The sequence below is a fragment of the Salvia miltiorrhiza genome, unplaced genomic scaffold (assembly GCF_028751815.1).
Source record: "Salvia miltiorrhiza cultivar Shanhuang (shh) unplaced genomic scaffold, IMPLAD_Smil_shh original_scaffold_386, whole genome shotgun sequence".
Lineage (NCBI taxonomy): Eukaryota > Viridiplantae > Streptophyta > Magnoliopsida > Lamiales > Lamiaceae > Salvia > Salvia miltiorrhiza.
In genome coordinates, this window is record NW_026651539.1 from 197 (window position 1) to 143437 (window position 143241).

Below are 143241 nucleotides of genomic sequence, written 5' to 3' on the forward strand. Positions count from 1 at the left end.
TCTCCAATTTGAATCGAATGAAAAACAATTCAAACGAGCAAGATATGCCCTCTCAAAGATGGGTATTTAACAAGCAAAAATCTGTAAATTTCATATTTCCAGATTACAACCAAGTCAGTGGGCTTTCTTTAAAAATTCATATCTCCCTTTACAAAACTCCACTGGGAACCCCAAAGGTCAATCTGGAAACTAGGGAGAGATCATAACACTCTCCAGTTGGATTTACTCTAAGAACCTTCATGGTTTAGAAGATATGACTATCTAAAGTTCAGTGCACAAAAAGAGTTCAAGTTTGGCAGATTCAGAACATAAATCGGAAAAACCACTTTAAGCTTCACCAAAAATTCTAAAACTGAACAAGTAAGTTCCCAACATGTCAGTGAATATTCAGTAGAAAGATAGGCTTGAGAATCAAATATTTAAGTCGGCCTTTTCCACCTCAAAGTCGTAGGTTTGTAAAATCTACTGGATGGTACATGGAATAAGAACTAGATTTCAAGAATTTATACCGGTTGTTTCCCTTACTCAAAAATGGTGAGGCCGATGTCAAAAGAAAGATACGGGAGTCTAGAGTGACATATTCAAGTTTCAAAGGTTTTCACCGAGTGAAACTTTACTTATGATCTCCCAAAGATTGTTTACCAAAAATGTATTCCAGATGGGCAGTGATGTTTACAAATTCATAAATAAATCATGCGAGCTCTAAATATTCTGAAATTTTACCAAAATATAGAAAATGTATGAAAGATGATACACAATTAATTTGGGAATTTTTGGGAACCGTTTGGATGGCTGGAATCGCCTTGCAAAACACTGCCGGAGCAGTGTGCTTATGGCAGATTCGCTGCCTTACCTCATGCACGGTTTTTCACCCAATAAACTCTAGCTTCGAGTGTTGGGGTACTACTGGACTGGAGCAGCTTGAAATCTTGGCAAAGTAGTTAAGCCAAGTCTTCCTTCTCTTGTGATTGCTGTTGCGAAATGGAAGGAATGGGTGAAGTGTTGGAGTTGATGGGGAGCAAAGGTAGTGGAGATGGTGGGGAGCATAGGGTAGTGGAGTTGATGGAGTGGGGAACAAAATTAATGGAAAGAAAAGAGAAGAAAAAGAAAGGAAAAAAAAATGTAGAGGAGAATTATTGATGTATTTTCTCTGTCTCGGTGATTCTGTAACTGTAAGATGGATCGTGTGCTCGTATATGCTTGATACTGTTTATTTAAATAAATCTCGTATTTCGACATGTGATTTCTCACTAAAACCGATAAATTATAAAATGAATCTAAATTAAATCCGTAGATTTAATTCGTTCGTTGTTCTGATATCTAAATTAAATCCGCAGATTTAATTAACTTCCTGAGTCGGAAATAATTCACGATCTGAGTAAAAATAAAATCAAATTTCATCTCGCTTAAATAAATAACGTGACTTTGCTAAGTCAGTTATAACTCTGAAATAATATCATTAACTGCTTTAACAATATAATTCAGGATCATAAGCTGAATTCATATTAGGATAAAAACCGTTTTCATTCACTGATGAACAAAAATAAACACTCATTACTGGATTTAAAAATATATAAAGAGCGGGTCACTACATACTACCCCTCTTAACAAAAATTTCGTCCCGAAATTTGCATATTTCTTCTAAAACAGTTCGGGGTATTTCTCCTTCATTTTGTCTTCAAGCTCCCACGTGGCTTCCTCTTGTCCGTGGTGTCTCCATAAGACTTTCACTGATGTGATTGCCTTATTCCTGAGTTGTTGTACTTTTCGATCTAGAATGACCTCTGGTCTCTCTTCATAGCTCAAGTCTGGGCAAATGATGATCTCTTCTTGGTGGATTATGTGCTTTGGATCGAAAACGTATTTTCTGAGTTGTGATACGTGGAAAACATTGTGAACGTTTCCAAAGCTTGGCGGTAACGCCAACCTATAGGCTACTGGGCCTATTCTCTCCAAAATCTCATAAGGTCCTACAAATCGGGGCCTAAGTTTTCCCTTGACACCAAACCTAGTTATCCCCTTGGTAGGAGATACCTTTAGGAAGACCTTGTCTCCTATTTCAAAATGTAACTCAGTTCGACGTGCATCAGCGTAAGATTTCTGTCTATCTTGTGCCTCCTTATTCGCCCTCTGATCTGGCGGACTATCTCAACCATCTCATTGACTATGTCTGGTCCTAAAACTTTTCTCTCACCCACTTCATCCCAATAAAGCGGTGATCTACATTTTCTTCCATATAATGCCTCATATGGTGCCATATCGATAGTCGCCTGGTAACTGTTATTATAGGCAAATTCAATCAATGGCAGCACTGTTTCCCAACTTCCACCCCTGTCTAACACCACTGTTCTCAACATATCTTCGAGGGTCTGAATTGTCCTTTCAGACTGCCCATCTGTCTGCGGGTGGAAGGCGGTGCTGAAATTTAGCCTCGTGCCTAACTCCTTTTGTAAGCTCATCCAAAATCTAGAAGTAAATTTTGAGTCTCGGTCTGAAGTGATTGACACGGGTACACCGTATAAGCGTACAATCTCTCGAACATACAACTGAGCTAGCTTGTCTGACCCGTGTGTGATCGGTATTGGTATAAAATGAGCACATTTTGTGAGTCGATCCACTATTACCCAAATAGCAGTGTTTTCTCTCTTTGTTTTGGGCAAACTGGTCACAAAATCCATTGCAATGTGCTCCCACTTCCATTCTGGAATTTCCAACGGTTGTAGTTTTCCAAATGGCCTTTGGTGTAAGGCCTTCACCTGTTGGCATGTCAGGCATTTCTCCACAAATGACGCTATGTCTCTCTTCATGCCTTCCCACCAAAAGTGTTTCTTTAGGTCCTGATACATCTTAGTGCTCCCTGGGTGGGCAGTATAAGGGGTATCGTGAGCCTCACTCATGATTTTATCCTTAAGCTCATCATCGTGGGGAATGCATATTCTTCCCTCAAAGATGATAGCATTATCTGCTGCTTCTTGATAATTCTTGACTTCTCCTTTCCTTACTGTTTCCCGTAGTTTCTCCATTTTCTCGTCTTTTCTTTGTGCTTCTACAATCATCTTGCTCAAGCTAGGTATTGTTGCAACAACGCTTGCTATCGTCCCTGGTGGTTTAACCACTTCTATGCTCATTTTTCCAAACTCTTTGATGAGCTCATTCTTTTGGGTGACGAGACATCCCAACCTAGATTGAGTTTTACGGCTCAATGCATCAGCTACTACATTGGCCTTACCCGGGTGGCAGTTAATACCGCAGTCATAATCCTTCACTAGTTCGAGCCACCTTCTTTGTCTCATGTTAAGGTCCTTTTGCTCGAAAAAGTACTTCAGGCTTTTGTGGTCTGTGAAAATCTCACACCTAACTCCATATAGGTGGTGTCTCCAAATCTTCAACGCATGCACCACTGCAGCTAACTCCAGATCATGAGTCGGGTAATTCAGTTCATGTGGCCTAAGCTGTCGTGACGCGTATGCTATCACTTTTCCTTCTTGCATTAGTACACAACCGAGTCCATTTTTGGACGCGTCCGTGTAGATCACATATTCCTTGTCAGCTGTTGGGACGGCTAACACTGGTGCCGTAGTAAACTTTTTCTTGAGTTCTTGGAAGCTCTTCTCGCACTCCTCTGTCCAAGAAAATTTTATTCCCTTCCTGAGTAGTTGCGTCATTGGCCTTGCAATTTTGGAAAATCCTTCCATAAACCTCCGATAGTAACCTGCCAATCCTAAGAAACTTCTTATCTCATTAGGGTAGTAGGCGATTTCCATTCGCGCACTGCTTGCACTTTTTCAGGGTCCACTTTAATCCCTTCTGATGACACAATATGTCCTAAAAACGTGACTTCGCTGAGCCAAAACTCGCACTTGCTGAATTTGGCATAAAGGCGCTCCGTCCTCAACGTTTCTAGAACAATTCTCAGATGTTCCTCATGGTCTTTCTCGTTCTTCGAGTAGATCAGGATGTCATCTATAAACACCAAGACAAATTTATCTAAGTACGGATGAAACACTCGATTCATGAGGTCCATGAATACGGATGGCGCATTAGTTAGCCCGAATGGCACAACTACAAATTCATAGTGGCCATACCTAGTTCGAAATGCCGTCTTAGGTACGTCTTCTGGTCGAATCTTCAGCTGGTGATAACCAGACCGCAAATCAATCTTCGAGAACACGCTTACTCCCTTGAGCTGGTCGAAAAGGTCATCTATCCTTGGTAAAGGATATTTGTTCTTCAGTGTCACTTTGTTCAGTTCCCTATAGTCTATGCACATTCGCAATGTGCCATCCTTTTTCTTCACGAAAAGTACGGGTGCACCCCAAGGTGATACACTTGGCCTAATGAATCCAAGTTCCAAAAGTTCTTGCAGTTGTATCTTGAGTTCTTCCAACTCTTTAGGAGCCATTCGGTATGGTGCCTTCGAAATGGGAGCTGCCTCGGGCTCCAAATCAATGGTAAACTCAATTGGTCTGTCCGGTGGTGGCCCTGGTAGAATCTCTGGAAATACATCTGAAAAATCCCGTACAATTGCTACATCTTCTATGCTCCTTTCAGTTCCCGGTTCTCCGTGCAAGTATACGAGGTAAGCTGGGTATCCCTTCTTCATCATTCTCGTTGCTTGTAGAGCGGAGGTGATCATCTTTCTTCTTCCCATGCTAATTCCGTGGAAATGTGACGGCTCCCTTCCTGGGGTCGAAATGATATCCGTCTTTCATTACATAGGATGGTGGCGTAATTTTCAGCCAGCCAGTCCATTCCTAGAATTATGTCCACGTCTCTCATCGGTATAACATATGAGTTGTGCACCACCATCTTGAGTGATCCTATGTTCAATTCTAAGTTCAAGCACACATGTTTGACTATCGTCATCCCTCCTATAGGTGATGATATACTCAACTCCTGGTCAGCTCTTTCCATTTTAAGTTTTAAGGTGTCGACACATGTACTTGAAATGAAAGTATGCGATGCGCCCGTATCAAACAGAAGTACGACATGGGTATTAAGTAGCATGCCCATACCTGCCAGGTTTCCCTGGTTGTTCTCGGGCTGCTTCTGCCTCATAGCATAGGCTTTAGCACGACGAGGCTTTTCATGTTGTTTCTGTTGTCGCTGCTGTTGTTGGCGGGCCTGTTGCTGATACGGTTGTTGAGGTTGTGGTTGGTACGGTAGCTGTTGGTGCTGCTGTGGCTGCTGATACTGTGGTTGCTGCCTTGGGCATGGTTGGGGCAGAGCTTGAATTGCTCGCAGAGGTGGAGCCTGGATAGGTGGGTTTGGTCTTGAACCCGTTCCATGTTGCTTATTCAGGCACCGGTTTGCATAGTGCCCCTTCTGGTTACAGATATAGCAACTATCACTGCCGGCCTTACAGATTCCCACATGATTTTCGTTACATTTGGGGCAATGTGGGGCTCTCTGTTGGTTATTTCCCATCTGTTTCGGTGCACTCTGGCCTCCATAGCCCTGTGACTGGAAGACCCGTCCCTGCCATGGCCTCTTCTCGCCTTGGTTCGGTTTACTGTTGTCCCATCTCCTTTTCCCTTTAAAATTCTGATTATGATTTTGATCCTATGGAGGTGCTGGCGCAGGTACAATTGCAAGTCTTTCTCCAGGCATGGCTGCCTCAATGTCTAACGCTCGGCTGAGCGACTCAGTGTAAGACAATCCTCCGTGGCTTGCCAAAGCCATCCTAATTTCGTGCCTCAGACCGGCACAAAACTTTTCAGCCATCTTTTTATATGTGTCAACTTGTTCCGGCGCATATCTAGACATATCGCAGAACATTCTGTCGTATTGAGTTACCGACATCTTCCCTTGTTTCAGATTGTAAAATTCAGCCTCCTTTTTCTTGCGGTAGCTCTTGGGTATATACTTGTCATATATACCGGCTTTGAATTGTTCCCAAGTCAGGTTTTCTAACTGCTCTGCTGTCATCGTTTTCATCCTTGCTTCCCACCAGAAATCAGCTGACCCAGTCAACTGAAAGGACATACAAGTCAGACGTTCTTGGTCGGTGCAACGCAGGAAGTTGAAAATGCGTTCAATAGCGCGAACCCAAGTTTCAGCTTCTGCCGGGTCTCCTGTCCCGTTGAAGGTAGGTGGGTTCTGTCGCAAGAATAATTCTTCAATCTATCGTTTTGGCTGAACAGGTGGTTGAACTATTTCGGTTTCTGGTTCTGGCCCTGTTTCTGGGTCTCTTCTTTCATTTCGGGGAATCCTGCCCCCTCCTCTTGTTCGTCCTCGTTTTGGTGGCATTCTATTAGGTCAAAACACAAGTTGTTAATGCAACAACACAAGGCATACTATTGTTCTTATCGTTCTATCCAACTTCTCTCGGACGCCTTTACTTTGTTGGCATTCCGATGAGTCGACATATAGTCACCAATGTAATACACAGATGCATATCATCGATTCTGTAAATTGTTTTCTTGATTCTCAAATCTCGCTCATACTCTTCCTCATGAAAGTATATAAATAACATAGCGGAAGTGACTTGCCGCAAAAGACTGATAGGGTCGCTACATAGACATGGGAAATTAGTATCAATGAGGACTATTTCATCAACAATTGAATATAGATCTGGTGATCTATCCAAGCATTATACACGATGAACTAGCTATCTAGCAAGGTCATCATGAAAGAGCTCAGTTCCGAAATGCCCTATGAACCATCATTTTCGTACTAATACTTATCAAAATAACTAAGCCAACATAGGGGCATACAAAAGCATCGAAATGATCATCGTTTTTGAAATACACAAATAACGTCCTACTAAATGCACAAGAGAATGTCTGTATGCATTACGTGCTTGACCCTTGGATTGAAGCATACGTGTTTGACTGATTTAATCTGATGAGTATCTGCTTGTCCTTGGGTCACAGAAAATCTACCAATAGCTAGTATATCGCAATGATTCAAATCACAAATGGCAATTAGGCAAAGTGTTTCAATAATTTGCCAAATAATTGAAAATGAATAACCATAGGGTAGAAATGAATTGACTGAAAGGTCGAAACGAAATGACCTAATAGTCTGAACCCGTTTGGCTTTTTAGATGAAGGTTTAAAATATATAGGTTTAAAGACCCATATATGACGACTACTGAGATTTTGGCCATGTGGACTGGCCAGGTCCGACATAACTACTTCTCTCTCACTCGGAAATACTTTTCCGAACTTGGAAACTCTTATTCCTTGGCTGCAAAAGGTATATTTGGTCTAAAATCACTACTTTCTTCTTAATATCTTGAACATGTCCTTGAGAATATTCTAGAGCTTCTCAAACTTGGAGTCTGCCTCCTAGTTTAATGCAATCCTTAACATCTTCTATAGGTGAAATAAGGTAGGCTCGACCTTACTCAACAATGTTCCTCTATATGATCTTACTGTAGTACTTCTAGTACTTAGTGTTCCTTCACATAGCTCTTGAAATGCAACCATATAATTTGAAGCACTCTTCCGTGTTATTGCAAAAGACCTTCTGAATCATCACGCATTCAATAAGGAAATAGCTTTTGCTCATCTGAGTACCTTTATAGGATATGTGTCCCCATGTGTAATTCTAAGTCATGGAATGACCTTAGTCAATGCTTGCATTCTGGCTACTAAAGTGAATGTTTAGTCTAAAATGTTCTAACTGGGGAATGTCTCTGATCGACTAAGGTATGCATACTTAACCTGCTTAGTCTCTCATCATAATCTCAATCTCTTAACTTTAACATCGAACCATTGTCGATATTTCTAGCTCTTGTTAAACTCCAAACCATCTTCAGGAACTCCTCCCGTCTTACGCACTTGTATAGATTTTTCTAGTCAATCATAATGGTTGGTAACTTCTAGTTACCCATGGCACCTATCCTCCTTTCGATTTGTAGCAGGTGATCGTAATCAATAGGGATTCTAAATCATGCTCACGTGTAATATAATAGGTAATTGTAATCATAAAGGTTCTGAATATCTGAAACTGTAAGCTGGCAGTTCTAATCGCGATGCTATAACATCATACACAAAGTGTTATAACTGCATATGAATCCGACTCTGAAGTTCAAACATAAATCATGAAGGTTCTCTTCATGCCATAACTGGTGATAATCGAGAGTTAGTAATGAGTCTTAGCTCATTATGCGATAGCTAGCTGATTAGATAAGTCACACTCGTCGCTACGAGCAATGACTCACGTGATCTATCATCAAATAAGGCAATAGTCGATTCGGTGTTCTGTCACGCGTGAACAACCTGAATAAAGAACTATGCCTGCTTCAGTGATTCGTGCGTGGCACTCTGCTTGCACTGCTTTCATTGGATTCTCTTCCTCTTTCTTAGCTCTTCACCATGGCTATAGTGAAATATAACTGAGTTTCTAGCTTCTATTGTTCTGCTCGTAACAGTGATCATGCATTCTTAACGCATCTAAGTTCATTGAGATATCTAATCAATCAATAAAGTATAAAACTTGAATGTAAGCATCAGTACATTCATATAAAACGTGAACTTCTCAATATTTTAAAATCATTACCACATTCTATCTTGCTGAGCATGACGATGTGATGAAGTGATGAGCTTTGGTTGACTGACTCATATATACTAGTGATCATACTAGAAAAATGGGCTAACTCTAGGGTTCAGAGCAAATGAACTGCTCTGATACCACTCTGTCACGACCGGTCCTAATTAAGGATAATTAAGCCGGGAAATCGTGGCTAATGGAGGGAGATTAGAAGCGGGGTAGAAAGGGGAATAATCAAACAAGAAAGGATCGTATTTCATCATTGTTAACAACATAGATATCTATAATATAACAGAGTTTTTTTTGTCGTATAGACTCAAATAACTAACAAGTTCGGATAACTCCGACTTATCCAAAATAACATAAAACTTCTGAGTACGCAGCGGAATAAGGTTCTGATTACATGTATGAAGACATGTAACCCTAGAGTTCATTAATACATAATAAGACAAAAGAGTCCCGCTCGTCACTTCATCACCATCGGCAGCTGCTCAACCTGCACATTTAAAAATACATGCAGGGCTGAGTACAAAAGTACTCAGTGGGCACATATGCCTACTATGAAATATAACATGCTTCGTAAAATTGTAAATTGTCATGCCATCATAAACAGTACAGCAAGGGAGTTTTTCGCTAAAGGCCCAAGCTTACTAAATTCATTTGTGATTCTTAAAGTTCGTCTGCAGACTAAGTTCTCTTGTAATCTATCATATCTGGAACTTTGTGCCGGAGAGGTGGCCACCTCTCACGGTCACTTGACCGGCCAACCCGCTAGATGACTCACGGTCACTGGTGTACACTAGCCCTGGCAGGATAGCTATCAACTGCTCAGGACCCGAATTCGATTACATAACTGGCAAAGCCACATCAGATAGATATCATACCAAACATTGAAACATTTATGGCAAGACAACAGTTGAAATAATTTTCAGTTCAATGATTTTGCAATGAAATAACTGTTCAAACATAACATTAAACTCATTTGATATATATATGAAAGTAACCCACCTGATAGCAAAGCTTTGCTACATATTAGTGACTCCTTGACGAGCTCTTATTCTTGCGCTCGACCTTTAATCCGAGAAAATAACGTAAGACTTTAAATCGAGGGAAAATTCTCAATTAAATGAGAATGCGTAATTAAACTATGCATGAATCTCGTATGCATGAACTATTATTCTGAGATAATAATCAGGGAATTTCTATTGTTAATCCAGGCTATCGGATTTAAACAAAAGCTAAGTCTCGTCTCATGAAGCCGGATAATTAACAAAAATTAATCCGTTCTCTTCGGGGTGTTCTAATCCGTCAATTAAATAAACCCCGCTCCTCGTAGTCAATAGAAAATAAATACTTCAACTTATTCGCTTTATAATCTCATAATTAATCGGGCTTAATAAATAAGAACAAGTAATGTTATAAAATTAAAAAAAAATAAAATAAAATAAAAAGGCTCAACATAAGGCACATAAGAATCACAATCAAACATCATCAAAACATGCTCTGCTTTTACACTGACTCAACTTCAAAATTTAATCTGTTCTGACTCCGACATCTCCTGGACTCGAGACTCATACCGAAAGAAAGATCTTCGAGTCTAGTTTCATATAAAAAAAATAGAGTCGAAAACTCCAAGTGGTTTGAGAGATATGACGTTTTTACCACGATCTACCATGTTCGGCAGTTTTGAACAATCGAAAACTTGTATTTTTGAAAAATAGTAAACGTTGTCAAACTGGGCTCAACTTTGGTGGATATCTAAATAACACAATAAGGTTAATACCATAAAAATTTGGAAAGCTAGATCACCCAGGAAGCTACTGAAATAAATGACTCTTTTCTCTGTTCTCTGAAATTCTCAGTAGTAATGTGCAGTTTAGGTTTTACATTTTAAAGAAGTATCATACGAAGTTGGAATGGCTTGAAATTTTACCAGGGTACTCAAGACTCATGTAGGGACTTGCTATAAAATTTTCAAAGCTGTTAGACATCGACAAACCATCGATCACAGTAGGTCAGTAGGCCTACGAAATTCATATTTATAAGTCCTTAAAAATAATTTATATAAATCAAGAAATAATAGTTTAATCCCAAAAACATTCATTAAAAGTCCATCCTAATTTAAATAAAGAACGGATCTCATTTAAAATAAATAGTCCCAAACTTGTTACGCACATATACTAAATCTTTCACGAAACATCCTTTAAAATAAACTTTGATACATAGAAAATAATTCAACAACTTGAGCTCTTAAGGGGTTGTTTTACAACAGACACCAAATCTACCTCGGATCTCCAAATGAGGCTCCAAAAGACATTCTGGAAACTAGACATTTCAAGGATCATTCTCCAATTTGAATCGAATGAAAAACAATTCAAACGAGCAAGATATGCCCTCTCAAAGATGGGTATTTAACAAGCAAAAATCTGTAAATTTCATATTTCCAGATTACAACCAAGTCAGTGGGCTTTCTTTAAAAATTCATATCTCCCTTTACAAAACTCCACTGGGAACCCCAAAGGTCAATCTGGAAACTAGGGAGAGATCATAACACTCTCCAGTTGGATTTACTCTAAGAACCTTCATGGTTTAGAAGATATGACTATCTAAAGTTCAGTGCACAAAAAGAGTTCAAGTTTGGCAGATTCAGAACATAAATCGGAAAAACCACTTTAAGCTTCACCAAAAATTCTAAAACTGAACAAGTAAGTTCCCAACATGTCAGTGAATATTCAGTAGAAAGATAGGCTTGAGAATCAAATATTTAAGTCGGCCTTTTCCACCTCAAAGTCGTAGGTTTGTAAAATCTACTGGATGGTACATGGAATAAGAACTAGATTTCAAGAATTTATACCGGTTGTTTCCCTTACTCAAAAATGGTGAGGCCGATGTCAAAAGAAAGATACGGGAGTCTAGAGTGACATATTCAAGTTTCAAAGGTTTTCACCGAGTGAAACTTTACTTATGATCTCCCAAAGATTGTTTACCAAAAATGTATTCCAGATGGGCAGTGATGTTTACAAATTCATAAATAAATCATGCGAGCTCTAAATATTCTGAAATTTTACCAAAATATAGAAAATGTATGAAAGATGATACACAATTAATTTGGGAATTTTTGGGAACCGTTTGGATGGCTGGAATCGCCTTGCAAAACACTGCCGGAGCAGTGTGCTTATGGCAGATTCGCTGCCTTACCTCATGCACGGTTTTTCACCCAATAAACTCTAGCTTCGAGTGTTGGGGTACTACTGGACTGGAGCAGCTTGAAATCTTGGCAAAGTAGTTAAGCCAAGTCTTCCTTCTCTTTGTGATTGCTGTTGCGAAATGGAAGGAATGGGTGAAGTGTTGGAGTTGATGGGGAGCAAAGGTAGTGGAGATGGTGGGGAGCATAGGGTAGTGGAGTTGATGGAGTGGGGAACAAAATTAATGGAAAGAAAAAGAGAAGAAAAAGAAAGGAAAAAAAAATGTAGAGGAGAATTATTGATGTATTTTCTCTGTCTCGGTGATTCTGTAACTGTAAGATGGATCGTGTGCTCGTATATGCTTGATACTGTTTATTTAAATAAATCTCGTATTTCGACATGTGATTTCTCACTAAAACCGATAAATTATAAAATGAATCTAAATTAAATCCGTAGATTTAATTCGTTCGTTGTTCTGATATCTAAATTAAATCCGCAGATTTAATTAACTTCCTGAGTCGGAAATAATTCACGATCTGAGTAAAAATAAAATCAAATTTCATCTCGCTTAAATAAATAACGTGACTTTGCTAAGTCAGTTATAACTCTGAAATAATATCATTAACTGCTTTAACAATATAAATTCAGGATCATAAGCTGAATTCATATTAGGATAAAAACCGTTTTCATTCACTGATGAACAAAAATAAACACTCATTACTGGATTTAAAATATATAAAAGAGCGGGTCACTACATTATTACCCAAAAAGGAAACGTGTCAAGATTCGTGGGACGGTCCAAAAAGGAAAACGTGTCAAGATTCGTGGGACGGAGGGAGTATCTAACTAATTTCATAAATAATAAACACAAATCAAATTACAAAATACCAATAAAATTCAATATTCATATTACAATAATCTAGAATATTGTTTTGTAACTAACAAGCAAGTTTCACAATGATGTTGTGCAAATTAATTCGTCAGCTTCACCACCCTTCAATATTTTGATTATAACTTATTCAATTCAACTTTAAATAATGAACTGCTGCTTGCATTGGAAAGACAGTTCAGACACCTTTCCATCAATGTATTGTGGAGCTTCAGATTTCAAGTATCCGAAAAGTTGTGGACGTTAATTCCAATCAGCACAAAAACTGAAGAGTCTTTTTTTCTTAATGTTGGTGATTTTTAGATCCTTTTTATTTATTTCTTGCACTAAGTTTTCTTACTATTAGAGCCTATAAATCACCTATTTTATGGAGTAAAATGTAAACTTGAGTATTTGATAATTTGATTATATGGAGTTTGAGAATTAAGTTCAAGAATAGAAGTATTTTCGAAAATAGATTATTATATATTTATGATTAATTGATATTTGGAATTAAAGTGCATGATAACTTTAAGTGATAATCAAAATGTCCACATTACTTAACAAAAGATTAATGATAACAAAACAAAATTAAAAATATATTAATTCACAAATAACATAATCCCGCAGCCACCCACCCACCGCCTGACCGCCCCCTCTCTGCACCCCCGGCCCCATCCCCTTCTTGCAAGTTATATATTAAGGGTGTGTTTGCTTTTTATCCCTCTAAATGGAGGGATAATATAATGAGGTATAAATTTATCATTCAAAGTAGGGACTACATTTGTTATATCTTATTTGGTTTGAAGGATAATATATTTATTCATTCCTTATAAGGTGGTATAAAATTATACCACCATCTCTTAGGTATAAAATTATCCATTTCTCAAGAGATAAGGGGCTGCCCGAAAAATTATACAACCTGCCCGAATTTTTTTATACATCAAAGTAAACAAAGCATAAGGTGATATCCCTTCCTTATACCTCAAAGCAAATACACCCTGACTCTATAGTTTTATGTATTGACTTTGTAGTATATATATATATATATATATATATATATATATATATATATATTGAGATGGATGTAGGTATTTAGCAATTGTTTTTTGTCGGGATTTGATTGATCAACTCCTTTTAATTTCTTAATTTATTTAATTCTCATACATGTATATATTTCATATTTTCTATTAGACACGATTTTGACTAAATATTCTCATACAGGGAGAGGTTCAAATAAGAACCACTAAATAAAATTAGAACAGAGAACCATTTTAAACCATTCGATCATCAAGATCTACGGTGGATGGATCATCTTGGTGGATGAATGCAGATCCTGGGTTCGAATCCTGAAGGGAGCAAAAAATTTATTATTTTTGGATGCATTAAATTTAATAGCGAATGCATTAATTTATATAGTAGATGCATTGATTTTAATGGTTCTTATGTTCTCACGATAAGTGTGGTTCTCACTATAACCGCACCCTTCTCATACATGTATATGTATATATTTCTCATACATGTATATATTTCTTTATTTAATACTCATATATGTATATATTTCTTTATTTAATCACTAATTATAGAAAATTGAGGATCATGCCACACAAATGCCATGAAAATTACGGAGTGTTGTGGAAGGCAAACGCATAAGTTGATCAATGTCAAATAAAAAGAAAGAATTTCTTTAATCAATAAATGTCAAGCATTTAAGTAGATCAGAGCTAGCTTCAGGAAAACGATTATTCATCTCTTATATGATTAAATCAACAACCTAGCATTGCAACCATAACAATTTATAGTTATGAAATGAAAAATTAATACAAATAAAATGCAAGTGGCGCAGAGGATTATGAATTCGAGTTTGTCCAATGTAATTTTACATTTTTTTACGCAGATGGGATCCTCTGTCCCACAATATTGTGTGTACCACGTGTACCACTCTTCATTTTTTTATTTTATAAATTGTTTTTTATAAAAATAAAAATTATTATATTATTATAAACTCTAATTAGTATTTATCATTGAAAAATTAAAATTTAAAAAATTATATACCCTAACTTTGAATTAATGAACCCAAATAATCTATTATTAATTCAAATAAATATAAAAAAATTATTATAAACCCTAAATGGATGAGTGAACCCTTGTTAATTATCTTTATAATATATAAAAGCATAATAAATTAAAATGAAATAAAAAATAATTTATAAATATAAAGAAATGAAGAGTGGTACACGTGGTACACACTATATTTTGGGACAGAGGATCTCATTTGTTTTTTACGTGCTATAGAGTCATAGACTACTCAATATATATCTCTTTATCATTAATAAAGCATGGCATTAATATGAACAATTTATTGTAGCGTTAATGTCATGCATTGTTGTACTCTAGCTAGAGATATCAAATTAAATGATAAAAGCATGTGGACCGAGGACCACTATTTATGTGATAGTAAATACATTATACGTACCCTGTCATATTTGGTGTGTTATCTTTAAATCAATCCACGAAAGAATGCCAGGACCACCAAAAATAAAGATAGTTGTAAGAGAGATATAGAGTATAGAAAGAAGACAAAAGCACATTTTGCACCTTGTATTTATAATTTAATAGATACCTCTAATTGAGATAGATACATAAATACACATATAAATATACATATACTGTGTCATATATATATATATATATATATATATATATATATATATATATATATATATATATATATATACCTGAAAATGCAGCTTTACCGATATTTAATTACCATTTTTTTTGTCTTTATTTGAGTGGTCGTTCAAAATATTAACGACCGAAAATTCGATCATTATAAATATTAATTTTGGTCGGATTTTTTTACTATATTTTATTTTTAACGACCAAAGTTTTATTTATAACGATAGAATTTTTTGTCGCTACAAAAAAATTTATATATATATATAACAATCTAGCTTTTTGCCCCACGAGTATTTCGGCATTTAAATGTATTTTGGACTCAATCGCATATGTTTTAACGAATTTCCCAGTGGACCATCCATTTCAGTATAGTGCTCTAAATCAAGCGCGATTAACTTTGAAGTTTCTACCGCGAGAAGTCACTAGTATAGAACATGTGTATTATTGATATAAATAGCATTTATTAATTCATTTAAACTCTATTTCAATATACAATATCATTCGTGCATAACCTTAGAATATGTCGAGAGGATATCTAAGACTTGTGTTGCTGGCGAAAGAGTGATGATAAATATAATTAACGATCGATTTTAAAATAATAAAAAAATTAATATTATCGTTAATTTTCTTAAACAGAAAATATTATAGTTAAAAAATAATGATTGATTTTAAGAAATTCTCAACGATTTTAAAATATTACAGTTAAAATAAGAATATTATATTTTAATTTTTACTTATAATATATCAATTGTCTTATACCTTTAGATATATATATTTTTATTCTCAACAATATATACAAAATTATATCCCATATATATATATATATGGGATATATATATATATGTATATATATCCAAAAATTTAATATTGGAAATATTACATAGTTTTAAATATTTATATTTGAGAATAAAAAATGTGCACCAAAATATGAGTAATTCTCCTGGAGAAGTGATAAATTCAAAAAAATAAAAATTTCATCCTTAATAGGTTATGAACCTAGGACCATAAATTTATTTAACAAAGTGACGAGGTTGTTGTAGGTCTTCATGATTTAATTATTAAGAGCTCAAATTAGTTCATAGTTTATACTCCATCCGTCCATGAAAGAACTTCCAACTTTTCATTTTGGGGACATTCAACAAAACATTTCCTAGCTACTTTTGGATTATACCCTACCACTTATAAATACCACATTTACCCTTAATTTTCACCTTCTAACCACTCTCAATATTAATCACAACACATTTTCTCCACTCCTAATACACTCAACAACCTTTTTTCATAAAACTTTGAGTCAGAAGATTTTTTAGGACAGTAACTTATGTTGATTTGAAAATTAGGACAAAAACTTTCGAACTTGTAAAAATAGGACACTAATTAATAAGTGTCGTAAAAATAGGACATTTACTCGGCCGATAATTGGCCGAGAAATGTCCTGCGGGTGCAACACTTATTAATTAGTGTCCTATTTTACTTTAAAAAATATTAGTGTCCTATTTTTACAAGTCTGAAAGTTTTTGTCCTAATTTCCAAATCAACATAAGTTACTGTCCTAAAAAACCCTCGAACTCTAAAACTTGTGTCACTCTCTCCTAGAAATTTCTTTCATTGACGGAGGAGTATTTTAAAATGAGTTTTGGATAAAATAAAATTTTATTTTAATATATAAAGTAGTGTAAAATCAAAGGTTGTAACCTACTCTACCAACAAAGTTAATGTTATTTTTTTCTACATTTACCATTTTTTATTCTCAGTATATATATAGTGCACGTATATTTTTATTCTTAATTAATGTATGCAAAGTTTTATAGCTTTATATATATTTTTATTCTCAACATATATATACAAAATATTGCATAAATTTATTGGCAATAAAATATATAATTGAAAATTAATTGAGATACTAGTATGACCATTCGTGCGATGCACGACAAACATCAAAATCAACCACATGTTTTAATAAAAATATATAAATATTAAATAAATTATAATTGAATACAAAATATATTTTAAAAATAAATTAAAGATAAACCTCATCAATTACAAATTTTAACTTTGTATAATGTGTAATGATAATCATAGTTATTAAATAATTTCATATTTTTTTATAATAAAAATTAATATTACACATTATTATTATAGAGTATTACACGGCATATTAAATGAATAAATATTCTCATGGCCTAACATCAATAAAAACAAATTATAAAATTTTAGCGAAGAGAGAGAAAATAAAATATCTTAAATTTTTCATAATTTATTCGTTTTAAATTCATTTTTGATTATTTTTTTTACCATATTAAAAAACTTGTCACAAAATTAAATTTAAGATGCATATTGAATATTTTTTTTATAAATAAAATTTTGTGATGTTTAGAAAATAATTAAAATTATATATAAAAAAGAGAAAATATTGAAAAATTTGGTGGAAGAAGAGAGAGAAAAAATAGAGGGGAAAAATGGAGGACAAAACTCTTCTTTTATATATTATATAGATATTGAAGATAAATTGAGCTAGAATTGGGGTTTGAGCATGCTTTGATTGGAACATAGTAATATTATTGAATATCCCGTATTCATTAATTACATCATGTGTCTTAATTTTCAACCACGCGTATCTCTTAATTAAGGGGGTGTTTATTTTGGTGGATAAGCTTTGATTGATAAAAATAGTAAGTTAATCTTTTGTTTACTTTGATGGATTGCAACTTTAAGATATTCCAAGGTCCTTGATTAATGTTTTCATCGCCCCCTTATAGAATTGATGATTCATACATGACTCTCAACATTTTATTTCCCCCTCCGTAGACGGCTATGGTTCCACCGTACCCCTCAACACCTACCGCTAATCTATGTTTAGTGTTAAATTTTTAACGGAATCTCAATAACTATTTAACGGCAGTTTCACATTATTTATCACATTTTACTCATATTATCTATCAATATATGAAAACACAGTTTTTTGCAGTTTTTTTCCGTAAAATCTGCGGTTATTTTACTATTCCTACTTTTCTGCCACATACCCCATGTTCTCAATTTTATCATCCACTAAAGTTTATTATATTTTCTCCCTCTTCCATTAAAACTAAGTCACGTTCTCTCTACATTCTGGAGCAACCTAAATGCCAAAAAATAGAGATCTCCAGACTCTGATGGAGACGCAACCATCGCCTTTGCCGCGCTGCCTCTCGAACAAACGTCGCCCAAAACTCGGACTGGCCTGTGGCCTCACACCGCCTCCAAACGCTAGAGCTAACCCTGCAAGTTTCCTTCTCCCTCTATTCCTATTTTTTTTTTCTTATTAAGCGGACTTGATTTTTTTTTCTATTTTTTTTCCCTATTTTATTGATTACCAGGCTGGAGCAATTCTCTGATCTTTTTTCCGAAAAAGGTCTTGAGTCATCTGACATAATCATCGGTCATATAATTGAAATGGAGGTAATTTGCATCTCGATGTTTACCTTTTTCTTTTACACACCTTGTGATATTTTTATGCATTATTTCTCGAATTCAATCGACGAAGCATAAGCTAAAAACCTTGTGATATTTTTATTTTGATGAATAAAAATACTACTACTTAAATTTTCTCTCGCTTAGGATTTAGTACATAATATGCTTTATTCTTCCTCAAATGATTGTGTGACGGTGAAACTATTTGTATTGCTACTTTTGATTACATGTGTGGTTTTGATTTATATCAAGTGTGTAGTAGCCCCACCGTATTTATACTATTGTTAATTATATAATTAAATTCATATATTAGATTTTGCTATAGATATTCATTAAATAGAGGATTTTAGCAAGTCAATCCCTACATAAGATTGATTAATTGATTAAGTAAGAAATATCGATATAATTACTAATAATTTTAGGAAACCAGTAACCTTTTAGCTGGACTAGCAAATTTGTTAAAGAAAGAAGCCCAAGTCAATGCTATTTTTGTTGGGCCAATAATTTTATTTGAGATCAAAGCCCAATTCCTCATAGTTATGTCATTAGCGACCCAAGCTTTATTTATCAGTTAAACTCCATTAGAACAAATTAGCTCCTTGAATGAACACGTAGAGCATGATACTACACGTATCTTCCAACTTTACACTCACCTCTCAATTTTACACTCAGCCAAATCCCTCAAACCGACTCAAACGAGTATAAATACGATGAGTTACCATAAATCTTATTTTTCCCCATTCTGCAAACTCCAAACAGTAAAGTAAATATCCATCCAAAAGCATAAATCATCCCCAGCAGTCATCACAGCAAACAAGCAGGTAGTATTCTTCCTACAACTCAATGATTCACTCGTAGATAATAATCAAGAACCGCAGAGATAACATCAATTTTCTTTAACGTCTACAGAATACGTTTAGTTACAACAGTTAATTCAAAAAAATAAAAGGGGCAGTCTTGGGCTGTAGATGAACTGCCACGATGAAATGAAACCGTCTCAAACTATCTCGAGTCACCCATTCCTGAAACAGAAAATAATTTGAGATTTATTAGTTTTTGATATTGAAACTGAAATAGAAATTGGATGGGAAGTTTGCTGGAATAAGTTTTTGAATTGGGAAATAGAGAAGGAGAAGGGGGGGATTAGCAGTAGCAGCAGCAGCCGTGAGCCACCACAGCAGAGGCACGGCTGGCGGTGGTGACCGCCGGCGTTGCCGCGCTACGGCGGCCGCGGTGGCTACTGAAAGTAGAGGAAGAGGGAGGTTGAGCGAGAGGTAGGGATGGAGATTGAGTGAGAGATAGTGAGATAGTGTGAGATAGAGACAGACAGCAGGAAGAAGGGAGAAAGGCAGAACGAGCTAGAGGGAGAGAGGAGCGGGGCAGGCGGCGGCGAGCACCGGCGCTGCAAGCACCGTCGTGGCTTGCGGCGGCCGCCGCGCCCTGGACAGAGAGAGAGAGCGAGAGACCGAGAGAGGGCAGAGAGAGAGGGAGTTCGAGGGAGAGAACAGAGACAGAAGTAGAGAGAGAGAGACAGGGACTTACCTGAGTCAGAAGAGGCGGCGGCGTGACAGAGACGACGGCGGGGCGGCAGGCTTCGCCGGAGAGACAAATTCCAGAGGGGATGAAGAGAGGTAGAAACCCTAGGATTTTGATTTTTTGAATTGGGGATTTAGATATAGGGAAAAGAGGGAGGAAGGAGGAGGAAGGACAGGCGCCGGCCTCGCCACGCCGGAGGCGGCGAGGGCCGGCGACGCTCGCCAGAAAACAGGAGAGAGACGACAGTGAGGAGAGAAAGAGAGAACATAGTGAAGAAGGGGGGAGCATGCGTGTGAAAAGAGAGAGAGAAAAGGGTCATCTGTATTCTTATTAACTGGAAATTTTAGATTATTAGATTATCAAATCAAAATATAGCAAATAATTACTGGGCCACCTAATTTAATCAATTGGGTTTAAATCAGTTCTTGGGCCTATTTATTTTCTTCTGATGGGCTTAGTTTAAATCAAATTATTAGTACCTTGATTATAAATTAGATATAGATTAATTTATATAGTTGGACCTCTAATTGATAAGGACTGTAATTCCCATCAGCGCTGTGCTTAGCAATCTAAGCCTATTTTACCTTATTATTATTATTATTATTATTATTATTACAGAAACTAACAGCGCAGGTACGATCGGATATCTTGGATAAAAGAGTAAGAAATTCACCTAAGTAGATGGAGTGAAGAATGATTGCACACAGAAACCTTCCCACGCAGCCAAGGTGCCTTCCTGCGCAGCCAAGTAGCTTTCCCGAGCAGCCAGACCAGAGCAGTGCAGCAAAGACCAGAGCAGCGCAGCAGCGCTGCGCAGCCAGAGCAACGTAGCCAGAGCAGCGTAGAACAGCAGCGCAGCTGCCTCCTTCCTTCACCAACGCAGCGCCGCCTTGCTAGAGCCAGAGTTATCCGCTTCACCAACAAAGGACAACGCAGATGGGTCAAATCAAGACTAAAGTATGTTAAGGCTTTAAAGGGCCTAAATTCAATTGTCAAAGTTCATGGGCCTAAGGCCTTTAGGGTTCATTCTCACAACTATAAATAGGAGCTTTAGCATTAGCATGGGGGGATCAATTCATTCTAGCACACTTCACTTGTAACATGTAAAATACTCTTGAGATAGTGAAACCAACGAAGAACCTCCCGTGGACGTAGGTCTTGATGGCCGAACCACGTAAATCCGTGTGTCATTTATCGCTTTCTAATTTCTAGTTTAGGTGTTGGTGATTCCGTGCTTCACCAACTGGCGCCGTCTGTGGGAAATCGAGCTAAGGCGTGAGATTCATGGTTTTCCGGTTACTGTTCATCGAGTAAAGGGGAGAAGTACTGTTCATGGAAGCAAAATTACTGTTCATCGAAATTTTTTGGGAAATGGGGGATTTAAGTCAGGTTACTGTTCATCGTTTCAACTTCAAAGAAGAAAGGGGGGAAGAAGGATAAATCGAAGAAAAACAGAATAAAAAAGAAAAAAGGGGGGGCTGTTCCAACGCCGGTGGGAGTCGACTCGTGGCCGCCTGCACCGCCGCGCAGGAGCTGCGCGTACCGCCGTATCGCCGGCCGGGGAATTTATGGCTCTGGCTTCAAATTTCTTTCGTCTCCGGCTTCGGCGAACACGGCGGAACCACCAGAACCCTGCACCGAAGCTCTCATCGCCGGGAAGAAACCAGACCAAGTCCAGCGCAGGGTTCGATCGAGACCGCAGAACAAAAACCGCATCCCACCACCTCGCAGGGATCACTACCACGCGAGAACCGCGCGCCGCCGCGCACCACCGCTGGGTCCCGCCTCCACTCTTGCTTCAGCCGCCGATTAATAGCACAGACCACCGATTTCACCGATGCTGCCAGCCGATCTCTTAATCCAAGGAGCAATGATAGCTCGCAGATCATGGGCAAATGGGAAAACCCCCAATTTCTCTTAAATTCACCTATATTTTCCAATAATTTCGAATAAATTGTGACAAATCCTGATGGTTGTTTGTATTTCCCCATGCTTATCGTTATATTATTCAATTTCAGATGTCTGATTGTTGTGTGGTTTTTAATCAACCTTCAGTGGAAGGCAGTTCTGAATATGTGGCATTGATATAGTGTTTATCGAGGGTGGCAGAGGGAGTATTTGTAGTTTTCAACTGTCATTTATCTTCTAGCTGGATTTTCCCCTTGCTTATTGTTATGCTCTTCAATTTCCAGATATCTGATCTTTGGGTGGTTCTTGATTGGTTTTCAAGGGAAGGCGTTCTGGAGATACAAAATAAGTTTTGATTCTATCAAATTAGGAGCTTAAGTTATATCTACCGCGGATTAATCGGAGTCCGATGAGGCAGCAAGGGCCTGCCATTGTCAGCATTGTCTTGGCTCCAACTGAACAGAACAGTTGCCTTTCTCTCTATCATAAGTTAAGTCTTATACTTGCCATCATAAAAACTGCTCAACCTTTCTATGTTTTGATGGGGGTCTGGATTTGACAGCAGAAATTTAATCTCTTTTTTGAATCAGTTAGGGATATATGAAAATCAAAGATGTATATGCGATTATTCTCTTATTGCAGTTGCTCTTTCTTTGGAAAATGCTTATATGTGGGTATATGAAATGCGATTATTGATGTTTTTCTCATGAATTAAACTATTCCTTGTCTCATAAGAAAATTTCTTTTTGTGAATGCCTATTGGTGTGGAGTAAGGGCTCTGTTGAAATGCGAAAAGAATTTCAATGTGTATTCTGATGTTGGTCTAAAGATTGAGGATATTTTGATATTTGGATATTCTTTGGTATTTTAATATCATTAGCTTAGATTTATTGCTGTTTTGAATTATGGAATTGAACATTACAATTGTTGGGATAGGACCGTGGAGATATATGTCTTTATGTGCATAAACGAGTTATTATGGGGCATTTAAATTAACTCCTTATAATTTGGTTTTGATGTTCGTTGGCCTTATTTGAATTTTGGTGATTGAATTTGAGTTTATTGGTTGGTTATGATGATTTACATCTTGCGATAGTACTATGATTTTGCTTTGGTTTTGGGATTGATTTTGTGGGATTAGGACCATCAGGACTAATCAATTACTCTAATGTTTTAGAGCACATGAAGTACATGCGTTACAACACAGGAAGTACATGAATTATAATAAATTATTCCAACACCTGAGTCTTAGGAAGCTCGCCTGCTATTACGGAGTAATTTCTTATTTTCAGGGCATGAAGTTCTTGGGGTATCAAGCTCGCTGCAGCGCTGATGCAACGTAAGGAGGGAGAGAGTACTTTATCTGCGCTAAGACAGTGCGCTGATGCAGAGCAAGGAGGGACAAGGGGCTGCGCAGGGCATTTTTCGTGGAGGGAGCGCAACGTTTTTCAGGGAATCTATTGGAAATGCTGTCTTCTTTAACACTCATGAGTATGTGCGCTATTACATGCATAAACCACTCAGCCTTCAATTGGGTAAGGGTCGGGGTTTCGAGCAGCGCAGGTTGGAAGATACACCGAAGGGCAGCGCAACTGCCTTGAGTAAATGGCAGCATGGATTAAACCAATTGCCGTGTTTAGAGTCACCCTATCAATCTATCATAATGATGAATAATTTTTTACTGATTTTGGGGTTGATTTTTTCGTTCAAATATATTGATATTATTCGTTGAATATGCCATTTGAATTTCAATAACTGAATCTGGGATTGTGCCAATATCTCTTACCTTATCTAGGTACTTAGTAAGTTGATGAAATCGTGAATTTTTAACTTGGGATTCAATTGAATTTGCAGCGCATTTTCTTGTGAAAATGGATCATGGTTGGGGTAAATGAATTGTAACTGTTGTTATTGCTGATATCTTGTTGTGGTGGAATTCAACTCTTAAATCAGGACAGGACCAAACGAATGATGATTTAAAATTTATTTCTTATTCATATGAGAATATGTTATAAAGTTGAAAACTAATTGTGATTGTTCGTTGATGAATGCGAGGATCATGCGAAGAAAGATACAACAGCAAAGGAAAAGGAGGAATCAGTGGAATAGCAAGATGAAGTAAAATTATTAAGCTGCGCAGGAATGAAAGCAAGAAGAGTTACTAAAGTTGCGCTGCATAATTTTCTAAGCGGTGCTGTGGGATATCTAAGCTGGTCTTCAACACAGGAACTCTACATCCCAGCACAGAATGTCTAAGCCGTAATGTAACAAAGGTAACCCACTAACTAGTGGTGATCCAGGTACTTCGCAGAACTGAAATTTCTCACTACATGATCTTAAGGTGTCTTATCGAAGCATGTAAGTATGAATGAAACGTGATGTTAAGTTACTCCACCAAAGCATGTAAGTATGAAACATGATCTTAAGTTATTTCATCGAAGCATGAAAACACGATTAGGATTTGGAAAATGTTATACTTTACCACTTGAGAAAAATCACGATTTATATTATCTCTTGAAGGGATTTGTGAATTTGATATTATGTCTTTGAAGCTGCACAACTTCTGCATATGTGCCTAGGGTTGAAATATGAATTGACAAAGTATACGAAGCTGCACACCTTCTGCATATGTGCTAAGGGCTTGGAACATAATTTGGATAACATACTTTGAGATCATAGTAGGAACACTAACCACAAGCATACACATAACATATTTTGTTGAATCATGCACATGTTACCAAGAGGGAGAGAGTAGGGTATATGTTGCCTTCTGTATTTTTCTTGAAAATTTACAGCACAGCAACAATGGTTGACAACGCTGGAAAACCTGCTTCGGCAGAAAATGAGCTTTAGTGGTAATTCAGCCACGCTACGGAGGGGAAAGCCGTAAGTGGAATTTGGGTCTTCTCAGCGCAGTCAGGATATTTATCTCAGCTACCTCTGCGCAGTTATCTCAGCGCAGCTACCTCAGCGCAGCTATCTCAGCGCAGCTACCTCAGCGCAGCTATCTCAGCGCAGCTATCTCAGCACAGTCAGGGCAGCTACCTCAGCGCAGTTATCTCAGCGCAGTCAGGACATTTATCTCAGCTACCTCTGCACAGTTATTTCAGCTACCTCAGGGAAGCTACCTCAGCGCAGTAAGGACATTTATCTCAGCCACTTCAGCGCAGCCATCTCAAGGCAGCTATCTCAGCTATCTCAGCGCAGCTATCTCAGTTATCTCAGTAGTTTTCAGCGCAGAATGTCCGAGCCGTTGTCAGTTCAGATTGTCTATGCTCCGCGCAGGAATATCGTAAGCCGCGAAAGTTAGACAGGGGTGTACCATCTTAAGGGCCGCGTTGCGGAAGTGTACCATCTTAAGGGCCGCGTTGCGGAAGTGTAATCTTAAGGGCCGCGTTGCGGAAGTGTAATCTTAAGGGCCGCGTTGCGGAAGTGTACCATCTTAAGGGCCGCGTTGCGGAAGTGTACCATCTTAAGGGCCGCGTTGCGGAAGTGTAATCTTAAGGGCCGCGTTGCGGAAGTATACCATCTTAAGGGCCGCGTTGCGGAAGTGTACCATCTTAAGGGCCGCGTTGCGGAAGTGTAATCTTAAGGGCCGCGTTGCGGAAGTGTATCATCTTTGTCAGTGCAGGTAGTGCAGCGCAGTCAGCGCGGGGTTGTCAGCGCAGTCGGTGCAGCGCAGTCAGCGCGAGGTTGTCAACACAGATCACTTGAGTCTTCCCAGCACAGGTTATCTAAGCCCTTATTATCTTTAATGATGTTCGACGAATCAAAAGGAATAATTGCATTCTCTTTTATCTCAGCTTATTTCCAGCATTAAAATACTTTGTCTTTATCATTTTTGCAAAGATTGACACTTCTTGTCTAAAAAGTCCCAGGGAATCGTGTATGCTTAATTGACACGGGAGAGCAACACAGCGCTGACTTCACACCACACACCACTAGTTGAACAAAGAGAACGTTGTTCAACTAGACTGGGGGGAGTAGCTGATGAGGACTGTAATTCCCATAAGCGCTGTGCTTAGCAATCTAAGCATACCTATATTATATATTATTATTATTATATATTAATATTATATTATTATATTAATGAAGGATTATTAGGATATTATTAGGAGTAGGATATATTATTATTATGATATTAGGATATTATTAGTATGATTATTATTAGGATATTATTATTAGGATTATTATTATGATTATTAGTATTATTTATATATATATATATTATTATTATTAGTATATTATATTATTATTATTATTATTATTATTATTAGTATTTATAGATTATATTATTATTATTATTATTATTATATATTATTATTATTATTATTATTTATAATTATTATTATTATTATTATTATATTACAGAAACTAACAGCGCAGGTACGATCGGATATCTTGGATAAAAGAGTAAGAAATCCACCTAAGTAGATGGAGTGAAGAATGATTGCACACAGAAACCTTCCCACGCAGCCAAGGTGCCTTCCTGCGCAGCCAAGTAGTTTTCCCGCGCAGCCAGACCAGAGCAGTGCAGCAAAGACCAGAGCAGCGCAGCAGCGCTGCGCAGCCAGAGCAACGTAGCCAGAGCAGCGTAGAACAGCAGCGCAGCTGCCTCCTTCCTTCACCAACGCAGCGCCGCCTTGCTAGAGCCAGAGTTATCCGCTTCACCAACAAAGGACAACGCAGATGGGTCAAATCAAGACTAAAGTATGTTAAGGCTTTAAAGGGCCTAAATTCAATTGTCAAAGTTCATGGGCCTAAGGCCTTTAGGGTTCATTCTCACAACTATAAATAGGAGCTTTAGCATTAGCATGGGGGATCAATTCATTCTAGCACACTTCACTTGTAACATGTAAAATACTCTTGAGATAGTGAAACCAACGAAGAACCTCCCGTGGACGTAGGTCTTGATGGCCGAACCACGTAAATCCGTGTGTCATTTATCGCTTTCTAATTTCTAGTTTAGGTGTTGGTGATTCCGTGCTTCACCACTAATCTATTTAATTAAGCTGTAACTATTTGAAATCTAGTAATTATCTATAATTGATTATTAACTGTTCACTAATAATTAGAACTAGTTCACTAAATTATTTAAATATACAGAATTATTATACTTGATTAATAATAAATTAGATACCAGATTATGAGAGAATCAAGTTCTAAAAAAAAAGGAAAAAGAGGACTTATATTATTTCTAAGAAAGTATTTATTTATTAGTTCGATTAGAGTAATGATTACTGCATTTGAATCTGTGTTGGCATTTGTTGATAAGCTTGCCAAAGAGCAGTTAGTCTTCAGTCCATAAATTCCAAATAGAAATGTCACCTTAAGACCCACATACGTACTCTTTAAGTTAAATTCATATTATTTTCTCATTATTTACTTAGTTAGTTAATCTATATTGAAGGTCATATACAAAAGAAGGTGAATCCATAGTTCCGAATCACCTGAATCATCATACCACGATCAGGTGGGCTTTCTTATATAAAAATCAAAGTTTAGATTATGTTGCAGTTGAATAAAATCTTGCGAACTATTATCATTGCCTATCAATTTTAAGATTTATGTATGATACCTATCTGGCACCAGCAGTTAATCGAATTCGGGTCCTGTTCTATCCAGATGTTAGACAGGATTAGTGTACACAAGGGACCGTGAGTCGGTTAGCATATCGGCCGGTCTAGGACCGCGAGCCGGTTTAGCGTATCGGCCGGTCTAGGACCGTGAGCCGGTTTAGCGTACCGGCCGGTCAGTGACCGTAGAAGGTGGCCACCTTCTCGGCACACAGTTATCATTGCAGATATGGTAGAGTACAAAAGAACATAGTCTGCGCAGACGAACTTTAGTACAAGTAAATGACTAGTGGGTACAGACTTTTTACTAAAACCTCTGTACGCCATGAGAAAAGGCATGATAATTTACAGCTTTAGTATGCATGTACGTATCTTTGGCTTGTGTCCACTGAGTATTTTATACTCAGCCCTGTATGTATTTATAAACGTGCAGGTTGAGCAGAGACGATGATGAGATGGTGTCGAGCGGTCTTTTGTTTTGTTTGAATGTATATATAACGAGACGCATGTCTTCAACATGCCTCTCCAGTCAGTCTTCCGCTACGAACACCTATTTTGTGTAAAGATCACAATAGGTCTTCTCTATTGTGATTCTCGTATGTAAACAACATCTTTGGCTTGTGAAATCCTTTCAAGTTTATAAAGAGTGACTTCTTTATACATTAGAATTTTCTTCTGGTTCAGTGTAAACTTTCGATCCGCTTCTACAAAATAATCCCTTTCTTATTCCCGCTTCTTAATTCCCTCCCTTGGTCATGATTCCCCGGATTAACTATCCTTAGTTAAGCCCGGTCGTGACAGAGTGGTATCAGAGCAGTTTTTGCACTGACCCTCAAATTCTTTCAAGTCAAGTCTAGTTTGATTCGCTAGACTAGTTTTAACTAATTAGTAAACTCTCGACACCTTCTCGCATCTTGCTCAAAGAAAATAGAAAGGTAAGAAACTAGTTGATTGAGATAGTACATGATGTTGGAGATGTATTGATTTCACAGAACATAGAAGTGAAAATAGACAGAGTTGAGTTAGGTGATTATATTCGGGGCTAGCTACTAAGAAGAATAGACACCAGAGGAACGAAGATCTAGTAGCGTGTAACTTCGATATGTTTGTAATGACGAGTTACTAATGGAAGTGAAAGGCGAATGTCACTCCTGAGTGAGAGACATAGGCATGGTCTTTCTTTTCAGGGTCTTATGCGACGAATCCCTGAAATGACTATCGCCATTTTAGAATGATAATACGATTAACTAAAGTTCGTAAGGGATATCATAACTACTTTGAAAGAATAAGTCTAAGAATATTGGATTAATTGTGACCATGAGATTTTAGTTGTGATTGTGTTTAAGATAAGAATATGACCTCAGTTATCTGATATAGTTCTGTTTTATTCTTTTTAGATGGCGAAAACAATCTTCACAACTAGACGTCCACTGTCGTCACGCGCAACCCCAGAAGAAATAATCAATTCATATCTTACCTATCGACATTGTCTTGGAGATGATTTGGGAGAGTTTTTAGCCCATTACAGACGTCACTGGGCGGCAGCACACGCTTATGGAATTTCGGACTATGACGGCGTGAAGCGGTTAATAGGGTTGCTGCCCAGTGAGTGGAAGGATTGGGCCACTGAAATGTCAGCTGGATACATATGGCGAGATACGCCATTGCATGACATTAAGGCCAATCTACCAAGGTTTGTGGACGTCATCTCTCACTACTTCATAGTGTTTGGCCATCCACCCTCGACATCTCATGCAACGTCAGGCTATCAGGTACAGGCAGGGATGGTACCAACACCAGCACTCGGCCCTAGAGGCCGAAATGACTTTGAAGCTGGAACTTCCCGACCCCCACCAAGAGCCAGCCCTAGAGTGGATACAAGTTTTGTCAAAGGTTTGAAACGCCTAGATACCATCATAAAAGACGCGCGTAAGATTTTAGACAAGGGAAAAGCGCCTATGCAGGAAGGTGAAGAAAAATCTCAAAAGGGTGTCGGACCTAGTCGGTTCCGACCACAACCTACCCTTGTCATCGGTCAACAGCGCCCTCTAAAGAAACGGACCATCTCAGTAGAGCCATCAGCTAGCCGTGACACTCCTTCAATGGTACGGAGGTATGTGGGGAAAATAAACATCATCGACCCAGCCAGTTCAGAAGAAGACCCAGAAGAAGATGATCCCGAAGTTGAAAAAACATATAGTTCAGTTAACAGCGCAGTGCCTGAGAAGTACAAGACCTAAGCCCTTACTTAGAATAGTTAGTGTGTGTATGCTAAAAACAGATGTTTGGTTGTAAATAGTGTGAGTTTGTAATTTTGCTAACTAGCCGGAGACGTGATAGTATAAACGCTCCGAAGCCCTTTTGACCACAGAGGCATTCATTTTATTAGAATGTCTTGTGATGTAGTACGTAGTGTGTTAGTTTGTTTGACTGTTAGAAAGTCACACTATGTACTAGTAATGTACAGAAAGACCTTTCGAGGCAATTTTGGTAATGAGAAGCATAATTATATGTATATGTTAACTAGATGGGTATTATTTCTATATTAAGCCAGTTATGATAATGCCAATCTTACTATACAATAACAAAACAATATTTACTAGATTTGTTTTGTAATTATCAGAATGCCACGAGGTAGACCTAGAAGGGTGATGGAAGAACCAGCAGGACAGGATATACCACCACCACCACCACCATTGCCACAACATAGGATTGAAGAATTGTTTTTACGCCAAAATCCACCAACGTTTAACGGATTAGGAGATCCGGCTGAAGCTGAAACTTGGATAAGAGCAATGGAACGTATTTTCAATTTTCTTCGTTGTACTGAGCAAGAACGTCTGTCTTGCATATCTTTTCAGCTGGTTGGATCAGCTGATTTCTGGTGGGAAACTAAACGGAGAGCTCTTACTCCAGTTCAAATGGAAAATTTTACTTGGGAACAATTCAAGGTGGGATTGTATGATAAGTATATTCCGAAAAGCTATCGAAAAAAGAAGGATGCTGAATTTTACAATCTCCGGCAGGGTAAGATGACAGTCACCGAGTATGATAGAATATTTTGTGACTTATCTCGTTACGCACCGACCCAAGTAGATACTGATCAGAAAATGTCAGAGAAATTTTGCAGTGGATTACGACCTGAGATTAGGATGACCTTAGCCGGTCATGAAGGATTGACTTATGCAGATGCGCTCAGTAGAGCATTGGATATAGAAGCCGCTATGCCAGCGGAAAGGGTGATACCCATACCAATGTTTACACCTGCACCAGCACCCCCACCGATGCAGTCTCAGAATTTCAAAGGGAAAAGAAAGTGGAATGACACGGGGAATAACCAACCCAATAAAAAGATATGGCAGGGACAGGGACAACCTCAACAACAAGGGTTGGGAAAACTATTTAATTTTGGACCCAGAGGGAATACTCAAGGACAACAAAAGATTCCCACTTGTCCAAAATGTAATCGAGTACACCCAGGTGTGTGTAAAGATCACAATAGGTCTTCTCTATTGTGATTCTCGTATGTAAACAACATCTTTGGCTTGTGAAATCCTTTCAAGTTTATAAAGAGTGACTTCTTTATACATTAGAATTTTCTTCTGGTTCAGTGTAAACTTTCGATCCGCTTCTACAAATTAATCCCTTTCTTATTCCCGCTTCTTAATTCCCTCCCTTGGTCATGATTCCCCGGATTAACTATCCTTAGTTAAGCCCGGTCGTGACAAAGTGTCAACTGTCTTTCTATTGATGATATAATCTTTCTATTGACGATATAAATATTTCGTTTAATACTATTTTGGCTGGAAAGTGTTAGTTGTAGAACTCAAACAATTGTTGAAGTATGTGCTTCGTGTTTTGGAGATGTGAATATTGTGGATGTGAAATGGGCTATTTATACAGTCAGTGTTGCACAAGTTAGAACCAAGTAATGTTGACAGTTTTACCATAAACGATCTGACCTAGCAGTTAATCTTGTGATAGAAATGATTTCAAGTTTAAGGTGGTTGCTCATATTAATAGTGGCGTCTCAATACTTCTTATGTTTTCTATTTTGATACTGAATTTTGCTTTCATGTCTTTTTGTTTTTATTTATAGTTGGATAATAAGCATGAAACTGCTAAATACTAATGTGTATTCTTATGCTCCCATTGTTATGAAAAGTTAAATATAAAAGGTATGTATGTTTCAAATATTTCTAAGTTCTTGACTATATATAAAATCTATAGAGGCACTGGAAGTTTGTGTAGGAGCTCATTGTTAAAATATTTTCCCTTAATGTTATTCTCTTTATATTGGCTTCATTTTCCCTCTAATATTATTCTTTTTTCTTATATATATATATATTGATCACTAATTTCTTAGCAACAAATACCGCAACTAAGACGGTGCAATTGTAGCAAATAATCAGTAACCGAGTATCGTATCCACAGGGACTGACACAACAAAATAACTTTAGCTATCCCCTAAACAGACTATAACAGTAGACAGGCAAACGATAATAAATAATGTTTAATTAAAACTAAACTCAAAAAGCAACAAATAAAATCACGTAGAAAAATCAAATAATAAAGACAGCTGATCCTAGGGTAGTAACTTCATTAACTAAATCCACATAATAAATCTATTAATCCTATTAACCAATTTTAATCCAGTTATGATGAGAGATCACTTAATTAATCAATCACTCTCGCTAGAGCAACAACGATCGTAGATTAGTAAATTCTCTATCTCCGCTAGGTCTCAAGAAAATCTACTAACTCCCAATAGCTCATAAGAATAGCTCCCTATAATCCACCTATCTCCGCTAGGTCTCAAGGTTAAGATCATATCATACATTCCTGAATCCGCTAAGCAGTTATCTCCGCTAGGTCTCAAACCGAATAGCTACACATGAAAACTATTGATCAGATAATTCACAAGAAATTAAGCACCAGGAATTATGAATCATAAACTAGAAGGTAAATAGGTACTAACAAATAAATCACATGAACCTAATTAACTATTTACAAACCCTAGAATCAGAAAAAGAAACTAGCCAGACATAGCAAAAGAAAGCATAAATATAATAAAAACTGAATTAAATAAAACTCGAAATCAATGTTGAATGACAGCTGAAATCTTGCAGGAAAAATAAAGCTAATCTATGAAAACATTAAAATCCTAAGTCTAAAACTGAAAAATATGAGAAGATGAGAAAAAGAGGTGAAGAGAGGTAAAAAGATGTGTCTATTAGGTCAGGGAAAGGACCTATATATAGGCACAAGAGATAAATACAGTGTAGAACTCGAAAATACTGAGAAAATCCGAAAATTCCGAAAATTCCCGAAAATTCGGAAATTCCCGTCGGGCACTATTCACTGCTGCGCGCGACTTTCTTGTTTCGGCCATATCTTCCTTGTCCGAACTCCGATTTATGATCCGTTTGCGCTCACGAACTCGTATCGAGACGATCTACAACTTCTATTTCAGAATATTTATCGAAATTCGAACTCCATATTTCTGTAAAATTCATCAAAATACGAGCAAGTAACATAATTCACAAGATAAAACAATTTAAGCACAAAACAATCATCCAACACTCAATTTCCTATAAAATTAACATCATATGAACATTAAAAGCCATGGAAACATGAGTGTTATCAACTCCCCCAAACTTAAGCCATTGTTCGTCCTCGAATAATGGGAAGAATAAAATCAATAACACGAATGGGTAAGAAATCTAGCTCATCGATGCCTCCGAAAGATAAAGAATGATAGAATTCTCAAATCCTCAATAATTAAGCACAAAATTCACCAATAAACACAACATATAGCAAAATCAACCTTGACATTCCAAACAATTGAATCTCGCACGGTATGTGTATCACTCAACTCTCAATTTGCTGGAATAGGACGTGTATGCTCTCATCGAATTCAATGCAATGTAGATCTCTTACCATAGGCTTGCCAATCGTCTACAATCTCCATCGCTAAAAGTGTGCCAGGACTAAGATCAAAAAGGTCTTTTTCATCGGGTTATAATGTAGGGACATTGGTTAAGGTAGGGAAATATAGGCTAAGTGACTCAAATAAATCAAGAACACCAACCTTATGACTTCACTAATCAAGCATGTAATAAATTCCATCTTCCACCCAACTATATCACCATAATCAACTCCAACCAAGGGATTTAATCATCACAAAACAGAACTAAACACTCTTTTATGCTCTCCATTTATTTCCAACACACAAAGTCGATTTTCAAACAAATATCTCAATATACACTCGACTTTATACTTTTTTTTTTCTCTTTCTTTTTATTTTCTCTCTCTTTTTTTTTCTTTTTTTTCCACAACTTTTCTAGAGCTTATAAGAGTAAATAGTAGCTCAATATCATCCCTTCTTTTTCACAACCCACTATGAATATTCACCACACGAAAATCCCCATATACTTCATCACCCCCTATCATCCAGCTAAAGAATAAAAGCTAAGTAGGCTCAAAGTGGATAACAAAGGATAATTTTTCGTTAAGGACAGTGTTTGGGATAATAATGTGGCTAACAAAAGATGGCCTAAAATCATCTCCTAATCCTGGGCACAACAGCAACCTCAACACAGAAACCATGGCAAGTTCTAGAAGATCACCACATGCAATGACAAAACTCACAACAAAGAATAAACTGTGTAAGATAAACAGTTATGGCTCAAAATCTCACAGGTTTATTCAACGTCCAAAAGTCAAGGTCAAAATCACTCTAAAATTATGCAAATTAGTTCCAATTATGCTCAAATCATCAAAGAAAATCAAATTCAAATTTTTTTATCCACAGAAATCATCATTGGCATCTCATCAGAAATCTAATGGAGCTAACAATCACACACCACCAACCAAGTAAGATAAAACAATAAAGCCAACAAAAAGATAAAAGTGATACACATATCTACTCTCACCCCCCTCCCCCAAACTTATTACAGAACATAAGTTCGAAAATAAGTTTGGAGGGATGATGATATGTGTGTCACTACTCACAGAAATACATGCTCCATGGTGGTGGTATGAACAAGACGCGAGTTCCCGCATCTACCAAGCTCAACACTGCACTAAAACCCCAAAACGAAGAAAACAAAGAAACAAAAAGAAACTAAAAGAAAGAAAACAAAACAACGAAAACGGTTGGGTTACCTCCCAACAAGTGCTTAATTTAACGTCTAGAGCTCGACGATACCTCATGACTCATCCTATCCCCACACGCTGGAAAACAAAGAGGGGTATCAAAAGAAGGCAAACCTCTAAATCCCAAAACACCTCTGAAAAGGTAAGCCAAGCAATCACACAAGCAACGATAAAGCAATCGGGGTCATTATGCTTCAAAGATATCTCCAAGAACTTGACTATCTTTTCATCTGAATTTGGCTTGGCCAAGCAGTGAGGGATTGGAGTAGCAAGCTTGCACTCGGGCATGGGAGGAGCAGGAATAGAAACATGCTCTATAGCAGCAGAAATATGAGGGATGTTAAAATCCTCCTTAGGAGTAGGGGGCTCATCAGCTGCTATTTTCTCAATCTCCTCATCTTTCTCCTCGGCATCCTGCAGCTTTGAATAAGACTGATGTTGTGCACGCCTGTCCGATTCTTCGAGCAGTCTTTCCAGATCTTCCACTATACGCCTACACTCTGAGGGACACATCAGTCAAACATCAGGAGCCATCGTATGCAGTGCCTGAAAAAAGAAAAAAAAAAACGAGAATTAGAAAAGAAAAAAAATAAAAATAAAAATAAAAGCCTGAAGTACTACTAAGTCCTATCGGAGATATTAAAGAAACTTCTAATCAGTCCCCGGCAACGGCGCCAAAAAGTTGATCACTAATTTCTTAGCAACAAATACCGCAACTAAGACGGTGCAATTGTAGCAAATAATCAGTAACCGAGTATCGTATCCACAGGGACTGACACAACAAAATAACTTTAGCTATCCCCTAAACAGACTATAACAGTAGACAGGCAAACGATAATAAATAATGTTTAATTAAAACTAAACTCAAAAAGCAACAAATAAAATCACGTAGAAAAATCAAATAATAAAGACAGCTGATCCTAGGGTAGTAACTTCATTAACTAAATCCACATAATAAATCTATTAATCCTATTAACCAATTTTAATCCAGTTATGATGAGAGATCACTTAATTAATCAATCACTCTCGCTAGAGCAATAATAAAAACTGAATTAAATAAAACTCGAAATCAATGTTGAATGACAGCTGAAATCTTGCAGGAAAAATAAAGCTAATCTATGAAAACATTAAAATCCTAAGTCTAAAACTGAAAAATATGAGAAGATGAGAAAAAGAGGTGAAGAGAGGTAAAAAGATGTGTCTATTAGGTCAGGGAAAGGACCTATATATAGGCACAAGAGATAAATACAGTGTAGAACTCGAAAATACTGAGAAAATCCGAAAATTCCGAAAATTCCCGAAAATTCGGAAATTCCCGTCGGGCACTATTCACTGCTGCGCGCGACTTTCTTGTTTCGGCCATATCTTCCTTGTCCGAATTCCGATTTATGATCCGTTTGCGCTCACGAACTCGTATCGAGATGATCTACAACTTCTATTTCAGAATATTTTTCCAAATTCGAACTCCATATTTCTGTAAAATTCATCAAAATACGAGCAAGTAACATAATTCACAAGATAAAACAATTTAAGCACAAAACAATCATCCAACACTCAATTTCCTATAAAATTAACATCATATGAACATTAAAAGCCATGGAAGCATGAGTGTTATCATATATATATATATATATATATATATATATTGACTCATAGTTGAATCAGTTTGTGACCTTATGACTTTGTTTATGCTCTTTCTTTTCTTCTTTCCTTTTCTACTAATGTTGTCTGACAAAACTTTTATGTAGGTATGATCTATACAAAAAGATGGATATAAATTATTACAGTTATAGGGATGATGAGGAGGAAAAGAAATGAAGCAGGTAAAGAAGAGACGAAGTCATGATTTACTACAAATTGAGTAACTTGAGATGATGAGCTACATAAGGATATTAATTTTTGTTCAGCTTGATCTTCTATTGTAATAGCCTCACTTTATATAGAGGATTTGGGCTCAGCTTAACTTTTAACTAATATATTGCCTTTATGTATATTTTTAAATAATTCAATTGAATATGTAACATTATAAAGGAATTTGTATTCTATTATATTTGCAAGCACTAAATAGATAAAAGTCATCTAACTTTTAATCCATTTCTTTATATGTAGTTAATATTATTTTGTATATTTTTTAAAGAATAAACATTTTTATATGATCTAACTATATAAATAAGATATAAGTATTATTGAGATATTGCATTTTTTTTTTTTTTACAATTACATATTTATATAAGATAGATGATAGACTTCACATGATCATATTGTTTCACAGGTAAAAAAAATATATATATTATGATTATGATTCATAAACAAATTTTCCTTTTAATAGTGTTGTATTAAATTAGACGGATATAGTTTTTTCATAGTGATTGAATGAGCTATTGATAAATAACTACATGTCTAACAATATATATTATTATTATTCATAAACAAATTTCCCTTTTAAATAATGATGTAGAATAATAGTATTAAATTAGACGGACAATAATTTTCTCATAGTGGAATGAGCTATTGATAAATAATTACATATATAAAAATAACTAGAAGTTGAAGATTATAATTAATGTTAGTTTTTCAATTATTATATGCATTAGTTTAAAAATATTATTACTCTCAAATTTACATATACTAATAATAGATTTGGAACGAATAAGTTATAATTATTTAAATTGTCGTTTAATTTTGATGTTCGTCGTGCATCGCACGGGCGAGCGTACTAGTATAAAAGATGAACCACTTAATTATAACCTCTCTGAAATGAGATACTTATTTTCTAATAACTCAATCAAAATTTAGTCCAAAACAATTATCCCAAAACTATGATTAATAGAAATATATTAAAATATTCGTTAAACAAATCAATAACGTAAAGACTCAAAAGATAAAACCTAACTAGTCCATGCCAAAAAAGAAAAAAGAAAAAAAAAAAGCCAACATATATAGTGAAACTTGATCTAATTGGAAGGACAACGTTTTAATTTCCAAAATATCATGAATGTGGACATGAAATCTGGGGTCTCCTAACACCACAGAATCAAGAGAGGACAAAAAGAAGATATATATATATATATATATATATATATATATATATATATATATATATAATTTAATCCACATTTTGCACATTTTTGCATGTATTTTACCTATAAATACCCCATTTAGGTTATACTAGAAACCACACTAACCATTCCCATATCACACATTTAAGGATCAGTTTGCTGCGATCAAAGATGAGCATTTGTCAAGGTAATTATAATACATCGATATGTATAGATATATGCAATAAAATAAGTGTATGTTGCTTCTCATATTAATTCAACAAATTTGAGGGTATGTATAGGAAAAAGTTCGTGGCCGGAGCTGGTGGGGGTTTCAGGCGTAGAGGCAGTGAAGGTGATCGAGGAAGAGAACTCGTTGGTGAAAGCCATCATCATGTATCCAGGCCAACCATGGTTTGGCAATTTCAATTGCGGCCGCGTGCGGGTTGTCGTCAACTTTAAGGGCATCGTCGTTAATGTTCCCGTCGTTGGTTAAGGATTTCATCAATTGGGATACATGCATATGTGTGTGTGTGTGTTGTGTCTTTTTACTATTTCCTTTCAATGTGTATGAATAAATGTCACAACAGTGATTTCGTTGAATAAATGTTTCAATTTCCTTTTATGTTTTGCAATTTTTGAAGATACAGATATATTATGTTTTCAAGAATCATTTTCTGAAGGATAGTTTTATAATTCGACTAGTAATAACACAACCAAAAAAGATAAATAAACATATTATGTTTACACAGATCGACATGGATAACAATCTTGAGTCGACCAAGATTAGTGTAAAGGATAACTAAATAATGCACAAAATAAAGAAATATATATATCAAAGTAAAATCTATTTCAAACTATCACTTTTTTTTTTCAAATGCACGTACCCTAAACTATCGACTTTGACCGATTATTGCCAAAATCTATTAATTGCCAATGAGGCCTAGCTTAAATAGTCAAACTGAGACACCAAAAAACTCTTTTTTGTGATAGGCCTTAGGTTCAATTCCGTCTGCGTGTGGTATAATTTTCCTATTTTTGTATGAGTAGTGGTCTTGCTTGCGTCGGATGGCTTATTTGATTATATAATAGAAACCTCTCTTAATTCTAAAAAAAAAGTGCCAAAATCTATGAACGTCTATGCAAATTTATCCTTGAATAATTTTTTTTGGCACTTGAAAGTCGAGTAGGATCGTCAAGAATTTTCGCCACCATCGCAAAAATTCAAATTCGAGAATTTTTGTGCAACTTCTTTAAATCATTAATTCGCAATGATTCTACTTGTTTGTCAAGTACCCCAAAAATTTATTTACGGACAGATTTACGTAGTCTCCCATAATTTGATTATTAATTGGTCAAAGTCGATTAATTCGGGATAGATTTGAAAAAAGTAGAGATATAGTTTGAGATAAGTTTAACAATTTAGTCAGTTCGTATAACTTCTTGATAATTAATTTGAATATATTACTCGGTCTCCCTAATTGACATGCACGTGGTCAGGGACGGAGCCGGGGGGCTAGAGCCCCCTCCCAAATTTTGAGATTTTTTTTTAAATTTAAAATATATATAGATATATGTATATACCTATTATAAAATAATTTTGTTTTATAAAAGAGTATTTGGTTATTATATTATCTCATATATACTTAATTTAAGGATAATTCTGTTATTTAAAACTATATAATCTATGAAATATTGTTGTTATTATTACTATTATACTTGTCTTTTAATAAAAAATGCCTAATATGTATGAAATGCTAAAAAAAAATTATAATGTATTGAAACTAATTTGTAATATATATAAAATATATAATCTATGAACATGTTGTTTATTATTATTATTATTATTATTATGCTTGTCTTTTAATAAAAAATGTCTTCAATATACGGAATGTCCAAAAAAAGTTTTGTCATATATTGAAACTATATAATCTATGAAAATATTGTTCGTAATTATTAGTATTATGCTCGGATTTTAATAAAAAAATACCTTAAATATAAAGAAGAGGCTTGATGATGATGATAACAGTTTTTTGACAGCCTCTTTCACCGAGGAAGAAATAAGGGCTGCTGTTTGGGTTTTTGAAGGATCGAAAAGCCCCGGTCCGGATGGATTTAATTTCAAGTTTATTCAAAAAATTTGGGAAGTGCTGAAAGAATATTTTATATCTTTTGTGAAGGAATTTCATCGGAATGGGGGACTAGTAAAGGGGTCGAATCCATCCTTCATTGTAGTGATTCCGAAAAGGCTTAATCCAACAAAGATCGAGAATTTTACACCTATATCTCTCATTGGCTGCATGTACAAAATATTGGCTAAGTTGTTAGCTAATAGAATCAGCAAAGTTTTGAGCAAAGTAGTATCTATCAATCAATCTGCTGTTATTAAAGGGAGACAAATATTGGATTGTGCACTAATAGCCGATGAGACTGTGTATGAGGCGAGGAAAAAGAATAAAAAATGTGTGCTGCTGAAACTTGATCTTGAGAAAGCCTATGGGGATATTTGTTGCATATGATGAAGCTGATGGGATTCAACTATGAATGGTGTTGTTGGATTAAAGAGTGCATATCAACAGCGTCAGCTTCGGTTAGTTAACGGAAGCCCGTCTGGAGAATTCAAGCTACAAAAGGGCTTGTGCCAAGGTAATCCGCTCTCCCCGTTCCTGTTCCTAATTGTAGCAGAAGGATTAAGCTTATTAGTGGATAAGGCAAAAGAAGATAGATCATTCTCAGGGATTAAAGTGGGAAGAGATCACATCTCCAATTTGCAGACGATACCCTAATGTTTGGAGAAGCCACAAAAGCAAACATGCAAAGGGTCAAAGGTATTATTCGGAGCTTCGAACTGATTTCTGGATTGAAAGTGAACTTTCGAAAAAGCATCTTGGCAGGAATTAATATTTCAGAGAAAGAATTGGAGGAATTATCTGTGGAGCTCAACTGTAAAGTAGGCTCTTGGCCCTTCAAATATCTTGGAGTCCTGATTGGAGCCAATCCAAGAAAAGAAGCAATGTGACAGCCCGTGTTTGACACCATACGAATAAGGTTGAATAGATGGGAAAACAAACATCTTTCTTTTGGTGGAAGAATTGTTATGATAAAGTCGATGTTGTCTAACATACCTATTTATTATCTCTCGTTTTTCCGTGCTCTGTCTAAGGTGATCAGAAAAATTATCACACTTCAAAGAGATTTTCTTTTGGGTAAGGAGATGGGGGCCAGAATAAGAAGATAGCGTGAGTTGCATGGGAAAATATTTATAAAAGAAAAGAGCTTGGGGGTTAGGAATTAAACATGTCGAATGGTTTAATAAGAGTTTGCTGGGAAAATGGGGTTGGAGATTGAGAGTGGAAAGTGATTCTCTGTGGTGTAAGGTCTTATTTTCAAAATATAGGGTGAGAGGAGGGATTGGGAGAAATGTAGAGGATATGAGACCTTGGGAGTTGGGAAGAGGATCAGTTTGGTGGAGAGATTTGTGCAAACATATTCTCTCTGCTATTTGGTTTGAGAAAAATTTCAAAAAGAGAATTGGGGATGGAGGTAATACAAGCTTTTGGCATGACGTTTGGGTAGGTGATACCAACCTCCTTAGTGATTTTAATAGGCTGTTCAGAGTAGCAGTAGATAAGGAAATTTGCCTCAAAGATAAAGAAAAATGGATTGATAATCTGTAGGAGTGGAAGTGGAAATGAAGGAGGGATTTATTTGAGTGGGAGAAAGAATTATTTGCTCATTTAATTTCTCTTATTGACAAGTTCTAGCCAACTAAAAACAAAGATGATGGTTGGATGTGGGCTGCAGAAAGTAATGGAATTTACTCCTCGAAGTCGGCTTATTTGAAGATTGAAAATAGAGCAAGTCAAGGAAGACGGGCAGATGAAAATCTGAAAAATATCTGGTGCAAGTTCGCTCCAAGCAAGGCAAGCTCATTTTGTTGGAAACTTCTTCAAAGTAGAATTCCAACACGGCAAAATCTATTGAAAAGAGGTGTGATATGCTAGCTTGATGATGACATGTGCCCTTTCTGCTCGACACAAGGTGAATCTGTTGAACACTTATTTTTCTCCTGCTCATTTGCATATAGAGTTTGGGTCAAGTGTTATAGTTGGTTTGGTATTTATTATGTCGGGCATGATACAGTACTGTCTTGTCACTTTTTGCAACATTTAGGAATTGCAAGAAAGAAAAGTTCGGTGGAATGGTGGAAAGCTCTTTGGATTTGTGTTATATGGAACTTATGGATTCATCGAAATGCGATAGTTTTCAATAGCTTGTCGAGCTGCTACAAGGACCTTATCGAGAGGATTAAAGTGAAGTTTTGGTTTTGGGTATCAAATCTATCTCCTAGTGTTGCTTGTTATAGTTTGAGTGATTGGATTGTAATCCATCTTATTGCCTTAAGTTGTTGTAGTTTGACTTTTTTACCCGTCTGTAACTCTCAATTTCGTTTTTGGGTTGCACTCCTCGTGCGTGAATAAAATTTTCATTTACCAAAAAAAAAAATTATATCTTATTCAACTTCCGGAATCAAAAAATTGATTAGATTTGGTCAAAGATATAATTAGTAAAAATGTATATGTACTTGTATTAAAACTATATCTAGTACTTAATTTCAATAATCTTTGGATTTGAAAACAAATAATTTAAAATCACATAGGAAAGGTAAACTATATATATATATAGGGGAGCGCTCCAATGAGATACTTTATTTTTAGTGAGACCTAAACATGATCTCGTGCATTTATTTCATCAATCATATGACTGATATTGTATCTAGAGGGAGAATTTTTTGTCTTAGGGTTCGAATCCTGGAGGAAGTGAAATATTTTAAATTTCGTTATTCATCATTATATACTGCATTTTTCGTTGGTATATATTGTCTTGTTCATCAGTTTATATGTCTTATTCATTACCAATTTTTTAAATTTCGTTATTCATCAGTATATACTGTCTTGTGGCCCTTGTTCATTAGTATATATGTCTTATTTATTGTACTCAGGGTCTCACGAAAAATAGGGGGTCTCACTGGAGCGTGCCCCTATATATATATATATATATATATATATATATATATATATATATATATATAGGGTGTGGTTCTGGAGAGAACTACATTATTTGTGAGAACGGGAGAACCATCAAATTTAATGCATTCACTGTAAAAATTAATGCATTCGCTGTTAAAATTAATGCACTCAAAAAAATAAAAAAAATTGCTCCCTTCAGGATTCGAACCCAGGATCTGCATTCATCCAACAAGATGATACATCCACCGTAGATCTTGGTGATCGAATGGCTAAAAATGGTTCTCCGTTCTTTTTTTATTTATGGTTCTTTCCTGAACCTCTCCCTATATATATATATATATATATATATATATATATATATAAAATTTTTGCTACCTTTGGGATTCGAACCCAGGACCACGAATTCATCCAACAAGGTTACGAATCAACCGTAAATGTTGATGATCTAAGGGCTAAAAATTGTTTATATTTTATATTTTAAGAAGTGTTTTTATTTTAGCCCTCCCCTATATATATATAAGTGTGACATACTCAAATGTACAGAGCTTTCATTCATTAATTAACTTAGCCCACAAAAACCACACAAAAAGTAAGCCATATTTAAAAATATTATTAGATGTGACAAGTCTCAGATATATATATATGATAGAATTCTAATTAATGTGAGATATTTGACTTCAAAATTACTCCGCTTCACCCCTAAGTCGTCCCCAAGAGGACAATTTGTTCATGCTTTAACTATCATATTCACTCATTTAGCTGTTAAACCAAACCCAAAGTCTAGGTTGAATATTTTTGGCATGTTTTTTGTTTAATCAAGTGTCAAAGTTCCAAAATCCCTATTGATTAAATTTTGGTCAAAGGTATATTTGGTAAAAACTTATATATACTCTCTCCCTTCGTTTCACGAATCTTGATGCATTTGTTTTCGGCACATGAATTAAGGAGTTGTAGATTAGTATTTTAAGTGTGTATGTAATAAAGTAGAAAAACGATAAAGTAGAAGTGTGTAGGTAATAAAGTAAAAAATGATAAAGTAGAAAAGTGTGTAGATAATAAAGTGACAAAGTAGGTAATTAAGAACCCGTATTTTTTGCTAATTGTTACTATATTTATAAATGCATCAAGATTCGTGGGACGATCCAAAAAGAAATATGCATCAAAATTCGTGGGACGGGGGGAGTATATATCAGTAATATTATAAAGTTGGACTGAATACAAACCCAACATAAATTTTGATTCGTGAAATATTACGATATTGGTGAAGTAGGTGAGCTAGTAGATGAAGATCAAGAATTTGAGTTTGTCCATGCAATTAACTTTTTTTTCACGTGTTATGGACTAATCGATATTTTATTTATTTTTATTTTTTTGTGAGAGGAAATATTCGATATTTTTATCGTTAAGGCATGGCAGCCATTGTTAGTCTGAACAAATTATTGTAACGTTTTACAATCAAGTCCTCATGTAAATAATCTGCAATTGCCATACAAAATGTCGTCATGCATGCATTATTGTCTATATGATCACTAAAAACATGTGGGCAGAGGACCACTGTTTTTGTGAACGTAAATATTTTGCAATTGTCTAGCTACTTTGATACGCGTTATCTTTAAATCATGATTATTTGTAAGAGAGTATAGAAAGAAGACAAATGCACATTTTGCACATTGTATTTGTAATGTAATAAATACCTTATCGGGATAGATATCTACGTACATATTTATATATATATTATGTCCTAGTAATATATATTATGCTCCAGACTCCAACCATGCATTCTCTTCAACAACAACGTCAATTTTTCCATATATCGATCGAAAAGATGATTTGGATGCGAACGTGGATTGTAAATTACCTACAATTTTACAATTTCGACTTTAAAAGATTTTGAAATGATATACTGTTAATTCAAAGAGTTCGAATTAATAAATAACGAAATATTATGAATGAATAATACTTGACGTGTCTCCATAATCATTACTATAATGCGAAACTTTGGAGGATTAACCCTGATGGATAAAAATAATCATTTCTATACTTTGATGGATTGAAACTTTGAGATATCTCATGACCCTTGATTAATTTTATTATTTATGCTAGTTTTGCTTTATTCTTATCCCATTAAAAAGGTGGGATTGGAGAAATCCTACTCAATAAAAGTAGTCAATTAATCATTCATCTTATCAATCATGCAAAGTAAACGCCCCCTATAGGCAGGGACGGAGCCGGGGGGGCTAGAGCCCCCCCCCAAATTTTGATTTTTTAATTTTTAATTTTTTATATATATATATATAAAGAAACGAAAATTAGAATAAATCCCCCAAACCCTTTCGCCGCTCCCGCTCGAAGCTCTGCCTGTGCTGAAATAGGTGCCGCGGTGCCAGCCTTGCGCCACCACTGTCGGCCGTCGTACCACCGGGTTCATCACCGTCAGCCGTCGCGCCACATCCCCTGAATTTGTATCAGAGACACCGAGAGAGGTAGATACTAGATAGAAATATAAAAATTGAAATGTATCTGATTTGTGAATTGTGATAGTGGACGGTGGGTTATTTGATTTTTTTGGTGCGCTGAATCTGACGGAGTGACGCCGTGACGGTGAGGTGAGGTAGAAGAGGGGGAAGGGCAAGGGATTAATTAAAAAAAATTCATTTGCGATTAATGAATTTTCAAATGTATTAGAACTATATTATCTATGAAAATGTTGTTTATTATTATTATTATAAAAATGTCTAAAATGTACTGAATGACCCCATCGAAGTTCAGCCCCCCCCCCCCCCAATAAAATTCCTGGCTCCGTCCCTGCCTATAGGAACTGTTCTTACAAATTAAAGTGACTTATTTCTGGCTTTGAAGTGTAACAAATAAACCATGATAGGATTTGAAATTACAATCTAAACAAAATCATAGTAATATATATTTTTAAGTATCCTTTAAATAAAATATTATTACTTACTACATTATTGCTATTATTTATAAATGAATTAAAATTAAAAATAAAAGAAATAGAAAACAATAACATCTTCCGCCCTCTATATTCTATTGTACTAGATTATTAATAAAACTGAGTATAAAATTAAATATTATATGTGGGTGTACTATATATAAATGAAACTTGATCATTTTATTTTTTTTAATGAAGGAGCTAGGCCTTGTCTGTTTGTACTACAAAGTTGGACCAGATGCATGCACAAGCTGGCTGGGGTGTCCTAGCACCACAGAATCAAGAGAAGACAAAAATAATTAATCCACATTTTGCATATTGTTTCATGTATTTTAGCTATAAATACCCCCTTCTGAATTCTGATCACACTAGAAAGCACACAAACCATTCGTATATCACAAATTTAAGGATCAGATATTAATTAGATTGCTGCGATCAAGGATGAGTATTTGTCAAGGTAAATATAATACGAATAGAAATGAAGTGCATGCAGCTTCTCATATTCAACTAATAAATTTGATGGTATAGGAAAAGAATCGTGGCCGGAGCTGGTGGGGGTTTCAGGCGAAGAGGCGGTGAAGGTGATCGAGGAAGAGAACTCGTTTGTTACAGCCATCATTGTGTCTATATATCAACCCGTCGTCGGCCCTTTCATTTGCAGCCGTGTGCGGGTTCCCGTCAACTTGAAGGGCATCGTGGTTTTTACTCCCAAGGTCGGTTAAGATTTCATCAAATGGGATACACACATATATACATGTGTACGTGTGTCTGTGTCTGCGTCTGCGTGTCATGTGTCCTGGTTATGTGACTTGTATCTTTCGTTTGCTTCTTCACTCCTTTTCTATTTCAATAATGTGATCAAACTTATGTGTCTGTATGATGAATAAATGACATCAGTCATTTTGTGTAATACGGTAATACCCACTTCTTTTTTAAAAAAGTATTTAAGGCTACTAACTTAAGTCGATTTGTAAAAATAGGCTAATATTTTTCGAACTTGTAAAAAATAGGCCAATTATTTTAAATTTTGGCATCCGAAGGCTAAATTTGAATTCAATCAGGCTATTTTGGGCCACATTAATTTTAACCCCAAAATGTGGCCTATAAACGTTAAATTGGGCTCAAATGTGGCCCAAAAACACCAAAAACTAAAATAAAATTGGCCTATTTTTACAAGTTCGAAAAATATTGGCTTATTTTTGCAAATCGGCCTAAGAGAGTGGACATAAATAATTTTAAACTCGAACTTAGGAGCTTAAGATGGTTCACGCCAGAAAATGCAAATAAAGTTTATTTTAGTCCAACAAAATGATTTCTAAAAGGTTTTGTAAATTTTAATTAATCATTTAAATTCTTATGCATTACATCTTCAATTAAGTTTAAGCATTTAGTTTACAAAGGAATACAACAAAATTTATTTATAGTAAAACTCTGAAGAATTATTACTAATCCGATAGTTCAAAGCAGAAGGATTTTAATTATCATCATTGAAAGTTTCGCCTATCCAAACACATATATCTCGCAAACCCAGAAAGTTATAACATGCATAGAGACTGAGGCAGCAACATGCAGAAGTTATAACTCACAGAGAGACTCAAACAGAAACTCGTGTAGAAATATGAAGAACACAAGAACACCAAAGTTGGTAACTCAGTTCAGTGATAAAACACCTACATCTGGAGGGCCACGCCCATGGTAAGTTATCCACTAGTGATGATAAAATATATAAAGGACTTACACGCGAAGACTCGTTCTCCCTAGCCTCTATATCTTCCCAAACATCCACCAAGATGAATAATTGAGAGCAAATTAGCAATTCACTCCCTAAACTTGAATGCTACACATTCAACGCTTAAACCCAACAAATAAACTTACTCCAACAGGCTGGAGCAAGGAATCAAAGTACTAAACCAACCCACAACGCTTACAAAATGAAACAAGCAACAAACTAGAACACACTTACATGTATTGTATGCTCTGAATAAAGGCTACGAAATTACTCTCAAGAATGCAGAAAAGTAACACAAAAATCAGCAACGGCAACAGGTCCTCTGCGTCTTCCATATATAGCCAAACCCTAGAAGATGTTGGGTTGATGAGGTCCGGCCCATATTAGGGTCCACTTGTGGCGGCACAAATTAGGGTTCACAGAAACCTTAGGAAGGAAGACTCCCTTGCAAACGCAGCAGCAGTAGATATATATCCGTAAGAAGGCTCAAGTATATCTCTAAAAATATCTCCAAAATCCCGCAAGGAAAAGACTTTCAGAAACATGAAACTACAGAAGCAACTCAAGTAGGAACAACAAGAAGAACTCGAGAAGCAACTCCCGAAGCAACAGTTCAATCCAGATCTTTAAAAACTCTACACACTTATTGTCTACACAATGACAATTAAATAGAGTATGAAAATACTCTAACAATCATGTTTATACCTTACTTTTTGCAACACTTACAATTAATTAAAATCAAATTTGACTACTCTACTTGCTAGCCTTTCTCATCACTGAATATCACAATTGAGTTCTCTCTTTTACCAAATGAGTTATACTCCAGTCAAGTCCTCCATTCTTCATTCAATACAAATCTTTCAACAATTTACCACTTTTCTCTCAGCAAAGAGTTCAAGTTCATGTTGGAATATAAAAAATAAACTTGATTTTTTAAGTGAAGATATTTGTATTAGAAATATCTAGAATGAAGATATTTGTATTAGAAATATCTAGAATCAAGATATTTTAAGAAAAAAAAGGAAAGTTAGAATGAAGTGAATTGAAGAAAGATTGTGTTAGCAAACTCCAATCCTCCCACTCAAATTCTTAAGCACACACACGTCCACAACCAATTTCTCCAAATTTCCTCCTACCAATTAAATAAATTCTCCATTATATATACTTATATTCCAACAGTTCAACAGTTACATAACAAATTCAAGCAATCAATCCAGCAGGAAAACTTTTTAAAAGGTTTTTCTTTTAACTCATTTGGATTATACCAATTTCTTAAGTTTTAATTGAATCAAAACTCGTGTCATTTTGAAGTGAGTACTCATTTAGGCGACAAAGGAAGTAATATTTTTATACACTAAAGCAATTATTGTTGATTTACTTTCGTGAAAATAAAATACTCCCTTCGTCCCACTTATCTTGGAACATTTGCTTTGGGTACGGAAATTAAGAATAGAGTGTTAAAAATATAAAGTGGGTAGCCCACTTATTTTATGTGTGTAGAGAATGAAGGGACTAGGGACCATATACTATTTTGAAAAGTGTCATTATAAATGAGACAAACTAAAAGGAAAAGTGTGCCAAGATAAAGTCACTTAAATTAGACATCTTGACAAGTTGAGAAACAGTTAACTGACCGCAAGATCACATAGTATCTCTTTATTTTTATTTTTGAAATATTACTAAATTATTATAAAGTGATAAATGTATATATTAAAATATAAAATTTTCATTGACTACTCAAATTATATTATACAATAATTATTGAGGTAATATATGGAACTAGCCTATTTTCTATTGCAAATTTAAAAAATAGGATATGGGATAAAAAATTTAAAATTAACCACTTACTGTGTAAAAATACAAAATTACCCTTAACAGTCAAACTAAAAAATTGACCACAACATCATCTCCCTCACAACATCATTTCTCTCTCTCTCCCTCCTCCCTCCTGCTTCGCATTATGTGAAAGGTAAAACTAAACAGATTTTGTTTCGCCATATGGTTTCACTCCAAATTTGGCGAATTTTGTTTCGCCATTTTGCAAGTAAATCAGATATAGCGTTTGTTTCTCAAGTGGCGAGCTTAATTTAGTAGCCAAAAATAAATAGTACTGTATCTTTTTTTCTTTTTCTTTTTTTAATTCTAAAAAGTTGTCGTTTGGGAATATGCGATTGATTCCTCTTAAATTTAACTAGATTTTTGTGTTTCTGGACTTTTGTATCCGTGCGGGCACTGAATACGGGATTCGTGTCTAGCATCATCGCCGGAATCTCGAACTCGATGGAAATAATGAATCAAAGGTCATGTATAGATGAGTAGGTAAATTAAATTGCTTTTTGTGAGTTATTAGATTAAGGCTAGTTTAATTCACAATCATATCTATAAATTCATAACTTAATGGTATTGAATTCACAATCAGATATATGAATTCACAACTTAATATTCTTAAATTCACGATCAAATTTATGAATTCACAATTAAAACTATAATTCATAATCAGCTTGATGAATTCACAACTGAATCATGTTGATTGTAAATTCAAGTTTAAAAACTCAAATTCACAACTAGTGGTTTTGGTTGTGAATTCGAATTTAAAACTAAAATTCATAATCAGTTTGATGAATTTACAACTGAATTGCTAGTGTTAGTTGTGAATTCGAGTTTTAAAGCCCGAATTCACAACTAACTCTATTGCTAGTTGTGAATTCAAATTTTAAAGTTTGAATTCACCGCTAGAATTAGTGGTAGTCGTGAATTTGAGTTTTAAAGCTTGAATTCACAACCAACACTTAGTTATTCAGTTGTCAATTCGACTTGGTTGTAAATTTGACTGGTTGTGAATTCACAGATAATTTTTAAAATTTTAATGTAAGGGGTAAAATGGTAAGTGTGGCAAATTTTTCAATTTTTTTATCTTAATGGATAATTTTTAAATTTACTATTTTAAAGTGGCTATTTTCAAAAGAAACAATAGGACCGGATGGCCCTATTGGTGATTGAAACTTAAATTTTGTCCACAAAATTTAAAATATCAATATTTGGCCATCTTTTATGTGCTCTACCTAATTTACCCTTTAACCCAATAGATCCAACAACTTCATTTGACCCGGATCCAGATTTAGGGATTAACCCATGCCTTGTCTACCCCCGACCCCACCCACCCACCCCCCACCACCCACCCCCAAGCCAAATTTTTTTTTTTTTTGTTTTTTACTTCCCCTGCCTTGTCTACCCCCCAGACCCCCGACCCCACCCACCCCCCCACCTACCCACCCACCCCCCCACCCCCCACCCCCAAGCCAAATTTTTTTTTTTTTTATTTTGGATTTTTGTTGGCACTTATGGCACTATTAGTGCCATAAGTGCCATAAAATAAAATAATAAAGTAAAATTTTTTGGCTTGGGGGTGGGTGGGGTCGGGGGTCTGGGGGTAGACAGGGCAGGGGGGGTAAAAAAAAATTTCGTTGGCACTTATGGCACTATTAGTGCCATAAGTGCCATAAAATAAAATAATAAAGTAAAATTTTTTGGCTTGGGGGTGTGTGGGGTGGGTGGGGTCGGGGGTCTGGGGGGTAGACAGGGCAGGGGGAGTAAAAAAAAATTTCGTTGGCACTTATGGCACTAATAGTGCCATAAGTGCCTAACCCGACCCGCGTGACTGATCCTACCCGGCACGCGACCCGCGCTCCTGACCCTACCCAGTCTGCCCAATTAAGGGCAAAAACGTCCCAAAGCTATAAAAATGGCCAAAAATTGTGTTTTTTCAATGTGTGGCCATAAATTGTGTTTTATGCTTCATTTTGGCTACTTCAAAATTTTACTCTTTTCAAAATCCACTCTTAATTATTCAATTACAATAATTAATTTTTATATAATTCTGCTAGTTATATTAAAATATTGTACTACATTATATCAAATATTTTTATTTATCTTTTTTTTCAACAGAGTTTGTCGGGAATTCAATAGGACAAATAATACTTCTTCCGCGTTTTAAAAATAGTTATAGGAGGAAGTGATACAAATTTTAATAAAAATAGTTAAATATAGTATTATAAGGGTTTGTTTACTTGATGAAAAAGATGAGAAAAAGTATATTTTCACTCATCATTTTCCACCATTTTCATATGTTTATTATAATGGGAAAAAAAATTCAGGCAGGGTGGCATATTTTCTCGAGCAATTCTTTTTTACTCATTTTCTCTTCAATATTGGATAATATTATCATATGGTAGGGGTGTGAAAATATTATCCAATATTTTCTCATCTTTTTATCTCTAAGAAACATATGATAAAATAAGAAGAAAAAAAATAATATTTTCTCACCATTTTTTATCCATCATTTTCCAATAAAAATTTTACAGCCAATATAAACGTACCATAAGTGGATGAAGGATTCCACCTTAAAAGTAGTATCAATAATAATAATTAACTGTATAGTGAGTGGTGAAAAGGTTCAATGGTATGATAGAATAAGTAAATAAGTTAATATCTAAAGAATAATTTATTGTAAGTAGTATTTATAAATAGAACTATTTAGTTAAATCATAGACGACAATATGGATGTGAAACCAAAGCCACATGACATACTGACAGCTTTATGTTTATGCATTTTTAATTTCTCAAATTTTCCTTTTTATTAAAGATTTACATTTTCCAAGACTTTCGAAAAGTCAAGACACTTTTTTCATACTCTACATTTGCTCCATTTTTCAGTAGTTCAAAGAAATCATATAAGAGCTGGAAACAATGGCGGCTTATGCATCTATCCTTTCTCTTAAGCTTATGTATATCATAGTCATACATAACCTTGAGCTTCTTCCTCGTCCTCCTATTTCTCTCAACATTAAACAAGTTGAGTCTCTAGCACACTCAAAAGCTTACTTTCCCTGTAAGAATTTCTCGAAATTTATATGCGGAGACTCGCATTGCAGATGCTGAGATGCAGCTTCTGATTTAGTACTGATGCAAGCTTGAAGTCTCTAAAAAGCCTAAATTTAGTTAACTCACGATTCCTTGCTTTATCATCATATTTATGGCTTATATTGGAACCTGCAAACATTAATCATTTCAAATTCTTGATGCTTCGTAAATCTAGCTATGAGATGGAGAACCTGAGAGAGATCCCTTTAGAATATATTTGCACAAGTGTCCACACTTAGTGCGCGTTCAAGTAGAGTAATAAAAAGGGAATAGAATCAAATAAAGGAGTAACAAACAACAACTCGAGAGATTGGCGATCGAGTGTTAACTTTCATGTTACAGACTGGCACAACTAAGGTACGAAAATAAAATTGTTGATTGATCCTATTATTTTAAGTACATCCTTTTCAATTCTTAATTCGTTTCAAATTTTGTGGTGTATTGTGATTGATAAGTAACAGCAAACTTCATAAGGGAGTGATCTGCAAATCGAGGCTTGAAAAGGATTTAAATGTGAAGCTATTCAGCTGAAGGAAAAAAAAGCTCAGTGGCAGTTATAACTAACTGAATTAGGTGGCAACTTTCCAATCTTGATGCTTCATTTCTGGATCTTCATCAACGGCCTAGATTACTTCTTCTATGTTGTATATAATCTGTATTTTTCAGTTTACATATACATTATCATGTATCTCTGTGAGTGAGAAGAAATTGACAGCAAAAAGGAGAGAAAAAGAGTGAGTGCAGTGACTTGTGAAGTAGGTTTAAAGTCTGCCATTTTTCTTGTTCTTGAGCAGCTGTTGTAAAGTGGTGTTCCTTGGAGTTTAATAGTGAAGTTGAGATCTCTTCCGTGGACGTAGATCAATTGATCGAACCACGTAGAGTGTGTCTTCTTAGTTTTGATCTTTAGTTATAATCTTGTTTAAATTTCTGTTCTTAGCTAGATAGGATTAGAGAGAATTGTTTTCATTGATCTTTGAGCTGAGATTCACAACAAATTGATCAGGGCACACACAATATGGACAAGTATGGAGGAATTTAGATGTGAAAATGGAGAAGCACGCTTATCAAGGAATTTGAATAAGGAAGTTTAAGAAGAGAGAATCAACTCAGCCGAAGTGGGTCCCACCAGAGCCAAGTGTCGAATGAAAGTCGGCAATGCATGCACAGGATTGGCGTGTGCATTGCATGAAAACGCTCAAGTTGTAAAAGAGCAAAGTATTGCTTATTGGTGTATACATTGGTACATATACTCTCCCCGGCATTAACAATTGGTATCAGAGCTTTGGCTCAATAGAACTTTGCATATATGGATACCAACACAACACTGGTGTCAGAGTAGGGATTCTAAGGACCACTCCTGACTTTTAGGTATTTCAAAATTGATCTAAGAAAATATTTCAAAACAATAGTTTAAAATTTTTCATCATAAAACTATTTTTGCACTCTCTAAGTCGTGGCTAGATGTATTATTATTTTTATTATTATTATCCCATCGTAAAATGTCATGCTTTTGTTGGACGCCAAAAATGACAAAATTGCATAATTTTGGTGGACGAGGGCGTACTATATTATGTGAAATTTATTACAACCATTCAATTCTATTATTTATTAATGTGAAGTTCATGGATTAAAAATTAAAATTTAAAATATATATATATATATATATATATATATATATATATATATATATAGGGTTGAGTTCAACAGAGAATTATCTTTTTCGAGAGAACGAACAAATCTATATATTTTACGAACAGATCAACATAAGTAATGAACAGACGTATTTAATAAAAATATAGAAAAACTCGCCACCAGCAGGATTCGAACCCGGGGCAAATTGTTGTTCATGCGGTACATTGATCTATTCATTAAAACTATAGATCTGTTCGTTTTTATTTTGCGAATTCTCTATTCTCCACAATATTTAGCTTCTCTGTTGAACCCTTCTATATATATATATATATATATATATATATATATATATATATATATATAGGGTGTGGTTCTAGAGAGAACTACATTATTTGTGAGAACGGGAGAACCATCAAATCTAATGCATTCACTGTAAAAATTAATGCATTCGCTGTTAAAATTAATGCACTCAAAAAAATAAAAAAAATTGCTCCCTTCAGGATTCGAACCCAGGATCTGCATTCATCCAACAAGATGATGTATCCACCGTAGATCTTGATGATCGAATGGCTGAAAATGGTTCTCCGTTCTTTTTTTATTTATGGTTCTTTCCTGAACCTCTCCCTATATATATATATATATATATATATATATATATATATATATATATATTCTAACTTTGAATTAATTAACCCAAATAATTCAAAATTAATTCAAAAAAAATTATAAACCCTAATGGGATGAATTAATGAATCCTTAACTAATTATCTTAGAATTATATTAAAACGTAATAAATTAAAATTAAAGAAAAATAATTAAAAATACAAGAAATTAAAAGTGGGACACGGTGATACACAGTAAATTGGAGTTCAAAATTTTTGTAGGCTACTAACTTAATTAAGGCGCTTTACAAAATTAGGCCACATTTTTCCGGGCTTGCAAATTTGGGCCATTTATTATTAATTTCAGCATAAGTGAGCCACATTTGGGCCCAATCGGGCTATTTTGCATGTGAGACGTGCGTGACTTCACAGCTGGAGCCCGAACGTTGATGTAGAATTTCATTTGACATATTTATACACATGTAAAAATAAATCATAAAATAATATACATAATTAAAAAAACACAAATAAAAAATGAATTAAAAAATACACAAATAATTGTCTTTACTCGACTTACGCCGAAATTAATAATGAATGGCCCAAATTTGCAAGTCCGAAAAAATATAGCCTAATTTTGCGAAGCGCCCTATAATTTAGTAACCTACAAAAATTTCGAACTCTAATAAATTGTGAGACTGATGATCTCATCTGCACTCTACTTCTATAAAAAGTGTCTTGTAGTGGTCTAAAAAGATCCACGACACCTATAACGTTGGAGCATGAAATCTTTGGAGTTTTAATCCAAAAATATGACATTAGCGGCTTGTCTTCGTGTAATATAAATAAGAATTACTCCCTCCGTCCCACAAAGCATGACACAGTTTCTTTTTTGGGCTGTCCCACGAAGCATGACACGTTTCTAAAAATGGCAAAAAATTTACCCTTTATTCACATTTTCACTTTTTCACCTACCACACTTAACACACAAAATACTAATTTCTTAATTCCCGTGCCGAAAAGAAGTGTGTCATGCTTCATGGGACGGAGGGAGTATATGCCGGAGCTGATCCTAATTAGTCCAACGGTTGTATCTTTGCTGATTATGAAGTGATCAGGGTTTGGTTTGTTATGGCGGTGACGGTGTAATCGATCTGGGTCAACTGGAATATTATTGCGTTTTAGTTTGGTTTGTTTGTATGAAACAAAGCACAGACCAAACCTTATATTTTTTTCGTCCATAAAAATATATATATATATATATTTTTTTTGTCATTTTGAAATGTTCAACAAAATTAGTCCATTTTCATTTATGAAAACTGTCTATCACATGGTGGACTATATTATTCAATCACAATATAATTAATTATCATTATAAACACTATTTTTTTAAATGGGATCATTTCTCCACTCATAATACAAGAACCATCTTTATTAAAACCCGTGTCATCCTTTACTAGGACTATTTTTGTGGACGGATCGGAGGTAGTATATTGAATACTTTAAAGTTACGCGAGCTTATTTAGGTTTAATTGAGTTGAAATGAAATTTCTAAATTTTTAGATTAATTATATTTGAAATAATTACACTTTTCTTTAAAAATATAATTAATTCACAACCTAGTATAGTCATTGTTTTCTTATAACAAATAAAGTACGAGTCAGGATGATGAGGAATAAAAGCTGTATAACTTAGGGAATAATCAAATCAAATGTATAAAATAAGGAATACATATCTTCTTCGGCATATTATTTTATTACACGAGGTAATTAAGCATAGCGTTATTAAATAAGGAATATATAATAGGAATGATGGAAACCGAATGATATGTTGACCACGTAAGAGCAAGGGGCCTCTAACCAACGGTAGGAACGCTATTGACTATGCCATTGGCGTCTACAAACACCAAAACTCTATCACAAAAGATAGCCGGAATCCATACTGTTTCCGGTGTGATTATAACTGCATTCACCGACGGGTTCTCCTTTTCGATAGTAGCCACCGCCACATCTCCGGCTACCCCCACAAGCTCCGGCCACGAGCTCTTACCAACATCTGCGTATCAATTAATTTATGTTCCACAACAACGAAATTTTTCAATAGTGACATGAGTTCTGAAGAATTGACATGTATCCTAAAAAGTGTTGCTTAATAGAATTGTAACATAGCTATGCGTGTCACAAAAATAAAAGCATGTAGTCAAAATATTGTGTATTGATTTTTGTAAGTAATAAAACTTACTTACACTTTTATATTAGTAAATGCATGTCTAGATGTGAATTTCTGCCAAACTATGTAGCAAACCTTGAGACACGTCACTTAATGTCACAAAAATTATGTCATTAATAGACTATTTTGTTACAGTGCTCTACTCTACCAACTAACTCATCATCATATTTTTAACGATAGCTCAAAACACGAATTTCATGACATTACAACATGCTTGAGACTGTTGTTACGTACCTGGGCAATAATCTTCAGACGACATCTCTCTCTCTCTCTCTCTTGTAATTAATGTATATATAAAATATGTGATGGAGTTGCATGATTGTGCAGCAGCAGCAGGTATTTATAGGCGAAAAGATGATGATGTTTCTTATCGTGTACGATTTATGAAGATGTATCAAAAGTCTTGTGTTTATTAAAGAAAATAGAAAAGTAAAAGGGACGAAAATCATTTAATCATAAATCAAAATGTATTGCTACTTTAATTGCCATTGAAAAACTTAATTCACGCAACGCAAGAAATGTAAATGATATTTAGGCAATGAAGAGAAATCTCCATTTTGCGCATGTGTTTCGTTGACAACCAAACTATCCAGCTAGATATATGACCGTCAAGATATGGATGATGTCTTTGTCTGTAGAGGTTTACCATTTCAAAAAAATACAAAAACAAAATGACCAAGACTTTGGCAATTAAATCAGTGTATTTAATTGTAAAATCCTAACTTCGTGTCAAATATAGATTTTTGGCAATTAAAATTTGTGTATTTTCATGTAATTTTCCTTTTTTTTAATGAATGTATAATGTATTAATTCACAATTTAGTAAGTAACCTAATACATTATTTAAAATAAAAATAAAAATAAAGGTTGCAATTCAACAGAGGCTTTCATGTAGAATAAATCTTGCCTATATACTTCATGTATTTTTTTTTCTTTTATTAAATCTCGACTACTTCATCACTTTAAAGAAAGGAAAATAAATATATAACGTTCAATCATAATAATTGATAAAAATGACTAGCAAAGTAGGTGTTCGATCGAAAAAGTAGTCATTGGGTGGCTACCGATCCAACGGCTACTTATATTTTTTGGGTTGGGAAATAAATTTTCATTTTGCAAAAAAAAAAATCAAATTATATATTTTTTTATTGTATTACTTTGACAGTTAAGTAATGGGCCCAATACATTATTTAAATATTATAATTAACATTAAAATTAAAACTAAGCTCACAATTCAACACATGTATTGACCGAGCATACATAATTGTGTTGTGATTAATTACATGTTTTTCTTACACTCCTCTTACACAAGTATAATTATATAAAAATATATTGTAAGATTTTTTACAAAATTCAAGTGTTCATCAACATCCAATGGTATATTAGTCCATTTACTAATTAAAGTGAATGCCTTTAAATATTTTTTACGAAATTCAAGTGTTCATCAACATCCAATGGTATTGGAGATGGCAAAGGTTTGGAAGGCCCCAACACCAAATAAAGCCAAGGTGACGGCATGGAGATGTCTTAGAAACAGATTGGCAACATGTGATAATCTGAGTAGAAGAAATGTCCAGATCAGCGTGGAGGAGAGATGGTGCAATGCCTGTGTTTCTAGTGAGGAAACGACGGAACACCTGTTCCTCTATTGTCCGAAAGCAGCGGCGGTGTGGGACCAGATCTTTCAATGGCTTGACATCAAAACGGCAAATCCGAGAGGTATTTTTCAACACTTCATTTCTTTCATTGCGGCTGGAAAAAAGAAGAGAGAAAGAAGACTGCTTAAAGCTTTGTGGGTGGGAACAGTGTGGTTGCTCTGGGAAAGCAGGAATGGTAGTCGTTTCCGGGACAAGGCTTGGGATATTGATAGACTAGTTTTACAGATTAAGGGGAGACTTTGGAGTTGGAACGAGGCCTACAAAATCGTGGAGTTAGGAATTACTTTTACTTCTTGGTGTTCCAAAGACTTCAAACTTGTTATGTTGTTTTGATTGGCATTCCTGATGCCTTGATCCCTTTTCTTTTAATAAAATTTTTACTTTACTGATCAAAAAAAAAAAAAACATCCAATGGTATATTAGTCCATTTACTATTTAAAGTGAATGCCTTTAAATTTTATTTACTAAATACGACTATGTCAAGCTTAAGAGCTTGTGAAGCTTGTGAGAGAGAGATTGTTGGTTGTTACAACCGGGCTTAACTAATAATAGCTAATTCGGAGAATCATGACCAAGGAAGGGGAATAAAGAAAGGGAATAAAGAAAGAAAGGTGGATCGAATGTTTACTCTGAACCGAAAGAAAACTCGAACACATAAAAAAGTCACTCACTACAAGAAAAAACTCAAATTGCGACGGAATTAACGACATAAACAAATTCCGTCATAAAATTACTACGGGCTAACGACAAACTAGCAACAGCTTACATTTTCGGTAATTAACGACAGAATTTACGTCGGATCTGCTACGGAAATATTTTAATGACGGAATTAGCAACAGAATATTCCGTCATAAGGTTTTACTACGGAATTATTCTGTAGTTAAAACTAAGGAATGTGAATTATTTAAATAATCAAAAAATTAATGATGGAATTATTCCGTAGTTAAAAATAAAAATTATAAACTATTTAAATAATAAAAAATTAACGACGCACTTAGTCTGTAGTTAAAAATAAAAATTATAAATTATTTAAATAATAAAAAATTAACGACGGAATTATTCCGTAGTTAAAAATAAAATTACTTTTAACTACGAACAGATTTTCCATCGTTGAATATTACACAAAATTAACCTCCCACCCCTCTTCCCCGGCCGCTCATTCTCGCGGTTGCATCCTTTCATCGCCGCCTACCGCGCCACCAGCTGATCGGAGCTGCCTTTGAGCGCAGCCGCCTGTTACTGGAGCCATCGTCGATCAGAGCCACCGGCGTCGGAGTAATCGGCATTGTGGTGGTTATCGTGCTCCTCTCCGATTAATCTATCCGATTGATTGTTGCTAGCTGCTTATCTTGTAATTCACGTACAATGATTTATGATTTGTTGTTTTGTTTGGTTGAGATGCTAAGGAATAAATTTCGATGACTTATAAATTCATAGCATTGTATTTTTGGATGTTCAATTTTGGCTTTTGTTATTGGTATTCAACAAAAATGATTACCAGGATCGATATTGAGATTTTAGAAACTTGATCTTGTAATGATTACCCGAAGAAGAACTTAAAATGACGGTTGATATTTAATTTCTGTAGATAGAAAAATGATAATGCAGGGGTGTGCATTAATCAATGTGTATGTGTTTTGTTTTGATGATAAATGATAATGCAGGGGTGTGATGGATCCGTACCGATCGACTCGACGAAGAGCAGCACGGCGGAGAAGGACTCGCCGGCGAATCTAAGCTTGAGGGGCTATGAGATTCCTAAAGAGAGAAGAGATGGGAGGAGATCAAAGATAGAAGACACCATTAATCTGCCCCCACCAACCTTTAACATCCGTTGTCACTGTTTCTTTAATTGTAAATCACTTTATCTTTTCATGTTCCTGTTTGTACATGGTTAATTAATACTATAAATTGTTATTATGTTGGAGATTCAACATTTTTTGTTAGATTTCTATGATTTATTGTGATATGAGATTTTTTGTAGTGACTCTTTATAAACTTTTAAAGAATCATAACGAACCATAAGGTGTGAATTGCATATGAAGATCACAATGGAGAATACCTATTGTGATTTCTATCCTAAACAAGTGGAATTTGTAGCGGAAGGATTAGGGATGGCAACGGGCCGGATCTGGACCGGGTCTGGCCAATACCAGATCCAGATCCTATTTCATATACCAGATCCAGATCCATATCTGTGGGTCTGAAAATTTTGGATCCAGATCCAGATCCAGATCCGTCAGATCCGCGGGTCCACGGGTCCAGATCCATGGATCTACTATTTTTAAATTAAATTAAAAAAATTTCACAAAATCAACATCTAATTTCCATCATGAAAAATATAACACAAAATACTTTATCTAATTACTTTTAGTTTTTATTCTTTTGAATATAATTTATTTATTATTTTTAATTTAGTTAATATTATTAGTAAACTAAATATAAAATATAAAAATATATATATAAAATAAAACGGATCCACGGGTCGGATCTGGGTCGGATCCAGATCTAAAATTTCAAGATCCAGATCCAGATCCATTTTCAAAACTGAGATCCAGATCCAGATCCAGATCCGTCGAGTCCAAAAAATTGAGATCCAGATCCATAAAAACGGATCTGGATCCACGGATCTGGACCGGGTCCAAGATCCACTGCCATCCCTAGGAAGGATTAACTTGAAAGGCATGTTTAAGACATGCATCTTGTCACAGCCAAAACCATTTATTTTCCTTATATTTTTTTTATTTGAAATTACTAAATTCTTTAGTTATAAAGTATTTGAAAAATATTTTATTTATTAAATTTATATTAGTCTAGTCGTGCCCCTAGTTATAAAAACATAACTTTGAGATTAAAATCAAGCTTTAAAAATAGGAGTTACATGCACAAATTTGCATAGTTTTATAATAAATTTTATATATATTTATTTATTATAGTAGGAAATTTATATGCGAATATATATATATATATATATATATATATATATATGGTAATTAAACATAAGCTAAGCTAGTAAATAATTAAAGTATTACCTTTATGCATATAATTTACATATATATGCATGCAATATACGTAATATATAAGTATACATATGCATGACCAAAACTTAGGCAACAAGTTATAGTAATAAAATATACATATATATTATATAAACTTGTAAAGTTTTAAGAAGTGCAGCAATAAACATGTTTGTGACTCACTATGCCTAAACCTATAAGTTAGATGACACATCAAATTTTCAAATTAGTATAAATAGTCTTCTACCCTTACATTGTTGTAACTCACCTACACACACAAATATTATTTCACGCACACACTCACGTATACATAGTACCTATATATATATATATATATATATATATATATATATATATATATATATATATATATAATATTATTATATATATATATATATATATAATATTATTTTATTATATATATATATATTAATTATATTTAAGTTTTTTTTATATAAATTATTGCTTTATTTAATGGAGCTAGGTGCGGCGCGATTAGGACGTAACTTTTCATTGAACTATTCAAGTTAGTTATCACGTTCAAATTTCAGGTGTGAGATTTATTTCAGTACATGTTGTGGTTAATCTTTGTCCATTTTAATATTATGTGTTTGCCATGTGTTGTAAATTCAGTTATATTGCTAGGGGCTCGCCCAATGGGTCCAGGACTTCATCGTCCTTGGTATGCCACAATGCGATTTCATGTTACAGTTAAGGTTGCAACCTATTCGCCAGGGGCCCGCTCAATGGGTCCAGGACATTAAAGTCCTTGGTATGCCACCGTGCGAATTTCAGTTATCAGTACAGTGTAGTGCGTATGTGTTGACCATTTTATTAATGTGGACAATGATTGCATGTTTCCCACACTGAGTGTACCTGTATGCTCATCTCATATTTAACATTTTCAGGTTTTAAAGATTGGAGGCGCGTGGAAGGTCGAATGTCGAGTCAAATATTTTGAATTTAACATTACTTAAAAATGTTATTTTGAGTAAAGTATTTTAAATAAAATATTTATTTCTTTATTTTCACATTAAATATTTATTTATGGTCATGATTTTCCGTGTGCGTTTTCATTGAAAATTAAAATGGATTTGGGTGTCACAAGGTGGTATCAGAGCAGGTCTACCTTCCTGTAGACTCTGCAAAATAAAATATTTTATGGATTTTAAAAGTCATGTGACAAAGTCATTCGACCACTACGCGCTCCGACTTCGAGGTAAAAATGTGTATTTTAAAAGTTTTTCAAGTGGATGAGTATAAATTATTTACGTTGAAAGTATATTGAAATTTGCTGCAATAATTGAAGTTATTATGAGAATGTTCAAGTTCAATATTCAAGTTATTACGTTGAAGATTATTGCAGCTATGAATAGTTAAATTTCGAGGACGAAATTTTTTTAAGTGGGTAGGTTTGTCACAACCCAAAACCATTTATTTTCCTTATATTTTTTTTATTTGAAATTATTAAATTCTTTAGTTATAAAGTATTTGAAAAATATTTTATTTATTGAATTTATATTAGTCTAGTCGTGCCCCTAGTTATAAAAACATAACTTTGAGATTAAAATCAAGCTTTAAAAATAGGAGTTACATGCACAAATTTGCATAGTTTTATAATAAATTTTATATATATTTATTTATTATAGTAGGAAATTTATATACGAATATATATATATATATATATATATATATATATATATATATATATATATATATATGGTAATTAAACATAAGCTAAGCTAGTAAATAATTAAAGTATTACCTTTATGCATGTAATTTACATATATATGCATGCAATATACGTAATATATAAGTATAGATATGCATGACCAAAACTTAGGCAACAAGTTATAGTAATAAAATATACATATATTATATAAACGTGTAAAGTTTTAAGAAGTGCAGTAATAAACATGTTTGTGACTCACTATGCCTAAACCTATAAGTTAAATGACACATCAAATTTTCAAATTAGTATAAATAGTCTTCTACCCTTACATTGTTGTAACTCACCTACACACACAAATATTATTTCACGCACACACTCACGTATACATAGTATCTATATATATATATATATATATATATATATATATATATATATATTAATTATATTTAAGTTTTTTTTATATAAATTATTGCTTTATTTAATGGAGCTAGGTGCGGCGCGACTAGGACGTAACTTTTCATTGAACTATTCAAGTTAGTTATCACGTTCAAATTTCAGGTGTGGGATTTATTTCAGTACATGATGTGGTTAATCTTTGTCCATTTTAATATTATGTGTTTGCCATATGTGTTGTAAATTCAGTTATATCGCTAGGGGCCCGCTCAATGGGTCCAGGACTTCACCGTCTTTGGTATGCCACAATGCGATTTCATGTTATAGTTAAGGTTGCAACCTATTCGCCAGGGACCCGCTCAATGGGTCCAGGACATTAAAGTCCTTGGTATGCCACCGTGCGAATTTCAGTTATCAGTACAGTGCAGTGCGTATGTGTTGACCATTTTATTAATGTGGACAATGATTGCATGTTTCCCGCACTGAGTGTACCCTGTATGCTCATCCCATATTTAACATTTTCAGGTTTTAAAGGTTGGAGGCGCGTGGAAGGTCGAATGTCGAGTCAAATATTTTGAATTTAGCATTACTTAAAAATATTATTTTGAGTAAAGTATTTTAAATAAAATATTTATTTCTTTATTTTCACATTAAATATTTATTTATGGTCATGATTTTCCGCGTGCGTTTTCATTGAAAATTAAAATGGATTTGGGTGTCACACATCTTGGTATTTACATTCAAACAAAATGAAATGACAGCTCGACACCATCTCGTCACCGTTGTTCGCTAATTTCTTTAACATGCCGCAAGTGTACTGGTGCAATTGTGTACAGTAGCAAGTAAGGTTGTATTCCACAGAGACTAATTGATATCAATTCATATCCTAGATCCTAAACCTCTATCTGGATAACCGAAATTGAAAGTTTTTGTTTAAAAGAACAATTTAAATAAACAGCAGGAAATAAATAAATCAAGCTGAGAAAAATGGAGAAACAGATATGAGAAGAATTTCTCAAGGTAAAGGTTTCAACAGATTCTCATAACTAACAAGTTCAATTCAATCATTAAGATAATTTCCTAAGACAATCTCAAAGCTAGTCTATACCCACTCTCGTGGCATATAAACCGTTGATTACATGCAAGACTACCGTCTCCGGATCACACTTCTAACATGCAACTCCTAAAAGCTCCTAGGATTAACGTCCTCACAAATATCAATTCCCTTTAGAATTAAAAATAAATGTGTTATATGTTCTTAGTTCATGTAAAAATTATTATCTCCCGATCTCAAATTAAAACCTATGATTATGTTAAATTGGTGGCCAATCAATAAAGCAAACAATATAAACAAGAACATACAAAGGAATAATAATCTTGATTAATTGAATCAAACAGTTAGAAATTCAAATCATGTTTACTCCCTAAATCCTGAGAAAAAGGGATTCTAGCCACACATGGACATATGAACTAGAATCAATATATCAAGAAAACAGAAAGACATTCAACAATAAAAACCGTAGTGAAATCAAGATTCTTCAGTTCTTACTCAGGCTCCGTTCTTCGTCTCTCACAGCTCTCAGGAAAAGTAGAATATAATAAAAGTTCCTTTTAATATGTTTTTAGGGAGTATTTATATGTTCTAGGTCTCAAAATATAGGTCAAAACTGTATAGGAACGAAAAAAAGCTGAAATAATAAAAAAAAATCGCACAAAAACTGAGTTGTCATGCGACCCAAGTGTTCGCTAATATTTTCACCACGCCGCAAGTATACGGGTAGTTGTAATATATGGAAGCAAGGTCGTATCCCACAAGGATTGGTGAATTTAAACTTCTTTACACTATTAATAAGTTGTTTTTAATCTATTTAGACAACCAAAGTTCAAGAGGTGTTGATAACTAAAACAAAACTAAATAAAGCAAGAAAAGTAAATAACAATAACATAAACTTAGTGAATAAATTGGGGAATGACTTGAATGAAAGTTATCCTAGGGACTAGATTTCGATAGATCGTAATGAACTTCAATCTAAATCAATTTAAATCTTGATATGGCCTACTTATCTAGGGCGATCTCCCCACTAGTTTTAGCCCCCTCCCGGACGACTAAAACAGTAGATTACGGGTCATAATTGCCGTCCCCGGTCAATTTCTAACCTATAACTCCCAAGAGCACAAAAGATCAACAAGCCCTCACCCAACTCTCAACCTCCCGGTTTATTGAGATGATATGTATCAAACTCCTAATCTATTGTAATTATCTTCTCCCGATTCAAATCACAAATTAGAAATGCACAAAAGGTGGCCAACCAATCATACAAGAGATAAATCTAGGACTTGAAAAGACAACAATAAGCACAATCAAGATATATATTGAACAAAGAAATCAATCCATTACAAATCCATCTAATCTAATCCCTAAGATAAGAGATTTTAGCCAAGCATATTCATAATAAAAGCAAATCTCAAGTCATAAGAAAACATAAATAAAGATATAGAGAGATAGAGATTCATAGACAAATCCTATAATCTTGATCTTCAATTATGTAGTCTTGATGAGCTCCTTTCCAAGTCTTCCCCTTCTTTATTTGATTTTGGTGTTGTTTTTGTGTGTGGAAGAGAGAAAAAATGGTAGAGAATGGAGGCTAGGGTTTGGGATTGGAGAGATGGGGAAGATGAAGTGGGTGTGTGTGGTGAATGATGTTAGAAAAGAAGGGAAAAATGGAGTTTTGGGGCTAAAATCGCGTCTGGGGCCCACTTGGGGGAAGCCCCGCCCTTTTCCCGCGGTCACGGCCCGCGTCCGCGACCTTCAAACGTGGGGGATGCTCAGGGGACCCGCGGTCCCGCCCCGCGGCCGCGGGTGGTGACCGCGGGTGACTCCTGGAGTCGGGAACAGCTGACCCGCGGTCCCACCCCGCGGCCGCGGGTGGTGACCGCGGGGTACTGGGCGTTTTGCACAGTCCGCTCGTTTTGCTCCGTTCTCCCTCGTCCGGACTCGGATTTGGTCTCCGTTTGCGCTCACGGATTCCTCTCGAGACGTACTTCAATCTCATATCTTCAAAATCCTCCAATTAATCCTTGATTTTTCCTGAAATTACTCCAAAACTACACCAAGACATCAAATCTTCATAAAACTCAACATTATGGTACAAACACGCATTGGCAAACAAAACATGAAGGAAAATGACAACAAATCATGTGGAATTGAGGTACGAAAACCATGTTTGTCACCAAGGCGCGGCCGCGTGCCCAGCAGCCCGCATGACGAAACAGAACTCCTGACAGCTTTGCGCATCGATTTTGTTTTGGCTTGTTCTCCCTCGTCTGAACTCCGATTTACGATCCGTTTGCACTCACGAACTCCTCTCGAAACGAAATACAACTTGTATTTTAGTCAATTCTTCCAAATTCTGCTTCATTATTTCTGAAAATTCGTTCAAACAGCAAGAAATTGACAAGTTCTTGACCATAAACCAATATAAGCTCAAATAAACCATCAAACACACAAAATCCTTATAACTAAACATCAAATATGACACACAAAGAGGTAAAAATGCATGTTTATCAACAGTTTTCGCTCAACTTGCACGTTTATAAATATATACAGGCTGAGTATAAAATTTTCAGTGGGCACAAGCCAAAGCTACATACATGCATACTAAAGCTGTAAATCATCATGCCTTTTCTCATAGAGCATAGAGGTTTTAGTAAAAGTTTGTACCCACTAGTCATTTTACTTGTACTAAAATTTTTCTGATCAGACTATATTTCTTTGTACTCTATCAAATCTGCAATGATAACTGTGTGTCGAAAAAATGGCTACCGTCTAGGTCACAGACTGGCCGATACGCTAAACCAGCTCACGATCCCTTGTGTACATTAATCATGTCTAACATCTGGATGGAACAAGATATGAATTCGATTAACATAACTCTGGGTGCCAGATAAATATCATACATAAATTTTAAAATTGATAGGTAATGATAATAGTTCACAAATTTTGTTTAACTACAACGTAATTGAAACTTTGATTTTTTATATAAGAAAGCCCACCTGATCACGGTCTGACGATATAGGTAACTCTGAACTATTGCTTCACTCTTTTTCTTGTATCCGACCTTCAGTACAAATAATTAACTAAACAAATAATGAGAAAATAATGTGGACTTGATTTAAAGAATATTTATGTGGGTCTTAAGGTGATAGTTCTATTGAAATTTACAGTATTTAGACTGGCAAACTTACCAACAAAAACCAACATATCACCTAAACAAAGACTTAAATTGCGATAATCATAACTCCAGCGTTAATCATAACTCTACTCACACTAATTTAATAAATAACTATTAACTTAAAAAATAATATAAGTTCCTTTTTTTCTCTAAAGAACCTATAAGATGGTGTCGAGCGATCCTTTTTGTTATGTTAAATGTATATACTGAAACACATGTCTTGAACATGCTTCTCAAGTCAGTCATTCCGCTATGAGCATTTGTCTGTTTAGAAATCACAATAGGTCTCCCTATTGTGATCTTCATATGTAAATTACACCTTCTAGTTCGTTGTGCCTTTTCAAGTTATCAAGAATGACTCTTTTATATGTTTGAGTTTTCTTGTAGTTCAGAGCAAACTTTCGATCCACTATAATGGATTAATCATTTTCTTTCTTTCTGCTTCTTAATTTCCTCCCTTGCTCATGATTCTCGGATTAGCCATCCTTAGTTAAGCATGATCCTGACATTGGTGCATGCCTAGAGTTTTATTTACCGAATACTATTATGTCGAGCTTAAGACCTTATGTTTAAACTAATAATATACTCCTTCTGTCCTTAATTATAAAAAGTAGTATTCATTTATAAATGACATGGATTTTAATAATGTAGTTGAATATATTGTGAGTTTTTTTTTAAAATTTCAAGACGTATTGTTAGGTCCCGGGGGTCTCGAATAGGTGTATGGGGGGGGATACACCTATGGGCTATTTTTCTTTTTCTCAAAGTGAGGGATCTCAAGATAGAGATCTAAACGAAACTTTACACGCAAACAGTGACGCCTGTTGACTGAAAACAGTTTTGACCAAACATGGTTGACGACTGATACTGAAAGCTCTTCAGTAAGGAGTTGTCAGTTAAGTTGCTGAAACTTAACTGATGCACTTATGGGCTTCAGTCGAGTTTGCTAAAACAGAGATGATAACACTCTTCCTGACTATCAAAAGATAGATCAGTCAGATTGATATCATACGCAGTGGAAATTAAACTTAGTTTCGCAATAGCCTCGGTTGAGCACGGTGTTGGTCTTAGGTTTCTCTTTGCAGTTATTCAGTATTCAGTTTATCAATTGAAACAACACAAGTAGGAAAGTAAAACTGAAAGTTGTAAACAACACAGAGACTTTTACGTGGTTTGGAAAAACCCTTTCCTACATCCACGGTCGGTTGATCAGACCAACAATTCACTCCGCAAGTGCTTAACAGGTGCACTGCAAACCAAACCGTGTGCTTGCCGGGTGCACACAACCGTACCACTGAAGAAAACCATTCTTCAGTACCCACACTTCACTCGTGTCGGATTTCTCTTGCTTAGCACAACCTGCGCTAAGACTCTCAGAGTCAGGGTACCTTTCTGAACTCCGAATCACTCAAACACTCAAATCTTTCTGTCTGAAAGGAGGTTTGAACGAGTGCCAACTATACTGCAAAGAACAAGTTCTTTGTAGCAAGTTTGACCTTGGCTTTTGGGTAACAGAGGTTTGCCTAAGGTCTAAGAGAATGTGTGTAATCAGCAGTGACTGATTTTGGCTTTGGAATTATCTTCTTTGATTCAAGTTTTGGGGAGGTTAAGCTTTAGGCTGAGTAGCGATTTTGGCAGAGCTTCAGCTTATGTCGTTGAATCGGTGAAGATTGAAGTGATCCTCGAGCGCTATTTGTAGGAGAACTCTTGAATAGATCTGTTGGCGTAGAACGTCCTCAAGATTTCTTCCATTGGAGAGCAATTCGAATTTGGGTTGAGGCTTCAATCTTCGAGGTTCCTTGTCTGGTGGAAACGATCTCTTGAGGGACAGGAGATGTGACGTCTCTGATAAAGTAGCCACCAAATAGGAATTACCTCTGCAGAGATAAGATCCTGAGATCTCTGCATTTAATGCGGCTGTACTTTTGTGAGTACGTGGCTTCCTTTGAACGTTGGAAGATCAGTCCGAGGAAGAATGAACAACTGATACTTGACTTTAGTATCAGTCCGTTGAGTCCACGTGGCACGCATTAAGTAATTAGTTCTGAACTGATTCTTCAACTGATACTTCAATTGGTATCTTCAGTCTTCAGTCTTCAGTCCTTCGTCCTTCAGTCTTCAGTCTTCAGAACCGCAAGCTACACTAGAAACGAACTCTAACACTTGAGTTCAAAACAGTTCTAGTCTATTACAATTATAACCTATGGATTTTGGTATCATCAAAACAAGGATTATGATATTCCACAAGGTTCCCAACAGGTATCTAATATATAATCAAATAAGTAATCCGCACACAGGCAAGACCTCTACACCACACAAAAGTGAGAAAACAACCGAACGCAGACGGAACCGTTACCCACACAAGATGGGAACACTACTCACACAAAAGTGGAAAAACTACCGGCATGCAGGAGGGATTGAACCAATACCTCTTACAAAGAAGAATATTGTTTTGGTGCCTCTACTTTGCCACTAGAGCAATGTCTCATTGGCGTTGAATATATTGCGAGTGAGTAAGGGTCTCACTTTATTGTGAGTGGAAATTTTACCAAAAATAGATGGAATACATTTTATGAGAACGGACAAAAATGGAAAATTGAATACTACAATTTATAAGGATGGAGGGAGTATTTTCTTTTAAAATATATTGTATTCGTGTTAACATGATATATTTTCTTATAACATTTAATTAATTAAACTTTAGATGAAATCCGTTAGCACCAAGAATTCCTAAAATTATGAACATACGTACAAATATAAAAGCTGCAACTAAATGAAGTAAAACGAAACATAAGAAGAAAAGACGCATAATCAAATGTATAAAATATGCAAACATATCTTCTTCGGCATGTTATTTTATTACACGATACAAGGTAAGAATAGCCTTATTTTATAAGGAATATATTAGGAAAGATGGAAGTACGCATTGTACATAGAAACCTCGAATGATATGTTGACTACGTAAGAGCAAGGGGCCTCTAACCAACGGTAGGAACCTGATCGACTATGCCATTGGCGTCTACAAACACCAAAACTCTATCACAAAAGATAGCCGGAAGATATACTGTTTCTGGTGTGATTAGAACTGCATTCACCGATGGGTTCTCCTTTTCGATAGTAGCCACCGCCACATCTCCGGCTACCCCCACAAGCTCCGGCCACGAGCTCTTTCCAACATCTGCATCAAAATATCAATTATTTTATGTTCTACAATAGCGAAATTTTCCAATAGTGACATGAGTTCTGAAGAATTGTACGTCACTCTAAAAAGTGTCGCTAAATAGAATTGTAACATCTTGTGATGAGTAACTATCATGCGTATCACAAATTATAGCGACATTTGACGGTGTGTATCAATATTTGTAAGTAAGTAAGTAACAAAATTTTGCTTGTGTTTTTATTTGTGAATATATGTGTATATGTAAATTAAATTTTGTTGAACAGAATGTAACTAAAATTATGATGCTACTAGCTGTTTTGTGCAGTGTTGTACCCTACCAACAAAGAGGTGTTTGGCTAAGCTTACTTTAAAGAACTTATAAGCTCTTGAAGTTTATAAGATGTAATTTTTAAGAATTTATAAATTGTCAAAAATTTTGGATAATTGAGCTTATAAGCGAGGAAGACAATTTTTAGTTAGAAAGAGAAATTTTTTGTAAGAGAGAGAATAAAAAAGAGATCATGAAATAAGAATGATATATGATGAAAATAAAAAATCATAGTTGAGCTATTTTTGTAAAGTGAGTGTTGTTTATAAGATAATGAGAAAATAATTTGGGGTAGAGGAACTTATTTTTTAGAGAGGTTATAAGCTCTTAGAGCTAATTTTTAGAGCTTATAAGTTGTTTAGGAACTTATTTTGTCAAATACATTGAAGAAACTTTATAAGCTCCTAAATAACTTATAAAGTTGTTTTAAAGAGCTTATAATCCCTCTTAAAATAAAAAAGAGCTTATAATCTCAGCCAAACATACTGTAAGTCATCACCACATTGTTTACAATAGCTCAAAACACGAATTTCATGAAATCACAACATGAGACTTTTGTTACGTACCTGGGCAAAATTCAGACATCTCTATCTCTCTTGTTTGTAATGTATAGTATATGTGATGGAGTTGCATGGTTTGTGCAGATCGAAGGTATTTATAGAAGAAAAGATGATGATGTTTCTTGTCGTGTGATTTTTGAAGATGTATCAAAGTCTTGTGTTTATTAAAGAAGGTAGAAAAGTAAAAGGGATGAAACGCAGCTGACAAGGACTTATCCGGATCGGAATGAGATTCAATGTACCATATTTTATGTCCCACTTTCAATTTTGTTTAATTTTTTATATATATTTTCTTCAATTTCAATTTTATATGCTTTAGTTTAATTTTGTGATTATTAACTAGGGTTTATTCCATCAATCTAGAGTATATAATTATTTTTTATCATTTAATTTCACTTTTATTAGCTAATAATAGGTTGATAAATTCAAAGTGATGGTATATAATTTTTAAAAAATTTAATTTTTTAAAATAAAATATTAAATATAATTCATATATAATAAATTTTATTTTTATAAAAAATATTTTTAAAATAATATATAAGCATGGGACACAGTGGCACACATAAGATTGTGGGACATTGGATCTCATCCATCCGGATCATGGGACCAAAAACTATCTATGGAAATTAATTTTAAATTAATAAATTAAAATAAGAGTTTGTTGAATGTTTTGAAAATGTCAATGATATTTAGGCAATAAAGCGGAATTCTCCGTTTTACGTATGTACGTTTTTCGTTGACAACCAAAATCTCATATTTCTAGCTAGATATGATATGGATAATGTGTTTGTACGTAGAAATTAATTTAACATTTCAAGAAAATGCAAAAACAAAATGATGAAGACTTGGCCGCACTATAGATTATTGCTACAAAATTAAATTAGGGTCGTTAAATCAATCAAAGCTCGTTTAATATTTAGTGAAGGTTGTTAGAATGGACCAAGTTTGAGTTTGACACTTTCGATTCGTTAGCTCGTGAACAAACTCATCAAGTGATTTAGCTTTGAGGGGGTACTGATTGGTTTGGTCGATAAGATAAATAAGATTGGAGAATGATTAAATAATCCATCAACTTTCAAGTGATAAATAATCACTCAATTAAATTATTAGAATGTGAGCCGAGTTATTTATTACGAGCCTAATCATGAAAATCAAACATAAATTGGATATTTATTTTATTAATTATGTCTTATCACTCCAAACACCTAGTATAAATACATATAGGTTATGTTTATGTATTATAGTTTTTTTTAAGTCTATCATAACCTTTAATTACAAAATATTAATTTAAACCTGGTATTTTAAAATATTTTCAAATATATCTCAAGTAAACAATTTGGGCGCTAGATTGAAATGGCATGCCGGAAGCTAATGTGTAAATTTTCTTTTAAAAAAAAAAATACAAGTGCTAGTATTACTCTGGTGTGTTATATATATCACCAATCTAGGATCCAAAGTTTAATCAGTGATAGATTTGAAAATATTTTAAAAGATCAAGTATAATTGATATTTTATAAAAATTGGGATAGATTTTGAAAAAAAAAAAAAAACATTAAAGGTGAGGATAGAACCAATAATTTTATATAGTTTTTTTGCTAGTCATACTAGTCATGTATGTGAATGTACAATGATAAATTTGCGTAATTATTTGACAGGAAACTCTCGATGGGGTTAATAAGAAGTGGTATGAAATAGTTGAGCTGCTTTAAATAGACCTCTTAAAAGGCTGCTAGAATTTGATTTGATTGGAAAATATTGACTACTTACATAATGGCTTTTGAAATATAATTGATGGCAATTTGGTTGGGATTATGGAGTTCTCTACGGCACAGTTTTTCCGTATAGATCTTTAAAATAATCTTAATTTCTCTTTGTCTTGTGAAAAGTTTTATTCAGAAGGTTTTAATGAGCAAATGGGATCCTCTGTACCAAAATATAGTGTGTACCACCGTGTACCACTTTTATTATATTATAATTTTTAATTATTTTTTATTCAATTTTAATTTATTATGTTTTTATATAATATAAAGATAATTAACAAGGGTTCATTCATCCATTTAGGGTTTATATATCTATTAAAAAATTGGTTGCGATTTCGGCCATGTATTATTGGTAAAGAAAATAAAATTAACAATGGGATTTTTCCAACAAGCAATTGTTATTTTTATTTCTTTTTTTCTGAATTCCATATCATTAACAAAAAAAAAATTAAGAGAGACAGTAAAGTTTGAATTCTAAATCTCTTTCATTACATGTAAGAGGTTCACTAATTGTATTAATGTTCCCATGAGACTTGTTTAACAACGATATTGATTTTGAATGATCGCAAATTAATTACTACTTGAAGTTACGTACACGTGTCTTTAGTGCAATATAAAATTATGATAAGTCGAGTATTAGAGCATATATAAGAAATAAAATTATGATAAGTAGCAATTTTGTCTCTATGATACATATACCTATAACCTCTGTTATTTTATACTGAAGATTCGATCAATCAGGTGTCTCATATTTTAATTTGGGTGCAATTAAGATCCTTCGTATGATGGTCAATTGACATTATTTGTAATTTTTTTTTAATTACTGCATTGTACCTCCTCTCTCTCTCTCTCTCTATAGTAATTTGTACCCCACCATTTAAAGTTTTCCCCACATTTTCAAAATCCTCCATAATCAAAATCGGGCCTCAAAAATCTCAGGAGCACAAGGCGATGCTGACTTCAAAACAATAGATGTGAATTATAGACAATCATATCTCGAATTACATTCTTCACCGCAAAAAGTTTCCCTTGCCTTTTACCGACCTACCTTGACGGCAACGCTCTCCGCCACTACAACATTTCAGCCCGCAATTTTCGGAAGGGGTTTCGTAAGGAGGATCTCTTAATCCCCCCCAAAATTTTGCATCAAATCGAGCAGCCCTAATTTCTTCTAAGGTCTTCGATTTCTCGTGATTTTGGGTTGTCTGCTGAGAATCCTTCACATTTAATTAAAAAGAAAAATGAAAAGCTTGATCTCACAAATTTGCTAGAAACTTGCGTGAAGATATAGTACGAAATAATAGGAAAATGAATTAGAAAAAAATGAATGGAGTGTGCGGAGGGAGAGTGGAGGGAAGTGAGGAAGAAGGGGAGAGGGCCGTCACGTTTCGAGAGTTTCCCGGTGAAACAAAATTTCAAACCAAACATTAGGAACCCTAAACCCCCACAAAGGAGAGTTGCGCCCGAAATAAGACCAGCAAGAAAATGGAAACAATGTGACGAAGCCGGAATCGTGAAATCTTACGGTCAACAAAAAAGAGAGACCACTTTCTTTTTCAACAATATTCCGGAGGATTGTAGTGTGGACTTTCTCAAACGGAAGTTCGGATCAGTGAAAAGGCTGACGGATATCTTTTGCCCAAGGAAACGCGATGCCCACGGAAAACCTTTCGGTTTCGTTAGGTTTGAAAACGTGGATAAGGAGGAAGAGCTTCTAGCAGATCTTAACAATCTCTGGATTGGCAGTTTCAAAGTGAGGGTTTATAAACCAAGATTTGAGAGAGCAAGGGAAGAGTGTGATAGAAGGGACCAAGAGAAACAAGTTATAAAACATAGGGCGGTCGAGGCCAGTAATTTGGTTCCTGAAAGCAGAAGGAAAGCTGGGGTTTCGTTCGCAGAGGCGCTGTCAAGAAAGAAAAGTGAGGTACCTTTGAGTGACGAAATCTTTCAGTTTCAATCCACGAATTCGGAAAAGGAGTGGCTCTTGAAAGCGTATACTGGTTACATCAAGAACGAATTCTTATGGGAGGACATTAAGGAGGAGATAAACAGTGAATGCTCGGGGATGCTTAAGGTGACTTCCATGGGAGGGAGCTTGGTTCTTATTCAAAGTACATGTGACAAACAGGTTCAAGAGACTTTGGATGAGCTTGGAGAGTGGACTACTTTTTGGTTCCAATGGAGCAGACCTTGGAGTTACGTTGACGTGAATCACCAACGGATCGTCTGGACGAGGTGGATCGGGGTGCCTCTCCAAGCATGGACTCCAAGATTCTTCGATCTTGCGTGTGCAAAAATGGGGCTTGTGCTTAAGATTGACGAAGGAACAAGGAGAAGAGAAAGGCTGGATGAAGCTTGACAAACATGGTTTTCGTACCTCAATATCGCATGAATTGTTGTCATTTTCCCCCATGAATTGATTGCTAATATGTGTTTGTATCCCAATTTTGAGTTTTGTTGAGTTTTAATTCCTTGGTGTAGTTTTGGAGTGATTTCAGGGAAAATCAAGAATTAATTGGAGGATTTTGAAGACATGAGATCGAAGTACGTCTCGAGAGGAATCCGTGAGCGCAAACGGCGACCAAATCCGAGTCCGGACGAGGGAGAACGGAGCAAAACGAGCGGACTGTGCAAAACGCCCAGTACCCCGCGGTCACCACCCGCGGCCGCGGGGTAAGACCGCGGGTCAGCTGTTCCCGACTCAGGAGACACCCGCGGTCACCACCCGCGGCCGCGGGGCGGGACCGCGGGTCCCCTGAGCATCCCCCACGTTTGAAGGCCGCGGACGCGGGCCGTGACCGCGGGAAAAGGGCGGGGCTCCCCCAAATGGACCCCAAACGCGATTTTAGCCTCAAAACTCCATTTTTCTCTTCTTTTCCCCAATCATTCACAACACACACCCACTTCATCTTCCCCAACTCTCCAATCCCAAACCCTAGCCTCCATTCTCTACCATTTTTTCTCTCTTCCACACACAAAAACAACACCAAAATCAAATAAAGAAGGGGAAGACTTGGAAAGGAGCTCATCAAGACTACATGATTGAAGATCAAGATTATAGGATTTGTCTATGAATCTCTATCTCTCTATATCTTTATTTATGTTTTCTTATGACTTGATATTTGCTTTTATTATGAATATGCTTGGCTAAAATCTCTTATCTTAGGGATTAGATTAGATGGATTTGTAATGGATTGATTTCTTTGTTCAATATATATCTTGATTGTGCTTATTGTTATCTTTTCAAGTCCTAGATTTATCTCTTGTATGATTGGTTGGCCACCTTTTGTGCATTTCTAATTTGTGATTTGAATCGGGAGAGGATAATTACAATAGATTAGGAGTTTGATACATATCATCTCAATAAACCGGGAGGTTGAGAGGTGGGTGAGGGCTTGTTGATCTTTTGTGCTCTTGGGAGTTATAGGTTAGAAATTGACCGGGGACGGCAATTATGACCCGTAATCTACTGTTTTAGTCGTCCGGGAGGGGGCTAAAACTAGTGGGGAGATCGCCCTAGATAAGTAGGCCATATCAAGATTTATATTGATTTAGATTGAAGTTCATTACGATCCATCGAAATCTAGTCCCTAGGATAACTTTCCTTCGAGTCATTCCCCAATTTATTAACTAAGTTTATGTTATTGTTATTTACTTTGCTTGCTTTAATTTAGCTTTGTTTTAGTTTTCAATACCTCTTGAACTTTGGTTGTCTAAATAGATTGAAAACAACTTATTAATAATATTTAGAAGTTTAAATTCACCAATCCTTGAGGAATACGACCTTGCTTCCCTTATATTGCAACTACACCGTATACTTGCGGCGTGGTGAAAATATTAGCGAACAAGTTTTTGGCGCCGTTGCCGGGGATTGGTTGAGTTTTTACTTTTGATATTGTGAAAAGTTGTTTTTATCTAATTTAGATATTGTTTTTATGTTTGTTTATTTATATGTTTATTTATTTTTGTTAGAGAAAATTGCTCCACAACCGTAAAAGCGGCACCAAAAATGGATGATGGAAGGAATGAGTTGGTTGAGCAACTCCAACTACAATTGGCGTTGATGCAACTTAAGTTGCGAGTTTTGGAAGCCAAAAGAAATTGTAGGCAACCAATGATCCAAAAAGCCTTCCAACCAACACCTTCCTATGGTGAGTATTATGACATGGGGTGCAATGCCATGGAGTGGCAATCACCATTGGAGTATGAGGACCATTTCAATAGTTGGAATTATGAAAATTCTTATTTCACTCAAGAAGGCTTCCAAGGGAGAAATTGGTACTATCAAGAGGAGAAACCAAATTCTAAAGACGATCTCCTACATTGCTTCTTAGCCACACAAGCTTGGATAGAAAAAAGTATAGCAAACTCGGATGTTATGCTAGAGGAGCAAAGAAGGTCTTTGGCTACCACTATGGAAAATCAAAAGCGAATTGATGATTTGTGCATGGCCATTAGCCTACAAAATGGAACCTTGTATGAGGAACCAATGCCAATGCTAAGTGAAGAGCCTCAAGAAGTTGAAGAAGAGTATGAAGAAGATGAGGATCAATTCTCCAAACCCCTTGAAGTCGAGAGCCCAACTTTTCCAACACAACCTCTACAATTCCAAAAGGATGAAGATTTCACAAGTTTTAAAGAATGCAAAGTCAAAAATTTTGTCGATCCTTACCTCAACACGGGCGATTCTATGAAGGCTTGCTTCTTTCACTTTTATTTATCTTCATCTTTTGATTTTCACTTTGATTTGTCTAATAAGGAATTGTTTGAGTGTGGTGGTACTCTAGATGGTGAACGAGATTATCATGACGCCCGGGATGTCTCAAGAATTGCAAAGCCACCATATGTTTGGGTCGCGGTGGATGGAGCATGCAAATTTGATGAGAAATGGCCACCGCCTAAGCCTCCACCTCGTTTGTGAGTACGAGACAAGTAACCATTTTCTCCTTCATCCAAACTTATTTCTCCTTTGTGTGAAATAAGTTTGGGGGGAGGGTGAAGATGGGTTACTTATCTCATTTATCCGTTGTTTATTTATTTAGTTAGTTTAGTTATGTTACAATAATTAGTTTTGTCTATGTTTTTTAGCTTTTCCTTGTCTTTTGTTTTTGAGCTTGATTGTTGAAACACATGAGTTGGATGAAATGTGTGTTGGGCTTATGATATGAATGTTGCTTTTGAAAAGAAATTGTGTGTATCACTTGTGGATTATGCATGAAAAGTTTGAACTTGTGACAAGTGAGTTAAATGTTTTGCCTCCAAGAACTTGATAATGAGCTTGTAAGATTTGAGCCATTGATTGTCATATTATCACAATCTCATTTTGTTCTTGAGTGTAAATCGATTGAGCATGTATGTTGGTCTCTAGAACTTGCCATGAGTCCTCTCTTGAAAATAAAAGTAGATGTGTTGTTAATATTGAAGTGATTTAAGGCCATCTTTGTTAGCCACTTGACCCCAATTGTGCCAAATTCTCATATGATCCTAGTTTACCCCTTTTGTGCCTTGTAGCCTTTCTTTGAATGAACCAATGATAAAGGGGTAGAACTTAGAGTGTTAGTGGTTGCTTTGATGAAGAAAAAAGTTTGGGAAATGATTGAAATTGCTTATCAAGCTTTGATTGTGTGAAAATCACTAATCCCCTATGAGCTCAAAAAGAAAAAGAAATGAAAATGAATGTGAATAAAAGAGCATAAAGGGGAGTGATTTGCCTTTTGAATCATAGCCATGATAGATATCACTAAGGATGAAAAGATGAAATGTAGGGATTTTGGTTTTTGATTGATAAGAGAAATGGTGAAGTTGATTTGTTCATTGTGATTGATGGATTGTGGGATGAGTCACTTTGCCTAAAAAAACTACTCACCTTACCAAAGAGCCCTCATTACAACCCAATGAAAGCCCTTTTTGATCTCTATTTATAACACATTGAAGCATAGAGAGTTAGGACAAATGGCAAGCCTATGGTAGATTGCATGCATTGTTTCGAATTGAGTGTAAACACGTCCATTCTAAACACTTGAGAGTCGAGTGCATCATTGAAACATTCACCTTGTGAGGATTCAAGCTTGGAGGCTATAATGTTGAACTTACTATCACTTGTGACTTCTTGAAATGCATATCTACTTGTGATACACTAGTGAAATATTTTGAAAAAATTGAAGCCCTTGAAATGACACCAATTCATTCTCACATGTTTGTTATCTTTTATTTCTCTTCTCTTTGTTGTTTGGGGACAAACAACGCTTTAAGTTTGGGGGGGTTGACAAACATGGTTTTCGTACCTCAATATCGCATGAATTGTTGTCATTTTCCCCCATGAATTGATTGCTAATATGTGTTTGTATCCCAATTTTGAGTTTTGTTGAGTTTTAATTCCTTGGTGTAGTTTTGGAGTGATTTCAGGGAAAATCAAGAATTAATTGGAGGATTTTGAAGACATGAGATCGAAGTACGTCTCGAGAGGAATCCGTGAGCGCAAACGGCGACCAAATCCGAGTCCGGACGAGGGAGAACGGAGCAAAACAAGCGGACTGTGCAAAACGCCCAGTACCCCGCGGTCACCACCCGCGGCCGCGGGGTAAGACCGCGGGTCAGCTGTTCCCAACTCAGGAGACACCCGCGGTCACCACCCGCGGCCGCGGGGCGGGACCGCGGGTCCCCTGAGCATCCCCCACGTTTGAAGGCCGCGGACGCGGGCCGTGACCGCGGGAAAAGGGCGGGGCTCCCCCAAATGGACCCCAAACGCGATTTTAGCCTCAAAACTCCATTTTTCTCTTCTTTTCCCCAATCATTCACAACACACACCCACTTCATCTTCCCCAACTCTCCAATCCCAAACCCTAGCCTCCATTCTCTACCATTTTTTCTCTCTTCCACACACAAAAACAACACCAAAATCAAATAAAGAAGGGGAAGACTTGGAAAGGAGCTCATCAAGACTACATGATTGAAGATCAAGATTATAGGATTTGTCTATGAATCTCTATCTCTCTATATCTTTATTTATGTTTTCTTATGACTTGATATTTTCTTTTATTATGAATATGCTTGGCTAAAATCTCTTATCTTAGGGATTAGATTAGATGGATTTGTAATGGATTGATTTCTTTGTTCAATATATATCTTGATTGTGCTTATTGTTATCTTTTCAAGTCCTAGATTTATCTCTTGTATGATTGGTTGGCCACCTTTTGTGCATTTCTAATTTGTGATTTGAATCGGGAGAGGATAATTACAATAGATTAGGAGTTTGATACATATCATCTCAATAAACCGGGAGGTTGAGAGGTGGGTGAGGGCTTGTTGATCTTTTGTGCTCTTGGGAGTTATAGGTTAGAAATTGACCGGGGACGGCAATTATGACCCGTAATCTACTGTTTTAGTCGTCCGGGAGGGGGCTAAAACTAGTGGGGAGATCGCCCTAGATAAGTAGGCCATATCAAGATTTATATTGATTTAGATTGAAGTTCATTACGATCCATCGAAATCTAGTCCCTAGGATAACTTTCCTTCGAGTCATTCCCCAATTTATTAACTAAGTTTATGTTATTGTTATTTACTTTGCTTGCTTTAATTTAGCTTTGTTTTAGTTTTCAATACCTCTTGAACTTTGGTTGTCTAAATAGATTGAAAACAACTTATTAATAATATTTAGAAGTTTAAATTCACCAATCCTTGAGGAATACGACCTTGCTTCCCTTATATTGCAACTACACCGTATACTTGCGGCGTGGTGAAAATATTAGCGAACAAAGCTTTCATTCAAATATCCACGGGGTTCAGATCGATTGACAGATCTTTTTACTATAAAATTGATGGTGCTTCATTTCACATCAAAGTTGAAGAGATACAGAATCACAACACACCACCTCCGATATTTGATGAGGGAGAAGATGATGAGGACTCAGATTCAGATTGGTCTTGGGAGGATATCTCCATGTCGCCGGCGGCAGCCACCATTGGAGAACCATCGACGGTTGAAAATCACGAGGAATCTGAATCAGTTACCTAGAAGAGAGACGGTTCGATACCCGACGAAAAAAACCGTTAGCAACCCCATTCCCAAGACAACTAATGATGGAGTGGCGGCTGCGGCGCTCCCTATAAATTTCATTCAAAATGAGCATGCAGGAAACGTGGGCTGGACGCGGGGTTTTCCTGAGTTAGCACCATTGGGCCAGCTTTATGAAGACAGGGCAGTATGTCTCGAAGGCCCATCAGACACCAGTAAAAGGCCCAGTCAAAACCAGGAAGAATCGGGCCAAGATACTGAAGATTTTTTTAAAAATGGGGAGGCCCAAACTTCGACGGATAAACTAACTCAGGGGATGGAACCTTCAGAATCCCTAAATTCATTAAAAATTCAGACGACTCAAGAAGAGATCCACTCCACCCCAGACGATAGAAGAGACAAAGTGGAGGAATTTCGGCCGAGAGGAGGAGAGATGGACAGGGAGCCGACTGTGATAAGGGAGAGTGGCTCTGAATATGGAGATGTGAGTTTCCATAATGTGATTGAGGAAGGGGAAGGAGAACAACAACATGGCCGTAGATTTCTCAGAGAAAAAAGAGGCATCTGCAAGAAGACCAAGAAGCATTCAGGAGTTTCCAGCAAAGAAAGAGAGGTTAACCACACCCAGAAAAATAAAAGACTCGGGAAGGCACAAGAAAAAAAATGAAGAAAAGAAAAAGTGGGTAAACTTCATCGCGCAGATTGATTCGGAGGGAGAACAGCAAGGAGGCGAGAAAAGACTCATGAAAGAGAAAAGAAAAAAAGAGAATCTGGAAAAGGGCTTGAAGATCTGGAACTTCGGCAAAGAGTTGGGGCTGTCGAGCAAATTACAAGACAAACATATGGCGGAAATTATTGGTTCACAAACAGGGGAAACAATGAGGATTGCGATGTCGGGGGAGGAGAAAAAAGGTAAACCATGATTCTTGTCTCTTATAATATTCGTGGCTTAGGGAGTGCTGCAAAGCAGAAAGATGTGTGCGAGCTCATTAGAAACCTTAAAATTGATTTTTGTTGCTTACAAGAAACAAAGATGGATTATTTTCCGGCAGTCGTGTGTAAGTCTTGGTGGGGGAAGAGTCATGTGGATCTGGCGGTGAGGAATTCCGATGGAAGATCGGGAGGTATTCTGTGCGCTTGGAACACGCAAAATTTTGTGGCATCTAGCAGTTGGGATATCCCAGGAGCAGTGGTAGTTAACGGAAGGTGGAAACAAGGGAATATCTCTTGCTGCCTCATCAATGTTTACGCACCAAATGACAACAATGAGAAAGCTAGCTTATGGGATAAATTGAGGCTTATTACATAACAATTTAAAGACAGCTATATCTGCATCATGGGGGAATTTAACGCAGTGAGAGAACTGGGAGAACGGGTTGGAAGAGGAGAAAATTATGGGAGTGCAGAATCAAGATTGTTTGACTCATTCATTAGAGGGAGTGAATTGACAGAGATTAGAACCCAAGGTCGGAAGTTCACTTGGTATCAACCAAACGGAGCTTGTAAGAGTAAGTTAGACAGATTCCTTGTCAACGAGAGCTGGCTCAAGACTTGGCCTGCTACTTTCGGCTGGGGATTACAAAGAAGCTTATCGGACCACTGCCCGATTCTCCTAAACACAAAGGTAGTCGACTGGGGTCCAAAGCCTTTCAAGTTCATCAATGCTTGGACTACCCACCCACAGTATAAAAATCTGGTACAGAAAGTGTGGGAAGAGGCAACAGTGCAGGGATAGGGCTGTTTCATTTTCAATGAGAAACTTAAAGCACTAAAAATAGCGTTGAGGGAGTGGAATAAGATGTCGTTTGGAGTCATCGATCACGAGATCAGTGCTTTGAAACAAGAACTACAAGAGTGGGACTCCATTGATGATGTTTTTGGCCTTGAGGAAATGAAATCCGAGCTCAGATCATTCTCCAGACGAAGAACAAAGCCAGCTTATTGAAACAAAAAGCCAAGACATGCTGGCTCAAGGAGGTTGATTTAAACACCAGCTTCTATCATAGAGTTATTGTTGGAAGGCAAAAGAAAAATGAGTTGGCAGGATTGGTGATCGATAATGAATGGATGGAGGATCCGGAAGCCATCAAAGGAAGAGTGAAGTGCTTTTTTGAAAACTTCTACAGGAAAAGAAACAGAGTTTTACCGATCATCCCCCAGAATTTTGCAGCAAGAAAGCTCTCAGATGAGGATAAGAGAGGGATGGTTAGACCTTTCTCAGAAGCGAAAATAAAAGAAGCTATTTGGAGCTGCGAAGGGAACAAAAGTCCTGGGCCAGACAGGTTCAATTTGAACTTCTGGAAGAATTCTTGGGAGGTTATCAAGAAAGACTTTCTCTTGGTAATGAAGGAATTTCACACTTATGGCAGAATACCCAGAGGATGCAATTCATCCTTCATCGTCCTTATACCGAAAAAAGAAGAGGCAAATGCAATTGAGGATTACCGACCCATCTCCCTTATTAGTAGTCTTTACAAGATCATTGCTAAGATCCTCGCCGGCAGAATGAGGAAAGTTATGGACTCAATTATCTCGGACAATCAGAGTGCTTTTATTGGCGACCGATATATTCTTGATAGTGTGGTGATTCTGAACGAGGTTGTGGCTGAAGCAAAGAGATGTTGTAAGGGAAGAATCATCTTCAAAATCGACTTTGCAAAAGCTTATGACTCGGTGGAGTGGGATTTCTTGGATATCATGCTTGAGCGACTCAATTTCGACTGTACTTGGAGAAAATGGATCAAGGGTTGCCTTTCTTCAGCCTCGGCAAACGTCTTGATTAACGGCTCACCTTCGGGGGAGTTTCAACTGGAAAGAGGGTTGCGACAAGGGGATCCTCTATCCCCCTTTCTTTTCCTGATCGTGGCCGAAGGACTTCATTCCCTGATTCAGAGAGCAGTAGCGAAACATCTCCTGACGCCAGCTGAGATTGGTAAAGACAAAATCAAACTCTCTCATTTGCAGTACGCAGATGATACTATTTTCATCTTGGAGGACTGTGATACCAATGCAGCGGCATTGAAAAACATTATGTTGCTCTTCTATTTTTTATCCGGACTTGGGGTTAATTTCAATAAATGCAGTTTGATCGGAATCAAAGTTGACAACTCGAAGATTGAAAGGATGGCTGAGGAGCTCAATTGTAAAGTCGGCAATCTCCCTTTCAACTATCTCGGACAGAAAATAGGTGGAAATGGAAGTCGGGTGACAGAATGGAACTTCTTGGTTGAAAAGGTCAAAAAAAGAATTGAAGGATGGAAGAAGAATAAGCTTGCGTTGGCGGGGCGTATCACCTTGGTCAAAGCGGTTCTACAGGCTATTCCTTTATATCAACTCTCCTTCTCTATAATTCCTAAAACAACGGTGAGATATCTTAAATCTTTGTTTTGTAATTTTCTTTGGGGAAGGGATGAGGGTCATGGAGGGATTGCTTGGGTGAAGTGGCAAGACTTATGCGCGGATACTCGGGAAGGAGGGTTGGGTTTTAGGAACCTTGATTGGTTCAATAAAGCTCTTGTTCTAAAATGGTTGTGGAGATATCTTACTGGGAAAATAAAGTTGTGGGCAGACACGGTGAGATCCTTATATGGGGATATCGTGTGGGACGAGGAGGGGCTGAAACTTGTGGGAACAAACAGGATTAGGGGCGGTTGGTGGCCAAAAGTAGTCTCTTTAGCCGGTGGGCAGTCTGGGAAATGGTTTGTGGATAACATTGGTCGCAAGATTGGGAACGGGAGAGATATAAAATTCTGGAAGCATAGATGGGTGGGTTCTAAACCTTTAAAGTTTTTGTTCCCTAGACTTTACTACCTTAGTGACAATAAAGATGCGACCATTAGTGAATTCGGGAACTGGGAGGAAGGTGTTTGGGTGTGGGAATTGAAATGGAGAAGGGCGCTTCTCGACCGGGAAGTAACAACTTCAAACGAACTGTTATCTTTCATCTCTGGTACTTCTCCAATTATAGGTTGTGCAGATGTATGGATCTGGCGAGCGTCAAAGGAGGGCATGTATACAACAAAGTCTGCATTTGAAGTCATTAAAGGGTTAGGAAACGAGGCTTTAGTGGAGAATTGCAACAGGGAAAGGCTGGTGAAAATCTGGAACATACATGCTCCACAGAAGACGAAAATAACGGCGTGGAGAATACTCAGGAACCGGCTGCCAACGTGTGAAAATTTGAGAAAGAGAAATATCCCACTTGGTGAGGAGGAGATTATGTGTAATGCATGCTGTCAACATTTAGAAACGATAAATCATCTGCTCCTGTCATGCCCGAAAACTGTTAAGGTTTGGATTGGAATTCATTGGTGGTTGGGAATAACAGCAGCATGGCCCCAATCGGTTGAGGCTCACTTCGATTTGTTCACAAATCTTGACAAAGGTAAGGAAGGTCGACTTTTTCTTGCGACAGTTTGGGTTTGTACTAGTTGGCTGTTGTGGAAATGACGTAACGAGAGCAGATTTGAGGGCAAGAATTGGGAGATCAATGACGTGATTGAAGAAGTAAAAGTGAGGATGTGGAGTTGGAACAAGATTTTTGGATTACTTGCTAAGGAAATTAGTTCCCAAGCTTGGTTCTCTTGTGAAACTCCACTTGTTCTTGTGTAATTTTGTGGTATCTCTGGTACCATTTTCTCTTCTAATAAATTACTTTTTCTGATCAATAAAAAAATGAAAAGAACTAAATGCATTTAACGGCGTATAGGGGGGGGGTTTAATTGCACCGAAATTGAGATATCGGGGGCTTGATTGATCCAATATCGAGTATAAGGGGGCTAAACGTCATAAGGATGTCCATGTTAGGGGCTTAATTACTAATTTTACCTTTTGTAAATATAGTGTATGAATTGGGTAAAAGTATAATATCCTAAAATGAAAATATCACACTTATTATGGACAGAAAAGACCACATTTATCGTGGACAGATGAAGTATATACATAGCACGAGCGAGAAGATAAGAAAACATACACAATTTTTTAAAGATGGATTTTGCCAGTTTTTTATACTAGTAGAGAAAACGATTCGTTTTATCTGTTAATTACAACAAAATTCTCTTTTACAAGGGTGAAGAAATGGCTGAGGAAAATGATATGGCCCTTTACATGTCTTATGTTGAAAAATGAGTCGGTGTATACAAATTTTCATTAAAGCACCCACATCAGCTTACTATTCGCTATTATTTTAGCTACGCCGCAAGTGTACGGTGTAGTTGCAATATAAGGGAAGCACGGTCGTATTCCACAAGGATTGGTGAATTCAAACTTCTAAATACTAGTAATAAGTTGTTCTCAACTATTTAGACAACCAAAGATCAAGAGGTGTTGATAATTAAAACAAAGCTAAATAAAGCAAGTAAATAAAATAACAACAAAATAAACTTAGTTAATAAATTGGGGAATGACTCGAAGGAAAGTTATCCTAGGGACTAGATTTCGATGGATCGTAATGAACTTCAATCTAAATCAATATAAATCTTGATATGACCTACTTATCTAGGGCGATCTCCCCACCAGTTTTAGCCCCCTCCCGGACGACTAAAACAGTAGATTACGGGTCATAATTGCCGTCCCCGGTCAATTTCTAACCTATAACTCCCAAGAGCACAAAAGATCAACAAGCCCTCACCCAACTCTCAACCTCCCGGTTTATTGAGATGATATGTATCAAACTCCTAATCTATTGTAATTATCCTCTCCCGATTCAAATCACAAATTAGAAATGCACAAAAGGTGGCCAACCAATCATACAAGAAATAAATCTAGGGCTTGAAAAGATAACAATAAGCACAATCAAGATATATATTAAACAAAGAAATTAATTCATTACAAATCCATCTAATCTAATCCCTAAGATAAGAGATTTTAGCCAAGCATATTCATAATAAAAGCAAATCTCAAGTCATAAGAAAACATAAATAAAGATATAGAGAGATAGAGATTCATAGACAAATCCTATAATCTTGATCTTCAATCATGTAGTCTTGATGAGCTCCTTTCCAAGTCTTCCCATTCTTCCTTTGATTTTGGTGTTGTTCTAATGTGTGGAAGAGAGAAAATGGTAGAAATGGAGGCTAGGGTTTGAAATTGGAGTGTTGGGGAAGATGAAAATGTGTGGGAAAAGATTAAAGATATCAAGAATGGGGAAAAAATGAGTTTTTGAGCTCAAATTCGCGTCTGGGGTCCACTTGGGGGAGCCCCACCTTTTTCCCGCGGTCACAGCCCGTGACCGCGGCTAGGAAACGTGGGAAAATGGCAGGGAACCCGCGGTCCCACCACGCGGCCGCAGGTGGTGACCGCGGGGGTCCTCTGGCGTCGAGGGAGAGTTTGCCGCGGTCCTGGCCCGCGGCCGCGGGTGGTGACCGCGGGCTACTGGGCTCTTTGCGCAGTCTGCTCGTTTTGCTCCGTTCTCCCTCGTCCGAACTCGGATTTGGTCGCCGTTTGCGCTCACGGATTCCTCTCGAGACGTACTTTAATCTCATATCTTCAAAATCCTCCAATTAATCCTTTAATTTTCTTGAAATCACTCCAAAACTACACCAAGAAATCAAATCTTCACAAAACATAACATTAAGGTACAAACAAGCACTCACAAGCAAAACATGAAGGGAAATGACAACAATTCATATGAAAATGAGGTACGAAAATCATGTTTGTCACTTACTCGAAGGGACTTACTCGAGTAAGCTCGGCGATGAGTAAGCCGATGTGGGAGGGGCCTTACTCGAGGTTTACTCGAACAGATGAGTAAGGCTCAACGGGTGTTGACACGCGCCTATTAAAAAATCTAATTCTGAAATTGAATTATTCGACCGTTTCCATTTTTTTTTCTTCTTTTATTTCCTTCTTGACGGTTGTTCGGCCATTTTTTATTATTACCCCCTCCGTCCCATTGGGCTTGTCCCATTTAGTTTCGGCACGGTTATTAAGGAGAGTATTAGTAGTGTTAAGTGTGTAGATAAAGTAGGAGAGAGAATGAGAGAGAAGGTGATAAAGTAGGAGAGAGAAAGTGATAAAGTGATAAAGTAGGAGGGTTATTTATAGAAATGAGACAAGATGGTGGGACAAACAAAAAAGGAATACGGGACAAGATCAATGGGACGGAAGGAGTATTTTTTTTAAATTCCAACGGCTATCTCTTTAGTTTTTTTTTAATAATAAACTTTCATCTATTTTTTTTTAATGCAAATTTTCATCTATTTAAACCTCCTTCCTCCTCCAAAATCATACACCCACAACTCAATTAATCCTCTAAATCGCAAACTCTTTCAATTTCAATTACCAAAATGGATCCAAATAATCTCGACTACTACTCCCCAAATTGGACCCCTAATCATACTAGCAATTACCATCCCAATTTATCGGGATTCAATTTAGGGGAGGAGCCCCCAACGGCCGAGGAGGCGGATTTAGGTTGAGGAGACAAACGACACCATCTGTGGTGTCGATCAAAAGGGCGACGCCTATTGGCAACACGTCCTCGACCGAGTGAACGCCATCATTGGTGTCAACCTCAACCAATGCCAAATAAAATCTCATTGGGCCCGTGTGAGTTCGGAGGTCAAGATTTGGGAGGCGATTTGGGTCGAGATCAACGCAAAGTGGCCTTCCGAGCATTCCGACGACATGATTCGGGAGAAGGCCCAAACTCTCTACGCCTTGCGGAGCAAAGGCAGTGCCTTCAAATGGTGGAACGCGTGAAAAATACTCCAGACGAACCGGGAGTTCAAGAGCTTGTACCTCGACGGAGACGTGCATTCCTCCAATAGGACAAAGACGAGTGAGAGCGGCGGCTTCACCACCTCGGCTTCGGGTGAGGAAATCTCGTCATCCCGCCCAATTGGAAAAAAAAACAGCAAACGCGGCGGCAAAGGGGAAGGGAAAGGCGAAAGGCTCGGAGGCTCCACCCAAATACAAAGAGTACATGGCGAATACCGACGCCAAGCTCTATAGAATGATCGATGAGTACGCCACGAAGAATGCCCTCAAGAGGGAGATTCATGACAATCGGATCTTGTTCTTAAATAACGCCCACATGACGCCGGAGCACCGAGAAATCCATGCTCAACGGGTGGCAAAGATTCTAGAACGACAAAGGCGTGGCAATTAGCTAGTTTTAAATTTATGTAATTTTTAATTATGTCTTTAATTTTTTTATGTAATTTTTAGGTTTTTTAAATTAATGCAATTTTAATTTCAAGTAATTGTGTTATTTAAGTTGGTGCAATTTAAATTAACTGAAAAATATAAAAATTAAAAGTAATGGATATGAATAAGTGGATAAGTCTCCCCAATGCAGGTTGCTTACTCATAAGTAGTCCCCTACTCCTTTGAGTAAGCTCCTTACTCAACGGATGTAGATGTTCGCGAAGCAAATTCCACTTTTCGATATTTGTATTAGCCCATGATATTTGTAAAAAATCATGCAAACTTAAAATGTGTGTAACAATGTATTTTATATTATTACACATTATAAAGGTATTTTGATAAAATATATATATATATATATATATATATATATATATATATATATATATATAGGGCGTGGTTCTAGAGAGAATTATATTATTTGTGAGAACGGGAGAACCATCAAATCTAATGCATTCACTGTAAAAATTAATGCAGTCGCTGTTAAAATTAATGCACTAAAATTTTTTTAAAAAAATGCTCCTTTCAGGATTCGAACTCAGGTTCTATATTCATCCAACAAGATGATGTATCCACCGTAGATCTTGATGATCGAATGGCTGAAATATATATATATATATATATATATATATATATATATATATATATATATATATTACTATTTTCATAATTTTATCTGTATGACTAGAATATGGGATAAGAAATGTGGGACCACTACAATATTTTAAAATTTTTCTAATTTTTTTCTTATCCACTTTTATCTTATAAATTTACAATCAAATAAACTTGTTCACTCACTTTTAAAATTTCAAAGGAGTTTACATTTCAAAACTAAATAAATAAATCAAAGGAGTTGTTACTGCCATTATCAGGATCAGTTGAGAAACAAAAGACTTTCGTAGGCAACCACATTCTACACCCCAAAAATGTCAAGAAAAGATCTTCACACGACAGCAAACATTGTGATCTTGTCCTATAAATAAACTACTGCACAACTATCACATACTACGAGCAAAAGAGAGAGAGAAACAAGGATGCCGTCGTCGTATTGCTCAAGTAACAAAATCTCATGAAATAAGTGTTTTTAGTTAATTAAAGCCATACAATAGTGATTCAATTGGTAAACTAGAACGTGATTTTTATAAGTGTTAATTTTGCAGGCATTGGAAAGAAGTCGTGGCCTGAGCTCATCGGGGTGGACGGAGATATCGCTGCAGCTACTATCGAGAAGGAGAACCCGGCGGTTCATGCAGTCATTGTGAAACCACATGTGCATTACCTTCCCGTTGTCCGATGTGATCGTGTTTTGGTTTTTGTCGACGCCAATGGAAAAGTCGACATAGTTCCTACTATTGGTTAATGAAGCTTGAATAAACCAGTGATCATATCGAATTCTAGGTGACATAGTTCATGCAGGAAGAAGAAATGCTTCGAATAAACATTTAATTATCAGTTTTCCTTTTTCATACAAGCTATTATTCTTGTCTCATTTTGAAATTCAGTAAACTGCAAAAGAAGTATATAATCATAATTCAGTATTTGAATGGCTCAAACAATAGGCATAAGATACAAATTCGAAGTCCGCGTCGCAACACAAAACATGCATACAGCTGAATGTATTATCCAAGTTATAAAAAAAAATGGAAGAATGCTATTGAAGCACTGTCAACATCTAAATAAGATTGGAAATCTACCTCTAATCACAAAGCTTAATAGCTTATAGCATAGGAAAAAACAAGAAAACTTGGAAGTTCGATTCTACTCTGCATAAATGCGGTTATGTGCTTTTGATAAGGTATCCCATAACAATACCTAGCAAGCCAATAATGATAACCAGAGTGATGGATACTCCTCCACTTTTCTTGCCATCGCGCTTCAACATATCCTATGCAGAAAAACTTTATCGGATAAGCATGTGCCAGACATTAGAGATGAAGGGCCCAGAGGCAAATAGGTGTGCATATATTGAGAGAGAGAGAGAGCAATGAACAGCAAGTTAAGCAGTTATAAGCTTTAATTGACTCAAACCTAAGACAAGTACGGTTATATTCGCAGTTTGCAAATCTGAAGGGAAGAAATAGTCATCATGTCTATAAAGTAAACAAACTTTTTTCATCACCAGCTACCTTCAACAATTTCAGGAGGAAAATATTTGGAGGTTCAATAATACATTCCATCACTTAAACAAGGCAAAAATTATTAAAACAAACGAAGTAATAGGTACAATTATATGAGAGGGCAATGAGGTTAACCAAACAAGCGTACCTTATACTATGTTTGTGTCAAACAATATTGCAAGTGTTTTAAATAACTCACCAATTCCTGACGAAGTTTGTTCCCCTGTTGAACTGCAGCAGCTTTTTCCTCGGTCAATTTTGCAACAAGAGATTTTGCCTGAGAATCAAAATAATTAAAAAGATCCGAAGTCATAAATTCAGAGTGTGTATCTTATATCTCTTTAGTATATCTAGCTACGCCAATCTCAATAAACGGAGAGAACTACGTGCTCCAAAACACAAAAGGATGACAAGATGTTCCAGACAGACAAAAGATGAAGTGCCATAAGTGGAATAAGATGAAATGAAACTATCAAAAACAAAAACGTCAGCTATATTGATACGAACTTCACTGCTGTTATCCATTGTGTTGTTGCAAGGTGAAAAGCCCTCATCTGCTTCCTCCGCAACTGGAGATGGCGGTTGTTTAGGTGCGATATACACAACCTTCAACTTGCACTCTTCAACCTTTCCTTGATCCTTATTGAACTACAAAACGAAGACATCACTTTAATTACACATAATCTTCAGAGCAAAATCTACCACAATCCGGAGTAGTCAAAACAAGATAGTCTAACTGGTTTACTCTATGTGAAGTTCATCATCAACAAATTTCAGCCTCGTCATTCCCCAAATAATATCTATCATAATTTGACCAAAATCTTTCAAGTCTCCTGCCATTTTCCTCTCATATTGTTACCGAAAATTTAGTTAATAAATAATGTTACTTACTCCTAATTCTTGCTATAATTAATTAGCTTGCGCCGGGCACAAAAGTGATTCTTTTACAATATCTTTTAGCTCATAACAAAACATTCACTTCTATCCTTGCAGGCATAAGCCATGATGCTCATCTTGCCTGTTATCAACCACTAAGTGCATACAAATAATATGATCAGAACCGATACATTTTTTATACCTGCAACACCTGCCAGCATTTTGTGTTATAAGTAGCCCCTTCATTCTTTTTCAGCTAGAGAACTATCACACAGTCAGCACAAATCCTTAAAAATACAAGTTTGAGTAACTTTACTTTGTTCACTTCAAAAGGCTTTTTTGGCCCATGTATTTCTAATCAAAATATGAATCACTCATCAATAATTCAGCAGGAACACTAAATTGGACATTTTGCCAACCCTTTGTAAGCTTCAGCTATTTGAAAAATATATTAGATGAGCATTTAATTAGAGAAAAACCATTTCAGCAGTAATGTCTTTTGGACTTGCACCAGCGGGTGCAATTACACTCTGAAGCAAAAATTTGTCCTTGCATTGCATTTCTGTAGGAGGTTCCTTTTGTGCTTGCATTGTAACTACAATAAGAGACACAGATATCAGAATTCAAAAACGTAACCTGTTAATTAATACATTAGCATATGTTATCACATGATATTTAGAATACAAAAATTCAACATAGATGTTTTTCAATTTCATCAGAGTATTAGAAATACTGAAGAAAAAGATAAAGAATGCTCCACTTTCTTTTGTATACAAAATGCAAGCTTGGTTTTCTGAAGTGAGTTTCTAGCTAACATGCTATCAAATTTCCAATTCAGTCTTCATGATTTTCATTATAATACCCTTGCTCTTCATGCTCAAACAATATGTTTAGTAATCAGATTCAAAATTTTATCCAGATTAAATTCATTTGGTGAATCCAGACTTAATGAACCAAACTAGAGCGATTCTGCCGAGTTTATCATCTCAGATAACCAGTTGAGGACATTCTATTATACCTTAAAATTTGAAAATGAACTCGCCCAAAACTCAATAAGCGAAATTCAAAATGCATTAGAACAAAGAGACAAATATCATTCTCTGATCAACCACCATTCATGCCTAATTTGTGATGACTTTTGAAGAAGCATTCGAACATAATAATTTCAAGCACAATAGCAAGAAATTAGACTAGACAAAAATATTCATCGTAAACACGAGAAATTGAGCAATGCAATTTACCAACAATGTCGCAGGTGGAACGGGGCAAAACGATCCCAGTGTTTGGCCGAACACAATATTTCTTCGGATTCGTGGTCTTAATCTGAATGCGCAAAGCAATCGAAAATGATACGAGAACATACAAAAAAAATCGAGCAATCGGAACAAAAAATTTACCAGAAATTCAGATCAAGTGATAAATTTACCTTGAAAGCAACATGATTTTCAGTCTTATTCGACACTTGCAGAGAACAAGATATCTGCTTCTTCAACTCAACTAATCAACACAACGAAAATGAAAAATCATAAATAAAAAAATAAAAAAACAATAAAATTAACACAATAAAAAGATTGCAGATTGAGACAGCAAACTCACATGGGAATTTCATCTCCACCGGATCAACGTTGAGAAGTTCCCCGGTACTCATTTTGTCTGTTTCAAAAAGTGAAGTGACAAAAAATAAAATTGAATTGACATGAAATGAACAGAAGGTAACTGTTAGCTGAGATTGCTGCTAAAAAATATAAAAAATTCTAATTTGGGGTGCAGAATTACAAAAAATTTGAAGGTGATCCGAAATTCACTGAGAGTGTGGTTGAGGAGGGAAATGAGATAGTGGTGCTCTTTGATTTGAATCATTAATATTTAACTAAATAAATAAATTCTCAAAAAAAAAATGAGAAGAAAAAACTAAACAAATAATTTAGTTTTTTTTTTGTTAGATCCTAATTGCCGCACAACTAGAACCATATGGTTCTCAATTTTTAGCGCGTGCTCGTTCTTTTCTCTCAAATTTTGAAAATAGTTTAATTATAACTTTATTTATTGAATAAAATTGTAGATTACAACCAATTAATTATTGATTATAACTTATAAGAATAATAAAAGCCACAAACTAAAAAATGTTAGGCATATCTCTAAAATATTTAAATTAACTAGGACCCCTATGATAGGAAACTAGTAGAATATTCAAATTCTGAGCAATGATGTACAGTTAATAAATTGTACAATTTGGAGGGTATGCAAGCATTGAGACTCTTTCGTATAACGAACTAGCATTTGCCCACCGTGCGATGCACGGCCATTATATTATATTAAAAAATAATACAAAAAATTAAAATGTACAAATACATAAATGTAAAATTATGAATGGTAAAAAATAATGCAATTTTAAAAATTTATATTAAAACGTCTAAATACACATAGTGGTTTTAAGAAAGCATAATTTTATAACATTTATTATTATTTTCATTATTTAATTAAATAGGGGCTAAAGAAAAATGAATTATGTATCAAATTATACTCCTACAAAAACAAAATCATAGAAGTAGGTAGTCTTGTTCAAAAGATAAAATAGATAGGAATTTACGTAGCCCGCACTCGTCATATCTAACCATTCCTTGCAATTGTAGTAAATTAATCAATTTATCTCCCCTATTTAAATGGATGGCAGAATTAAACTGTAATAATATTAAAAAAAGTAGTCAAGTTAAAATATGAAATAATTAACTTATTTAAATCTTTTAATCATAATTCAAAGTTGAAAAACTAATATTTAAGTATTCATTTTAATTAAGTGAGAAAATATCATCTATATTTTGTAACTTGATGATCGCTACTTTATTTTAATATCATGTTGAGAGCACTTCTTAAAATAAGAAATAAGAACTAAGGAAAATGTATGAATTTTATGTAGAACACGTATGAATTCGCTGTATAAAGGTATGAATTGCGAAAAATAAATTTTTGTTACCTTTGAGATTCAAACTCAAGACCATTAATTCATCCAACATGATGAATCAACCGTAGATCTTGATGATCTAAAGGCTGAAAATGATTCTTATTTTATATCTTAAAAAATGTATTTTATGTTTGGCTATTTTTTTTCTTTTCACAATTGTGAAAAAAAAAAAATCAATAATGAATTTATAATTTAGATGTTAATATTTGTGGGCTTATATAACTTATTTTCAACTTTATGAATTATTATATATATTCCTTACCTAAAAAGAAATAAATTTAAATTTTCAACATTGTTAATTTGAGAGGATTGAGTCGCATTTCTTTATCTTTGAAAATATAGCATAACGTTGAGCAAAATAATTGTTCAGAAGAGAAAAAATAGCAAAACATAAAACAATACTATATTTTCGCTTTTTTTAAATGGAACACAAAGCTTATGATGAATATAAATTTAAAATTATATATTCACAATTTTTAAGATTTGTTGTGAGATGATAAAAAAGTAGTGGGACACAAACGGCAGTTTTTTTTTTTATGTTCACATTATTGCTAAAATTCTTGCTCTTAAATTAACTTTTAATTACAAAATCGTCATTGAAATTGATTACAAATCAATTTGAAATCAATTTCTAATTGAAAACTGCTGTTTTAATATAGTATAGATGAGGTCATGTATTTAATTTTCCATCTTCATTTTCTTTATTTTAATAATTAATAGCATAATTAATACTCCATGTAATATTTTGTTTTCAAGTTAGATATGTCATATGCGCGTTTCGACAAGGTACATCATCTTTTAAACGTCGAAAATTATTTTTGGACCTAATTGTGATTTTTTTGAAGCATTGGATACATTTTTTACAATTATCCTTACCTTGGGACATATTTATAATTTTGCTTAAACATTGGGATAAAAATTAATAATCTTAACTGTATTTAGAGCATTCATTAGCCGACCAGATGGGGTGACTCGAGTCAGCCGTATGGATGAGTCAGATCGATGCATGCCCCCTTGAATTGAGTTGTGACTCGATGGGATGAGTTTGACTCATTCGGCTTTATTTTGGGGCGTATGTTTACACGCGCCAACATTAAGAAAATGTTTAAATTTGAATTTCAACGGTTATTTCAGCTTTTTTTTTTAATCTTTTCTCAACAGTTATTTTAGCCAAATTCACTTTTTTATTTTTTCTTTCTATAGATACTTATCTATTCCTACAATATTTTCGCACTAAAAATCATCTTCCCTCATATTTAACTACTTCATTCTTTCTCTATTTCTCCCTTAACTTTCTGTCATTCTCTCAATTTTTTATCCAATGGATTCCAACTCTCCCGATTATTTTTCTTCAAATTGAATCGATGATATTTTCGGTCCATACAACCGGACCTCTCGGCGGTGAATTTGGGGGAGGATCCTCAAGGCCGGAGGGCATGGCTCAGTGGAGCCACAACCACCAAAATCAAGGAAGGAGAAGGCGTCGGCCAGTGGAGGTGACGAGAGGGGTCGCCACACTTACACACTCGAGGTGACCAATCTCATCGCTCGTGTTTGGATCTAGGAGACCAACGATGCCATCTGTGATGTGACCAAAACGGCGATACCTATTGGTCCTGTGTTTTAGATCGAGTTAACGCCAAGGTGGTCGAGCCGTGTACCATCCTCCATGTCAAATCGCATTAGGATCGTGTCATTGCCGAGGTCAAGCTTTGGGATGCTACACCAAGTGGTCATTCTGTCACACCCCAATTCTTGAAGGAATAAACTATAACTGGGGTACGACTAAAATCATATAAATGAACAAGGGAAGAACCTTGTGAAATTCAGATAATAGAATAAAATGTTGGGCAATGCCCTTTGAATGAAGAAGATAGAAATCAAGTGATACTAATCAATCAACAACATTCAAAGCCTTAGGATCACAAGTTCGGTTTCATGCTTCCGATAACCAACGTTAAATAACATAGAGCTAGAAGTTGAGAGTTTAAGCTCGATAAAAACATAATTCAGAATTTAACATAAAAGTCTTAAGTTGGAGAAACAAAAGACAAATAAATGCTAGTGCAATAGCGGAAGACAAAATACGGAGTTGAACCCTAGCCTCAGCTCTGCCCCGTCATCACCAGCCATTAACCTGAAAACATTTGAAAGAAATTTTGGGCTAAGTACTAATGTACTTAGTGGGCTGCAACTTTTAAAGCATTTCATAATCTGAAGAACAGTTTATCCAATCTTACTGACATGACATAGAAGGTTTTAAAGAGAAATAACTTCTATGCATGTTAAAACATTTTCATATATATATACTTAATTATTTTGCGCGCGTTTGCACACTCCATTCTGTTACTCGCTGTGATCCCGGACCTCTAGCCACCGACGGATCTCTGTCTCCCGCTGACTTGAACTGAGGGCGTAACCCAGTCAAGTAAAATAAACCTCGGAAATTAATCCAGACAGGCCTATCATAACTATGCTCCGGAACACATCCAGTCGAGCACCCTTATAACGCCTCTGGTTAGTGCCCGATGGAGATCAACCCACCGAGTCAGCTAACAAGTGTACACAATTCTCAAACAACGTGTTAGGTCATAAGAGAACCTCAATTGATTAACTGTACGAGCCTTAAACATGGTAGAGTGCACAAAAATATTTTATTGGATAAACAGTTTATATTACACGAATATTTAAGCTCAATAGCTAAATCATACATTTGAAAAATAAGCCCACCTGTCTAGGCAAAGCCTGTCGTTTAACCTTATCTCTGAATCGGAATAGCAGTGCTAGTCCTCCTGATGCTCAAAGCCTACAAGAAATCTATTCTTAATAGGTCTCCTTGAATTCTAATCTTAAGTCATGGTGAAGTGCTTAATATTCTATGATTCACTTAGCCGGGTTTTCAAAATTTAATGAATAAATAATTGAAAACATTTCTCTTTGAGTTAAGAACACCAACAATATTCTTACTCATCTTTCTTTAATAATTGGAATTATAATAAAACCAATTAAATCATAAATATTCTTATTGCAAAATATAATGCAAATCATGTCATGCTTAACATATAATAAGTAATTACTTAAAATATGCACATAATAATAATAATATAATATTATTATGAAAATTATCCTTTAAATAAATTAATCAAACTAATAATAGTTCAATTAATTAAAAATAAGAAAGCCCAATTTAATTAATTGAAGGCAATTCAAAATCCTTAAATAAAATAAGGCCCAACAAATTTATTAGTTAATAACCCAACTGAAACAAAAATAAATAAAATCTCGGCCCAAATACTCATAAAAATCGGCCCATGACTCGAGCCCACTCTAATTAAAATCGGCCCACAACTCGAGTCCACTCTAATTAAAATCGGCCCACTATTAATTAAAAAAAATCCAGCCCAACACTAATTAAACCCCGGCCCAACTGTCAAGCCCACTCCCCAACCAAGCCCAACCCCAAAGCCCAACCCTCACCCTAGCCCAACATCCCATTTCTCCACCTTCCTAAACTTCACGCTGCGCCCCCATCCCAATTCACTCTCTCCCTCTCTATTCTCTCTCTCTCTCTCGGACGATCTTGTCCGCCGCGGACGCTCGCCGGAGGAGCAGCGGCGAGAAGCCGCGCCATCCTCGGCTTTCTCACACACACACACCCATGAAATTCGCTCGTCCATCATCTAAATCCGCCGCTGCCGGAACTCATCGGAGCAAGCGGCCACAGTAACTAACTCTTCGGTTCTCCCTTCTCTCGCCCTCGTCTCTTGCTCTTTTCCGGCGGCGGTAGCAGCGCCGCCTCCACCACCCGACCGCCGTCCCCTGACTCCCCTCTCCATCTTCGGTCGGGCAGCAGCAGGAGAAGCGGACTGCCGCCCAGCCTCCCTCTTCATCCTTCACTCTTCCTTCCTCACCTCCCTCGACTGTTCTCTCTCCCTCGACTGCTCTCTCACCCTCGACTGCTCTCTCGCCGCGGACGCTCACCGGAGGCGCAGCAGCGACGAGCTGCCGCCACCAACCACCGCTGAGCTCTCCACCTCCACGACACACCACTCTCTCTCATTCCCTTTCCAAACTCAGTCCGGCGAACAGAAATGAAGTTGCCGCCAACCGTACCTTACTGAAACCGGCAGAAAACAGCCTCCAAGGCTGCCTCCGCCTCTCTCTCTCTCCTGTCTCCGGCTGCCGTCGCCCGTAGATCGGGTGACACCGCCTTCAACTCTCGCTCAACACAACCCTCTCCTTGACTTGACTCAGCAAGAAACACAACACTCACTCAACAAGCTAGAAGCAAGAACTGAGACATGGAGAAACCAAGCTTCAAAAAGTCGTCCTCCTCTACTTCTTCTTTTATAAATCGTGCTCTGATGTATGAATATATATATATATATATATACAGATTGTATGCTTATAATCAGTGACGTAGCCAGGATTTTGTTTCAGGGGGGCCCAATTTGTAATAATTTTAAAATAATATATATATATATATATATAAATTAAAAATAAAATTATTTTTTTATCAATTTATTTTATGTACAATGCATCGTTTAAAATTAATAGCTAGGCATTGCTATATTATAACATATACTCCCTTCGTCCGCCAAAAGTATTCCACAATTACTATATTTGGCGTCCGCAAAAAGTATTCCACTTTCCTTTTTAAGCCATGGTCCCACCATCCACCTTTATATTTTATCCTTACAAACACTCTTTATTTACAAAAAACTCACCCCAAATTCAATCTCAACCACACATCTCATAAAGTGGTGGGACCCTTTCTCCACTACATCAACATCATCACACATTTTATTAAACTCCGTGTCCGGCCAAAGTGGAATACTTTTGGCGGACGGAGGGAGTAGTATTTTTTTAGATTTAGTATTCTAAAATTATAATATAAAAACTTCATTGTAATATTTAAAATAAATGGAATCAAAAAAATCTCTTTCAATTTGAGGTACTAAGATTAATCAAAATATGTTCTAATAACTTACATAACAAAATTTAGGATTATTAATAATAATTAATAACTTGATATCTGAAAATAAAAGTAATAATTGGATTCATTCACTAACGCACTACTTCGCATAACTAAAGAAATACTAAATCCTCATTAATAATGTAAATACGAATAACATATATACAAAAAAGAAATGAAAACTAATTCACTAGCATATGGTTTGAGCTAATAACTGATATGACCTAAGATTAATTACTTAAATATATTAACTATAATATCTAATATTAAATGGGAATTTTATTAAGGAAAACTATAATATGTAATACATAATAAAATCAAGTTATAATTAAAAAATATTATTAATAAAGAAACTAAAACAAACAATCTATAACATAATTTAAAAAGTAAAATAAACATGAAAAATAAATTGCAAGGTGATTATAAAAAAAGTTACATTTAAAATTCAAAATTTACTGTTTTCTTTATGATCGTTCATTATAGATAATTGAAAATTAAAATTTACTCTTTCAATTAAAAATAATAACAAACAATATAAAATAACATCCACCTAAATTAAAAAATATTGTGAATTTATGATTGTTTTAAGGAAAAAAAGAGATTTTTTTTAGAATTAAAAGTACATATATTTAACTAAAAATATAAATATTACTATATATATATTAGTAATTATTTTGAAATTTCCAGTGGGGCCCAGTGCCCCCACTGGACCCCCCCTCCCTCCGTCACTGCTTATAATTATGAATGTCATTTTAATGAAATGCGTTGCTGGGTATATATCAAATTGTATATAGCTTTGAACAAGCTTGCAGCTTGAAGTTCGATTTATGAGCAGAGGTAAAAGAAATCAAATGGCTACCTTGTGAGAAATTTCAGTGAGTGTTGATCCTGTTTGTTTGTTGTGTGCTGGATTCTGTCGAAATGATCTTGGTGAGCAAATGAAAATTTTCAGAATGAGTGAAGTGATAGGGATGTCCGTGTGGTATAGCTGAACTTGTGTGGGTGTAGCTCTGCACTTAGTTCCTTGGTATGTAGGAGAAATGGTGAGTGGAAGGGAATGAGTATTATGGCTAAAGTTTATTTTGGTGGGGGGCAAAGTATGGTGTGAAGTGTGAGTGGGGAGAGTGGAAAGTGTGAGTGGGTAGTGATGTTAACGTTGGTGGTGGAAGTAGTGAATTGGTGAGTAGTGTAGCACCATTGATGAGTAGTGGATTGAGGATGAGATATGGGAGGATTTTATTAGTCTGCATAAATACATGTATGCTATAAATAATCATGATATAAGGTGGTTATTAGGAACATAGATAAAATATCGGGACTGTAATAAATACTTCAGGGTTCGTTAAATAAATAGCTCGTGAAAATACTTAAATACTAAATTAAATAAATATGCAATGCATATAAATTCAATAACTAAATTTACAAATGTTTTTGTAAATCATTTTTGTTGGAATTAAAAATAAATTCATTTTCTTTATATCCGGCGTGAATCATCTTACTTCTAAATTCGAAAAAATATTCTAAACTTAGCAAAAAGGAACGGGGTATTACATTCCTCCCTCCTTAAAAAAAATTTCGTCCCCGAAATTACATACCTTGATAATCTAACTGGGGATACTTGACTTTCATTGAATCTTCAAGTTCCCATGTGGCCTCTTCCATCCCGTGATGGTTCCACTTCACTTTAACAAGAACGATGTTCTTGTTACGTAAAACTTGAACCTTGCGATCAAGTATCTGGACTGGTTTCTCTTCATAACTTAAGTCCTGGGCTAGGACCACTTCATCATGCTTAATCACATGTTTTGGATCAAACACATACTTTCTTAACTGAGAGACATGAAACACATTGTGTACGTCTCCAATACTGGGTGGCAATGCCAACCTATAGGCTACAGGGCCTATCTTATCTAGGATTTCAAAAGGTCCTATAAAACGGGGTCGTAACTTGCCCCTCTTTCCGAAACGTATAACTCCCTTTGAGGGAGAAACTTTGAGGAAAACTCGATCCCCAACATTGAATTCTAACTCCGATCGGCGTTTATCGGCGTAAGACTTTTGTCTATCTTGAGCTTCTTTAATTCTTTGCTTGATGTGATCGACCTTCTCAACCATCTGTTGGACCAGTTCAGGACCTAACAACTTTCTCTCGCCCACTTCATCCCAGTAAAGTGGTGATCGACATTTTCGGCCATACAAAGCCTCATATGGAGCCATTCCAATTGTTGCTTGATAACTGTTGTTATAAGCAAATTCTACAAGAGGTAACAAATCCTCCCAACTTCCACCTTTGTCTGTGACAATCGTTCGCAGCATATCTTCTAGGATCTGAATCGTTCTTTCTGACTGCCCGTCAGTCTGAGGGTGGTATGCTGTGCTGAAATTCAGCTGAGTGCCCATTGCTTCTTGTAAACTTTTCCAGAAACGCGATGTGAATCTGGTGTCACGATCTGATGTGATAGATACAGGTACACCGTGAAGGCGTACTATCTCTTTGACATATAACTTTGCAAGTTTCTCCAATCCAAAAGTCATTTGAATTGGCAGAAAGTGTGCTGACTTTGATAATCGGTCCACTATGACCCAAATAGCAGTGTTTCCACGTGCCGACCTCGGTAGGCTCACTACGAAGTCCATGTTAATGTGCTCCCACTTCCACTCAGGGATAGGTAGTGGTTGCAGCATTCCATACGGCCTCTGATGCACGGCCTTCACTTGTTGACAAGCGAGACATCGCTCTACAAACAACGCTACATCTCTTTTCATTCCTTTCCACCAGAAAATTTTCTTCAAATCCTGATACATCTTTGTGCTGCCTGGATGTGCAGTGTAAGGAGTATCATAAGCCTCGCTCATAATCTCATTCTTTAATTCTTCTTTGTGTGGCACACACAATCTTTCACCAACCATAAGTGCATTATCCTTTGCTTCAGTGAATCCTTTCGTTTCATTCGTTCTTGCAGCTAGACGCATCTTCTCCAAGAACAAATCTTCTCTTTGTGCTTGCACAATTCTTTCCCTCAAATCAGGTTTAGCTATCAATGCAGCAACACAACCCGATACTGTGTCTGGAGGATGAACAATTTCCAAACTGAGTGAGGCGAAGTCACGGATCAGTTCCTTCTGCTGGGTGATGAAATACCCTAGCTTAGCCTTCGTCTTTCGACTCAGTGCGTCAGCTACTACATTCGCTTTTCCTGGATGATAACTGATGGTGCAATCATAATCCTTTACTAATTCGAGCCATCTTCGTTGTCTCATGTTCAAATCCTTTTGCTCGAAGAAGTATTTCAAACTCTTATGATCTGTAAAGATCTCACACTTAACTCCATAGAGGTAGTGTCTCCAAATCTTCAGCGCGTGCACGACGGCTGCTAGTTCTAAATCATGAGTCGGGTACTTCAGCTCATGGGGCTTCAATTGACGAGACGCGTATGCTATCACTTTCTGATTTTGCATCAACACGCAACCCAATCCTAGTTTCGAGGCATCAGTATACACCACGAATTCTTCATTCTCTTCTGGTATTGCTAACACTGGTGCAGTAGTCAGCCTAGTCTTAAGCTCCTTAAAACTTTGTTCGCACGCTTCAGACCAAACGTATTTAGTCCCCTTTTTCAAAAGCTGAGTCATTGGCCTAGCCAATTTCGAGAATCCTTCGATGAATCTTCTGTAGTATCCTGCTAGACCGAGGAAACTCCTGATCTCATTGACATTTGATGGTGCCTTCCATTCCTTGACTGCTTCGACCTTGGCGGGGTCTACTTTGATTCCTTCAGTCGACACGATGTGACCGAGAAACATTACTTCTCTCAACCAAAACTCGCATTTGCTGAATTTAGCAAACAATTTCTCATTACGCAGGGTTTCGAGTACGATGCGCAAGTGCTCCTCGTGTTGTTCTTCAGTCTTAGAGTAGATGAGAATGTCGTCAATAAACACTAAGACAAAACTATCGAGATATTGATGGAACACTCGGTTCATCAAATCCATGAAAACGGCTGGGGCATTCGTTAATCCAAAGGGCATCACTGTGAACTCGTAATGTCCGTAACGCGTTCGAAATGCTGTCTTTGGAATGTCTTCTCTTTTCATCTTGAGTTGATGGTAACCAGATCTTAGATCAATCTTGGAAAACACACCGGCTCCTTTCAACTGATCAAACAAGTCGTCTATCCTTGGAAGAGGATATCTATTCTTTATCGTGAGCTTGTTTAATTCTCTATAATCGATACACATCCTTAGTGAACCATCTTTCTTCTTGACGAATAAGACTGGTGCTCCCCACGGTGACACGCTAGGCTGTATGAAACCTAGATCCAACAGTTCTTGTAGTTGCATTTTCAATTCTTGTAACTCTGGCGGGGCCATTCTGTATGGTGCCTTTGACACTGGTGCTGCCCCGGGTTCTAGATCAATCGTGAATTCTAGTTGTCTGTTCGGTGGCATACCGGGCAATTCTTCGGGAAAAACATCTTTGAATTCTCGCACCACTGGAACTTCTTCGATCGTTTTCTTTACTTCATGTTCTCCTGTCAAACTGACCAGAAAAGCCTGACATTCTCCCGTTCTCATTATCTTTGTGGCCTTCATCGCCGAAATTACTGGTACTCTTCCTCCCATTCTTATGCCATGAAAACTTGCCTTCTCCTTTCCAGCGGATTGGAAAGAGATCTTTCTCTCGCTACACAGTATCGTGGCACCGACTTGAGTAAGCCAGTCCATCCCTAGGATTATGTCAAACTCTATCATAGTGATGACATACAAATCTGCCTTAAATGTTTCAGTACCTATGTTCAGCTCTAAGTTCGAGATAACGTCCTTAGCAGTCAATCTTCCATTACCAGGGGTGTTAACTTCTAAAGTTATCTCAGCCAATTGTGGAGCCAGTTCTAATCTCTTACAAGCAGCATGTGAAATGAAAGAGTGGGACGCTCCAGTATCAAACAAAGCTATAATCGGCACGTCGAAAGCATTAATCATACCTGCCAAGTTTCCTTGGTTTCCTGCTGCTTGATTTTGGTTAAGGGCATAGGCCCTAGCGTTCTGTGGCTGTCCCCGTTGTCCTCCAGGGCCCTGATTTTGTCGCTGTTGATTTTTGGGGTTTTGCTGTTGAGGTGCTCCTCCGTTCTTCTTCGGACATACTGAAGCATAGTGCCCAGTTTCCCCACATCTATAGCATATATTCATTCCTTTCAGGCATTCCCCTGAATGAGGTCGCTGACACTTTGGGCAGAGTGGTCGTCCCATTGCTTGCGGCTGTTGATTCTGACGTTGATTCTGATTTTGGTTAGCAGCCCACGGCTTCTTTCCATTTCCATTCCCGGGGTTTCCTCCAGTTCCCTCGTTCCACTTTCTTTTTCCTTTACCACCATCTTGAGGTGGTACGAATCCAGACTGTCCCGGAGCTTTCCCTTTTTCCTTTGGTAGCAATGACTCAATGGTGAGAGCCCTGCTCAAAGTTTGTGCGTAGGTGAGACCTCCCTGGCTTGCTAGGGAGATTGATATCTCGTGGCGCAGTCCATTCCTGAATTTTTCTGCACGCTTCTCATCAGTGTCCACCAGCGTCGGAGCATATCTTGATAGCTGATTGAAGGCTCTATCGTACTCAGTAACTGTCCCAGCCCTCTGCTTCAGATTCCAGAACTCATTCTGCTTCTTCTGTCTATAGCATCCCGGTATGTATTTCTCATATAATTCAGTCTTGAAATCTTCCCAAGTGAAATTTTCCCACTGTTCCTCAGTCATTGTGCGCCTCACCGATTCCCACCAGAAGTCGGCTTCGTCCACCAGTTGGTAGGTTGCACAAGTTACTTTGTCTTCTTCATCGCAACGGATGTAGTTAAAGATACGCTCTATGGCCCTAACCCACTTTTCGGCGTCTGTTGGATCGCCCAGCCCGTCAAATGTTGGAGGTTTTTCCTTGCGAAACTTCTCTTCAGCAGTACGATTTGGTGCTACTTGTTGGATTGGCTCTTCAGGGATGAATCCCCTGCCGCGTCCACGACCACGACCACGTCCTCGTCCCCTACCGCGTCTTCTTGGTGCGTCTTCCATTCTGATTTACGAACGAAAATAACACAAAAGTGAGACTTATTCTGCATGCATGCATACATATATACATACATAGATATACTTAAGGTATATTACTTCTATAGTGTAACCCTATGTAAGGCTAACTCTATGGGGAAACTGATCTATCTGGGTGGAATACTCAAGTGAATCCTTAATCTTATCTCATTGCTTCTACGTTATAACATATCTATGTTAAACGTTTCTATCTTACCAGTCCTTACTTAAATCGATCAAGCGGGGCTATCACGACTAACATTCCCAAGACATTCTTGGGTGGTACTCAAACAGTTGTAAGAGTTCTTATTATTCTGATCGTATAGGCAGTGAACCTAAAACAATAACATAACTTTCTTATTCGTTCATTCTCTTTGAAACCTGAAACATGTGGACATTTAATGTCACATGAAACTTTTGTATTGCCGGAAAGATTCAAAGAATCTAACTCGACCATACATCTGGTATTCGTGAAAAGCTCGATAGTCCTAAACACGACTTTACTTCATTTTATCGTTAAGGGCTCGGTTTGTCCCAAACACGATACTTAGCTGGTTATATGAGTCGGAGACTCAAAATAACAATATGAAAGCGATTAGCAATTCATAACTTATAGCATATGGAAAGCGTTAAGCAATTCACATAGCATCTTTTACTGAAGCGCGCACTTCTTAAACTCTAAAACATTTAATAACTTTGAAACTTTTAAATCGTACCTTTTTCTTGCGGCAGTGTGACGGCGAGCTGAGGTTCAACAACTTTCTTAGAAGTCTAGAGGTACTATTCTAGACTCGACATTTAAAAACTTATGGTTATCAGAAACATGAAAGAAAACTCATGCTCTGATACCATTCTGTCACACCCCAATTCTTGAAGGAATAAACTATAACTGGGGTACGACTAAAATCATATAAATGAACAAGGGAAGAACCTTGTGAAATTCAGATAATAGAATAAAATGTTGGGCAATGCCCTTTGAATGAAGAAGATAGAAATCAAGTGATACTAATCAATCAACAACATTCAAAGCCTTAGGATCACAAGTTCGGTTTCATGCTTCCGATAACCAACGTTAAATAACATAGAGCTAGAAGTTGAGAGTTTAAGCTCGATAAAAACATAATTCAGAATTTAACATAAAAGTCTTAAGTTGGAGAAACAAAAGACAAATAAATGCTAGTGCAATAGCGGAAGACAAAATACGGAGTTGAACCCTAGCCTCAGCTCTGCCCCGTCATCACCAGCCATTAACCTGAAAACATTTGAAAGAAATTTTGGGCTAAGTACTAATGTACTTAGTGGGCTGCAACTTTTAAAGCATTTCATAATCTGAAGAACAGTTTATCCAATCTTACTGACATGACATAGAAGGTTTTAAAGAGAAATAACTTCTATGCATGTTAAAACATTTTCATATATATATACTTAATTATTTTGCGCGCGTTTGCACACTCCATTCTGTTACTCGCTGTGATCCCGGACCTCTAGCCACCGACGGATCTCTGTCTCCCGCTGACTTGAACTGAGGGCGTAACCCAGTCAAGTAAAATAAACCTCGGAAATTAATCCAGACAGGCCTATCATAACTATGCTCCGGAACACATCCAGTCGAGCACCCTTATAACGCCTCTGGTTAGTGCCCGATGGAGATCAACCCACCGAGTCAGCTAACAAGTGTACACAATTCTCAAACAACGTGTTAGGTCATAAGAGAACCTCAATTGATTAACTGTACGAGCCTTAAACATGGTAGAGTGCACAAAAATATTTTATTGGATAAACAGTTTATATTACACGAATATTTAAGCTCAATAGCTAAATCATACATTTGAAAAATAAGCCCACCTGTCTAGGCAAAGCCTGTCGTTTAACCTTATCTCTGAATCGGAATAGCAGTGCTAGTCCTCCTGATGCTCAAAGCCTACAAGAAATCTATTCTTAATAGGTCTCCTTGAATTCTAATCTTAAGTCATGGTGAAGTGCTTAATATTCTATGATTCACTTAGCCGGGTTTTCAAAATTTAATGAATAAATAATTGAAAACATTTCTCTTTGAGTTAAGAACACCAACAATATTCTTACTCATCTTTCTTTAATAATTGGAATTATAATAAAACCAATTAAATCATAAATATTCTTATTGCAAAATATAATGCAAATCATGTCATGCTTAACATATAATAAGTAATTACTTAAAATATGCACATAATAATAATAATATAATATTATTATGAAAATTATCCTTTAAATAAATTAATCAAACTAATAATAGTTCAATTAATTAAAAATAAGAAAGCCCAATTTAATTAATTGAAGGCAATTCAAAATCCTTAAATAAAATAAGGCCCAACAAATTTATTAGTTAATAACCCAACTGAAACAAAAATAAATAAAATCTCGGCCCAAATACTCATAAAAATCGGCCCATGACTCGAGCCCACTCTAATTAAAATCGGCCCACAACTCGAGTCCACTCTAATTAAAATCGGCCCACTATTAATTAAAAAAAATCCAGCCCAACACTAATTAAACCCCGGCCCAACTGTCAAGCCCACTCCCCAACCAAGCCCAACCCCAAAGCCCAACCCTCACCCTAGCCCAACATCCCATTTCTCCACCTTCCTAAACTTCACGCTGCGCCCCCCATCCCAATTCACTCTCTCCCTCTCTATTCTCTCTCTCTCTCTCGGACGATCTTGTCCGCCGCGGACGCTCGCCGGAGGAGCAGCGGCGAGAAGCCGCGCCATCCTCGGCTTTCTCACACACACACACCCATGAAATTCGCTCGTCCATCATCTAAATCCGCCGCTGCCGGAACTCATCGGAGCAAGCGGCCACAGTAACTAACTCTTCGGTTCTCCCTTCTCTCGCCCTCGTCTCTTGCTCTTTTCCGGCGGCGGTAGCAGCGCCGCCTCCACCACCCGACCGCCGTCCCCTGACTCCCCTCTCCATCTTCGGTCGGGCAGCAGCAGGAGAAGCGGACTGCCGCCCAGCCTCCCTCTTCATCCTTCACTCTTCCTTCCTCACCTCCCTCGACTGTTCTCTCTCCCTCGACTGCTCTCTCACCCTCGACTGCTCTCTCGCCGCGGACGCTCACCGGAGGCGCAGCAGCGACGAGCTGCCGCCACCAACCACCGCTGAGCTCTCCACCTCCACGACACACCACTCTCTCTCATTCCCTTTCCAAACTCAGTCCGGCGAACAGAAATGAAGTTGCCGCCAACCGTACCTTACTGAAACCGGCAGAAAACAGCCTCCAAGGCTGCCTCCGCCTCTCTCTCTCTCCTGTCTCCGGCTGCCGTCGCCCGTAGATCGGGTGACACCGCCTTCAACTCTCGCTCAACACAACCCTCTCCTTGACTTGACTCAGCAAGAAACACAACACTCACTCAACAAGCTAGAAGCAAGAACTGAGACATGGAGAAACCAAGCTTCAAAAAGTCGTCCTCCTCTACTTCTTCTTTTATAAATCGTGCTCTGATGTATGAATATATATATATATATATATACAGATTGTATGCTTATAATTATGAATGTCATTTTAATGAAATGCGTTGCTGGGTATATATCAAATTGTATATAGCTTTGAACAAGCTTGCAGCTTGAAGTTCGATTTATGAGCAGAGGTAAAAGAAATCAAATGGCTACCTTGTGAGAAATTTCAGTGAGTGTTGATCCTGTTTGTTTGTTGTGTGCTGGATTCTGTCGAAATGATCTTGGTGAGCAAATGAAAATTTTCAGAATGAGTGAAGTGATAGGGATGTCCGTGTGGTATAGCTGAACTTGTGTGGGTGTAGCTCTGCACTTAGTTCCTTGGTATGTAGGAGAAATGGTGAGTGGAAGGGAATGAGTATTATGGCTAAAGTTTATTTTGGTGGGGGGCAAAGTATGGTGTGAAGTGTGAGTGGGGAGAGTGGAAAGTGTGAGTGGGTAGTGATGTTAACGTTGGTGGTGGAAGTAGTGAATTGGTGAGTAGTGTAGCACCATTGATGAGTAGTGGATTGAGGATGAGATATGGGAGGATTTTATTAGTCTGCATAAATACATGTATGCTATAAATAATCATGATATAAGGTGGTTATTAGGAACATAGATAAAATATCGGGACTGTAATAAATACTTCAGGGTTCGTTAAATAAATAGCTCGTGAAAATACTTAAATACTAAATTAAATAAATATGCAATGCATATAAATTCAATAACTAAATTTACAAATGTTTTTGTAAATCATTTTTGTTGGAATTAAAAATAAATTCATTTTCTTTATATCCGGCGTGAATCATCTTACTTCTAAATTCGAAAAAATATTCTAAACTTAGCAAAAAGGAACGGGGTATTACACATTCTGACGATATGATCCTGGAAAATGCGCAAATGCTATACACATCGCGCAACAAGAGCATTCAATTCAAGTGGTGGAACGCGTGGAGGATTCTCTGAGCGAACTTGAAGTTCAAGTCCTTGTACCTCGAAGGCGATGTTCATTCTTCGAAGATAACAAAGACATCGGAGAGTGGAAATTTCACTACCTCGGCCTCAGGCGAATAAATTTCTTCTTCCCGACCAATAGGTAACAAGGCGGCAAAGGCGAAGGCGAAGAGCAAAGTGTCAGAAGGCTCGATCCCTCCTCCCGAGTACATGGAACTCATGGGCGAGACGCGCACAAATCTTGCCAAAGTCGTCGAGGAGTACGAAACGAAGAATCGGCTCAAGTGAGAGATCTACGACGGCAGAATTTTATTCATGGATACATTGAAGATGACAGCCGAGCAACGAGAAATCCATGTGCAACGGTGGTGGCGATCCTAGCGAGGATGTTTGATTTTTTTTTTTAATTTTATGTAACTTTAATTTATGTCATTTAATTTATGTAATTAAAATTTTTGTATTTAAAATTAATGTACTTTTAATTTTAAGAATTGTGTTATTTAAATTTGTCATTTAAATTAAATGAAAAGGTCAAAAATCAAAATTAATTCTATAAAGTCAACAAGATGAGTCAAGCCAATGCAGTACTTAACTCGTAACTGGTCTCGGAGTATGGATGAGTCAAGGCTTGACTCAACTAATGTGAATGCTCTTATACTCCCTTTTATATTTTGTCTTCCCGTCAGATATTTCATATGTGCGTTTTGATGAGACACGCGTTGGAAATTATTTTTGAGGCACAAATGTACTTTTCTTTTAATTATAGGTTTTTTTGCAAATATGCTTATGTTAGGACATATTTGAAATTTTACTTTTCTTTTAATTATAGATAGCTACTCCAATCTAAAACAACTTTTTTTTAGTTATAAAAAATAAATAAAGAAGACAGGAGGGAAGATAGAAAAGAGAAGAAAGATAGGGCATGTTTGTTTGGCACGGATTCTGTCCTGTGAAAGTAATCTGTGCCAAAATATTAAATTCCTATGTTTGGTTAAATTATTGTCAAACAGGGAAAGTAATCAGAATCCTGAAAACAAGGAAAGTAGTGCAACTTTTCAGGATTTTTATTCCTGTCTTTTCTTAGGTATTCTTTTTCCTCATTCTCATGATTCTTATATATATATATATATATATATATATATATATATATATATATTCAATATTATTTGTATTATTTTATAAAATGCAAATTATTATTATTATTATTATTATTATTATTATTATTATTATTATTATTATTATTATTATTATTATTATTATTGTTGTTGTTGTTGTTGTTGTTGTTATTATTTAATTAGTTCATAATTTATTTTAAGCAAATCATAATTTAATTCTTAGAACTATGAATCATACTTTATCATGAAAATCTTAATTTAATTTTTTAAAACTATAAATCATACTTTATGTTGTACATTATTATTATTATTATTATTATTATTATTATTATTATTATTATTATTATTATTATTATTATGTAAGAAAAAAAATTGAATTTAATTTTAGATTTATAAATCATATAATTAACCTTAATAATGTACTTTTTTGTTACTATAAAATTAATTAGAGAAATTTATTATGAAGATTAAATTACAATTTAATTCTTATATATATTGATTAATTATATTTATTTAATGATACAAATTCAGAATCTTAACAATAGTTTTGGTATTTCCAAACACTGGATAATGAATCTATTAGGATTCATTTTCCTGGGAATAACAATCTAAATTTACATTACTTTCCTGACAAACAAACATGCCCAAAAGGTAAGAGGGATGAAAGAGAGAGAGTGTATGAGAGGTAAGAGGAAAAGGGTAGAGAGCGAGAGGGATGAGAGGGAAGAGATGTAATATCCTAGATTTTTGTCTCGAGTTTAGCATTATTTTTAGAGTATAATAATGATAAGAAATGTCCTATTTTCAAAAAATAAATTCTAAGATAGGTTCCTAATTTCGGGTAGAGAGCAGAAGTGGGGAATCTCGGATAACGCTTTCACATTCAAGGTTGTGCAATCCGACGACTCTAAACTCAAAGGTGAAATTCTCATGAAGCGCACTCGACGCCGTTTACCGCTCACCTCGAAGGCACAAAAGTATACCAAGACCTCAGTGAAACTTCTAGTGGGAAGATGTGAAGAATGACTTGGCCTTCCACGTCGCAAAATGTCTCGCATGCCAACAAGTGAAAGTTTTACATCAGCGACCCAATGGAACTCTGCATCCACTGGAAGTTTCAAAGTGGAAGTGGGAGCACATCACGATACATGATGAATTTCGTGGCGGGGCTACTAAGGTCAAAGGCAAGACTCTTGTAAACCATCAAGGATTAGGCTCTCATGCCGTGAGGAAGCTGATTAAGAGAACCATGTGGACTTTGATTCCTCAATGATGATATATAGGCCATTCAATTTTAATTTTAAATGTCTAATTTTAAGCATTAAAATTGACCTCAAACTCTTTTTTGCCCTTATTTTTTGGTGGATTGTGTGAGGGAATACTTACTGAAATGGTAATATAGAATGGCGATGGACAAACCGAAATAGAAAGATCAGATGCATTTGGTGGATGAATGGAGTACAATAAAAAAAATTTACACAAAATATATACATTTGTATAATTTGCAGTATACAAAATGAAGGACAAAAAATAATTAAAAAATACATTAGGATGTGATGAGTTCAATCAGAATCGAGCCCAAAAACAAGAAGATAACTGGAAAGCTTGAAGAGGAAGAAATAATTTTTACTTTTGTACTTCCTCCGTCCGCCAAGATTATGTAAAAATTACTATATCGGGCATCCGCCAAGATTATGTCACTTTCCTTTTATGGCAATGGTCTCACCATCCTCTTTAATATTTTATCCTTACTAACTCTCTTTATTTACAAAAAAAAAACCACCCCAAATTCAATCTCAACCACACATCTCACAAAGTGGTGGGACTCTTTCTCCACTACATCAAAATCATCACCAATTTTATTAAATGTTGTGCTCAAGCAATTTTACATAATCTTGGCAGACGGAGGGAGTATATCATTTGAATGAAGGAATAGTTAGTTAAATTACATTTGAATATTTTCTCTCTATTCGTAGGCCATCTCCTAAACCTAGCTGAACCCTAATACCAAAGGCCCATTAATATAGGTTCCTTTAATATGTTCTATATCTTTGTTACTTCTTTAACTTTGACTTGCATTCTCAGATCTGGCTTCTTTTTTTCTTCAGACTCGTCGTAACTCTGAATTATAATGTTCAGTCTGCTGGACTTGGATTTATAGCTGTTTCACATCTGCCTAACGTGAGCTTTAAACCTGCGACAATATCAAAATAATATGAAAATAATAATTTAATTTAAACTATATATAGCTTATATTTGGGTCTCAGGTGGGCTTAGTGTATCTTATTTGAGTCTTTCTTTAGAAGAACGAGGATCCCTAATTTCATCCTCATCAGGATGAAATTATGGCACACATTGAGGAAAAAAATGTTATATTGAATTCTCACTATAATTCGTTAATTTGGAATGACGAAATGGGGCGGAAAAAAAAAGGATTAAAAAAATAAGTTTTTTATTTATAAGTTCTTTCCCAAAATGAAGGTGATTTGAGGAAGAAAAAATAAGTTATTGTGTATGTGTGTTGGCCTAGTCGTAGGAGGTTAATGCTCAAGACCTGAGGTTTGAGTTCGAGTCATCCGTTGTGCGATCTTTAAAATTTCTTTATTTACTTATGTAATTTATCAAAAAAAGGAAAATATAAGTTACTTCCTTCGTCCCATCTATCTTGAGACAAAACTTTTGGGTACGAGATTTAAGAAACTTGTATCTAGTGTGTTAAGTGTGATAGGTGAAAAAGTGAAAAGATGAATAAATGGTAAAACTTTTGCTAAATAAGGAAATATTTCAAGATAGGTGAGACAACTCAAAAAGGAAAATGTCTCAAGATAGGTGGGACGGATGGAGTATTAAATTTGGCAAATATTCCTATTTTATAGGTTTTAACACTTTAACTTTAAGGTATTTAGTGTATTTTAATGAACTAGAAAACTAAGATGTTAGAGCATCTCCAATGCAGGGAGGTCGTGTGTAACACCCCGATAATTTAGATTTATTTTATAAGTTTAATTAATAGTATTTTCTTGTATAGCTTATATTTTTTTTTAATAATTACATGATACATATAGATATGCACCATTAATTTTATCTAAATTATTATTATTATTATTATTATTATTATTATTATTATTATTATTATTATTATTATTATTATTATTATTATTATTATTATTAATGATTCCTAATAGAACTAGAACTCTTTAAAGACTAGTATAAATATGAGATCAATTTTCAAACCCTAAAAACACACACACACCAGAACTCGAAGCAACAAGCAAAACCGGTACATGCTTCTTTCTGTTATATTTTTTTTTCCGCAAGGTTTTAGCTAAATTTCCTTAGTTTTTTTTCATACAGTGGTCTTCAAAACTTTATTAGTAATTGGTATTACATGTAAACTAATTAATTTCTTCTTTCATTAAAAACGAGGCTGCATCATAATATTTTTCCACCTGTTTTCTTTTATTTTAAGTTATACCAATCAAACTAATATTAATTTGTCTTTATACATATTTGAGTAGGCAATGAGTTTGACTTATTAGTTATTTTAAATCCCTTTCCACTTGATGGTGGCTGTCGAAAATTTTATTAGTTAACTAGGTGATTTTTTTGATTAGTTTAGATTACAATATTCATGTAATTATTTTAAGAGTGAATTTTTAAAATGGCCACTTTCATATTGTAAAGATAAAAAATGTCCACTAAAATAAAAAACATAAAAAATGTCCACTGTTACCAAAATACCCTTCACATTAAAAATTAAAAAAATGTCCACTTTACATCACCCCTTTAAAAAATCCCGCAATTCACAACCAGTGTGAATTCACAACCAAAATTTTTCGGTTGTGAATTCACACTGGTTGTGAATTGAGAATTCACAACTAGAATTTTTTGTTTGTGAATTCACAACTAGTTGAATTCACAGCCAAAATTTAATTCACAACCAGTCGAATTCACAACCAAAATTTAATTCACAACTAGAATTTTTTTTGTTGTGAATTCACAACCAAACGAATTCACAACCAGATTTATGTTGGTTGTGAATTCACAATCAGTCGAATTCACAACCTGAATTTAATTCACAACTAGAATTTATTTTGGTTGTGAATTCAAGTAGTTGTGAATTCGAGTTTTTAAAGTTTGAATTCACAACTAAAACTAGAATTTATTTTGATTGTGAATTTGAGTTTTAGTTATGAATTAATAGATCTGATTGTGAATTCAAGAATATTAATTTGTGAATTCATAGATGTGGTCGTGAATTCAAAAATATTAAGCTGCTGTGAATTCATAAATTTGATTGTGAATTCAAAAATATTAAGTTATGAATTCATGTTGGTTTTGAATTCAAGAATATTAAGTTCTGAATTCATGGATCTAATCGTGAATTCAAGAACATTAACCAAAATGTTCCAATTAATTAACTAACCACCATTATAAAATAATTAGAAAATACTCTCAATTCACACATCATCTTCTTCCACAATTTCCCCAATTTCCAACTCTTTTCCCCAATTTCCAGTCATTGCAATTCAAGTAACTTGAAGAAAGTAAAATTGAATTGAGGTTTAGATAAACATGCATCATAGATCTTCCACAATTTCCCCAAATCAATCAGCAGACATGGTCATTTTAGCATCAGTAAGCTTTGTCCCCAAATCTGCCAAATCAAACACAAATTAAATTCAACGCGGCGCAGATCGTGTGGAGGCAGAGAGCAGCGGCGCCGCGTTCGCGCTTCTTCTTTTTTCGACCGGCGATTTTGCCTGGGGAGGAGGCTCGCCGGAAGTTTTCGTGGCTGGGGATGTCTGCTGGCGCCGCATTGTTTGGCCGGAAGGTGAGCAGAGGTGGCGCCGCTCTAAGGGAATGAAACCCTAGGCGGCGCGATAGCAGAAAGGTGAATCTGCTGACGTCCTCGATGTCGATTGTGCCCTGGAGGAAGTAGGGAGCGGGGCGGAGCTACCGCTCCACGCTGCAGGCGAGGAGGCGGAGGTCGGCGGCGTCTACGCGGGCCTCGCGGAGGAGGAAGGTGGAAGACAACGGCCGCCGTCTCTCCAGATCTGGAGCAACATTTCGAAGACAGCACCCCAGTCGCCGACTTTTCCCTTTCCACTTCAACCACCCCAAGGCCACCAGATCTATGCTCTCCACAAGTTGAATCCGACAACTCCAAGTTAGAATCGAGAGCGAGAGATAGACAGAGGTGTCGCGGTGGTGGTGGTTGTGCGGCGCTGCCGCTGCGATTGCCGGAGATTGAGTGGCGGCGGCGCGGCAGACGGGGGGCGAGAGGGAGAGAGAGCGTGAGAGAGAGAGAGAGTACAACGATAGAGAGATGGCGGAGGCGACGAGGCCGAGGTGGCGCCGCTTCGCCGGCGATCTGAGCTCGAAGGGAGGGAGGGAGGGAGAGAGAGAGAGAGAAGGGGGAAGGTGTACCGTGAGGGAGAAGAGAGAGAGAGAGAGTGGAGCGAGAGAGAAGAGAATGAGAGAAAGAGAGAGTACATATTTTTTAAAGGAGGGTATTTCTGTCTTTTCAATTAAAAAGTGGACAGTTTTTATTATTTTTATCTTAGTGGACAAATTTTATCTTTACAATATGAAAGTGGATAGTTTTATATATTAACTCTTATTTTAATTTGCTATTTTGAGGACTAAGTTATTCTAAGAATGAATGTTGGTCAAGGAGAATATTTATAGATTAGCTAGTTCTGGTCTCCAGAATGCATACTATCCTATAACTTTTAATAATTTTAATTGTAGCTTATTAATCGTAAGTATAAATATATATGAATGATTGTACAATTTTACTTATAGAATTTTAGATTAAAGTTAGTAATTGAATTTATGTGATTAGGTGCGGCGCATTTAAGATTTCCTTTCCGGATTTAATTGCCTACGACTTTAAGGTGAGGGATTATATGTTTGTGGTTATATTCATGTATGTTTTTATATGCTCTTATTTCATATTTGATTATGCTTGCTCAGTTACATGTCTAGATACATGTTCAGAATATCATGTTCAAGTACATGATCAGAACGCAAAATATCATGTTCAAGTACATGATCAGAACGCAGAATATCATGTTCAAGTACATGATCAGAAACGCATAATATCATGTTCAAGTACATGATCAGAACGCAGAATATCATGTTCAAGTACATGATCAGAACGTAGAATATCATGTTCAAGTACATGATCAGAAATTCAGAAACACTCAGAATTAAGTATATGTGTATGACAATGTGAATTATTTGCATGTTTAAGCGTATGTGAATATGTGCATGGTTTCTCACTGAGCGTATTTTCAATATGCTCACCCCTTACCTTTTCAGTTTTGCAGTTTTGGAGTCGAGGTGGCCATGGAAGTCGAGAATGACTAGAGATTTAGTATTTCCATAGAAATTTAAGTTGAACATGTCACTTTCTTTTAGTTTATCTTTTTCTTTCATGTTACTACTTTAGTTTTGACAAGTTGATTTTAAATTGGTTTAAACTTTTATAATTCAAGAAATTTTATTTTTATCTATTAGTTTTCAAAGATTTTATATTGAAAAGTTTATGAAAATTGGGGTGTTACATCGTGCCACGTCGATGCGGCACGCCGCGAACTCTCGCACGCTAGTGTGCCCCCTCGACTCGCGCTGGGCAAGACACGTTCTGCCGGTGCTTGGGAGAGAAAAGGCGGGCACGTGGTAGCACACGCCATTAAAAAACAAAAAAGATCAATCCATTTTTTGTCTTTTTTTAAAAAAATCTGACTATGTTCATCAAAAGGCTCTTTTCCTTTTTTTTTTTAATTTCTTTTCATCCTCTATAAATACCATTTCTTCTCAACTTTATTTTTCACATCCAACATAGCAATGTTCTCTTCTCTTCTTCCCTCACTTTTTCATCTTATTCTCTCATATTTTGTTAAAAAAATGGATCGCCAATTCAATGACTATATAAATAATTACACTCAAGGCTCGAGTGTTCCTAGTTCTAACCCAATGATGGGGTTCGCGCCTTTCTCTCAAGGCTTGAGTATCTTCTTCCTGGGGATATATCACCTGGAGATTCAACGATACTAAACTTGAGGGGGCTCTCATTCAAGACAACAGACAGATCAAATCTCACTTTCAACGCGTCCAAAAGAACGTCATGGTGTAGGAGGCGATCCACGAGAAATATAAAGCCAATTGGGTTAGCGAAATGAGTGATGAGCAAATCACTGAGCAGGCGTAGAAAAGTAAAAATAAGATAAAATAAAAATAAGAATTACAGTGTCTCTTTATAGAGTCAATGCATTGAAGATGAGAGGAATCACTGTAACGTCCCTTTATAGAGCCTCACAGATGTTTTGAATAGCCGACTAGAGCCCCATTTTTGAAATTTTGATCGGAGAAAAGAAATATTTCTCTCTTGTTTCTCATTTTTCCATAATTCCCCTTCCTTGCAATATGCTAACTCAATGCAAACTTGGAACTTTTGCAATTACTAGAATTCTGTCTTCCATTTGATCTCTTCTTATAGGCAAAGTCCATTTTCCATTTTCATCTTTTCAAACAAATGTAAACAAAAATAAAGCTAAATTATGTCTATTCCATTCAAACGCGACCTCAAGTTAGGTCAGGGCCGGCCCTGGGGGCGGGCGGGCCTGGGCGACGGCCCAGGGCCCCAAAAATCTGAGGGCCCAAAATTTTTATTATATTTCATTAGTTATTATAGGCCCATAATTAAATAAAAATATTAATCTTGTTAATTGAGCCCAAAATCTGTTATCGGTAAATACCAAATCGTTAGATATCTAAAATCAAACATTAAATCTCATCTGTTTCAAATTCCAGGCGTAATTCTTGGGGGAAAAAAATGCTTCGTCTTCTGCTTCAAGTCGTTGCAGACGCCAATTTTATTTCATGGGGAAGGTATTAATCTATTCAATTTCTCAATTTTTACCGTTGAATCAGACTCAGTCACATATATAGTTGTATAAATAGAATGAGGTAAATTAATTCTTCTCACCAATTTATTCTTTGATTATTGTCCTTCTTGTTCTTGAGCAAAAAAATTCACACTGCAATTTACAGATTGTCTTCGTTTGGGTTCGTAGCGGGGAAGATTGTTGTTGTACCCTCATTGTCTATTTGTCTTCTGGAATCTGGATTCTGGTAATTGGTAAGTTTGTTCGATTGTTCCGTTCCTTTTAAATTTTTAATGTTGATTTTCATTTTTTTAATATCTTCGGCTTCGCCGCCTCGGCAAATATTAGGATATAGTCATCACGGAAAAATTCTGGTAAATTACATCACGAAAAATATTAGAATATAGTGTTGTTTCTCTACAATGCATAGTAAATTATAAAGAGTGAAGCTACATTTAATTAAAATCTTAAGTTTTAAACAATTTTTATATATAAAAAAAATCGATTACAAAAACATTAAAATAAAATAAAATTATTGATGTTGTATTTCATGCACTTTCTCTCTTCTCTCGTGCACCGAGCGCACAATTGTGAGTCTGCCTATTGGCATTATCTAATTCAAGCCAAATTATTCTATTATTTGGCAATTGGCATTAGGAATTTATGATATAGCCGCAATAGGCAGACTATCATAAGCAATAAGCATGTATTCAGCAAACTAATTTAGGATCATAGGATGTAGTCTGCAAATTAATTTTTTAATACTAATTTGGTATTGATTCGATAGATATAAGGATGTCTTTTTCTAATTGTATTTTTTATAATTTGCAGACTATCAAGTTTGGGGCTACCTATTACAAACTCTCAATCTGCAATTGCTTATAGAATCATGTTGACAATGCCGATTACTGTTGCGTGAGCTTCTCAAAGTTAAAGTTGTTGAAAACATATTTGAGATCATCGATGTGCCAAGAGAGATTGAATGGTGTAATAGCCCGCTCTTTTATTCTATGATTAAGATAAGTAAATGCGATATTTATTTATCGCATTCTTCAGTAAATGAAATCCAGTAATTATTTATGTTTAAAATTCAGCTATGATTCTAAATTGTATGTATACTATGCCTATTATTATTTTAGTTGTGCTTGTTAACTCGAGTGAGAAAAACCGCAATATAAATTATTGAGCCAGTCAATAATTTATATTTTCAGATTTATAATTGACTTAGCAAAGTCAAGTTAAAGTTGTTATTTTATATGCGATAGAGATTTTATTTCTATTAGTTACTTGAAAGTCGTGATTTAGTTCCGACTAATGAGAACGAGTTAAATTAGTTATTTAATTCGTAGAGATGTTACATCGAAGCATAGTTATTCAGCAAAACCTAGAACCAATTTTATAGATATGCGATGATACAAAGAAATTAGATTTTCAGATACAACTTTACACAATGACTGTAGGGAATTATTTACATCACCACTATTCCCTACTTACAATCAAAACCTATCACTATCACAAAACACTACAGCTACATACCTACAAGCATGCGGGAGATAACGCGTGAGTGTAAAAAGAAGAAAAATGAGAGAAGACCAATCGGCTCCTCCCTTCAAATTCAGCCAACCACCATCTCCAATCCTTTGACTTTACAGCCAACAACTCTCTTATTAAAGCACCAGCCTAACACTTCATTCCTTCTCTCATACACCAACCACCAGAAAGGGAGATGAAGAGAAGTTAATTCCTGCTGCCATCTGCCAAGTATCGAGAGGTGAGTCTTGGCCTAAGTTTCTTCATTTCATACTTGGTTCTTTCTGCATTTGTTGAGGAAACAACATTTGCAAATTTCAGTTCCTTCCCCATTGAATTCAATAATCACAGCAGCCATCCAAACACCAAACTTCACAGGTATATACTAAGCTCCCTTACTTCAATCCATTCACATTTCATCCAACAACCATGATCAGTTAAAGAATACAGAGTATACAAATGATTATATGCTTAAGGGGACTAAGCATAATACAGAAATCAATTTATACATATATATTTTCTCCACTTGAGATAAAGGCAATGAGAAAACTCTCACAAATCAGTAGCAAAACCAAGACTCCACATAGACTTAAATATTGAACTTAGCATTTAGAAGGGGAGGGAGGCTTATTCGAGGTACCTGTTTCATTTAAACGGGGAAAGATGACGGCTTGACGTCGACGCTAATCGCACGGAAGAGGAGGGGGTTGACTGCCCTGCTCCGCCGGACTCCAGGGAGACGCAACAGCGTCGAACCAGGGCGGTGACCCGGGATTTCAGAAGCGGCGCCTACGGTCGCCTCGACTTCGCTGGATTCAAGAGCAGCGGCGGACGTAGCCCAGCGGCGCGGCGATTTCGCCTGAATCGGCGGAGAGCTAGGGCTCGTTTTGAAAGGAGGAATTGAGCCATTCTGTGAGAGAATTAGAAGGCGGGCGAAGGGCATCGACTTCGCCGGATGTCCAAAACCAACGGCGGCCCTTGCTGATCTCCTTTGAAGCACAGCGCGGTTTGTGGAACTCCAAGCACGGGGTCTCGCCAGAAATCGAACGCGGAGGCGACGCGACGACGGCGCTGCTCGCTGGTCTTCCAGAGGCGGCGGCATCGAACCGTGATGAGATGAGAGAATGAGGCATCGATTCTTTGAGAGGGGCGGCGTACCTTCACCAAAAACCAGCAGCAGCGACCTGGGTTTGACGATGAAGAAAAAGGGCGGCGCTGTGTTAGACGCGTGGAAGGCTGACGCCGGTGATGGCAAACGATGACCGGCGCCGTTTGAATCGCCGGATTCCAGTTACAGCAGCGGCGACGATTTCTGAATTGGGAAGTTAGGGCTCCTCTTTGTTTCCTTCAACAGATATGGGAGAGAGAGAACTTCGGAGGGGGAATTGAGGACGAGGTTGGACGGGGCTGCTTCCAGTCGACGACCTCCCGCCGAATTCTGGAGCAGCGGCGGCACCCGCCTCGGCTGAAGGTAGAGCGAGATGGAGAGAGGCGTGAGTGATTTAGGAGAGATAGCAGAAGCGTGTTTGCTTAGAGAGAGAGAACCGAGTGCTATATAGAAATGGGCTCCTATTTTAATTGGGTTGGGCCAAAATTTTTGGGCTTTATTTATTTTAATATTTGGGCCGATTTTAATTTAAGTTGGGCCTTGTTTTATTTTATTCGGGCCTGCTTCACTTTAATTCCTATGGGCCGAGTTTCTTCATAATTAAAGCCCAACTACATTGTATTTTAATTGGACTGTTATATTATCTGAGCTGAGCCTTGATTGATTTATTTATTTGAGCCCAACTAACCAATCATTTATTCATTGGGCCAAGATTTATTTAATTACTTGAGCCAATAAATTATTTCAATTGAGCCTCACCTTTAATTCTTTTGGGCTCAGTCTTTAATTGTAGTCAGGCCATTTCATATATATTGGTTGGGCCGAAAGTTGGGCCTTATTTATTTTATTCAGATGGGCCTCTATTACTTCATTTCAATTGGGCCTTTTATATAATTATTCAGGCCCACTTTTACTTAATTAATTATTAGGCGGCCTTATGTCGAGCCTTTTAATTACTTAAACTTACAACAGTACTTTCTCCCATTTATTAAGCCCGATTGAGTTTTACGAGGATAAAAGCGAGTAAGTCGAAGTATTTATTTATTCTTTCCTATCGACTACGAGGAGCGGGGTTTATTTAATCGGCGGATTAGAACACCCTGTAGAAAACGGATTAATTTTAGATAATTATCCAGCTTCATGAGATGAGACTTAGCTTTTGTTTAAATCCGATAGCCTGGATTAATAGTAAAATTTCCCGATTATTATTTCAGAATAATAATTCATGCATAAGAGGATCATGCATCATTAATTTCGTATTCTCATTATTTGAGGATTTTGCTCGAGCAGTATCTTATTTATATTCTCGTAATAAAGGTCAAGCACGAGATTAATAATCAGTCAAGGAGCTACTGTACCACAGAAAGTTTCTATCAGGTGGGCATTACTTTCATATATATCAAATGAGTTTAAATGTTACGTTCAAGCAAGTCATTTCATGATAAAATCTTTGAGTTAAAGTTATTTCAAGTATTGTCTTGCCATAAAATGTTTAAATTTTAGTATGATATCTATCTGCTTTGGCTTTGCCAATGATGCAATCGAATTCGGGTCCTAAGCAGTTGATAGCTATCCTGCCAGGGCTAGTGTACACCAGTGACCGTGAGTCATCTAGCGGGTTGGCCGGTCAAGTGACCGTGAGAGGTGGCCACCTCTCCGGCACACAGTTCCAGATATGATAGATTACAAGAGAACTTAGACTGATCAGTCGAACTTTAAGAATCACAAATGAATTTAGTAAGCTTGGGCCTTTTAGCTAAAACTCCCTTGCTGTACTGTTTATGATGGCATGACAATTTACAGTTTTGAAGCATGTATTTTTATACTTAGGCCTACGTGCCCACTGAGTGCTTTTGTACTCAGCCCTGCATATGTTTTCTAAATGTGCAGGTTGAGCTGATGTGATGATGGTGCTGAAATGAGCAGAGTCTCCAGGGTTGTTAATAAATAGTTAACCTGTCTAGAATATGTCTTCATACATATGTCTAGCTACTTTCCGCTGCAAGATGTTGTTGATGTTATAGTATGTTATGTCATACTTTGAGTCTTAAGAGAATGGTTGCATATGATGTATAACTTGATTAATGAATAAAAATGACGAGTTTTATTAAGATGAGTAAGTTTTACGGCTATAAATGACGCCCCTTTTCTTCCCCTTCTTCTTTAACCCCATCCCTAGTCGTGGATCACTCGGCCTAACTATCCCTAGTTAGGGCGGGCTGTGACAGAGTGGTATCAGAGCGAAGGAAAGCTCTGAATTAGAAGTCTTGAGTTTAGTCTAGAATGAGTCACTAGACTAATAGTTATTAACAACCGTGAGCTCAGCGCACCATCACACCAGGCTCAACGAGGTATGTAAAATTTCAAAGTTTATTTGACGTTAAATTTTGAAGAGCATGATGTTGAGGTTATATGATGAGTTATGATGTTACACTTTGAAGGTGCATAGTTTGAGTTTGAGGATGACAACATGATTAATAATGAGTTATTATGTTGTAAGAGCATATGTTGACGTTACATGATGAATCATGAGAGCGTTTATATCATATGATGTTATATGATTGAGGATGCATAATTATGAGTTATGATGTGATGTATTTGAGATGTTTTGTGATGAGAATTGTTTGAGCAGTTGTGATAAGTCACGATGATTTAGATGAAGGAATCTAATGTCATTGTTAAGAGAGATTTTTTTTACTAAGTAGAAGGATAAAATGAGAACTTAGAGCTAAAGCTTGAGAGAGTTAGCAATTGCTTTAAGTACCTGTTGGTTTGAGTTATGAGTTTGAGTTATGAGCTTGAGTATAATAACATGATTAATGATGAGTTATTAGCATGCTGCAATGAGATATTGTACGATATGTTGAGTTATTTTGTGACGCGAGTTTTGCTCACGCAACCTTAATGGTACTTGAGGAGGTATCATGAGCCATAGTCTTTGGAGATGGCTTTGAGAGAGAATTGTTGAGTTGTCTTACTGAGTCACGATGATTTAGATTAAGGGATCTAATATCATTGTTTAGAGAGATTCCCTACTAAGTAAAGACGGGACGAGATGAGAATTTAGATGTTTTGAGCTTGAGTTTTAAGATAACAATACCACTTAGTAGGAGTTTTGCTAAGTTATGTTTTGTTTATTTCTGTTGCTGGAGCCAAGTAGAGTTAGTTCCTAGAGTCACCTTTAAGTTCTCCTTATAGGTTGGCCAGGACTGTTGGCACTGCACGAAAGTGGACTGTTGTGAGATCGAACTCAGGGAAGATCGGATACGAGGACGAGGCGTACAGTATGTGGTACAGAGATACCCTAGCAGATTTTCAAACACAGGTTCATAGACTATGAAAGGATGAAAGCCTTATGGTTGTTACTAGACTGGATGGCATCGTGCACCTAGTCCCCGTACTACCAATCGAGTGGTAGGATTGAGCAAGGAAGAAAGCCACTCAATATGATGGGACATGTCGTCTTGAGCATTGGACGCACAGGAGATGGGATTTGTTACAGATACCCAGATTTTCTATGCGGATCTACTTACCGGATGCTTGTTTTCTACCAGGGACTCTAGAAGAGTGTAGTAGATATCGAGTCGATCCTTGAGTATCAGTTACCAAAGATTATAAAATGATAAACGATAATGAGGATGAGAAGTAGCCGAGGAGGGCTAGAGTTGATGAGGATGAGAAGAGACGCCGATGTAGGCTAGAGCTAAGGATGATCTTGAGAGTATGAGCGGTACACCCTTGTTTTTGATTAGTTTCGATTACATTGCGATGTATATAACTTACTTAGGAGATACTGATACTTGAGCTTTTGACATGCTGATAGATAAGCATGCGAATATAGTACCCTACTGATGTTAAATAGATGGATGTTCCTAATGTGCTAAAGTAGCAACTAGATGAGTTAACTGGTAGCAATTACCGTAGGAGGTCCAGACCGAGACATAGTACTATTAATGGTGTCGGTTTAGAAGGGACATTACGATAGATACTATGGTTTTTGTAAGGTTTATATAACCCCTTTATGTAAGTCCTCTAAAAAGAGGCATTCTACTGATGGATATATTAGGTTGACCAGACTGGTCTTTTTGTTAGCATTTCGTGAGCGCTTATTGCCTTACAGATGAATGTTAAGGTGACCGTGAGGGTTTCCTTAAAGTTGAGTTAGTAAATTGAACTTGAGTTTCGAGGATGCTTAGAGCGTTGGTCGAGTTGAGTTTTCCTTTTGTGATTTCAAAAATGCCTCAAAGATGTCATCAAGAGTGTGATGTGAAGGATAGGCGGGATAATACTCCGCCACCACCACCGCAACATGAGAGGAGAGTCGAAAAATATTGAACTTTCGAAACAAGAGTCTAGAACATAGGACCCTGAGTTTAAGCTTTTAGCTTGCTGGTGTGAACTTAAGTTTTGTTATGTATAGTATGTTGAGGGTTTAGAAGACACAGAATTTCCAAGTTCGGGATAGTATATCCCGTGTGACTGAGGAGTGATTATGTTGGACCTGGCCAGTCCGCATGATCCAAATCTCAGTAGACGTGTTTTGGGTTTATAAACCCATGTGTTTCAACTTTCGGTTGAAAAGCCAGATGGGTTCTTACTCTAGGTCATTTTTGTTCGACCTGGTAGTTACTTCATTCTACCATCTGGTCATTCATTTGAGTCTCTTGAACAATTTGTTTTGATGTCATTCTAGGGTTGAACCCTTACAACTTTTGAGTTATCCTAGTAGATTCTTTTGATGTATAAGACTAGTAAGAGGCACGTCAGAGGACTTTAACACCCGAGCAACTGGTAAACTACACCTGAGAACAATTCAAGGCTACTCTTGAGAAATATGTACCAAGGAGTACAGTAAGCAGCGAGAGGCTGATTATCGAAGTTTGATGCAAGAAAAGAAATCGGTTGTAGAGTATAACCGAGAATTCTGTGAGCTATCACGATTTGCTCATCAGAAGATGGATACTGATGAAGAGATGTCTGAGTTTTATGTGCCGGTTTAAGGCAGGACTTTAAGGTAGTATGGGCAAGTTATTGGATGCACCAGTTAGAATCCTGTTTAATACAGGAGCCTCGCATTCTTTAAGTGTTTGAAGCATGTTACCTTCAAACTCGAACCAAAACGGGCTAGTCCCAAGTTGAGAGTAATCACTCCTGTAGGAAGAGCTACTACAGTTTCTCACATGATTTCTAAATTAGAGTTTGAGTTAGAATCACTAAAGATGAAAACAAGAACCTTGCACTTAATGCCTATATGGAACGTAGACATTATTCTAAGGATGGACTGGTTGGCAGAGAACTTTGCCCCGATTGATTGTAAGAAGAGACAGATAACTTCCCAACCACCTGGGAATGAACATACATGTTTTCACGACATTGATAGAAAGAAGAGAATTCCAATCATTTCGGCACTTCAGGCGTCGAAATTGGTAAAAAAAGAAAGGAGCACAAGCTTACCTAGTTTACTTGAATGATGAAGGAGAATCAAGTAAAAACTTTGAGGATGTAGTAGTGGTAAGGGAATTGACTCAACCTAGAACACCTCTAGTTTGACTTGCAATAGAACAAGGACATCCTAGTGATGGTAAGTTGACCCAGTGTCATCTCTCAAGGAAAGTCTTAAAGGGCTTTTAATTGTATCGCAGGAAAAACAGTAAAAGAAAGCAGTAAAGGTTTTGATTTAAAAACGTAACTTAAACTTAAATGTAAATTGAACTTAAACTTAGCCTAGGCAATAATTTAAACAACTCGAATTAAACCTAACTTAAGAAATTAAATACTTGTAAATTTAAAGACTTCTAATCTAGGCATGAAACTAAAGTGCATAATTGAAATTGCATAATTGAAAAGAAAACATAAACAATAACGAAAAGCATAAACATGATTAAACGAAAATAACTTGAATTGAAATATGAAATACCGTAATTGTCTTGAACGTGTAATTGTGTCACTCAATCACAATCCAAGAAACTAAACTAAAACGAAATTGAAATCTAACTTAGAACAATAAAAACTCAAAACTATGAACAACTATGAAAGCAAGTAAATCCTAAGCTTCGGATGCCAACAGATTGCAAAGATGGCGTCTAAAACTAGGGCAAGAATTTTGATTATTTTTTTACAATGAAAACTATAGCCCTATTTATAGACTTCAACTCCTTCTGGATCACCATGGAAATTACCATGCAAAGCCGGACTCTAAAAGGAATAGAATCGTAGATGATAAGGTAACTCCAGCTATGACGCGCGCAACAAGTATTCTCCACTCGGCGGAAATCGCAGCTCTCGCCAGAGGAATGGTTATCGCCAGAGGAACGGATGACTTCTCTGATCTTGTCAGCGGAATGGGTTCCGCTCTGGTATTGATTCCTCTAGCGCTTCCTCCGCTCTGGCGGGTGATTTCTCTGGCATGTCCACGCTCGCCTCGATTCCTCTGACGGTCGACTCCTCTGGCGCTTTTCTCTCCTCTGGCGCTTTTCTCTCCTCTGGCGCCTTTCTCCTCTGGCTAAGCGAGTTCTCTGACTTAGCGAGTTCTCTGGCGGACTTCTCTGGCTTAGCGAGTTCTCTGACTTAGCGAGTTCTCTGGCGAATGACTTCTCTGGATCCGGAGCGCTTGGTTCCGCTGCTCTGGAGACTTGATTTCTCTGGTGGTTGATTTCTCTGGCCTATGATTCCTCTGGTCTGGTCTGGCGTAAAAACGCCATTTTTAGCCAAAAATCCCCAAAATTATACTCTTCCACCATTAAAACCTAAATCTCCTGAAAAGCATCAAATACACCATAAAACGCACCAATTTCCAGAAGATTTAACTTACAATGAGCACATTCAAACCCCTAAAATTAGAACAATTAAGCATAAATCAACCCCCCCACACTTAGCCTTTTGCTTGTCCTCAAGCAAAATCCATATGAATCTTAGGAAGAGATTGATTTCAACAATGCTAATTTCCATCCAATCATTCTCAAAGTCAATTCAAAATTTTACAATCAATATACCTCTCTCGATCATGCAATTAACTCAAAGTTTAAGAAGCAACAAAACAGTAATGTAAGCAATTCGATCAGACCCAATTCTCCGCTAGAAGTGAATTCCCTAATGTGATCGCCTTTATAATCAATATCACCATTTTTCACACTTTGTGTGCTTGAGATTTTCGACAGTTGAGCCATAATTCGCAAAATAAAAACCATTTGGATGTAATCCAAAGTCTTTTCACGTGGTTTCCCATGCTCATAGTTAGACTAGAGGAGCAGAGACTCAGAGCTGTCACGTTTTAGAACAGGCCAGATGTTTCAGAGCTGGCAATTTTGAGGTTGGCAATTCGTCCAACATTTTTCACATTTCACAGATAAGATACGATCGTAGGCAATCACAATGACAACACTCCTTCTAGCATCTACCGGACAAATCACGTTTTACTTACTTACAATCATGTTGCAACAAAACTCAAATTCTTTGCACAATCAAGAAACATATATCAAGAGTAAAACAAGAATAACCACCATTCATTCACAAACCCGAAACTCGCATCGAAAACCATCTACTCTTCCACAAATTCATATAAATTAGCAAGATTCGAGACCAACAACTAAGCATAGAAAAATCAATTTTGCCCAATTGACAATATAAACACAATAAAACACCCCCCACACTTAAAGCATGCCATGTCCTCAGGGCACAAAAGAAATAAGAATAGAGTTGAGAAAACGTCCCTGATTATCGGCATTGAGAAACTGAAGCATCGTGTGAGGTGGTGAATAGGGGGATTTACGGTCTGTGCAGAGCAGAGAGTTGCCACGTTGAGAGAAGTGCGGCGCGGAAAAGTACAGAGACGCGCTGGCGAGGCTGTAGTGGTGATAAAGTGCAGCGTGGAGAAAAAATGCCATAGTATCCGCAAAGCAACCGAAACCTAGGAAAAACACAAAACAAACAACGGAAAACAAACAAAAACACACGAAAAACAACAACTAAAAACAAACCAACGGTGGGTTGCCTCCCACCAAGCGCTAGAGTTAGAGTCTCCAGCCCGACTTAGAGGATCCCTTAACCAAAATTGCTATGAAACATCAGCTGACTTAGTCCTCGTGAAAGCACATCATCCTCCAGTTCAGCTGCGGGTCCTCTTAGTGAGCAAGCAGAGCTCATCACATTCATCATTCTCTCAAACCAAGAGCTAGGTCGAGATCTCTCCTCTTTCTTTTCCTCCAAGGCCCGTGCACTCTGCACTCTTAGCACGGCATTATCCTTGCACGGCAGCACATCAGCCCGTTCTTCCTCAACGGTTGCATCCTCTTCCACGGTAGTTGGTACCTCATGAACGGCATTAACGTCGAGTGGAAGCTTGGCCAAAAATTGATCTTCAATGGCCTCCTCATCCTGCAATTTATCAAGAAAATTTTGTATAATTTTGTCCTCTTCCGGGCTGGTGCACATCAGCTTCTCCTTAGCAAAATTCTGGCGCATGCTGTTCTGAGCTGTTCGAAGAATTTCTGCTCTGTCCTCCAGCGGCAGAGCTGGTATAGTCAGCGCTGGCGGAATCGGCATGGATGGAGTAAGACAGTTAGCTCTGAAAATTTCTACTTCTTCCTCCTGGTTAGCAATCTCAACAAGAGAACAATTATGCATAGAAGAGTTAGAAATAACAGGCTTTTTATTAAAAACGGAGAATGTTACTGATCTACCAGACCCGGCCATGCTCAAAGTTCCAGAACCCACATCAATGCGCGTCTGGGTAGTAGCCATAAAAGGCCGACCAAGTAGAACAAGTTGCCCATTCTTGCCTATAATGCCATGTCCTGCCTCGAGCACCACGAAATCGGCTAGCACCGTGATTCCTCTCACCATGACTTCAACATCTTTTAAAATACCACGAGTGCTACAATATGCCCCATCAGCTAGTTGAAGTCTTATTTTTGTGCTTTTAAGCTCCTCTTCCTTCCTGCCCAACTTCTGAAAAATAGCATACGGCATCAAATTGACTGCCGCACCCAAGTCTAACATGCCCGTGAATTCTCCAGCTCGACCAAAACCAATACCAATAATGAAACTCCCTGGATCTTCTTTCTTTGGCAATGGTTGGGTTGGATCAACAATTGATGGTGGCAGAGGCGGGCTGGGCTTCGGTGGTTGATATGGCGTACTTGATTTGTGAAGTTTCTGCTCTGGCCTTATCAACTCCGGCGCTCTCCTCTGCTCTGTCATCCTTCTCCTCTGCTCTGGCTGCCAAGCCAGAGTTGGCTCTCTCCTCTGCTCTGGCTGCCAAGCCAGAGCTGGCAGCCTAGTTTGCTCTGGCATCCTCGCCAGAGCTAGCGCTTGATGAGTTTGGCTCTGCTGCTGTTGTAGCTGGTCCAGCGCGCCCGACAGTTGTCCCACAGTTGTCTCGAGGCGTTTGATAGTGGCAGCCTGCAACTCCATACTTTGCTTGGTCATCTCAAAATTTTGCTTACTAACCTCCATAAAAGCCTGCATAGTCTCTTCCAGGGACTGTTTTTGAGGAGGCATTGGCGGTTGTGGAGCATTCTGGAATTGTTGAGCAGGCTGAAAATTCCTTTGGTGTTGACCTCTCCATCCACCAATGCTTTGAGTACAATTTATGCTCTGCGCAGGGACAGGTGCAGCTTCCGTATGGCTCATCTTGAGCTGCTGTACTTCGCGCATGATTGAGGCCAATTGTTTCTGCATCTCAAACTGGTTCGTCACAGCGCTGGCCTCAACTCTCTTTCCACGCACCGACTTTTGTTGAGAGCTCTCCGCTAATGTTTTGAATATTTCCTTAAGCTCTGCCACAGTCTTCCGAGCTATGTTCCCTCCTGCAGTGCTATCCACCATAAATTGGGTATTTTGCACTAACCCGTCGTAGAAAAATTGCATCAACATCACGTTGGGAAATTGATGTTGCGGGCACTGGCGGAGAAGTTCTTGGAATCTTTCCCAAGCTTCATGAAAGGGCTCGTCCATTCCTTGGGTGAATTCCATGATTTGCGACCTTAGCTCCTGAGTCTTGTGGCTGGGATAGTATTTTAGCATGAATTTCTCACAAGCTTCTCCCCAAGTGGTGATAGAGTTGGGCGGCAGAGTTAGCATCCAAGTTCTCGCCCGATCTTTAAGTGCATAGGGAAAGCACTTGAGCTTGAGTTGATCCTCAGTGAGAGTAAGCAGAGGAATCGTTTGCACTTGGGTGCAAAAATCTCGGATGAATTGCAGCGCATCCTCGCTTGGCATCCCGTGGAACACCGGCAGCAAATTCGAGTCATTTGGTTTGAGATTGTAGTTTCTCACAGCAGTGGGGAGCACGATTGCCGATGTGTTGGTATCTCCGATTATCGGCCTAGTGAAGTCTCCCATATATTCCTTGTTCTGGGCCATCTCCTTCTTTTCTTCGCTTAAATTCTGCTCAGGGTTGAAATTGGTGGAGCTGGCCTCTTCCTCCTTAGTGTGTTCTGCCGTGGCTGTAATTTGCTCTGGCTGGTCAGATTCAGAGCTGGCTTCAGAGTGTGCCTCAGAATCAGAGTCAGAGTATAACACGGCTACTCTGGTATGTGTGCGAGTGTTATCTAGCGGGGGAGTAAGTTTTCTTTTCAGACTACGGCGTCCCTGCATACACAACACTTAACACACGGAGTAAACGCACCGGAGGGAGAGAAAGGTAACAAAAACGAGAAAAACAGAAATTTAAATAAAGCAAGTAAAAACGACACAACTAAAACGCCTAAAACTTTCCCCGGCAACGGCGCCAAAATTTGACTCAACCTAGAACACCTCTAGTTTGACTTGCAATAGAACAAGGACATCCTAGTGATGGTAAGTTGACCCAGTGTCATCTCTCAAGGAAAGTCTTAAAGGGCTTTTAATTGTATCGCAGGAAAAACAGTAAAAGAAAGCAGTAAAGGTTTTGATTTAAAAACGTAACTTAAACTTAAATGTAAATTGAACTTAAACTTAGCCTAGGCAATAATTTAAACAACTCGAATTAAACCTAACTTAAGAAATTAAATACTTGTAAATTTAAAGACTTCTAATCTAGGCATGAAACTAAAGTGCATAATTGAAATTGCATAATTGAAAAGAAAACATAAACAATAACGAAAAGCATAAACATGATTAAACGAAAATAACTTGAATTGAAATATGAAATACCGTAATTGTCTTGAACGTGTAATTGTGTCACTCAATCACAATCCAAGAAACTAAACTAAAACGAAATTGAAATCTAACTTAGAACAATAAAAACTCAAAACTATGAACAACTATGAAAGCAAGTAAATCCTAAGCTTCGGATGCCAACAGATTGCAAAGATGGCGTCTAAAACTAGGGCAAGAATTTTGATTATTTTTTTACAATGAAAACTATAGCCCTATTTATAGACTTCAACTCCTTCTGGATCACCATGGAAATTACCATGCAAAGCCGGACTCTAAAAGGAATAGAATCGTAGATGATAAGGTAACTCCAGCTATGACGCGCGCAACAAGTATTCTCCACTCGGCGGAAATCGCAGCTCTCGCCAGAGGAATGGTTATCGCCAGAGGAACGGATGACTTCTCTGATCTTGTCAGCGGAATGGGTTCCGCTCTGGTATTGATTCCTCTAGCGCTTCCTCCGCTCTGGCGGGTGATTTCTCTGGCATGTCCACGCTCGCCTCGATTCCTCTGACGGTCGACTCCTCTGGCGCTTTTCTCTCCTCTGGCGCTTTTCTCTCCTCTGGCGCCTTTCTCCTCTGGCTAAGCGAGTTCTCTGACTTAGCGAGTTCTCTGGCGGACTTCTCTGGCTTAGCGAGTTCTCTGACTTAGCGAGTTCTCTGGCGAATGACTTCTCTGGATCCGGAGCGCTTGGTTCCGCTGCTCTGGAGACTTGATTTCTCTGGTGGTTGATTTCTCTGGCCTATGATTCCTCTGGTCTGGTCTGGCGTAAAAACGCCATTTTTAGCCAAAAATCCCCAAAATTATACTCTTCCACCATTAAAACCTAAATCTCCTGAAAAGCATCAAATACACCATAAAACGCACCAATTTCCAGAAGATTTAACTTACAATGAGCACATTCAAACCCCTAAAATTAGAACAATTAAGCATAAATCAGGAATATAGAGATGTATTTCCCGAGGTCTTACCAGGATTGCCACCAACAAGACAGTTGGAGTTCACTATCGACCTAGAACCTGGATCAGCACTAGTGTCGAAGGCACCCTATGGAATGGCGCCTAAGGAGCTAAAAGAGCTGAAGATTCAACTACAAGAATTTCTCGAGTTAGGTTTTATTAGACCTAGTGTATCCCCGTGGGGAGCACCAGTCCTTTTTGTCAAAAAGAAGGATGGCACGTTGAGAATGTGCATAGATTATCTAGAGCTGAATAAATTGACACTCAAGAACAAATATCCTTTACCAAGGATAGATGACTTGTTTGATCAATTACGAGGAGCGACTTTTTCTTGAAAGTTGACTTGAGATCATATTACCATCAGTTCAAATTTTGACAGAAGGATACACCTAAGACAGCTTTTCAAATGAGGTATGAGCACTATGGGTTCATAGTTATGCCATTCGGTTTGACGAAGGCACCAGTAGTTTTCATGGATCACATGAATCGAGTGTTCCATCAATAACTGGATAAATTTATCCTAGTTTTCATAGATGATATTCTCATCTATTCGAAGAATAAGAAGGAGCGCCAAAACATTTGAGAACGATGTTGGAAACGCTAAGAGTTGAGAAGTTTTTGCCAAATTCACCAAGTGCGAGTTTTGGTTGAACGAAGTAACTTTTCTAGGACATATTGTATCATCCGAAGGAATTAAAGTTGACCCCGCCAAGGTACCAGCTGTACATGAGTGGAGATCACCAACTACGCCTAACGAGAATCGCAACTTTTTAGGCTTAGCAGGATACTATGAGAGGTTTATTAAAGGATTTTCCATGATAGCAAGACCGAGAAAAGAAGCTAAGTACAATTGGAAAGAGGAGTGTAAAGAGAGTTTTTTTTTAAGAGCTTAAAGGAAATTGACTACAGCACCAGTGCTGCTAGTCCCGGAAATGGATAAAGAGTATACCATCTACACCGATGCGTAAAAAAAAAAAAATGGGCTAGGATATGTTTTGATGCAAGAAGGAAGAGTTATAGTCTATGCATCACGACTACTTAGACCCCACGAGATAAATTATCCAACGCATGATTTAGAACTTGCAGCCTTTGTGCATGCCCTGAAAATTTGGAGACATCATCTCTACGGAGTTAGATGTGAGATTTTCACGGACCACAAAACTTTGAAATACTTTTTCAAGCATAAGGATATTAACATGAGGCAAAGGAGATGGCTCGAATTAGTAAATGATGTTAACTGCGACATTAACTATCACCCTGGCAAGGCCAATGTAGTAGCCGATGCATTGAGCCGAAAGGTCTCGTCAAAGTTAGGATGTCTTCTCACGAGAAAGAATGAGCTTATAAAGGACTTTGACAAGATGAGGATAGAGATGATAAAACCACCAGGGACGATAGCGAGTATTGTTGCGACGATGCCTAGTTTGAGGAAAATGGTGATTGAAGCACAAGGAAAGATGAGACAATGAACAAGTTACGAGAAAGGATAAGAGCATGAGATCTCAAGAGTTACCAAAAAGCATCAGACAATGCTATCTTATTTGAGGGGAGAATATGCATTCCCCGCGATGATGAACTTAAGAATACGATCATGAGTGAGACTCATGACACGCCTTACACCGCCCACCCAGGAGGCACACAGATGTATCAGGTTGTGGAAAAAAAAAGATTTTTGTGGGACGGAATGAAACGAGACATAGCTTTGTTTGTAGAGCGATGCTTAGCTTGTCAGCAAGTGAAAGCATTACACCAACGACCCTATGGGAAGTTAAAACCGTTGGAGATTCCCGAGTAGAAATGGGATCACATAACGATGGATTTTGTGATAGCTTTACCGAAAAGTCAAAGAGGAAATACAGCAATTTGGGTGATTGTAGATCGACTAACAAAATCTGCACATTTCATACCGATCCAAATCGCGTATGGACCAGATAAGTTAGCACAATTGTATGTTCGTGACATTATAAGATTGCATTGAGTACCGGTGTAGATCACCTCAAAAAAATATATATATATATATATATATATATATATATATATATATATTACATCACGTTTTTGGATGAGTTACTGAAAGAGTTGGGTACAAGGATGAATTTTAGCATAGCAGACGATAGAAGATATGATAAGAACTACTATCCTTGATAGAGGAGTAAATCGGGAGAATGTGTTGCCACTAATTGAGTTTGCCTATAAGATGTGAGACAAAGTTTCGAGATAGGAGACAAAGTTTTCTTGAAAGTTTCACCCTCAAAGGGGATGAATAGATTTGGAGTTAAAGGACAGCTTAGACCCAGAGTTATAAGTCCTTACGAGATATTGCAAAAGATAGGTCCAATAGCGTATAGGTTGGCTTTGTCACCTAGCTTTGGAAATTGTGCGTTCCACGGTATGCTCGTGTCAATCACTTTGGACTGAGATTCAAAGTTTTCATCTAGATTCTGTATGAACTTGAAGAAGAAATTAGGCACAAGGTTAGATTTCAGTACCACCTTTTGCCCACAAACATATAGATGGTTGAGAGAATAATTCAGACTCTCGAAGACACGTTAAAAGTAGTACAAGGAAAAAGGTGAAAGTGATGAACAGTGATGTCATTGATTGAGTTTGCCTACAATAATAGTTATCAGGCAACAATCAATATGGCGCCTTATGAGGCAATGTATGGAAGAAAATATAGATCACCACTCTACTGAGATAAAGTAGGTGTAAGGAGAATTTTAGGACTAGACACGATGAATGAGATGATTGAGATAGTCTGACAGAAAGCAAGATGAGAGAAAAATATCATAACTTTTGTGATGATATGCAAATTTCGGGACGAAATTTTTGTTAAGAGGGGTAGTATGTAATAGCCCGCTCTTTTATTCTATGATTAAGATAAGTAAATGCGATATTTATTTATCGCATTCTTCAGTAAATGAAATCCAGTAATTATTTATGTTTAAAATTCAGCTATGATTCTAAATTGTATGTATACTATGCCTATTATTATTTTAGTTGTGCTTGTTAACTCGAGTGAGAAAAACCGCAATATAAATTATTGAGCCAGTCAATAATTTATATTTTCAGATTTATAATTGACTTAGCAAAGTCAAGTTAAAGTTGTTATTTTATATGCGATAGAGATTTTATTTCTATTAGTTACTTGAAAGTCGTGATTTAGTTCCGACTAATGAGAACGAGTTAAATTAGTTATTTAATTCGTAGAGATGTTACATCGAAGCATAGTTATTCAGCAAAACCTAGAACCAATTTTATAGATATGCGATGATACAAAGAAATTAGATTTTCAGATACAACTTTACACAATGACTGTAGGGAATTATTTACATCACCACTATTCCCTACTTACAATCAAAACCTATCACTATCACAAAACACTACAGCTACATACCTACAAGCATGCGGGAGATAACGCGTGAGTGTAAAAAGAAGAAAAATGAGAGAAGACCAATCGGTTCCTCCCTTCAAATTCAGCCAACCACCATCTCCAATCCTTTGACTTTACAGCCAACAACTCTCTTATTAAAGCACCAGCCTAACACTTCATTCCTTCTCTCATACACCAACCACCAGAAAGGGAGATGAAGAGAAGTTAATTCCTGCTGCCATCTGCCAAGTATCGAGAGGTGAGTCTTGGCCTAAGTTTCTTCATTTCATACTTGGTTCTTTCTGCATTTGTTGAGGAAACAACATTTGCAAATTTCAGTTCCTTCCCCATTGAATTCAATAATCACAGCAGCCATCCAAACACCAAACTTCACAGGTATATATGACTCAACCTAGAACACCTCTAGTTTGACTTGCAATAGAACAAGGACATCCTAGTGATGGTAAGTTGACCCAGTGTCATCTCTCAAGGAAAGTCTTAAAGGGCTTTTAATTGTATCGCAGGAAAAACAGTAAAAGAAAGCAGTAAAGGTTTTGATTTAAAAACGTAACTTAAACTTAAATGTAAATTGAACTTAAACTTAGCCTAGGCAATAATTTAAACAACTCGAATTAAACCTAACTTAAGAAATTAAATACTTGTAAATTTAAAGACTTCTAATCTAGGCATGAAACTAAAGTGCATAATTGAAATTGCATAATTGAAAAGAAAACATAAACAATAACGAAAAGCATAAACATGATTAAACGAAAATAACTTGAATTGAAATATGAAATACCGTAATTGTCTTGAACGTGTAATTGTGTCACTCAATCACAATCCAAGAAACTAAACTAAAACGAAATTGAAATCTAACTTAGAACAATAAAAACTCAAAACTATGAACAACTATGAAAGCAAGTAAATCCTAAGCTTCGGATGCCAACAGATTGCAAAGATGGCGTCTAAAACTAGGGCAAGAATTTGGATGATTTTTTTACAATGAAAACTATAGCCCTATTTATAGACTTCAACTCCTTCTGGATCACCATGGAAATTACCATGCAAAGCCAGACTCTAAAAGGAATAGAATCGTAGATGATAAGGTAACTCCAGCTATGACGCGCGCAACAAGTATTCTCCACTCGGCGGAAATCGCAGCTCTCGCCAGAGGAATGGTTATCGCCAGAGGAACGGATGACTTCTCTGATCTTGTCAGCGGAATGGGTTCCGCTCTGGTATTGATTCCTCTAGCGCTTCCTCCGCTCTGGCGGGTGATTTCTCTGGCATGTCCACGCTCGCCTCGATTCCTCTGACGGTCGACTCCTCTGGCGCTTTTCTCTCCTCTGGCGCTTTTCTCTCCTCTGGCGCCTTTCTCCTCTGGCTAAGCGAGTTCTCTGACTTAGCGAGTTCTCTGGCGGACTTCTCTGGCTTAGCGAGTTCTCTGACTTAGCGAGTTCTCTGGCGAATGACTTCTCTGGATCCGGAGCGCTTGGTTCCGCTGCTCTGGAGACTTGATTTCTCTGGTGGTTGATTTCTCTGGCCTATGATTCCTCTGGTCTGGTCTGGCTTAAAAACGCCATTTTTAGCCAAAAATCCCCAAAATTATACTCTTCCACCATTAAAACCTAAATCTCCTGAAAAGCATCAAATACACCATAAAACGCACCAATTTCCAGAAGATTTAACTTACAATGAGCACATTCAAACCCCTAAAATTAGAACAATTAAGCATAAATCAACCCCCCCACACTTAGCCTTTTGCTTGTCCTCAAGCAAAATCCATATGAATCTTAGGAAGAGATTGATTTCAACAATGCTAATTTCCATCCAATCATTCTCAAAGTCAATTCAAAATTTTACAATCAATATACCTCTCTCGATCATGCAATTAACTCAAAGTTTAAGAAGCAACAAAACAGTAATGTAAGCAATTCGATCAGACCCAATTCTCCGCTAGAAGTGAATTCCCTAATGTGATCGCCTTTATAATCAATATCACCATTTTTCACACTTTGTGTGCTTGAGATTTTCGACAGTTGAGCCATAATTCGCAAAATAAAAACCATTTGGATGTAATCCAAAGTCTTTTCACGTGGTTTCCCATGCTCATAGTTAGACTAGAGGAGCAGAGACTCAGAGCTGTCACGTTTTAGAACAGGCCAGATGTTTCAGAGCTGGCAATTTTGAGGTTGGCAATTCGTCCAACATTTTTCACATTTCACAGATAAGATACGATCGTAGGCAATCACAATGACAACACTCCTTCTAGCATCTACCGGACAAATCACGTTTTACTTACTTACAATCATGTTGCAACAAAACTCAAATTCTTTGCACAATCAAGAAACATATATCAAGAGTAAAACAAGAATAACCACCATTCATTCACAAACCCGAAATTCGCATCGAAAACCATCTACTCTTCCACCAATTCATAAAAATTAGCAAGATTCGAGACCAAAAACTAAGCATAGAAAAATCAATTTTGCCCAATTGACAATATAAACACAATAAAACACCCCCCCACACTTAAAGTATGCCATGTCCTCAGGGCACAAAAGAAATAAGAATAGAGTTGAGAAAACGTCCCTGATTATCGGTCATTGAGAAACTGAAGCATCGTGCGAGGTGGTGAATAGGGGGATTTACGGTCTGTGCAGAGCAGAGAGTTGCCACGTTGGGAGAAGTGCAGCTCGGAAAAGGGCATGCACACCAAGCATCATAGGATCCGCAAAGCAACCGAAGCTTAAGAAAAACACAAAACAAACAACGAAAAACAAGAAGAGAACAAGGAAAACAAAAACAAACCAACGGTGGGTTGCCTCCCACCAAGCGCTAGAGTTAAAGTCTCCAGCCCAACTTCAGGTTTTGAATCAGCAGAGAGGATCGTGCAGAGTGTGAGACTCCACCACCATCGTCGAGCTCTGGTGCTCATAGTACGGTTTCACTCGATGGCCATTCACTCTGAAACTCTCCTTCGTGTTTTCATTGAATAACTCAACAGCACCATGCTCAAACACCTCCGTAAGTAGAAACGGACCACTCCATCGAGATTTCAGCTTACCCGGGAACAACTTCAATCGAGAATTGAACAAAAGTACCTTCATCCCAGGGCAAAGCTTCTTATGGCAGATACGGCGGTCATGGAGTCTCTTCACTTTGTCCTTATAAATCCTTGCATTCTCATACGCCTCATTACGTAGCTCATCTAACTCCTCCATTTGCAGCGTGCGCTGCTTCACAGCAGAGTCCAAGTCATAGTTGGCAGCTTTAATCGCCCAATAAGCTTTGTGCTCAATCTCCACCGGCAGATGGCAGGCCTTGCCATAGACTAGACGGTATGGACTCATCCCAAGCACTCCCTTGAAGGCAGTTCGGTATGCCCAGAGAGCGTCATTCAACTTTGCGGACCAGTCCTTGCGCGAGGGCTGCACCGTTTTCTCCAAAATTCCTTTGATCTGCCGATTGCTCGTCTCAGCTTGTCCAGAAGTCTGTGGATGGTATGGTGTTGCAATCTTGTGCGTGATCCCATTCTTCTTCATGAGCTTTGCAAACAACTTATTGCAGAAGTGCTTGCCTCCATCGCTAATGATAGCTCTAGGAAATCCGAATCTAGAAAGAATGTTTTCTTGCACAAACTTAAGCACCACATTAGCATCACATGTCCGCGTGGGAATAGCCTCAACCCATTTAGACACGTAATCTACAGCAAGTAAAATATATTGAAATCCATGCGAAGTAGGAAATGGTCCCATGAAATCAATGCCCCACACATCGAAGATCTCGACAATTAAAATGCTTTGGAGGGGCATCTCATTTCTGCGGCCAATATTTCCTACTCTCTGACACCGATCGCAAGCAAGAGTGAAAGTGTGTGCATCTTTGAAAATGGAAGGCCAAAACAAACCTGATTGAAGAATTTTATGAGCTGTTTTCTGTCCCCCAAAGTGTCCACCACAATGATCCTCATGGCACATTTTCAACACTTGTTGTTGCTCCTCTGCCGGCACACACCGTCGAATGACATCATCCTTTCCAAGCTTGAAAAGGTGAGGAATCTCCCAATAATAGTGTCTGCATTGAGCTAAAAATCTCTTTCTTTCCTGCGATGTCAGCTCGGGCCGTAGAATACCACAAACTAAGTAATTGACAATATCTGCATACCAGGGCTCGGCACTCGCAGGGCTGCTCTGGACAGCGCTGAGTTCGGCAAGGCTGGTAGAGGTGATATCGGCAGAGCTGGTCAGAGCAGAGCTGGCTTCGATTCTGCGCTGGAGATGTCGGCTCCTCTGCTCTGGTACCGACTCCTCTGCTCTGGTATTGGACTCCTCTGCTCTGCTCGGGTAGTTCTCTGCTCTGGCATTCGACTCATCTGCTATGGCTTGGGCAGAGTGGATCTCGGCAGTGCTGCTCTTAGCAAGGGTTAATGCATATGTATGCTCAAAAGGAAAAGATTCAGGGATGCAATTGAAATTCGATTCTATCCGATTTTTATCCAATCGGGAAAGGTGGTCAGCTACGTGATTCTCTCTCCCTTTCCTATCCCTGATTTCTACATCAAACTCTTGCAACAGTAAGACCCAACGGATGAGACGAGCTTTAGCCTGAGGTTTAGTCATCAAGTATCGAAGTGCAGCATGGTCACTATGGACAATGACCTTAGACCCAATGATGTATGCTCGAAATTTATCTAAGGCAAAGACCACAGCAAGCATCTCTTTTTCAGTAGTGGTGTAATTTACTTGTGCACTATTCAGAGTTAAACTAGCAT

At 36.9% G+C, this 143241-nt stretch overlaps 3 protein-coding genes and 5 long non-coding RNA genes across 9 annotated transcripts; 3 read left to right on the forward strand and 5 right to left on the reverse strand.

Annotated features, from left to right (window-relative positions):
- Positions 1–8777: 8777 nt before the first annotated feature.
- LOC131004380 (uncharacterized) lies at positions 8778–12415 on the reverse strand. Its single transcript, XR_009094980.1, has 3 exons — positions 11698–12415; positions 9508–9570; positions 8778–8995 (listed from the first exon to the last, which is right to left on the reverse strand). It is a non-coding gene; the product is annotated as an uncharacterized LOC131004380 (long non-coding RNA).
- A 5900-nt stretch (positions 12416–18315) lies between these two features.
- LOC131004382 (uncharacterized) lies at positions 18316–36949 on the forward strand. Its single transcript, XR_009094982.1, has 2 exons — positions 18316–18669; positions 36608–36949. It is a non-coding gene; the product is annotated as an uncharacterized LOC131004382 (long non-coding RNA).
- LOC131004381 (uncharacterized) lies at positions 19544–20557 on the reverse strand. The gene is made up of 2 exons (XR_009094981.1): positions 20224–20557; positions 19544–19703 (listed from the first exon to the last, which is right to left on the reverse strand). It is a non-coding gene; the product is annotated as an uncharacterized LOC131004381 (long non-coding RNA).
- Positions 36950–56445: 19496 nt separating the features above from the next.
- Positions 56446–57372, reverse strand: LOC131004383 (inhibitor of trypsin and hageman factor-like). The gene is made up of 2 exons (XM_057931060.1): positions 57218–57372; positions 56446–56809 (listed from the first exon to the last, which is right to left on the reverse strand). Exons 1-2 carry the CDS (start codon positions 57240–57242, stop codon positions 56610–56612), a joined length of 225 nt encoding a protein of 74 aa, XP_057787043.1. The 5' UTR covers positions 57243–57372; the 3' UTR covers positions 56446–56609.
- Positions 57373–59738: 2366 nt separating this feature from the next.
- LOC131004384 (uncharacterized) lies at positions 59739–60574 on the forward strand. The gene is made up of 2 exons (XR_009094983.1): positions 59739–59991; positions 60305–60574. It is a non-coding gene; the product is annotated as an uncharacterized LOC131004384 (long non-coding RNA).
- A 10196-nt stretch (positions 60575–70770) lies between these two features.
- LOC131004385 (inhibitor of trypsin and hageman factor-like) lies at positions 70771–72118 on the reverse strand. Its single transcript, XM_057931061.1, has 2 exons — positions 72009–72118; positions 70771–71132 (listed from the first exon to the last, which is right to left on the reverse strand). Exons 1-2 carry the CDS (start codon positions 72073–72075, stop codon positions 70933–70935), a joined length of 267 nt encoding a protein of 88 aa, XP_057787044.1. The 5' UTR covers positions 72076–72118; the 3' UTR covers positions 70771–70932.
- Positions 72119–91446: 19328 nt separating this feature from the next.
- On the reverse strand, positions 91447–94952 carry LOC131004386 (vesicle-associated protein 1-2-like). 2 transcript variants are annotated; one of them, XM_057931062.1, is made up of 8 exons: positions 94694–94786; positions 94514–94570; positions 94344–94414; positions 94159–94240; positions 93397–93512; positions 92549–92689; positions 92241–92318; positions 91447–91809 (listed from the first exon to the last, which is right to left on the reverse strand). In XM_057931062.1, the coding sequence occupies exons 2-8, from the start codon at positions 94563–94565 to the stop codon at positions 91702–91704; spliced, it is 648 nt and encodes a 215-aa protein (XP_057787045.1). In that variant the 5' UTR covers positions 94566–94570; positions 94694–94786; the 3' UTR covers positions 91447–91701. The 2 variants fall into 2 exon arrangements, with proteins under 2 accessions (XP_057787045.1, XP_057787046.1); XM_057931063.1 differs by having other exon boundaries at positions 94514–94952.
- A 25127-nt stretch (positions 94953–120079) lies between these two features.
- LOC131004388 (uncharacterized) lies at positions 120080–121284 on the forward strand. Its single transcript, XR_009094984.1, has 3 exons — positions 120080–120365; positions 120528–120615; positions 121193–121284. It is a non-coding gene; the product is annotated as an uncharacterized LOC131004388 (long non-coding RNA).
- Positions 121285–143241: the final 21957 nt, after the last annotated feature.

Excerpts from the sequence above, each read along its gene's own strand:
- LOC131004386 (XM_057931063.1), bottom strand. The coding sequence starts at position 94,565 with ATGAGTACCGGGGAACTTCTCAACGTTGATCCGGTGGAGATGAAATTC. Across the intron at positions 94,241-94,343 it reads AAAATCATGTTGCTTTCAAG|ATTAAGACCACGAATCCGAA; the intron begins GTAAATTTATCA and ends TTGCGCATTCAG. Across the intron at positions 92,690-93,396 it reads AAGACATTACTGCTGAAATG|TTCAATAAGGATCAAGGAAA; the intron begins GTTTTTCTCTAA and ends TTCGTTTTGTAG.
- LOC131004385 (XM_057931061.1), bottom strand. The coding sequence starts at position 72,075 with ATGCAACTCCATCACATATACTATACATTACAAACAAGAGAGATAGAG. Across the intron at positions 71,133-72,008 it reads GATGTCTGAATTTTGCCCAG|ATGTTGGAAAGAGCTCGTGG; the intron begins GTACGTAACAAA and ends ATTTTGATGCAG.
- LOC131004383 (XM_057931060.1), bottom strand. The coding sequence starts at position 57,242 with ATGTCGTCTGAAGATTATTGCCCAG. Across the intron at positions 56,810-57,217 it reads GTCTGAAGATTATTGCCCAG|ATGTTGGTAAGAGCTCGTGG; the intron begins GTACGTAACAAC and ends ATTGATACGCAG.